The sequence below is a fragment of the Pleurodeles waltl genome, chromosome 2_1 (genome assembly GCF_031143425.1).
Source record: "Pleurodeles waltl isolate 20211129_DDA chromosome 2_1, aPleWal1.hap1.20221129, whole genome shotgun sequence".
NCBI classification, from domain to species: Eukaryota; Metazoa; Chordata; class Amphibia; order Caudata; family Salamandridae; genus Pleurodeles; species Pleurodeles waltl.
In genome coordinates this window covers 81481982-81626160 of record NC_090438.1, presented here as the reverse complement: position 1 = coordinate 81626160, position 144179 = coordinate 81481982, and positions in this window count along the sequence as shown.

The window sequence follows — 144179 nt, the reverse complement described above, 5'->3', positions numbered from 1 at the left end:
AGCATTGTTGCATCTATAGTGCTGGGTGGAAGGGATTTGTGGCTCCTCTCAGATTCCAGAACTTTCTGTCACCGAAATGTGAGGAAAAAGTGTTTTTTTGGCCACATTTTGAGGTTTGCAAAGGATTCTGGGTAACAAAACCTGGTCAGAGCCCCACAAGTCACCCCATCCTGGTTTCCACTAGGTCTCTAGTTTTCAAAAATGCACAGGTTTGGTAGGTTTCCCTAGGTGCCGGATGAGCTAAAGGCCAAAATCCACAGCTAGGCACTTTGCAAAAAACAGCTGTTTTCTTTGGGAAAATGTGATGTGTCCATGTTGTGTTTTGGGGCATTTCCTGTTGCGGGCACTAGGTCTACCCACACTAGCGAGGTACCATTTTTATCGGGAGACTTGGGGAACGCTGGGTGGAAGGAAATTAGTGGCTTCTATCAGATTACAGAATTTTCTGTCACACAAAAATTTGAAGAAAAAATTGTTTTTGGGCCAAATTTTGAGGTTTGCAAAGGATTCTGGGTAACAGAACTTGATGAGAGCTCTACAAGTCATGCCATCCTGGATTCCCCTTGGTGTCTAGTTTTCAAATATGCACAGGTTTGGTAGGTTTCCCTAGGTGCCGGCTGAGCTAGAGGCCAAAATCCACAGCTAGGCACTTTGCAAAAAACACGTCAGATTTCAATGTAAAAACGTGATGTATTCGTGGTGCGTTTCCTGTTGCAGGCACTAGGCCTACCCACACAAGTGAGGTACCATTTATATCGGGAGACTTTGGGGAACACAGAATAGCAAGTGTTATTGCCCCTTGTTTTTTTCTTCATTTTTAACTTCCAAATGTAAGACACTGTGTAAAAAATACTTCTATTTGAGAGATGCCCTGTAATTCACATGCTAATATGGGTTTCACACCAATTTCTGTCACTAACTGGAAGGAGGCTAAATGCACAAAATATAGTAAAAATGGGGTGTGTCCCAGTAAAATGCCAAAACTGTGTTAAAAAATGTGTTTTTCTGATTCAAGTCTGCCTGTTCCTGAAAGCTGGGAAAATGGTGATTTTAGCACTGCAAACCCTTTGTTGATGTCATTTTCAGGGGAAAAAAACCACAAGCCTTCTTCTGCAGCCATTTTTCCCCGTTTAAAAAAGAAAACAATTTCTCTGTATTTTGGCTAATTTCTGGGTCTCCTCCAAGGGAACCCACAGACTCTGGATACCTCTAGAATCAATAGGATGTTGTTAAAAAAGGACGCAAATTTGGCGTGGGTAACTTATGTGGACAAAAAGTTATGAGGGCCTAAGCGCGAACTGCCCCAAATAGCCAAAAAAAGACCTGGCACCTGAGGGGGAAAAGGCCTGGCAGTGAAGAGGTTAAGACAACAATCAATAGTGATGTGAACACTTTTACCTCCTTTCTCAATGCCGACGCTCTCCAACAACACTGCTATAAACCCATACACCACAACAGCGACATTCTGGATCTGATAATCTCTACGTAAAGACGTGCAACCCCATTCTAGTTGACTGGTCTGATCACATGCAGATCCTGTTGTCTCTAACCAGCTCTTACACCAAAACTTATGGACAAACCAGCTCTTAAACCAAAATTTATGGACAACCCAAGAAAGAGAAAATAGGGTTTAGAGACACATTCCACCTTGACACAGAAGCCATGGCCATCACAGGCCTTCCCACCCTAATTATGATCACACCCCATCTTGAAATCAACATGACACCTGCATGGAATCCTTTATTGACAAATGCGCACCACTGATGTGCAAGTTTTCCAGACCAAAACCCTCTAAGCCCTGCTTCTCTAAAGAGCTTTATAAATAAGAAAGCTTATCGGAAAAATGATGGGGGAAAGCACCATCCTTCCTGAGTATGACAAAGCTTCGCATAGCGAGGAAACAATACAAAGACCGAATCTTCAGAGCTAAATCCTTCCTTATTAGAGCCCTCATGAATTCTACAAAGAATAGACCAAAGTGCCTGTTTGAGGTTATAGCACAGACTACTAACCCCACTATCACTTCCGCTCCCAAGCCATTCATGACCCGTTACAATGACTTTGTGGATTTCTTTGATACAAATTTTAGACATCCGTATTTCGCTACCCATCGACTCCTTTGAAACAATTGAATCTCTAGCATGCAACTCAATACAACAATGGTAATCTTTCTCTCCAATATCTGCGCAGGACCTACATGAACTATCTCCAAAGTAAAACCCTGAAAGCATCATCAGGATGCTATTCCAGGATCTATCAGCAAATCTCTTGCCACACACCTAATCTCCATATGGACCACCTTGGTCAATTTCTCTCACAATCAGGGTCTCTTCTCCCGAACGACTAAGTCTGGGTCACATAACACTGCTCTTAAATAACAGAGCCTGTTGATCCACAGTCCCAGAACAATTACCACCCAGTCTCCAAATTCCCATTTTTAGGCAGTCAGCGAAAGTTATGTAGTGTTCCAACTAGCCTCACACATCCAAACAAACAACCTCCTAGACACTCTCCTGTCAGGTTTGTGCCAAGGTTGCAGTACAGAAACTGAGTTCCTCCAAAAAGCAGATGATTTCCGTAGCATCCTCGACTCCGGCAACTCCTTTCTCCCAGTTCTCCAGGACTTATCCGCCGCATTCAACACTGTCAACCATCATGACCTCCTTTGTTTTCTTGAACTATGCATGGGATGTGGAGGACAAGTCCTCATCTGGTTTCCCTTTTACCTAGCCAACCATTCCAAAATTGTGAAAATAGGCAACTCATTCTCAAGACTAGACATCATTCACCATGGTGTCCCCCAAGGTCCGATCCTCTCCCCAACCCTCTGCAACCTCTACCAAGAACCACTATGTGTGATTCCCAGAAACTCTGTGATCTTTTTCCACCTGTACACAGATGATTCCTGAAACTCTCATCACCAGAGGATGTTGCAATGTTTTCAGATGCACTCTTAAAGATTCAAAACTGGATGTTTAACTACCAATCTCACCTCCGAAAGCAAAAACATGTGTACAAGAATGGATGGCCAACCTTCCCGGCTTTTCAGGCTGCCCTGCCATTGTCACGAATGCTAGATCACTCGGAAAATCCCTGGACAATTGTATTAATCTCCACAGCTACATGGCAGCCATGGCCAACTGCGCCCAACACCAATTTAGGCAGCTCTGGGGCATCAGACAAATGATTCCAGAACAAGACCTCAAAGCAGTGGTGCAGTCTCTCTAGACTAGACTTTGGAATTGTCCTTCTCTAAGGCATCCCCAAAGTTCACCTAGGCCCACTTTGTCTTAGGTCTCAAGAAATTTGCATTTCCCCTGCAGTGTTAAGCCTCCAATGGCTCCCCACCGAAGCACGGGCCCAATTCAAAATTGCTTGCATCACCCACAGAGCACTGCACCTCTTCTCACCCTCATATCTTAATGAGGAACTGAAAATCCCCAGAGCAAATAGGGGTTCCAAAAATGCCCAATCCTTGCTTCTGGAACCCCTACCTTCAGGTGAGGACGATACATGAATCTATCCTTCTCGGGCAGCTCCACTAGAATCTGGAACTCTCTGCCTACCGCACTCCATTTAACCTCTTGCCTAGCAACCTTCAAAATGGACCTCAAGTTCCTCCTATTTACCAGACATCTTGGTTACTTCACCTTTGACCAGACTTATTTACTTTTGCCAATGTACCCTGATCTGCTTTGTTTAACTGTTCAGCACTATTGTTGTAATTGTCTCATGTGGTAACTCCACTATGCATACATGAACATAAACATCCACATTCAATTTCTATTAATGTAACCCAATGTATCCCTTGTATTCTCTGTGTTGTAAAGTGCTCTTATGCCTCTGTTCCATGTCTGCACTATATAAATTTGCAAAAATAATACATTAAATAAAATAATCTAATACAGGTCGTGCCAGGCCTTCAAGTGTCTCATATCACATGGTCTCACAGCTTATTATGACTAGACAGGGACTATAAAGCAATTAAATCTGCTATAGTCTTTGATTGGCTCAGTGGCCGGCCTCAAGCAGTCACAGAGGTGGTGGGGGGTAGCTTTGTATTTTTTTCCCTTATTGCATCTGCCGATGGGAGGGCAGACAAGTGGCACCACCTTCCCAGTGCCTGACCCCTCAGTGCTGTCAGGGCCAGTGCGACCAGTGCCACCACACTGGGTGCTGATTTTGGGTGGAGGTGCCATGTTTGCAGGTATATTATTGAAAGGACCTGCTGCAGAGTTCCTCTCTTCCATGAATTTTCAGGCAACAATAAATATGTCTAGGTAACTCTGCTGATTAATGGTCTGCCTAGAGAGAGATCGGAGTTTTCTCTAGTGGCCATTTTAAGTTGGCACAGAGGGTTAATATGCCTGCTGCAAAGAACGTGTACCATGCACTTCACAAAGTGCAAATACTGCAAATAGGTCAGTGAGTTAATACATTTGTCTGAGAGGTCCTTTTGTTACTTGCAGTTTATACGTTAAAATCCTAATGAGAAACAGTAATCTATTAAGCGTCATCAATGAAATGCATGCACATTAGAGCGTTATGAGTTTTCTCCAATCTTTCATTACCTAAATTTTGTAAAAAAGGGTTAATGTGGGTGGAAATCAATTATTATTATTAAAGGGAATCCCCAACCATGGTGTTACACTTTAAATTCTGAGTCTGTGCTTCTCCATACCAAGCGCTTTAAAACTATACAGCCTGGCAGTATGGATGACATGTGGCTCCGTCGCCTTGTAGTCCTCTATTTTATGTAACATTTCTTATATACTGATTTACACACCTATGATTGATTGTCTTTGTTTAATGTATGTGCAATGTACAGTGACCTGACACTCTATACTGGTATGAGCAGCTCTAAAAAAATAATTCAAAGCATCTGAGAGAGAGTGGTTATGGAGACTTGAGGGGCACTGTTAGATGGTGGTAGTAAGGGAATCCAGGGCAGGGTGCCACCAGCGCTAAGGGCAGCCCTGAGAGATGCTTTGTGTTGTTGAGCATGTAAGGCTGTCACACAGTGGTGGATGTCTAGCAGCAGTTAGGAAGAGCTAGAGTTATGCCAATTGCACACTGTTGTGTGGTGGACCTACTGGTGGGCTGTGGGCAGCATGTATGGTGCATGGTTGGTTTCCCTCTCTCTAGTCACCATCCATCCACATAGTATCCTGAACATATAGCCGGGGCGCCCAATGTTAACGTTGTTGATTAAAAGACCACAAGGTGTCCAGTTGCGTGTACATGAGTTGAGGGTCCCTGTAGTCTTGTCCAGCGATGAATTAACTTTTATTTAAAAGCCTGCTGGTCGACCTTAGTCATCTGCCACTGGACTCCTCTGACTGAGAGCACTGTGACTGGGACACTCTCAAAGTACATAATCAATAACCAATACACAATAATCAATAATCATTAGCAATCAATAATCAATGGAATCAGTAATTGTCAGGCACCATGACTTTTCAGTCATGAATAACCACAAATTTTAGTAAAAGTTAGAATGTTTATTTCCCTAAATTAACAATGCTAAGGTCATGTAGATTAATCTCAAAATCAATGAAACACATGTAGAAACAATACTGACTGTCCAAAGTGGCAGACGAAACGTAATCTAATCAAAGCTTGAACTACAACACAGTCTAATGTTATGATGCAAATCAGTAACAAAGTCAACTGCATCAATATAAACACATAGATTATGTTTACGAGAGAAATTCATCAAGCATTAATCCCTATGAGGATGATTTCATTAGTGAGGTTCCTTAACTAACACCAGATTAGCATCAGCATGTTGGGCTTCATGCAAAACAATTTAGTAACACAAATTTGGAAAAACATCTAACTATGGCTCTATCAAAACAGTGCACTTGGTACCTAGAAAGGAAAAACAAATATGCACAATAATCAACAGTCTCATTTATAATACCTATCTTCATTGTGGATCAGCAAGCAGAGTCAGTCTTTGTCCTCAGGACATCAGTCGATCAGCAGAGCATCAGGATTCAGCATCAAAGTTCAGAAAACGCAAGGTCTCTAAGCATTAAAGATTAGTCTGCCTCTTGTCAATATGCACAAAAACTACTTCCCAAATCCCTATTGGTCAGTTAATCGCATGTTCACACTTTGTCCAATAAAACTAAAATTTCAAATCTATGAATTCTACTATTACTCCATTCACATGTCGTTGATTGGTTTGTCCTGCAATGTCGGCATGTTGCAGCTTCCACTCCAGTCAGTATATCCATTGTTCTCCTCCTGAGAAAGTCAGTCTCACACACATTACACATAAAATGTTACATTAGTAGGAACAGCATCTTCTAGCAGTCGGTTCCCATGAGAAGCAATTCTCACCTAGGAGCACATAATGCAAAATTACAATTTAACTGTCTAGGACAGGCATTTTATTAAATGTTACCAAATACAGCTTTAACATGTGGCCTGGCAAACTAGGCCATGACACTCGCTAAGTTAAGGCCTACAATTAATAAAGCAAGATGCATAACCATTAATATGACATATTACTACATCAGTCAAACATTTATTCAACATTTCACAATATTAATTCACTAGTAAGTACACCTTGTGATTATTGGCGGCCACTCATCGTAATCACATTCTCAAATGCGTGCATTATTTTCTATGTTATTACATTTTCTACACAAATCACTTATTCAGAATACATAATCTTTATTAAAACACCTGCACTAGCAATTTTACAAAAGGGATTCAGGCCAAAAGAGTTCAGTCCCCTTAATAAAACCTGTGATGTCTAAAATAGTGCAGTAATACAGCTTTTCCACTGAGGGCGCTAGACCAGACGGCAGCTGAGGGAAAAGTCAATCTCTATACGGTAGGACAAACTTGAAATTCCATGTTTCCAGGTGCTCATCTGATTCTGACCTCTGCTCTAACAAGTAGCTGATACTGTTCTTAAGTAAAACTACAACACTGCTATCACTGGTATGGCCTCTCTACAATTTCATAGTCAGGGAGAGACATAGAAATGGGTGGGATCTGACTGGGTATTTAACAGTGTTTCACTCAACAAATGCATGTCACATTTCTGTGATTTTAATGATTTAAACATTTCTCACTTATGGGCTAGGAGAGAACTGGCAATATTTTGGAAGTGAAGTTTGTTTTTTGCTGCCTTAAAAATACTGGGTTTGTGAAAGAAGGTACTGAGTGGTACGTGTGTGTGCTTTCAATGTGCAGGGATCACTTGTTGGGCTTACAGAACAAGAAAAGGTACTTGTTCTGAGAGGCCCCTCTTTCTTGAGTTCTGTCGGGATAGCTGTGTCTGATTTTCTAGAACAGAGATGTATGAGTTCCTTAGCATTTTTGGACCTTTTCATTGTGGATCTATTTTTAATGTGTTTTCCTTTACACATTTCAGACTGTGACTGCCCTGCAGGTGATTGACTCATGGGCCACAATATTTTACCTGTTAAAATTGCAACAGTGCTGAAAAGCAAAACACAGCCAGCAGCATCAAGAACCAGAGAGGCAAGCTACACAGTAGTGAAACTCAAAACAGACTGCAGTGCTTTACTCAGGGGAGCACATTCCTTGGCCAAGAGCAGTCCTGTTGGGCATGCACCTAGCACTGTTGGCAGCTTGTTGGGTCCGAGAAGTTCCCCATTTTATAGAGACTTTCTGCTGGCTCAGCCTGTGTTGACATGGAAAAGTCCCTGCCTTGGGGATCGACACATATCCCTGCCAGGAGCGCCCCAACTGTAGTGGCTGGATCTCTGAAGCTCATAATTTTGTTGTTATGGGTGAACAATGATCATGCGTGTGAGCTATGATGCTGGCCTCTCTCATAGAGTGGGGTTGTTTTGTACTGGGAGGGCGCTCGAAGCACTATGCTCATACTGATGAAAAGCTACTGCCTTTGCCTGGAGCTAAGCAGTGCAAGTGCAGTGGGGGGAACATACTGTCTAGTGATCAGTGGGTGTGAACATGCCTTTTTACATGTCACTGGAGTGAGGCCTACAGGGACACTCATTTAAAGTTCCGCTGCTGTGTGCTTAACTCACCTTTGACCTACATTGGTTTGGTGTGTGGTGCTGCACAGTGTCTTGGTGTTACATCCATGCGATGGGTCTATGTGTGCCTGTGAATGCTACAATACATGGAAGAGTTGGGTGGGACACATCTGGGGGACTGAAGAGCCAGGCTGTTCAGTAAACGTCAAATGGTGCTTTTTGATTCATAATGAGATCACTGAGAAGGGGACTAAGTACATCTCAGAAAGGAGATCGGGCTGTTCAGAGAATCATAAAGAGTAAGCAGTGCTGATACACATATCAATGTGGCGAACATCTAGGTGTGAACCTCTAATCACTTCCATGGCCTGTGCTATGGGGCTATCACATTTGGAGTCGCTCCTTCTGTGACAAACCTTTTTCTGGGTGAAGGGCCAGGCACTTCAAAAGGAAGCAGACTCCTAACATAAATTTCAAAATCTCAATCTCTAAATCATATTTGGTGTCTGGAAATAAACTATAAGGAGGGCAGCTCGAGACCCCCAAAATTGTCAACTGTCAAGCAGCCTTTCGGGCTGTGCAGGAAGGAGAATCTTTGCAAGACTTCTGTCCGGGACCAGGACTGGAGACCAAGGACTGACAGTACCCCAGATGGGGGCGAGACATCACCCAGGAAATCCAAGAACACCGTCCCCTTTAGCCTGGAGTACCAGGGACTGTCTGCTTGCCTGGACCAGTGTGCCCTGTGATGGAGAGAGCTGGAGGGAGCACGGTCTAGTGAGAGACCCTAGCAACTGTATCTTGGAAGTGAACTGTGAAGAGGACAGGCGTAGCCCATGTGCTCAAGGAAGTCAGCCACACTGTATGCTCAGAGGGGTCACTGTGAAAATGACTGCTATGCAGTGACCATGTATGCCAGGTGTAACTGCAGTGAAGATTGCTGCTGTGCCGGTCATACTTTCAGTGTATGTGAAAAGGGCGCACTTGGAGGCTCCGGTCATGCATATCCTGCTGGTGTGGGTAAGACTGATTTACGGGCCAGATGGTGCTGGAAAATGTTTAAATTAATGAGTGACAATGAAACTCCTGAGACTACTAGTAACTCTTAACCTGAATGTTGCCTAAAGTGAACTGGGAATAACAACTACTGCTATCAAAAAGGGAATGAGGATCAGGAAGCCACCTGTTAAAACACTACAGCCCGATCTCAAGGGACTGTGTGTATCGTTGGTGAATGACATATTCTACTTTGTGTTGGTATATAAATACTCCTTTTTCATAAAAGCAAGTATTTGAAGGAACAATCATTTATTACTACTACTTAACATATTTTGAGTAGTGAGCCTCTGTTTGCACCCTTTTATATACTTCCTCACCCCAGAGAAGCCTTGAGCTGCTTGACCCATGGTACCACTGAAAGACAAATGCTGAATGGTTACTTGGCCCAGCTGCTCAGTATCCATTGTAGGTCGCACACAGGGATATCAGGAGTGAAAGGTCTAAACCTCCAAGGTTGGACCCAGTAGTTATGGCTTTCCTTGTAGCCCTCTGAACGTGATTCTGACAGCCTGAATGTCACTTATTGTCTCAGGTGAGTCCAGTAGAACACTTTGAACTGAGTGCAATGGGAGCAATATTAGAGTGTGGGGGTGGAAGCAAAGACAGGGTTGAAAAAGGACAAAATATTCGTAATCTGTCACTATTTGCATTGGTATTTTACATCTAGGTAACTGCATGCATTGAAAACTAATACTGCACACATCTTGAAATGAAAGATAAATGCAAGTAATTCATGGGGAAATGCAGTGTTTGTTTGTGTGTGTCACCAGAGAGAAATAGAGAAGAATCATGTTTAGTGTGGGGGAATACTCACATATATTTGTTCTGTCTCTAAAAGACTTCTTTAATATCATGGTGCCACAATTGTGTGACAGAACAAATATCTTTTGGGGGCGGGCAGAGTAAGTTAGTGACCTTCCAATTCAGCGATTTTGCAGCAATGTCAATATATTTTAGGGGTTCTCGTTGCTCAAAGGGGTCATTTCTGATATTTCTTTCCTTCTCTGGACTTCATTGCATGAGTTTACATGCAAGAAAGTGTCACTCTAAGTGTCACCCATTTGGTTGTTGAATGTCACTCATAAGTACACTGAAAACATGCAAATGTCAAGCATATGTGTTAGACCTGACAGCTTTAGGGTGGTCTTCCCCAAACCTTTTGCCTGCCTCCCTCCATTTTGTGATCTTGTTTTTGCTGGTTTTAGGACTTTACCACTGCTGACCAGTGCTAAAGTGCTTCTGCTCTCGCCCCTAAAAATGGTAACATTGACTCCTACTCAATTGGCATATTTAATGTACCTAGAAGTCCCTAGTAAAGTGCACTAATTGTGCCTAGGGCCTGTAAATCAAATGCTACTAGTGGACCTGCAGCACTGATTGTGCTACTCAACGACATAGCACTTGACCATGTCTCAGGCCTGCTATTGCAAGGCCTGTGTGTGTAGTTTCACTGCCACCTTGACTTGGAATTTAAAACTACTTGCCAAGCCTTAAACTCCCTTTGTATTAAATATAAATCACCCCTAAGGTATGCCCCAAGTAGCCCAGAGGGCAGGGTGCTATGTAAGTAAAAGTCAGGACATATACTTGTAGGTTTTACATGTCCTGGTAGTGAATAACTCCCAAAGTGTTGTTTTCACTATTTTGAATCCTGTCCTCTCATAGACCATTATTGAACATTCCCTTATATACTTTTAAGTGCTAATTTCTGATCTGAAAAGAGTGGCATTGTTATGTTTGGTATGGTTGGAAGGGTAGTAAGAAATCCTGCTTTCTGGTGAAGTTGGATTTAAGAGTACTATTTTAGAAATGCCACTTTAGAAAGTAGCCATTTCACTGCACTTACTGCAGTCTGTGCCTTACAGCCTGTCTCCAATCCACGTCTGGTCTGCACTGGTTGACAGCTCCTTTTGTGCATTCCACCCAAACAGCCATAAACACAGGACACTCAGCTGCATCTGCGTTCATCTGCATACTGATGGGTCTTCCTGGGTAGGAAGGGTGGAGTATCCCTCATTTACACTTCAAAGGGTAGTGGCTTGACCCCACACAAAGGACTAATAATCCTCCAGAGATCTCCTGGCAGACAGCACTGGGTTGAAAGGTGAACCGGTGCACTTCAAAACCACTCTTTGACGTTTCCTCCACTTCAAAGGCACGTTTGGGTATATATACTAGGTCTGCGATGCCCTAAAAATCAGACACTTTTGGACCTACAACTGGACTCTGTCGCAAGGACTGCAGTGCCTCCAAAGGGCTCAATAAGATTGTTTTTCTGGAAGGACTGCTCTTCTGCTTGCCCTTGGGAAAGGGTCACTTCCCATGGGTGCACATTAGTGTAGGCCATATCTGCCCCCTACGGGGGCAGATCGGCCTATGTTTGAAATCCCAGAAAAGACAAGGGAAGATATAAAAAAAAAAAAAAGTGGGGTATGACCATACTCCACCCCAAATAAATGGGGCCAAAGATGTTCTGCCCACCGGTGGGCAGATTGGGGAACTACCTGCGATCCACTCTCCAGGGGGGCAGAAAGCCTACTAAATACCAGTGAATTAAAAAAAAAAAAGAATAGTGGGGTGGTGGCTACCAACCAGTATGGGCATGGTGATGCCCCCACCCCAACTGAAGGGGGTAACAGTCTTTCAGCTATCCCCTGAACACTAAAACGTTATCCCACGGCAAGCAAGAGGACATTTGATTATTTGGGGTTTTGGTTTTACATTTGGGCCATGAGAGCTTGTCTAACTCTCAAAAGTGTCCCACTTGGAACGGTGAGGGCTGCACTTTTTGGACTATGGGACGCTGCCATGTAGAAAAATCCACAAGACCTAGACACATCTGAAAACTAAATATCTGGGCAAGTCCAGGGTGGTGTGTTTCACATGCGCTCCGGACCATTTTTTTACCCACGATGCCCTGCAAACCTCTAACTCTGCTGGAAATCACACAATTTTCCCACATTTTTGTGATGGAACCTTCTGGAATCTTCAGCAATCCACAAAATTCCTACCACCCAGCATTGTTTCATCTATACTGATAACAATTCTGGCACACCAGGGATTTTTTTTGTCGATTTCATGCAGGGGGAGAGACACCCTTAGGCAAGGCTCGCTTCCCTGGGGGGCAAATTTGTTTTAGGCCATTTCTGCCCCCCCTTGGGGGCTGATCAGCCTATTTTCAATAAGCCAATCTACGAAACACTAGACACCAGGGATCTTGAATTTTTTTACCTCAATTTCACACAAGGGGAGCAACCCCTTAGGCAAGGGTTGTTCCCCTGGGGGGCAAATTTATTTTAGGCCACTTCTGCCCACCTTAGGGGCAGATCAACCTATTTTTATTAGGCTGATCTGCCCCCAACGGGGAAAGAAACCCCCAGGCACCAAGGATTTGTTTTTGCTCCAACTGTATGCAAAGGGAGCAGCTCTTGAGGCAAGGGTCGCTCCCATGGGGGTGGGCTAATTTATTTTCAGACATTTCTGCCCCCTTTGGGGGAGCTGGTCGGCCTATTTCCATTAGGCCAATCTGTCCCCTTGTGGCAGAAACCACTTAGGCACCAGGGATTGATGTGTGTGTGTATGTGTGTGTTTTGTTTGGGGGGGCGTCATCTTGGGCAAGGGTCACTTCCCATGGGGGCACATTAGTGTTGACCATATTTGGCCCCCTTAGGGGCAGAACGGCCTATGTTTGGAAGGCCCACCAGAGACCAAGGAAGATTTTCTTTTAAAAAAAAGAGAATGTGGGTATGTCCATACCCCCACCCCAAATAAATGGGGCCAAAGTTGTTCTGCCCACTGCTGGGCAGATGGAGCAATTACCCCCGATCCACTCCCCAGAGGGGCAGAAAGCCTACTAGATGCCAGGGAATAAAAAAAAATAGGGGGGTGGTGGCTACCAACCAGTATGGGCATGGTTATGCCCCCACTCCAACTGAAGGGGGTAACAGTCTTTCAGCTCTCCCCTGCACCCTAAAACATGTTATCCCACGGCAAGCAAGAGGACATTTGATTATTGGGGGTTTTGGTTTTACATTTGGGCCAGGAGAGCTAGCCTAACTCTCACAATTGTCCCACTTGGAATGGTGAGGGCTGCACTTTTGGACTTTGGGACGCTGCCATATCGAAAAATGCACAAGACCTAGACACATTTGAAAACTATTCATCTGGGTGAGGCCAGGGTGGTGTGCTTCACATGCACTCCGCTCCATTTTCTTACCCAAAATGTCCTGCAAACCTCCAGCTTTGCTGGAAATCACACATTTTTCCAACATTTTTGTGATGGAACCTTCAGGAATCTGCAGTAATCCACCAAATTCCTACCACCCAGCATTGTTGCATCTATACCGATAACAATTCAGCCCCACTTGTCAGCCTAAAAGTGGTTTTTTTCAAACTGCCCTTTTGACCCGCATTGGTTCCCCCTCAATTTCAACATGTTTTTGGCTCTTCCCTGTCACAGGCTCTTAGCCCACCTACACAAGTGAAGTATCATTTTTACCGGGAGTGTGAGGGGAATGTTGGGTGGTAGGTAATTTGTCCCGGTGCGGTGATCCCACACAGGAATGTGAGATTTTTTTATTTTTTTTTTAGCTAAATATGAGGTTTGCTAAGGATTCTCGGTAAGAAGACACTGGGGGATCAACGCAAGTCACACCTCCCTGGACTCCCTCGCGTGTCTAGTTTTCAGTAATGTTTGGGTTTGCTAGGTTTCCCTACATGGCTGTTGAGCCCAGGACCAAAACCGCAGGTCACCCTTGCAAAAACAGGTAGTTTTTTATTTGATAATTTTGATGTGTCCACTCAGTGTTTTGGGCCATTTCCTTTTGCTGGCAATAGGCCTACCCACACAAATGGGGTCACATTTTTACCAGGAGACTTGGGGGAATGCTGGTTGGAAGGAATCTGTGGCTCCGCTCAGAATCCAGAACTTTCTGTCACCGAAATGTGAGGAAAAAGTGTTTTTTTATGCCAAAATTTGAGGTTTGCAAAGGATTCTGGGTAATAGAACTCAGAGAGAGCCCCAGAAGTCACCCCATCCTGGCTTCCACTTGGTGTCTAGTTTTAAAAAATGCACAGGTTTGGTAGGTTTCCCTAGGTGCCGGCTGAGCTAAAGGCCAAAATCCACAGCGAGGCACTTTGCAAAAAGCAGCTGTATTTTTTTACCCCTTGCTGAATTTAGAATTTGGCCTACTTTTTACAAATGTTTAGCTTTCCAGGATATAGCATTGGTTTCACACCCATTTCTGTCACTAACTGGAAGGAGGTTGAAAGAAATTTTTTTTTTCAAAATGGGTGTGTCCCAGTAAAATGCCAAAATTGTGTTAAAAAATTTGTTTTTCTGATTTGTCTGCCTGTTCCTGAAAGCTGGGAAGATGGTGATTTTAGCACTGCAAACCCTTTGTTGATGTCATTTTCAGGGGGAAAAAACAAAAGCCTTCTTCTGCAGCCCTTTTTCCCCCATTTAAAAAAAATAAAAATAAATCGCTGTATTTTGGCTAGTTTCCTGGCATCCTCCAGGGGAACCCACAAACTCTGGATACCTCTAGAATCCATAGGATGTTGGAAAAAAAGGACACAAATTTGGCGTGGGTAGCTTATGTGGACAAAATGTTATGAGTGCCTAAGCACGAACTGCCCCAACTAGCCAAAAGAAGATCTGGCACCCGAGGGGGAAAAGGCGTGGCAGCGAAGAGGTTAAGAAAACAATCAATAGTGATGTGGACACTTTTACCTCCTTTCTCAATGCCGACACTCTCCAACAACACTGCTATAAACCCATACACCACAACAGCGCCATTTTGGATCTGATAATCTCTACATAAAGACGTGCAACCCCATTCTAGTTGACTGGTCTGATCACATGCAAAACCCGTTGTCTCTAACCTGCTCTTACACCAAAACTTATGGCCAAACCTGCTCTTAAATGAAAATTTATGGGCAACCAAAGAAAGAGAAAATAGGGTTTAGAGACACATCCAACCTTGACACAGAAGCCAAGGCCATCACAGCCCTTCCGACCCTAATTATGATCACACCCCATCTTGACATCAACATGGCCATCGACAAGTTCAACTCCTGCATGGAATCCTTTATTGACAAATGCGCACCACTGAAGTGCACATTTTCCAGACTAAAACCCTCTAGGCCCTGGTTCTCTAAAGAGCTTTATAAATAGGAAAGCTTATCGGAAAATATGAAAAATGATGGAGAAAAGCACCATCCTTCGTGAGTATGACTGTGCTTTGCACAGCGAGGAAACAATACAACCAAATCCTCAGAGCTAAATCCTCCCTTATTAGAGCCCTCATGAATTCTACAAAGAATAGACCAAAGTGCCAGTTTGAGGTTGTTGCACAGTCTACTAACCCCACTATCACTTCAGCTCCCAAGCCATTCATGACCTGTTACAATGACTTTGTGGATTTCTTTGATACAAATTTTAGACATCCATATTTCGCAACCCATTGACTCCTTTGAAACAATTGAATCTCTAGCATGCAGATCAATACAACGATGGTAACCCTTCTCTCCAATCTCTGTGCAGGACCTATATGAACTATCTTTAAAGTAAAACCCTGAAACCATCATCAGGATGCTATTCCAGGATCTATCAGCAAATCTCTTGCCACACACCCAGTCTCCACATGGACCACCTTGGTCAATTTCTCTCTCAATTAGAGTCTCTTCACCGAATGACTAAGTTTGGGTCAAATAACTCTGCTCTTAAATAACAGAGCCTGTTGATCCACAGACCCTGAACAACTACCACCCAGTCTCCACACTCCCATTTTTAGGCAAAGTCAGTGAAAGTTATGTAGGGTTCCAACTAGCCTCACACATCCAAACAAGCAACTCCCTAGACACTCTCCTACCAGGTTTGTGCCAAGGTCGCAGTACAGAAACTGAGTTCAGCCAAAAAGCAGATGATTCCCGTAGAATCCTCTACTCCGACAACTCCTGTCTCCCAGTTCTCCTGGACTTATCCGCCACATTCAACACTGTCAACCATCATGACCTCCTTTGTTTTCTTGAACTATGCGTGGGATGTGAAGGACCAGTCCTCATCTGGGTTTCCTCTTACCTAGCCATCCATTCCAAATTCGTGAAAATAGGCAACTCATTCTCAAGACTAGTCATCATTCGACCCTCTTTCCAACCCTCTGCAACCTATACCAAGAACTACTTTGTGTGGTTCTCAGAAACTCTGGGATCCTCTTCCATCTGTACGCAGATGATACCCAAATATACCTGAAAATCTTATCTCCAGAGGATGTTGCAATGTTTTCAGATACACTCTTAAAGATTCAAAACTGGATGTTTAACTACCATTTAAAACTCAACCCAATTAAAACAGAATTTCTTTTGATCTCACCTCCGAAAGCAAAAACATGTGTACAAGAATGGATGGCCAAACTTCCCGCCATTGTAGGCTGCCCTGCCATTGTCACGAATGCCAGATCACTCAGAAAAACCCTGGTCAATTGTGTTAATCTCCACAGCCACATGGCAGCCATGGCCAACTGCCCCCAACACCAATTTAGGCAGCCCTAGGGGCATCAGACAAATGATTCCGGAAGAAGACCTCAAAACAGTGGTGCAGTCTTTCTAGACTAGACTATGGAATTGTCCTTCTCTAAGGCATCCTCAAAGTTCACCTAGGCCCACTTCGACTTAGGTCTCAAGAAATGTGAGCACATTTTTCCTGCACTGAAGCACGTGCCCAATTCAAAATCGCTTGCATCACCCACAGAGCACTGCACTTCTCCTCACCCTCTCACCTTAAAGAGGAACTGAAAATCTCCAGAGCAAATAGGGGTTCCAAAAATGCCCAATCCTTGCTCCCGGAACCCCCACCTTTAGGTGAGAACGATACATGAATCAGTCCTTCTCAGGCAGCTCCACTAGAATCTGGAACTCTCTGCCTACCGCACTCCATTTAACCTCTTGCCTAGCAACCTTCAAAATGGACCAGACGTCTTGGTTAACTCACCTTTGACCAGACTTATTTACTTTTGCCAATGTACCCTGATCTGCTTCGTTTAACTGTTCAGCCCTATTGTTGTAATTGTCTCATGTGGTAACTCCACTATTCATACATGGACATAAACATTAGCGTTCAATTACTAGTGATGTAACCCAATGTAACCCTTGTAGTCTCTGTGTTGTAAAGTGCTCTTATGCCTCCGTTCCATGTCTGCACTATATAAGTTTGCAAAAATAATACATTAATAAAATATTCTAATACAGGTCGTGCCAGGCCTTCAAGTGTCTCATATCACATGGTCTCACAGCTTATTATGACTAGACAGGGACTATAAAGATATTAAATCTGCTGCAGTCTTTGATTGGCTCAGTGACCTGCCTCAAGCAGTCACAGAGGTGGTGGGGGGTAGATTTGTATTTTTTTCCCCTATTGTATCTGCTGTTGGGAGAGCAAACAAGTGGCACCACCTTCCCAGTGCCTGACCCCCTCAATGCTGTCAGGGCCAGTGCGACCGATGCCACCACACTGGGTGCTGACTTCGGGTGGAGGTGCCATGTTTGCAGGTATATTATTGAAAGGACCTGCTGCAGAGTTCCTCTCCTCCATGAATTTTCAGGCAACAATAAATATGTCTAGATAACTCTGCTGATTAATGGTCTGCCTAGAGAGAGATCAGACTTTTCTCTAAGTGGACGTTTTAAGGTGGCACAGAGGGTTAATATGCCTGCTGCAAAGAACGTGTACCATGCACTTCACAAAGTGAAAATACTGCAAATAGGTCAGTGAGTTCATACATTTGTCAGAGAGATCCTTTTGTTACTTGCAGTTTATACGTTGACATCCTAATGAGGAACAGTAATCTATTAAGCGTCATAAAAGAAAAGCATGTATATTAGAGCGTTATGATTTTTCTCCAGTCTTTCATTATCCTAATTTTGTAAAAAATGGTTCATTTGGGTGGAAATCAATTATTATTATTAAAGAGAACCCCCAACCATGGTGTTACACTTTAAATTCTGAGTCTGTGCTTCTCCATACCAAGCGCTTTTAAACTATGCAGCCTGCCAGTATGGATGACATGTGGCTCCGTTGCCTTGAGGTCCTCTATCTTATGTAACATTTCTTATATACTGATTTACACACCTATGATTGATTGTCTCTGTGTAATGTATGTGCAATGTACAGTGATCTGATAATTTATACTGGTATGAGGAGCTCTAAAAAACGAATTCAAAGCATCTGAGGGAGAGTGGTTATGGAGACTTGAGGGGCACTGTTAAATGGTGGTAGTAAGGGAATCCATGGCGAGGTGGATGCCAACAAACATTGTCGCACAGGGTGCCACCAGCGCTAAGGGCAGCCCTGAGAGATGCTCTGTGCTGTTGAGCATGTAAGGCTGTCACACAGTGGTGGATGTCTAGCAGCAGTTAGGAAGAGCTGGAGTTATGCCAATTACACACTTTTGTGTGGTGGACCTGCTGGTGGGCTGGGGGCAGCATGCATGGTGCATAGTTAGTTTCCCTCGCTCTAGTCGCCATCCATCCACATAGTATCCTGAACATATATGCCAGGGCGCCCAATGTTAATGTTGTTGATTAAAAGACCACAAGGTGTCCAGTGGCATGTACATGAGTTGAGGGTCCCTGTAGTCCCGCACAGCGATGAATGAACTTTTTCTTAAAAGCACCACAGCCTGCTGATCGACCGTAGTCATCTGCTACTGGACTCCTCTGACTGAGAGTGCTGTGACTGGGACACTCTCACAGTACATAATCAATAACCAATACACAATAATCAATAATCATTAGCAATCAATAATCAATGGAGTCATTAATTGTCACACCATGACTTTTCAGTCATGAATAACCAAACCTTTTAGTAAAAGGTAGAATATTTATTTCCCTAAATTAACAATGCTAAAGTCATATAGATTAATCTCAAAATCAAATGAAACACATATAGAAACAATACTGGCTGTCCAAAGCGGCAGACGAAACGTAATCTAATCAAAGCTTGAACTATAACACATTCTAAATTATGGTGCAAATCAGTAACAAAGTCAACTGCGTCAATATAATCACATACATTAAGTTTAGCAGAGAAATTCATCAAGCATTAATCCCTATTAGGATGGTTTCATTAGTGAGGATCCTTACCTAACACCAGATTAGCATCAGCATGTTGCGCTTCATGCAAAACAATTTAGTAACACAAATTTGGAAAAACATCTAACTATGGCTTTATCAAAACAGTGCAGTTGGTACCTAGAAAGGAAAAACAAATATGCACAATAATCAACAGTTTCATTTATAATACCTATCCTCAGTGTGGATCAGCAAGCAAAATCAGTCTTTGTCCTCAGGAAATCAGTCGATCAGCATGGCATCAGTATTCAGCATCAAAGTTCAGAAAACGCAAAGTCTTTAAGCATTAAAGATTATCACGCCTCTTGTCAAGATGCATAAGAAATATTGACCTTATGCTCAGCAAGGAAATGGGCAATGGTCTGTCTTCTCTCAGGGCAACGTTGTTAAATTAAAACTACAAAAACCTCTTCCCAAAACCCTGTAGGTCAGTTAATCGCATGTTCACACTTTGTCCAATAATACTAAAATTCCAAATCTATGAATTCTACTATTACTTAATTCACATGACGTTGATTGGTTTGTCCTGCAAGGTCTGCATGTTGCAGCTTCCATTTCAATCAGTATCTCCATTGTTCTCCTCCTGAGGAAGTCAGTCTCACACACATTACACACAAAATGTTACATTAGTAGGAAAAGCATCTTCTAGCAGTCGGTTCTCATGAGAAGCAATTCTCAGCTAGGAGCACATAATGCAAAATGGGAAATTACAATGTATCTCTCTAGGACAGCTATTTTATTAAACGCTACGAAATACAGCTTTAACATGAGGCCTGGCAAACTAGGCCATGACACTCGCTAAGTTAGGACTTGCAATTAATAAAGCTAAAGCAAGATGCATAACCCTTAATATGACATATTACTACATCAGTCAAACATATATTCAACGTTTCACAATATTAAAATTTTGTGAACATTAGCGGCCACTCATCGTAATCACATTCTCAAATGCATGCATTGTTTTCTACGTTATTATATTTTCTACACAAATCACTTATTCAGAATACATGAACACTCGTTAATAATTTTTATTAAAACACCTGCACTAGCAATTTTACAAAAGGGATTCAGGCCAAAAGTGTTCAGTTCCCTCATAAGCCTGTGATGTCTAAAATAGTGCAGTAATACAGCTTTTCCACTGAGGGCGCTAGACGAGACGGCAGCTGAGGGAAAAGTCAATCTCTATATGGCAGGACAAACTAGAAATTCCATCTTTCCTGGTGCTCATCCGATTCCGACCTCTGCTCTAACATGTAGCTGATACTGTTCTTAAGTAAAACTACAACACTGCTATCACTGGTATGGCCTCTTTACAATCTTATAGTCAGGGTGAGACATAGGAATGGGTGGGATCTGACTGGGTATTTAACAATGTTTCAGTCAATAAAAGCATGTCACTTTCCGTGATTTTAATGATTTGAACATTTCTCACTTATAAGCTAGGACAGAACTAGTAATATTTTGGAAGTGAAGTTTGTCTTTTGCTGCCTTAAAAATACTGGGTTTGTGAAACAAGGTACTGAGTGGTACGTAAGTGTGCTTTCAATGTGCAGGGATCACTTGTTGGGCTCACAGAACAAGAAAAGGTACTTGTTCCGAGAGGCCCCTCTTTCTTGAGTTCTGTCGGGATAGTTGTGTCTGATTTTCTAGAAGGGAGATGTATTAGTTTCTTAGCATGTTTGGACCTTTTCATTGTGGGTCTATTTTTAGTGTGTTTTTCTTTGCCTATTTCAGACTGTGACTGCCCTGCAGGTGATTGACTCATGGGGCACATTATTTTACCTGGTAAAATTGCAACAGCACTGCTAAGAAAAATACAGCCAGCAGCAACAAGAACCAGAGAGGCAAGCTACACAGTAGTGAAACTCAAAACAGACTGCAGTGCTTTATTCAGGGGATCATATTCCTTGGCCAAGAGCAGTCCTGTTGGGCATGCACCTAGCACTGTCTGCAGCTTGGTGGGTCCCAGAAGAACTCCATTTTATAGAGACCTTCTTCTGGCTCAGCCTGTGTTGACTTGGAAAAGTCCCTGCCATGGGGATGGACACATATCCCTGCCAGGAGCGCCACAACTGTAATGGCTGGATCTCTGAAGCTCATAATTTTGTTGTTATGGGTAACATTGATCATGCATGGGAGCTATGATGCTGGCCTCTCTCATAGAGTGGGGTTGTTTTGTACTGGGAGGGCGCTCGAAGCACTATACTCATACTGATGAAAAGCTACTGCCTTTGCCTGGAGCTAAGCAGTGCAAGTGCAGTGGGGGGTGCATACTGTGTAGTGATCAGTAGGTGTGAACATGCCTTTTTACATGTCACTGGAGTGGGGCAAGGCACTTCAAAAGGAAGCAGACACCTAACATAAAGTTCAAAAACTCAATCTCTAAATCATATTTGGTGTCTGGAAATAAACTGTAAGGAGGGCAGCTCTAGGCCCCCAAAATTGTCAACTGTCAAGCAGCCTTTCGTGCTGTGCAGGAGGGAGAAACTTTGCAAGACTTCTGTCCGGGACCAGAACTGGAGAACAAGGACTGATAGTACCCCAGATGGGGGAGAGACATCACCCAGGAAATCCAAGAACACCGGCCCCTTTAGCCTGGAGTACCAGGGACTGCCTGCTTGCCTAGACCAGTGTGCCCTGTGGTGGAGAGAGCTGGAGGGAGCACGGTCTAGTGAGAGACCCTGGCAACTGTATCTTGGAAGTGAACTGTGAAGAGGACAGGCATAGCCCATGTGCTCAAGGAAGTAAGTCACCCTGTGTGCTAGGAGGGGTCACTGTGAAAATTAATGCTGTGCAGTAACCATGTATGCCAGGTGGAACTGCAGTGAAGATTGCTGCTGTGCCGGTCATACTTTCAGTGTATGTGAAAGGGGTGCACTTGGAGACTCCGGTCATGCATATCCTGCTCGTGTGGGTAAGACTGATTTACGGGCCAGATGGTGCTGGAAAATGTTTAAATTAATGAGTGACAATGAAACTCCTGAGACTACTAGTAACTCTTAACCTGAATGTTGCCTAAAGTGCACTGGGAATAACAACTACTGCTATCAAAAAGCGAATGAGGATCAGGAAGCCACCTGTTAAAACACTACAGCCCCGATCTCAAGGGACTGTGTGTATCGTTGGTGAATGACATATTCTACTTTGTGTTGGTATATAAATACTCCTTTTTCATAAAAGCAAGTATTTGAAGGAACGATCATTTATTACTACGACTTAATATATTTTGAGTAGTGAGCCTCTGTTTGCACCCTTTTATATACTTCCTCACCCCAGAGAAGCCTTGAGCTGCTTGACCCATGCTACCACTGAAAGACAAATGCTGAATGGTTACTTGGCCCAGCTGCTCAGTATCCATTGTAGGTCGCACACTGGGATATCAGAAGTAAAGGGTCTCAACCTCCAAGGTTGGACCCAGTAGTTATTGCTTTCCTTGTAGCCTTCTGAACGTGGTTCTGACAGCCTGAATGTCACTTATTGTCTCAGGTGAGTCCAGTAGAACACTTTGCACTGAGTGCAATGGGAGCAATATTAGAGTGTGGGGGTGGAAGCAAAGACAGGGTTGAAAAAGGACAAAATATTCGTAATCTGTCACTATTTGCATTGGTATTTTACATCTAGGTAACTGCATGCATTGAAAACTAATACTGCACACATCTTGAAATGAAAGATAAATGCAAGTAATTCATGGGAAATGCAGTGTTTGTGTGTGTCACCAGAGAGAAATAGAGAAGAATCATGGTTGGTGTGGGGGAATACTGACACATATTTGTTCTGTCTCTAAAAGACTTCTTTAATATCATGGTGCCACAATTGTGTGACAGAACAAATATCTTTTGGGGGCGGGGCTGAGTAAGTTCGTGACCTTCCAATCCAGTGATTTTGCAGCAATGTCAATATATTTTAGGGGTTCTCGTTGCTCAAAGGGGTCATTTCTGATATTTCTTTCCTTCTCTGGACTTAATTGCTTGAGGTTACATGCGAGAAAGTGTCACTCTACGTGTCACCCATTTGGTTGTTGAATGTCACTCATAAGTACACTGAAACCATACAAATGTCAAGCATATGTGTTAGACCTGACAGCTTTAGGGTGGTCTTCCCCAAACTTTTTGCCTGCCTCCCTCCATTTTGTGATCTTGTTTTTGCTGGTTTTAGGACTTTACCACTGCTGACCAGTGCTAAAAAGTCTAAAAAGTGATATCTTTACCTGTTATATTGGACTTTTGTCATTTTGGTCTTGTTTGATTCAGATAAATGTTATCCACTTTTTCTAAACTGGTGTGGAGTACTTTTTGTGGTGTTTTCAATGTGTTACTGTATGAGTTATTGCACAAATACTTTACACTTTGCCTTCTAAGTTTAGCCTGGCTGCTATGTGCCAAGCTATCGGAGGGTGAGTATAGGATAATTTAGGTTGTGTCGTGACTTACGCTGACTAGGAATTTGGTCCCTGCTCGGACAGGGTGCATACTTCTGCCAACTAGAGACTCAGGCCCTCATTATGACATTGGCGGTAAATCCCACTTACCGCCATGCTGACTGCCGCCAACATACTGCCACCGTTGCAGATATCCGTTCACAATATTATGACACACACGCACCAATCTGTCGCTATACAGCCACAGACACAGGTCCGCCACACCAAAGGCTAGTAATAAACTGGTGGTATCAAAACCCACACTGTTACGCCAACAGAACCATACCCACCACATTATGACCCACTAATCACCACGGCGGACATTCAACCTGGGTAAACCATTGGCGGTACATACCGCTGTGCTCAAAATAAACACACTGAAACAAAACAACACCACATTGGACAATTCAAACTACACACACCTGACACCCATACACACACCACACCCACACGCCCACACCACTATAAAACACCCACCCACATTACCTACAACCCTTTACAACTACAAACCATTGGCACCAGAGAGAGAGACAGCAAGACCACTCACACAACCAGAGCCACATACCACCATCACCTATACACCACCCATGCTCCTCACAACACACACCGCAACACATCACCCTACACACCCTCACAAACACCACTCACACTACACCCATGGCACCACAACAAAACCCCAGATTCTCTGAAGAGAAGCTAAGGGTCATGGTGGAGGAAATCATCCTGGTAGAGCCACAGCTATTTGGAGCACAGGTGCAGCAGATATTCATTGCTAGGAAGATGGAGCCATGGCGGAGGATCCCGGACAGGGTCAACGCCGTGGGACAGTGCCCATGAACCAGGGATGACATCAGGAAGAGGTGGAACGACCTATGTGGAAGGTACATTCCATTGCTGCAAGATACCAGCTCGCAGTACAGAGGGCTGACGGTGGACCTCCACATCCTCCCCCACAACTAACAGCATGGGAGGAGCAAATCTTGGCAATCATGCATCCTGAGCGCCTGGCTGGAGTAGAAGGAGGACTATACTCTGGTAAGTCAACTCTTTATTTCTTTCAACCCCCTACCTGCATGCGATCACATACCCCCACCCTCACTCAAATCACTCCAACACTACCAACACGACCCACCCTCACAACCCACTCATCCCAATGCCAAGCATTGCATGCACCACCAATGCATGGACACCACTCACAGCCCCACATGGACACCAATCACTAAAGCATGCACACTGGAGATTCACCTAACCCACCACATAACAACTCACACAAGGAAAAGCTTCCAGGACAAAAACAATCGTAGAGGGCAACCCACCCATGCTCAATATGTCACACACAGAAATAATAACACTGCATATACATCCCGACAGGTATCCCAGCCAATGTCACCAGAAAAGAGGTGCCAGCAACATCTAGTCCCCACCACAAAAGAGGCCAACAGTGATGACAGTGACTCTGCTTGCCTGGATCTGAATGACCAACCTGGCCCATCAGGGACGTCAGTACAGTCGGTTACCCAGGCACAGTCACACACCACCACAGAGCCTCCCCACTGAGGAAACAGCACCACAGAACCCACCCAGCGTGCCCATACCTCTGTCCCTAGGACATGTCAATCAGCAGTGTGTCCACCACTTCAGAGACCCCAGGGCACCCCACATACCCAAGACAATCAGGGACCTGGCGTCAGTGGCAGTGGGCACACCGTTCAGGGGACGAAGGCACAGGACAACCGGGAAGCTGGGAGGACTGCTGTGCGCCAGGGGGAGGACAGGCCCAGGGAACCGACTCTCCAGGAGTCACTCACCGCGATCCTGGGAGCATACCAACATTCCCAGGACATGCTGGGCCAGATCATGGACAAGTTGCAGGAGAACATGCAGCTGCAGGAGGGACAGTACCAGGGGATCAGGGAGGACTTCAAGGCCATTAACACCACTCTGGTGTCCATTGCAGGGGTGCTGGCAGACATGGCCAACACTCTGAGGGAGGCAGTGTCACAACAGCGCGCCCCTGCCACTAGCCAAACATCTGAACAACCCTCCACCTCTGCTGCCGCAAGTGGACAGGAGGCCCCATCACAGGAACAACAGGCCACCAGCACCCCGCCCCTTGCAGAAGGAGAACCATCTGCAAAGAGAGTTGTCAAACGGTACAGTGAGCGGGCATAGAAGTGGGAATTCACAGCCTACCAGTGACAATGTCAAACACAAAACTGTCAACGAAATGTGAAGTTACACTGTCTTACCTGTGTGTCATTGGAAGTATTGACGTATCACTGCAGTTCTGTTGACCTCATCCTCTGCCTCCTTATCTTCACTGTCCATAGGGTCCACTGCTGCAACACGGCCATCTCCAGCCTCGTCCTCCTACAGAAAAGGCACGTGGCATCTCAATGCAAGGTTGTGCAACATGCAGCATGCCGCGATTATCTGCCCCTTCTTAAGTGAGTAGCACAGGGATCCACCTGTTAGATGGAGGCACCAAAACCTGGCTTTCAGGAGGCCGAAGGTACGTTCTTTCTTGTTTGCCCATGTGCCTCATTGTAACGTTCCTCTGCCCTTGTACTGGGATTCCTCATAGGGGTCATGAGCCAGGAAAGGTTGGGGTATCAAGAGTCACCTGCAAATTTTGAGGGACAACTGTTACCAACACTATGCCATATTGCCCACACCATACCTATACACCAACAGCCAGTGGGTGGTAACCAGGGCTCACCTATTAGCCACACCCTGTGCCTCTGGAGTTGGGCCATCACATTTGGGATGCTGCTATTCCTCAGGATAAAGGCATCATGCACCGAGCCTGGATACTTAGCATTGACATGGGAGATGTACTGGTCCGCCAAACACACCATCAACACATTCATCAAGTGAAAACTTTTATGATTTCTGAAGACCTGTGCATTCTCGGGGGGAGGACAAATGCAATATGTGTTCCATCAATCGCCCTAATGATGTTGGGGATACGTCCCATTGCATAGAAGTCAGCCTTCACTGTGGCAAATCCTCCAGGTGGTGGAAAACAATGAAGCTGCACATGTGTTTAATAAGGGCAGACAACACTCTGGTCAGCACTATTGAGAACATTGGCTGTGACATTCCTGCTGCCAAGCCCACTGTCACTTAGAAAGAACCATTTGCCAAGAAATAAAGCACTGATAGCACTTGCACAAGAGGGGGGATCCCAGTGGGGTGAGGGATAGCAGATATCAGGTAAGGCTCCAATTGGGCACACAGCTCTGTGATTGCAGCCCTGTCAAGTCTGTAGGTGAGCATAATGTGCCTGTCCTCCAATGTTGCCAAGACCACCAGGGGTCTGTACACAGGCGGATGTCTCCATCTCCTATTAATCCACAGCGGTTGCAATCTATGGGGCAAAAGAGTGAGGAGCTGGTACATTGTAGCCACTACAGTTCAGTACATGTTGTGATTTATTAATGTATTAGTGGCATATGTCTTGAATGTACAATTTTGATCTGTGACGCAGTTAGGACCCATGGTTACCCCCCCCTTGAAATGGCGTCTGCCTGTCCTGTATGGAGAGATAGGTGGAAGTGAGGTAATTCTACTGATGTTGTGCACCGTCGGGGGAGGCAGTCGGGAACCGCTGTGCAACTCCTCATTGGTTATAATTGGGCCCTATGGGTTACAGTGGCCAATGGGGATGTATGCCGGTGGTGACTGTATGCACCGTCGCGGACATCACCACTATTTTCTATCTGTTCACTCACTTGCTACCTTATCTTCAATAGGAGAGGACCTACACTGCATGTGCTGCTGCGACCTGTGTTTGGAACCAACCATGGCTCGTGTGACTGGGGAAAGGGCACCTGCCTTCACCTCAGCGGAGTTGGAGTGACTAGCGGATGGGGTTCTACCCCAGAAGGAACTGCTGTATGGGCCTCCAGACCAACAGGTGACTACTCTGTGAGCATGATGCATGTGGCATGAAAGCATGCAGTGGTGTGTGTGACGGCCTCTAGGAGGGATTGGTGGATGGGCCCTGGGCAGCGTGCAGTATGTATACTGGGCCATGTTTGTGCTTAAGGGAAAGGGAGGTCTATGGTGGGCCATGAGTGTAACAGGCAGGACAGTCTAATACCTTTCCCTGGGTATACTTCCTCTGCAGGTCAGCGCCCTTCAAAAGAAGGGTATATGGCGTGCCATCGCCAAGGACGTGCAGAACCTGCGGGTCCACGGCAGGTGGAGACGGTGGCAGGACCTGAGACGCTGGGCACGGAAGACGGAGGAGGCCCAGCTGGGGATGGCCTCCCATCGAGGAAAGGGTACCTGTCGAACCCTCCAACTTAGCTAGAAGGCATCCACTATTGAGCAGGGGTGTGTGGGTCCCAGGTATGCCACAGGGGGCGGTATGTGTCCCTCCCAATGCCCTGGTGACTAGCATTGTTACTGGTAGTGCCATGCATAGTGCGTAGGGCTGTTCCCTATGTGTGAGGGTGCTGTGTACGCCAACCGTAGTGTTGGTGCAGCCATTGTCCAAGTGTATCCTTTGTCTCTTTCCCCCTTTCTTGTTTTGTCTTCCTGTCCTTATGTGCATTAGCATCATCTGGCGGAGGAGCAGAGGCACCGGCGACGGAGGGAGCTGCATCCCACAGGACCCAGGAGGCAGAGTCCGCCGACGGTGAGGGCACCAGTGAGACGGAGGGCGAGCGGAACACCACAGCGGGGACTGGAGGGGACAGTTCGGGCACAGATACCTCCTCCAATGGAAGCTCCTTGGTGGTGGCGGACACCTCTGTACCCACCCCGTCTACAGGTAAAGCCGTCACCCCCCGTACCAGCACCACCCTCCCAGCAGCCCCTCAGCGAGAAGCCCATGCCCGCTCACCGAGGAGGGTGGGCATCTCCTTTGCCCCAGCACCTCAGGCCCTGCCCCAGTTAGCCCTGCTGCCCTGAGTAAGGAGGCTATTGACCTCCTGCAATCCATCTCTGTTGGGCAGTCAACCATTGTGAATGCCCTCCAGGGGCTGGCAGCCCAAATGCAACAATCCAATGCATTTCTGCAGGGCATTCACACTGGCTCGGTGGCTCAACAGAGATCAATCCAGGCTCTGGCCTCCTCTCTGATGGCAGCCATTGTCCCTGTTTTCACCCTCCCACCTCCAACTTCCTCTACCCAATCCCATTCCCCTCAACCCCAACCTATCCCAAGCACACAGGCAGACAATGCATGCACACAAGACATCACACAGGAGTGGCACAGGCAAACATAAGCACCACACTTTATCCCACAGGAACTCACACAAACACCATCCAGATGCAGATATACCAACATCCACTGCCTCCACTGTGCCCAACTCCTCCTCCTCCTCCACCTCCCACCCAGTTTCGTCTCTACTCACACCTGCATGCACTACATCCTCATCCACTACCACCATCACCACCACACCTATCAGCACACACAGATCACTGGCAGTCACCACCCCAACAGCCATGCACACGTCCCCTGTGTCCCCTCCCACTGTGTCTGTGCACCCTCCTCCCAAAGTACACAAACGCAAGCACTCAGACACACAACAGCCATCCACCTCATAACAGCATCCAGCCCATGCACCCAAACACAGCAGACAGAATCCTCCTACAACCACTCCCTCTTCCTCAACTCCCAGACCTTCTCCCTCTTCCTGCCCCAATGTACCTAAGAAGCTTTTCCTCTCCACCATTGACCTCTTCCCTACCCCTCCCACCATCCTTCATGTCTGGCCAGGGTGTGTAAAACCCAGGCAAGCACCTCAGGCACCCAGTCCACGGGCCCAGTAGTGTCCACAGAAACTCGCAGTGGGAAAGGATCCCAGGCACCACGCAGCCACACGGAAAGAGTGCCTGCCCCAAGTGCTGCCAGGAAGGTCAAGGTGCCACACCCAGCTGCTACCATGAAGGTAAAGGTGCCACCCTAGCTGCTGCCAAGAGGAGCTAGGAACCATCCCCAGCTGCTGCCAGGAAGGGCAAGGGTCCTGCACCCGCAGGCAGAAAGGACAAGGGGCTTGGTGCTGGGACTCGGTCGGAGCCCCCACCACCAACCATGGTGGTGCAGCAGTCCAAGGCTGCAGGTGATGGGCAGGAGCTTACCCCCACACCCATCACCAGCAGCAGCACCAGCACCACCACCAGCAGTGGGCAGGTGTCTGAGGCTGCAGGGGATGGGCAGAGGCTTCCCCCCACAATCACCACCACAGCCACAGCAGCACCACCACCAGCAGTGGGCAGCCATCCAAAGCTCCAAAGCTGCAGGGGATGGGCAGGAGCTTCCGCCCACAGCCACCAGCAGCAGCACCATCACTACCACCACCAGTGGGCAGCCGTCCAAGGCTGCAGGGTATGGGCAGGAGCTTCCCCCCACAACCACCACCAGCAGCCACAGCAGCAGCACCACCACCAGCAGTGGGCAGACATCCGAAGCTGCAGGGGATGGGCAGGAGCTTTCACCAACCAGCGGCCACATTACCATCACCACCACTGAGCAGACGTCACAGCAGGAGGACAGTGTGTAGTCCTTCGTCCATGGGCTGTTGTGCGGGCTGCCCCTACAATTCCTGTGGGATTGACATCCACCTGAGAGACTGGGACCTTGCACTGCCCAAGACCTGCATCACAGGGCACGATGCACCCTCCAGAACCAGTGAAGCCATCCACTCACGCCATCCTCCCCAGGATGAAGAGCACAGGGCACAATGCCTCCTCCAGAACCAGTGGAGAAGCCATCCACTCACCCCATCCACCCCAGGATGAAGAGCATAGGGCACGATGCCCCCTCCTGAACCAGTGGAGAAGCCATCCACTCACCCCATCCTCCACAGGATAAAGAGCACAAAGCAGGATGCCCACTCCAGAAACAGCGGAGAAGCCATCCACTCACCCCTTCTCCCCAGGATGAAGAGTACAAGGCACGATGCCCCTTCAGAACCAGTGGAGAAGCCAACTGCTCACCGCATTCTCACCAGGACTGTGAGCGAGACCAAATCTTCAGGGTACACGCGTTGCTGCCAATAGGCCCACCTCCTGGCAGCTCTAAATCTACAAGCCTTAACAGCGCAGAGTCTTAGAGTGGCCAAGTGGGGGGTAGGGAGTTAAGGAAGGGTACAGCGGGGAAGGAGACCTGGGGAAACAAGAATCACAGATACTACAGAGAAATATCAATCAAAGAACTCTTCAGAATCTGTCAACTATAAATCCAGCAGACGCTTGGAACAATAGTAAATCATAGCGCCTTTCATAAGTTTCAAGAAATGAAAGGTTAACATGGTATTCACTCAAAGAAACGTTACTTCACATTTCAAAAACTTTCCAAGATACACAATTTCAGTTTGTGTCCATATTTTACATTAACCATATTCAAATATTCCCTTGAGTTCAAATTATTGCCTTAGCATTTATTCATAACCATTTAAACCTCTTCTGAATAACCGCGCTTATACAATGTATCTCTGTCGCCACCGAGGGTCTCCACAAGTAAGCAGTTGAAGTTGCAAAGTGACCGCAAGAAAGCGCTAACGCTGTAACAGAAAAACATTTTTCTTAGTTTGTTATCAATTTAAATATTTACAGCTGATTGCCAAAGTTGACTTCTTTCTCCAAAAAAAAGAATATCAACCTTTAAACAGTTTTATGAAATAAGAAAACGGATGATGGAAGCTAGAAACCACCATCCGTCTTACCGCCCTGAGTGTCTTCTACTCGCTGCTTCAAATACCTCAACATGGGGAAATCCCACGTGAAGAAGCAGGAACATGGAAACACCCGAATTCAAACAGAAAAGCTCCGGTCCTCACGAGATCCTGAGAATAGTGAGCAGTGAGAACTGGGCGAGGTCACTTAAATAGACTTGTGCCCCGCCCCATGTGCCACACCCAATGTGCCCCGCCCCAAGTGCCACACACAAAGTGCCCTGCCCAATGTGCCACGCCCAAAGTGCCCCACCCAAGATGGGTGTTATAAAGATACTTGGGACCAATGCTCGTATAGCGTGCTGCAGCAGCTACTAGATTCTGCAAACGGCTGTTTCTGGACTTAGACTGTGTGGTGGAAACAGTAATGCGCGGATTCTGGCATCAGGCGGGCCCTAGAGTGCACGTGCAGCCATGGTGTTGATAAGGACGAAGAGCACAGGGCAGGATGCCCCCTCCAGAACCATTGGAGAAGCCATCCACTCACCCCACCCTCCCCAGGATGAAGAGCACAGGGCACGATGCCCCCTCCAGGACCAGTAGAGAAGCCATCCACTCACCCCATCCTCCTCAGGATCAGAACCACAGGGCACAATGCCCCCTCCAGAACCAGTGGAGAAGCCATCCACTCACCTCATCCTCCCCAGGATGAAGAGCACAGGGCACAATGCCCCTCCAGAACCAGTGGATAAGACACCCACCTACCCCAGCAGGACCAAGCACAGGGCATGTTGCCCCCTCCAGAGCATATGGGCAAGTCACCCACTTGGAAGACTGTGGCCTTGCACTCCCCATGACCAAGTACAGGGCATGTCATGTTGCCCCCTCTAGAGCATGTGGGCAAGTCACCCACTTGAAAGACTGTGGCTTGCACTCCTCAGGACAAAGCACAGGGCATGTTGCCCCCTCCAGAGCCAGTGGGCAAGTCACTCACTTGAGAGACTGTGTCCTTGCACTCCCCAGGACAGTGCACAGGGTATGTTGCCCCCTCCAGGACCAGTGGTGTTGTTCAATCTGCGGGCTGAGGTGCCCTCCCCGTTCCCCATCCCCCGTCCCCCTGAGGTGCGTGCCTATTTTCCAACTGATGCCCATACTGTGTTCTCTCCGTGTTGTTGCAGAAGTCAAGTGGGGCCTTGGACTTTGTGATGTGGCCCTGTGGCCCACAAACATTGAGGACTGGGCAGTGTCCCTTGATTTCTACATATGTCTATAATTTTAGATTGGATGCACTTATTACTACTTTATTTATCTTATTACACTCACTTTTATCTATTAGTGTTGTCCTTTAATTTTTCCAGAGAAGTACGGGGTGTATATGTTACGTTACTGCATCTGCTTGTGTGTATGGTGTTGGTGGAGGGGGTGTTATGTGTTGCATGTGTGTTTCACTTTCTTTTTTCTCCCCCCCCTCCCCTGTGTGCTAGGTGGTTGTACTTACCATCGTTGTCTTCGCCATCGTTGGTGTTCATGGTGGAGCAGGATGTAGATTAGCATTGGGAATACATGCAGTTCAGGCTCCATGGTGGCGTGGTTCTTCCCTGAGTCTCCACAGGTGAGTTGTTTCCCTTCTGTGCAGTGTTTCCGCCAGGCTTTTGATGTCGTTGGTACCACCCGGAAAAAGTGGTGGATTGGGTTGTCTTAATACTGTGGGTGGAACATTGACTTCAGCCTGGTTGTAGGCGGCTACCGCCGTGGTGCCTGTCGATTCCGCCTTGCGGTCGGTGTGTTAAAGTGACTGTCTTTCTGAGCTCTTTCCGCCATAGTCATAATTTGGCAGTATTTACCGCCAGCCTGTTCACTTTATCACCGACCGCCAGGGTTGTAATGAGGGCCTCAATCTCTAACAATATGCAGTCTGCAAACTTGGCAGTTATGCCTCATAGTAGTAATCCTGATCTGACCTTTAAATCCCTGCCTGAGCAAACGTCTCCTCAGTCAACCTGCTGTGACGTCACAGAGCCCTCAGCCAGTCTTTTTTTGTCAGTTTCTATCACTCCAGTCTCTCTGCTGTACCCAAATGGAGGTCATCCTTGTCTGCCCTTAGAGCCCCCTGCCTCTTAGCTTGTTTCACCTCAGTCACACTGCTTTGCCCTTACAGCAATGTGGTCACAAAGCCCCTTGCCTCTTTAATACCTCTCAGCCCCATCCTGTCTGTCCGCATGCCATACATCCTCGTCCACTGTGGTAAAGACCTGAAGATATAGTATGAGGATGCTTGTTGCAGCTGATTCCAAATCAATAATTGCTCCATTTGGGGTGGGCCAGTTCTGTTTGTAAGTGACCTATGGATGCCATGGGAGCTAAGATAATGGGCCTAAAGGAAAGAAGGACTGAACAATGGTCTTTTCAGAAAAAAATGGAACAATATATGAGAAAAAATATAACACAGAAGATGGAAGTGTATTTGTCCTAGTGGCTGAGGTGGACACTTAGGAAACTTGGGTTTCCACCTCTGAAATCACGTGACTCTGGATAAAACACGTAATCTCTGTGTGCTTAAAATCGTGTCAGGCATGTGTAATAAAATACATTTAAAATATTAAGGGCCCTATTAAAGGAAAATTATAAAGCACGACGCTGCGCCAAAATTGGCAGCACCACGCTCTGTCATTTTCACAATGCAGGGATGCGCAGTATTTAATTGAATACGATGCACCCCTGTGTTGTCCTCTGCGTTGGCATTAAATTTAGCTGTCAGCACCAACGCAGGCCTCCTTGCACCATCGCACAAGGATGTCTGTGTTGAGGGGTGTAATTCTTTATGTGTGGGAAGGTGTCCCTTCCTGCACATAAACAATCACTAATGTTGATTTGGTATTTCTGTGTGTGCTGCATAATGCAGCACACACAGAAGTCCCAAAGCGTCATTTTGAAATGATTGTTTATGTGCAGGAAGGTACACCTTCCCGCACATAAACAATCATGTTTGCATTTTGCTTTTTCTATGCATGCTGCAGAATGCAGAAGCCATAAAAAAAGCAAAAAATGAGGAGGAATAAAAGTATTCCTCCTTGTTGCGCCTTGCAAACGCCACCCCTGGGGTTGCAGTAGATTTTGGCGCTGCCTCAGGTTTACGAAAAACTTGTAAATCGGAGGAAGCATGTATATGCAATGGATGTTGCAGTGCACGCAAAGTGCTGCATGTGAAAGGGTCGTATTTACAAGGCGGTGTTAAGATACAAAAAGTGGCTTAATGTCACTTGTATATACGGGTCAGGGCATAGCGCCACCGGAGCGAAATGAAAAGAGACGTTCCGGTGGCGCTAGGGGCTCATAAGTATGCCCTTAATGGTCTGACTTTGAACTACATGGTCTTGTATAGAGTCTCGTAAACTCTTAATTCTCACAATGAGTTTACGTTACCCTATTGTTTTCATTTTATACTAATAACAAATACATATATTTCAATCTCAAGAGAGAATGCAACAGTAAAGTATTTTCCTCTGCAGAGAGTGCATTTTTCATGACTGCAAACCAGCACCTTTCGGAATGGAAAATATGTGGTGAAATGTTCCTTTCAAGCTGTTACCACAATCTCAGTAAATGTGTTAAAAGTCCTAGACTTTAAATACCATGTGATCATCCTGGTTGCTCACTTTAAGTTTTTTTTTTACTTAAAAAGGTTATCAATGAAGGTGTGCGGGCAATCACCAAGGGCCCCTTGGCCCCTCTTCTGTCACCCAGCCTTTTCCCAATTCCCTCTTCCACTTTCTCTGCCAGCACAGCCCAGCCACCCCCCCCCCCCCCCCCTCTCCCTTTCAAGCCACCTGTTCCTCCGACCCCACACACCTCCTCTTCGCTATTGGATGTCTGCAGCTGTTTGCTTCCGTTTGATCAATTTCCCTGTGATGTGTAGCCAGCCTTGATAACCCCTCTGTTTCAAGAAGACATTGCGCAAAAAAAGATCTGGTAACGTGTTCTCACGAGAATCGGGAACTACAGTGCATCTTTAAAGAGTACAGAACATCACTTTCTCCTTCTATATCCTGTCACCAGGCTCAGATCTTTCTTCTTGAGTGCAAGCCAATTGCTTCATTCACAGCGTGGGCTGGCTCCAATGAGGGAGGGATTTTTTCAAGTAGAGATAACTTGCCCTGTAGAGGGAAGGTAGTGGCTTCCCTTGTAATTTTTGGAGTTGCCACTACCCAACTCTTGCATTCAGAGGGTCCCTTTCTCAGAAGCAGTCCTACCTGGGATAATATTTCAGAGTGCACTTTTCTTGTGAATGCTCACCACCACATCCCGCAACTCATTTTGATAAACAAAATATGTGCCTACCTGAAGTATCGCCAGTATGTTTGTGGAGCTATGTCCTTCCCTCACAGCTGAAGAAGCAGACATTGGCTGTTTGCAACACTATTTACACAGCGTCACATTATTAGCTGCTAGACAGATCTAAACTGCTAATATTAATAGACAGAATATGGCTGGAGCTGATATCACTTCTTCTTAAATCCGAGACACACTGCAAATCGTGTATATTTTTAAACCCACTCCCACTTTTCTATTCAAAATATCTCAAATAGTACATTTATTTTGATATGTTCTCCTTTGATATGTATGAATCGCTGCTAATAGACAACCCCCTACAATCCAATCAATAAATCTTTCACTGTAACGAAGGATACACTGTTTATGTGGATTCCACTTTCATAAATGTTTAATAATAACCTTTTAGATTGGTTTCCTTTAAGCATTCATACATTTTTTCCGCATTTGTTGTAATTTCATTAATGTATTTTTCAACATTCATATCCCTACAAATGTAGTAGAAATCAAAACAATTGGAAACACGAAAAATCGAATATCACGACCCCTAACTAAAATAAATAAATAAATAATTCGCGTTACATTTTAGCTGAGTGGCGTTACACACGTTTTGATAACAGTGCAATGTCTTAATTATGTAGCAGGCGTTCCATCCAGAGTCTGGATTCCAGACCAAATTCGTAACCAATTCAGTCGTACGGTGACAGTCGGCTATACACGCTTCACACTATAACCTTCAACCTTCATCACGTCATCAGATCATATTATAGTGCTTTGGGATCCAGCTGCCATTAGCATCCTGGCCAAGTGCAGGACTAATTCAGTTTTCTCTAACTTGTGTTCTCGGCCGTGACAGTCCAGCGCGCACATATGCGTCCACCTACCATAGCACTCAAACATTATCAAAGGACTTCACGGCACTTTTAGTTCTGCCAATCATGCCAAGTCTTTATCTGTATCTCTTGTAGTTTCGATGCACTAACGCGATCAACCAGGCTTATAGTGCCCTATGGGATTGTAGGGCATGCTCGCGAGCTCCACCGAAGTTTCAATGCATTTTCTCTCTCAATGTATCAGTAGCATGCAATTCACGTTTCGTGGAGATGTGTAATTACAAAAATAGTACATTGAATGCATATAGTTTATAAGACAACCACAGAAAAGACCATGGGCAAAACCCCACGGGGATCTTTTTATCTTCTTAGCAATCAAATTACATTTTTTACCTGGCAAATCTCTGTCTTAATTGACATTGTGTAATATGATTCACAGTTTACCAACAGAAACCATGTTATATATTACATGAAGCATTTGTAATAAACATTTCATTTAGTAAGGTAGGGAAGCTTGTCTGCGACATTTCTGTCTTCTAGGTCTTTATACATGCAGATTTTTCTCAAGTATGGCCACAGTTTTGTGGCGCATCAGTTGGGAAATGCCATGGTTCACCTCTCACCACGCTGGATTTTATATGTTTATTGCTTGTATGTGAGTTTAATGGCCAAAGCTGCTAATTTTGGAACCAGGGGCCAGATGTAGCAAAGACAGAATTTGCGATTCTGAATTTCAGAATCTCAAATCCTGATGCAGAACGGTGTCTGCTATGGGGTTGCAAAGACCCACCTCATTAATATTGATGAGGTGAGTCGCTTTTTGCGACCCCATAGCGAGTCCCTGCACTCACAGGGATGGTGGCCTGCTGAAGTCAGCAGACCTCCATGTCTGTGACTGCTTTTTCAATAAAGCAGTTTTTTTTTCATTTTGTGGCCCGTTTTCCTTAAAGGAAAACAAGTTGCAAAATGAAAAAAATTACGAAACCATTTGGTTTCGTTTTTTCAATGTAGGCAGTGGTCCACTGGACCACTGCCTGCTCTGCAAAAACCTTTATGCCCACATTTACAAAGGGGAAGGGGTCCCATGGGGACCCCTTCCCTTTTGCAAATGAGTTACCACCAGTGTGACACTGGTGGTAACTGCGAATTGCTTTGCGACCGCATTCGCGGTCACAAAGCAATTCTGCATTGCGATGCGAGTCGCAAATAGGAAGGGAACACCCCTTCCTATTTGCGAGTCGCATTCACAAATTGCGAGTCGGTACCGACTCGCTAGTTGTGAATGAGCATCGCGTTAGGCTGTTTGCATGGCGCAAACTGCGATTTCCGCAGTTTGCACCATGCAAGCGGCTTTCTACATCTGGCCCTAGGTAACCAAATTCAAGTTTAGAGACAGTTGAATATCTTCTGATTGTGTGTAAATCATTTAATATCCCCTTGCCTTGCTTAAAAAAAAACTGACCTTCTGTAATGTAATCTGGTGCTCATGTAAAGTGCTCCATTCCCCTTAGGCCAAGTTTGCGTTATATACAACTGCAAAACTTGGTGCTCCACCAATCTAATCTGCCTTGACTGTGATGTTTATCCCCCCAAAAATGTACATGGTCCACATTACCTTATTCGCCTCAAATGTGGTTTAGTCTCTCACAGGCATCATCTTTCCTGATATTGGATGCTGTATCAATCAAGGCACAATGTAGGATCATCAGAAGCTGCAAGGCTGATTCACCTTAAATGACACTGTTATATTGTTCACATTTCAAGCAGGGACCTTTTCCCTTAGATTTTTTTTCATTAAGTAACTTTTCTTGGTTTCGTTAGTTGCATCTGCTGCTCTAATTAACATCTGCTGCAATTTCTTCTTTTTTGTGTAAATAAGGAAAGGTTTCATCTTTGCCAGATTCTGCAGCTTGGCCACTGTTTCGGCTGTTTTGGGGATGAGCACTCCATATGTTACTTTCTCAGTTCCAATAAGATGCCCTGATTCATAGGCATAACACATTTTTAACAAACTTGGTATACTAGAAAGCCATGCTTCTAATTCTTTCTTAGATCCACAACAGGTAAGTTGTTTAAACTTATCTTTCATAACTTTGCCACCTGTTCATTGGCTAAAGTAGGTGTTCACATGTAAGCAGAGCTGCATAACTGAAAATAACATCAGAAGAAAAATATATGCTTTTAACCTAATTTTTCCTGGTGCATTGCAAATCTTTTGATACTTCTATTGAAGTGCAGCCATATTATGAAAGGGATGCCCCCCTACTATTGACCCAGAAAAGTAATCCACCCCATGTGTATCAGGTTCTGCTTCATCAAGCGCTACAGATCTTTGTAGGCTGTGTGGGCAAATTTTCATCAGAGAACTGAAGATGGTGACAGATGTTCACAAATATCTCAACCAACAGACAGTGAGTTTTGCAAGTGATCCAGCTTTGTGAAATCCTATAACAAGCAAATTATGAGATGAGTGTACTGGATTCAAAAAGGGTAGAAAATCTGTCAAAATCCAAAAACTGAACCTTCCAAATCAGCCCACATTTAGCTTCTGGGTTGAATGCTCTGCATGTTTTTGTTTCCTTGTACAGATGCTGCACTCAGTACAACTGGCTTAATGACTAGAAGTATGAAGTCAACCATATTGCTCAACAAGATGCATCAACAATGTATGCAAATATCCAGCCCCCACTAAACATAATCCGGTAATCTGGACTATAAATTAAGGGAACAGAAGAAACATAGACAAATATACTTGTAGAGAGTAGGATTCCTAGAAGACAATAAAATCATAGGATCAGCATGCAATAGAAATGTTTTGTGAACTTTGTAGATGAGAAGCCAATTTGACCCATTACTTAAAGAGCACATAAAGAAATACAGAAATGCTACTAAAAGGAATAACTGGTACCTGCCAGTAACTATTTGTAAAGAATTTATCACATTGATGCGCAGGAAGATTTTGATAGAATTCATGTACTTTCTGAAACCCCAACTGAAACCACCCATTACATGTGCGATTGGACAGACATAGACCCATCAGAATACATTTTGCTAGTTTCAGCTGGGAATGAAACTGGGGAATTTCAAATTCTTCCCAGATCCCATGAAAATGATCCACAAGTCTTCCGCTGGGAGGATCAGCTCTGGCAGGTGAAATCCGTTTCGGAAGCAAGTCGGATCCTGGATCTGGAGGATATATCCCAGGAAGCGAGAGAGAGAGGGCCACCTTGCCCGAGGGGGGTCCTCCGCGCTGGAGGTGAAAGGAGAAGAGAAGGAAGCTACAGCGTCCAACGGCCTTGTAGCTAAGGTCGGAGAGGGAATCTGTTTTGAACAGCGTGGCTGCCGGAACTTCATCTTAGAGAAGAGTGGGCCGGGGTGTCCAGAACTGCGGTTGGCCTTGCTGTTGATGGCATGTTGGCCGTTGGCGAGGGTCGGGCGGTGGGGGCGATGGACCTGGTTTACCAAACATGGATGGATCTACTGCCCTGTGGAGACTTTTCCTCGCGACGATGGATGTTCGAGGACTTCTGTGTTGTATGCACCTGTTGTGCGTATTGGTTGAATGTTGTTGTGTTTCCCTGCGATGCTGGCTGTTTTGTGGAGATAGTCTCAGGTCTTGGTGCTATAGGTAGCGTAGATTCTGGCACGGGGGTTCCTCTTGCGGGCTCCCTTCCTTCTTCCATGCGCCCCTCATTTTAGGATATGATTATTAAATGTACAAGCTTGAATGTCCGTGGGCTCAATAACCCTACCAAGAGGTTAGCCATCCTGTCTGCCTTATAGAGATCGGGGGGTCACATATGTCTGCTGCAGGAGACACACCTAGTCCCAAAAGATACTTAATCAGCTGTAAGTGGTTCCCCAGGCAGTTCTGCTCCTCAGCATCATCAAAGCATGCAGGGGTGGCGATATTACTGGCACGCTCATTCCCTGTGGAAGTGGTGTCAAAACTGCATGAGGTGCAGGGGAGGCTTCTAGCTATGCGAATAAGGCTGTTTTTTTTTTCCTTCACTATTGCTTCCCTATACGCGCCTAACTCCCAGCAAGAAATCTTCCTAAAACAGGCTCTGACCCCGTTGTTGCAATCCTCTGATGGTGCCATCTTGGTAGGGGGCGACTTTAACCTGGTGATGGATGGTGATCTAGATCGTTCAGGTCACCGGTATGGGCAGACAGGGTCTATGACGGTGGCTGGTCGTCAATGGCTGAGTGAGTGCGGCTTGGAAGATGTGTGGAGGAGGGTGCACCCCACGTTACGAGACTATTCCTTCTACTCAGCAGCGACCAAGACATATGCTAGACTAGACTTCTTCCTGGCCTCACAGGAGTTTCTTCCCCAGGTTTGGGAGTCAGTGATTGAGCCTCAAACCTTGTCAGATCACGCCCCGGTTTCAGTTGAGGTTCACATGAATATGGAGCGTGTGGCTGCATCGGGGTGGCGATTTAGAGACTCAATGCTTCAGAATGGTGCAACAGTGGAGGCAATTCGAAGGGCAATAATAGATTACCTTAGCCTTAATGACGATGGGACTACTTGCATGGCGACGCTATGGGAGGCACTGAAAGCGGTATTGAGGGGTGAGGTGATGTCGCTATCCGCTAGGGACAATAAAGCAAGGAGACTACTCAGAGAGGATTTAGAACAGCGAGTGTGGGTGCTGGAGCGTTCACATAAGCACACCGGTGCACCGAGAGTATGGCGAGAGCTTGAGAAAGTAAGGAAGCAGTTGAGGAGGTTGGACTGGGACAGGGCAGAGTATGCGGTAGTGCGCCTTAAGCACAAGTACTATATAGGAAGTAATAAATGTGGGAAGCTACTGGCACATCGATTGCGAGCGCAGCACGCAGCGTCAATGATAAAAATGGTTTGTTCTCCCTCGGGGCGAAGGCGCGCACCAGTGACCGAATTGCGGAGGCTTTTGCAGAGTTTTATTGGGAACTCTATGGGGCGGAGGAGCCTGGTAATTCAACTCAAGAGGCCTTTCTAGAGGGTATAGCAATTACTTCCTTGACCGAGGGGGAGGCGACTTCGTTAGATCAACCTATAAGGGCGTCATATCAGCAATTGCGCCCTTGCAGGCCGGGAAGTCACCTGGCCCGATGGTTTCTCCGCACTTTTTTATAAGACCTTCTGTATGGAATTGGTACCCATTTTAGTGCGACTCTTTAATTCCTTTCGACATACAGGGGCGCTTACGTCTAGCGTGTTGGATGCCACCATTGTGATTATCCCGAAGCCGGGAAAGGACCCCGAGGAATACGCCTCATACAGGCCGATCTCCCTCCTGAATATTGATGCCAAGCTGTTCACTGGCATACTGGCACACTGCCTCAATTATTACATGGCGGGCCTTGTGGATCCCGACCAAGCGGGATTTATACCACATAGGCAGTGTAGTGACAATACCAAGCGATTGCTTCATCTATTGGATAAAACAGACCGCTCTCGCAGGGAAGCGCTTTTCCTTTTTATCGACGCTGAAAAAGCGTTTGAGAGGGTTAATTGGCCGTACCTTTTTAAGGTGCTAGAGCGCTTTGGGCTGGGCCCAGGTTTTAAGGCATGGATCCGCTGTATCTATCAAGCGTCTCGGGCGGCAGTCCGAGTCAATGGGACGCTCTCGTTGCCATTCTTAATTCAAAGAGGGACCCGGCAGGGGTGCCCGCTCTTGCCCCTCTTGTTCGCACTTTATATGGAGCCCATGGCGCAGCGGCTTCGGGATGACCCTCGGATCACGGGCGTGAAGTTTGGGGGAGATAAGCATATCATATTGTTATACGCAGATGACGTGATTCTTACCTTGGCGGAACCTGCGACCTCACTGCCTGCACTAATGGGTGTACTAGAGGAATTTGGACGGGTCTCAGGATTCCGAATAAATATGCTAAAGTCGCAGGCCATGAGTAGGTTTATCAGTGCCGAGCATGAAAGAGATTTGAAGGCCCGAATCCACTTTATATGGTCTTCCTCAAAGCTTCCATACTTGGGGGTCGAGTTAGGGCCCACGGTCGCACGTACGGTGACGTTGAATTACATGAAATTGATCTGAGAGGTGCAACGAGACTTAGAGGCCTGGGGGAGACTTAAACTGTCTTGGTTGGGTAGGGTGTCGGCAGTGAAGATGACCATCCTACCACGCGTACTTTATGTGTTTCAGGCACTTCCGGTAGAACCCCCTCCACGAACGATAGCAACCCTTCAAACAGTGGTTATAAGATTTATCTGGGAGGGGAAAGCGACGCGGCTACCACGGAGGGTGATGTATCGCCCTAAGCAGGAGGGGGGACTGGCGGTCCCCTGCCTTCTACAATACTTTCAGGCAGCGCAATTGCGTTTCCTATTGGAATGGAATCGCCCGTTTTCCGAGAAACATTGGTGCATCATGGACCAGGCGGTGGCTGGCTCATATATATGGAACGAGCCCTGGCTTAGGCACCGTCATAGAGCGCGGGGTTGTATGTATCCCCGGTCACGGAAGTGTCGATGAGGGTGTGGGACCGGGTGGCTAGCAGAATGGGCTTGACGACTTTCCCGTCCCCAATGACCCCTCTTGGTGTGAACCCTGACTTTGGTCCGGGCCTTCAGTCGGAGGCACTGCGTTGTTGGCATGAAGGGGGCTGTAAAAGGGTAGGATATCTTTTTGACGAGCAGGGAGTGATCCCCTTTGACCAGATGAGGGAGACGTATGGCTTAACCAAGGCTGACAGGATGATGCATTATCAAATACGGCACTGGGCCCTGCTACCAGCTAACAGAGCACTAATAGACAGGCCATTAACACCGTTTGAAAAATGGATCCTAATGAAAAAGGACGATAAGCGGGTGATCTCGGAGCTTTATGCTCTCCTGCGGGGGGAGGCCCGTCCACCTAGGACTAAGGGTCAGCTTAGGTGGGAGAGGGAATTGGAGAGAGAGCTGTCTGATGAGGAGTGGGAGAGCATCTTTTACAGGACACATCACACAGCTTACAATGCAGCAGGCACAGAGACAGCCTATAAGCTGGCCTCCTATTGGTACTACACTCCAGCAAGGATTCATGCTTGGGATCCTGCTAAGTCTAGCCTTTGTTGAAAGGAGTGTGGGGGGTCACTTGTCCATCTACTATGGCATTGCCCTGAGCTTCATCGGTACTGGGAGAATATAATAGACATTATAGACACGGCGTTTGCTACTCAGATCCCCAGATTTCCGGCGTACACTTTGCTCGGCCTGTCCAACCCGCTCACTTTCCCCCTGAGATCATTAAAAGGTCGGCAGATGGCCTTGGCTTTAAATGCGGCACTACAGCTGCTATTATCCGTGTGGGGGATTGACCAGATCCCAACAGTAACAGCATGGCTTCATAAGCTTTGGTTTATTCTCGCTATGGAAAAGCTCACTTTGACTTCACAGCAGCGTAGTGGGGACTTTAAGGAACTTTGGCAACCATTCTTACAAATACTATCTGTGGAGTTCACAGAACTGACATGTCTGGCCTATTTGAGGGTTCTGGAATTGAATTGAGCGAATGGGAGCGAGTGTGCATTAGAGACGTATTCATAGCCCCAAGATCATGGAGGAACGAGGCCTGGGACCGCTTGTTTGCTGTACAATGTGCCAACTGCGGGGAAACAAAGTTGAAGTTGTATTCAGGTTTTTTATCACTGCACATGGATCATGCTGTATATCAATTCAATCGTATTATTCTGATGCTTTCCATATGTGATGTTTTTTTATAATTGAAAATATCAATAAACAGATTTGATCCATAAAATGATCCACAATGATACAAGGGGTCTTATACCTAAACCTCTTAGGTATCCTTGGGACGTCTTTGAAAGGGGAAACCCCAATTTCAAATGTTTTTACCATCTGCTCTAGATAAAAATTCCTATTGCTGGAGGCATCAAAGGGAGGATTTTATCAACCAATCAAGTAATGACACCTGATAATAACATTTATATAGGGAAACACCCACACTCCTTTCTTGGGATCTAACTGGATGGCCTGCAATTTGAGTCTGGGTTTCTTTCCCTGCCAGATAAAGTTTTGAATTTTCGCAATAGTAATGGGTGGTCAATGTGAACTCTAAGCATAACATCCCTCTCTTTTTCAGTTATATTCAAATTAGGTTTTTTCGTTCAGGTTTGGTAATAAATAGAGGATAGAACTCTAGCAGCTAACCTCTGTAAACTTACTTCATCCCCTAGATACAGCATACGGGGAATTGGTATTGACTATTGCACCCCAAAAGAAGTGAGACCTTGGTATCAGAACTACTACAGTCAATTGAACCCTCACAGGGTGTAAACTGGATATCTCTCAGTACCAGTTCTATAAACAAGTTACCTTCAAAGCTGCACAAGCTGCTAATTTAAGGAGAATTGCTTTTTTCAGCAAATAGATGCTATACTATACACAGGCTAGCATTCACAAAATGTACCCAGAAGCAGAATCTAGATGCTTTAAATGTAATCATACAAACAGGGATTGGTTCCATACGTTGTTTACATGTGCCCTTTTAACTAAATTCTATTGGGACGTTTTTGCAGAAATTAACTATAGACTGAAATGTAATGTACCCCCGAATGCGTATAGGACATTGTTTGGGATTATGGCTTTGCCTTTAGAAGTGACAATTGGATTGCGCCAGTATTTATCTCGATGCTGGTGGCAAGATCACTAATTCTAGCGAATTGGAAATCAGATATAGGGGGTTATTCCAACTTTGGAGGAAGTGGTAATCTGTCCCAAAAGTGACGGTAAAGTGACGGATATACCACCAGCCGTATTAAGAGTCCATTATATCCTATGGAACTCGTAATACGGCTGGTGGTAAATCCGTCACATTTGGGACGGATTACCACCTCCTCCAAAGTTGGAATAACCCCCATAGTCCCCTCAGAGTCCCAGTGATTAATAAGGGGGAAAGAATCCACACTTGCGAAATAATGTACGCGAAAAGAACGGGGTCCACGATTAAAGTGCATAGAATTTTGAAAAATTGGGAACATTAGGTGTGAATAATTCATGAGGTATACGAGGAACTCTTCAGTATACTATAACCAAGTACAATTATGTCTAGACTGATGTTTGCATGACTTTACTGTTCATGCTTTGTTTTGTGGTAATGAACTGAAATCTACATGTATGCTGCTGCTACATCTCAAAAATAAAAAACTTTAAAAAATGCAAGATTTTCTCTGTGATCATGTCGGACATAAGAACATTTAAATATTATCTTCTTAGCGTCAACTTCGCCCCAGATGTGAGTCACCTCAGTCATCTGACTTTCACAGCGAGAAATGTAAAGGGTCAAGGACCAAATGAGTGCCTTTTAGAATGTATTCCTATTAATGTCATAAAGCTGTGGTGGTGGATTTCTTAGAAAGGGCAGGCATTCGTCCATCTGATTGCTATCATCAGACACACAAAAAAGCATCAAATTTGTCTTTTCAATTGTCAGGATTGCATGCACATTTGAAAGAAATCAATGAATGTATTGCTTTTGTTCCATGTACTGGTCATTATTTGAAATTAATAGGTGTGAAGGGTGTACGCGTAGCATGCAGGTCATTTCTTACTTTGACCTTGTTCAGGATTTGTAAACCGTTTTTGCTTCCTTGGTTCATCGCTGGAATGTGCTGGTTTAATCTGTGTGCCTAGAACAGAAAGTTGTAAAATTCGTGTCTGACTCTGGATGGTTAACTCATGCAGACGCCGTCACTGCATTATCTGATGGTCCTAAAAAGAATTCAAGCTGCTCTTGATTCACTACCAAATCCTGACAGGCAGTGACAAGCCATCACGCACGATGATCTAAGCCTTCTTAAAAAATATACAAAAGTTAAAAAATAAATTTGACCATTCTTTGGAATGACATTCTGATATGTTTCAATGAGACGAACAATCTGTTCAAAAAGATGTGAACCAATCTATTGCTGTCAACATCATGCAACCTTAGAAGTATTATGTGCGGACTCTGGGAAACCCATCTGATGACTGTGAATGTATGGCACAGGCAGGAGCTCCATATACTGATTACACCAACAATGGAAATCTCATAAAACATCTGTCGACATACTCCTTCTGAAGGACCTGCTAGTGGCCCTGGACCGACAGGTTGAAACAAGTTTCAGGTACAACCGTGCTTACCTAAGATTGGCACACTGATTGGTGATTGAACACTTTGAGGTGAACATAATATGCGTGGCCTCTTTGTGGCATTGAAAGGCATTAACAGCAAACACGTTTGAAAGCAGTGTGGAAAGCATCCTTGGCACAGAAAGATCCAGACAAAGAGGACCTCGCCACTGAGTGTCAGTGGTTCAAACATTATGCATTGTAAGAAATTGAACCACTGGAAATATCTTGTCTCCGCAGAAAAATGAAAAGTTAAGACCTAAATACCACTTCCCCTAACATTGAAATTATACCACAAATATTATTTTCCATGTTAGTCACAAAGTGCAAAGCTGATAGGTCCTTTTCAAACTTAAAGCTCAAATAATGAGCTCTGTAACATTTTGCTGCAAGTAAGACTAGATTATCTGGCTCTGCTCCCTATTGAGTGGGAAATGCACCAAGAAATACATTTGTCAGATCTCATTAATGGTTTGCCTTCCAAATCCAGAAAAAAGGATGTATACCTTAAATAGCAGCACCTTACTGTTATTCACAACCAATAGTCAATTGGAGAGAACGCGAAGAAGATTGAACCAGGAATCCTATTTTGAAATATGCATGTATGTTAGTGTCCGGCTCTGAATGAATACAAGTTTAGGTTATATAGTTCAGAATTAAGTACATGGTCAAAAAATATTATTTGACAATGTGCCTGTTCTTAGTGCTTCAGAGTCTGCATAGAATTCTCCTCACTAAATAACGTAGGGGCCTCATTTATGAGAAGTTGATGCATCTACTCAGATGTGTCAGATTTCTTCCTCTGCCCTACGACCTCCTAACACCACCATGGATGCACTGCATTTACATTGCAGAGCTCCATGGCGCATGTTTTCACAGATGTGTCAAAAATTCTGATGAATATGTGGCGCTAAACTGACACATTGCAGGACTAGCATGTCGCTACTCCAGCAATGTGAGGAAGGCTCCCATAGAGAAAAGCTCTGTGTCAGTTTAACGCCTGCCCTGAGCAGGCGTTAAAATGTTGACGCACCAAAGTTGCCGAACTACGCAGTGAAATGTTGTAAATATCACTGCGTCAGTTCTGCATGGCTTTCCTGAGAGAATGCCTACCTTGCATAGATTCTACCTGGCAGAGATATAATGTGATGCAAGGCTTTACAAACTGGCGCATTGGGCCCAATGTGTCAGTTTGTAAATGTGGGGCACTGTAAAGAACTGCTTGCGCAACCGTTGCATAAAATACATGACGCAACGGTGGTGGAAAGACCTTGTAAATGAGGCCCATAGGTTTTCAAGTATAAAACAAAAATATATTGCTTGTCTCAGGAGCACCAGACAATTGCTTCTCACTGCAAAAAGCTAATGTGTTCAATAGTCCCAAACATATGCTTGAAATAGTCAGGAACACCAACAGGTTTCTGCCCACTTGAGAAACTAAGGGTGCCCAAAAATTAACTATATAACTGCTGTGGACAAACGGTTCACCTCCACCGCAGTACTTCCACAGTGTGGCAGACATGAACGCTTTGTTCACCACAGTGCTAAAGGTAGTCCTTCTGGTGCAGCCACCAAAGGTATTTCTTTTTAAAGATGTCAGGACTCAAGGTTAGTACTTTTAAATAGTACCATGTGCAGCTTGTGCAATGTGTGCTGCACGCTAACGTCACACTGATTAAAGGTACAATGTGTTGGTTGCATTAGACATCTGAAAAAAGTAAACACAAGTTTACTAATATTTCAAGTAGTGCAGCATCCAAATTTCCTGCAAAGTCTTGTGATGTACCCTGATATCAGGAGTAGAATTCCTAGGGAATATCGCAGTCATTCCTCTTCAGTGATTACTACTTCATTGTGGAGCATTGTTGCTATTTGGGCCAGAATGAATATGGACCGAGTTAGCTGCATGCAATTAATCCACTGAACCACTGCCTATATCAATCAAGACTTCTCTAATCTTGCTCAATCAACTTATTGAATGTTCTCTTGATACCGAGAAAGGCAAGCTAGGTGACATTTTCTTTGGAGGTGGACATGTTCCATAATAATCATCTGGAAAAGTCTTGATTGGTGTTTCTCAGACTTTTACAGAAGCCCTGTTCTCATGGAAGTCTTAAGAAAAGGGCCTAAGAGAGCATAACTTGTTCTGGATTCTACCAAGCAACAACTAGCCAAACACCCAAACACTGTCTTTAGGCCATTTAGGAGAGACAATTTATATTTCCTGTAGATGAGGACATATTCAGCAATCTTTCAACACTCTCAGGTACACCCTGACTTGACTATTTGAACAAGAAAGGCAGAACCTACTAAAGGGTCGCATTTGTAAAAAGACTGTCAGAACGCTATCAAGGCATTGTGCTTCCCACCATTTCAATCTAGTCAGGGCTGCTTGGGCTTCCTGCAATTTAAATAATTCTAATGTCTGACAAAAGGTAAATCTGATGGCATGGTATAGCCAAGCTGAAAGATGAGTCATGAATAACATCAAGCTGAGAGAGTCCTTCCTCACTAAGACATGGTGGCTCATAATGCCATCCTCTTACCCCAAGCAACAGGTTCCAGAATGCAAAACCATCATGTTCCATGAGTGTTAAATAATGTTCATTTTAAATGTTTTTTTTTTTCATAATGAACATCTTATATGTAGGTCTTGTCAACTTAACATCAAGAATGTCTGAAGATATGATACTAGGTAATAATTTGGCTTCAGCCAATCTGCAGCCTTGACCGTAACAATGATTTCTCCCTGCATGACCATTAGTTCGTTGCTACTGAGGCACAATACATAATGACTGTCCAAAATCTTACCATTATAAATACAAATTTATCAAATTTGTATCAGCATATTGGATATACATAATCACTGGAACTGAGATTGATCAAACTAAATGCTGAATTCAATATATCTTATCAAGAGACCCTCACCTGACATCGCTGTACTGAAAAGATGCTCAATATCTTACAGGACCTCTGGTGGAAGCAGCAGAGTCCATTCGGACGGCGTTGATGAAATATGCAGCCAAAGTACGATGTTTTTTTTGTTTTGTTTTTACTCTTAAGTAAAACTTGACCAGGGCGAAAACTCTGTTAAAACAGCGCAATCTTGTGTAATTTCGTGAACTTCATGTAACTCCTGTTATGTCAAATTCTCAAGTTATGCCATTCAGCAGCAGAAGTGTAATGATGGCGCGGGGTAAGAATGCGAACAACCAGAACATAAGAGGCCGCGGTTCATGACACTTGTGTTGTTTGTATAATGTTTTAACGCGGAATGTCTCGCATTCAAAAAAGATACAAGGAAGCGTTTCAAGCCAACAATATATCACTCAATTCAGTTTTCCATTTCGCTTACCTTCACATAATTTCGCATACTTTGTGTGGAACTTTGCATACCTATGCAAAAGCAAATTGTGTGAACTCCAAACACCTGTAAACCCAATAGCCCCCAATATGTGCTTACATTACAGAGATTGCCTTTGTTGCTGTTTTTGCTTTGCCTCCCTTACTGTTGCTGGGAGGCAATCTACGGCAGTGCTTCACAAGTGCCAAACAAAATAGAAATCACAAGTGTGGTGTCTTCTAATGTAACTGTTCAAGTGGCTGCAAAACTGACAAGGTTTGGCATCTTTTCAGTGCCAGTACCCAGCTGCAATGACCTCTTAAATATAGGCAGTAGTTTGATTGACACCATCACTCAAGGATGAATGCAGCGAGCTCCTCTATCTGCTCCCAAGCCACTGAATTACGCTGACCTCTCACAAGCACTCTTAGAATTGTCCTATAACAGACCATGACAGACCTTATGTGACCTATCAACCACTACAGCTTAGGCATTTAATTCGACTCAGTTAAACCCTGATATGGTGCCCTGACTCTTTGGAATGTACCTGGTTATGGGCGTGTTGTAATAACCAAATACCCCTTACAAGTATGACAAGGTTTCAGAAACAACACTGAAAGCTTTTCAATTTGATCTGCACATATGGTGGAGTGTGGTGATTGCAATATGTTAGAAATGGGGTTTTTGGTTGGCAGTCAGGTTACCCTCTGTCCAAGGAAGAACCCTCACTCTAGTCAGGGTAAGTCACACACAATCCAAATTATCCTGTGTCCACCCTGTGGTAGCTTGGCACTGGGCAGTCAGGCTTAACTTAGAAGGCAATGTGTAAAGCATGTGTGCAATAAATCATACAATAACATAATATAGCACCACAAAAATACACTACACAGTGTTTAGAAAAATATATCATATTTATCTGGGTATTTGCAGGTCAAAACGATCAAAGATGCAATATGAATTTGTAAAGATATTACTAAAAAGTGATATAAAGTGTTTTAAGTCTTTAAAAAGTAAACAAAGTCTCTTTCAAGCACAAAGTACCTGGTTTGGAGTGGAAAATCTCCGCAGAGGGCCGCAGAAGAGGAGATGCGTAGAAAAATGGTGTGTGCGTCCGTTATGCCCCTTCACACACGGACTTGCGTCGTTATTTTTCACGCGGGGAGACATGCGTCGTTCTACGGGAGGAAAAATGGTGTGTGCATCGGTTGCGCCCCTTCACACATGGACTTGCCTTGTTATTTTTCACTCAGGGAAGACGTGCGTCGTTTTCGGGCACGCAGACCGTCTCCTTCTATGGATCGCAGGATTACCAGATGTCCCACGGTCTGTGCGTGGATTCCTCGGCTTGTTACCCAGTTGCGCGTGGGTGGAATTTTCTTTCTCACGGCAGGCGTCGCATCAATTTCCTCTCTGGAAGCCGGGCGGCGTTGTCCATGCAAGGCTGTGCATCGAAGTTCCGGTCGCCCCCGTAGGCGTCGAGCAGTGTCGGCGTGCGGCGATTTTCTCACCGCGGAGCAAGCTGTGCGTCAAATCTTTTGGCGCACGAGGAGTCCAAATGAAAAAGAGAAGTCTTTTTGGTCCTGAGACTTCAGGGAACAGGAGGCAAGCTCTATCCAAGCCCTTGCAGAGCACTTTGGCAGCCAGACAAGAGTTCAGCAAGGCAGCAGGCCAACAGCAAGGCAGCAGTCCTTTGTAGAAAGCAGACAGGTGAGTCCTTTGATGCAGGTTCTGGTTCAGGTTTCTTCTCCAGCAAGTGTCTGATGAGGTAGGGCAGAGGCCCTGTTTTATACTAAATTGTGCCTTTGAAGTGGGGGAGACTTCAAAGAGTGGCTTAGAAGTGCACCAGGTCCCCTTTCAGTTCAATCCTGTCTGCTAGAGTCCCAGTTAGGGGGTGTGGCAGTCCTTTGTGTGAGTGCAGGCCCTCCACCCTCCCAGCTCAGGAAGACCCATTCAAAATGCAGATGTATGCAAGTGAGGCTGAGTATCCTGTGTTTGAGGTGTGTCTGAGTGAATGCACAAGGAGCTGTCAACTAAACCCAGCCAGACATGGATTGTAAAGCACAGAAAGATTTAGGTGCAGAGAAATGCTCACTTTTTAAAAGTGGCATTTCTAAAATAGTAATATTAAATCCACCTTTACCAATCAGCAGGATTTTATATCACCATTCTGGCCATACTAAATATGACCTTCCTGCTCCTTTCAGATCAGCAGCTGCCACTTCAACAATGTATGAGGGCAGCCCCAATGGTAGCCTATGAAGGGAGCAGGCCTCAGAGTAGTGTAAAAACTAATTTAGAAGTTTTACACTACCAGGACATATAAACTATACAGGTACATGTCCTGCCTTTTGCCTACACAGCACCCTGCCCTATGGGTTACCTAGGGCATACCTTTGGGTTGTCTTATATGTAGAAAAAGGAGAGTTTTAGGTTTGGCAAGTACTTTTAAATGCCAAGTCGAATTGGCAGTAAAACTGCACAGCCAGGCCTTGCAATGGAAGGCCTGAGACAAGGTTAAGGGGCTACTGAAGTGGGTGGCACAACCAGTGCTGCAGGCCCACTAGTAGCATTTACTCTACAGGCACTGGGCACATATAGTGCAAACTACTAGGGACTGGTAAGTACATTAAATAGTCTAATTGGGTATGATCCAATGTTACCATGTTTAAAGGGAGAGAGCATATGCACTTTAGCACTGGTTAGCAGTGGTAAAGTGCGCAGAGTCTAGAAACCAGCAAAAACAGTGTCCAAAAAGTGGAGGGAGGCAGGTAAAAAGTTAGGGGTAACCACCCTAAGTCTGTCAGGTCTAACAGATGGGCTCCCCATGTTTGGTACCTCTAGACTCAAAATTTAAAATCCAATTTATGGTGAAGTCAGATTTTAAATTGCAGTTCTGAAAATGCTACTTTTAGAAAGTAAGTAACATACAACAGAATCTTAACAGGTAATAATTTAGGTGCTAGTTTACATGTTGGCGGTCAGGTTGCTCTGCCACAAGAATGATGGTTATTCCTTCCACCGTAAAACAATTTATACAGGATATAATGGAATCTGCTGTAAAACAATTTCTACAGGATATAATGGAATCGTATTACGACAGGAAGGAGATACGTCATGTTTGTGACAGAGTAACCCTATGTGCCAAGATCTAAATTGGGACAGAAGTCTTTATTTTTCTGTCAGCATCCAAAGTTATTTTATGCAATATCTGCCCTGATGATAATGATCCGACATAATTCAGGTTGAAACGCCATTAACACAAATCAGCTGAAGTACTGCTTCTGGCACTTAACATGCTTTGGTAAAATTGCCTCCTCTCGTTTTCATTTTTTTACACCAAATCAAATAAATGCCCTCTTGCTGTTATTTTCACCTTTTGACATGCCTTACATTCTCCGTTCAGCTTTTTTCTTTTTTTCTCTCATGGGCACTATGTGTCCACCGTTTCCAATTACACATTCTCACGGTAACATTAATGCTGTCTCTAAGTCATTCTTATTCCTACTGTGACTACAAATTGCAATTATCAATTGTTGGTGTTTCTCTTTTTCCTTGGTAATTATTTTACTCTGTGCAAATATTTGCTTAATTATTACATGTTGAGACGCTGTTGTATGTTACTATATCCACACAGTCTTAACTGGGTCCATGGGTGATCTCTTATGGTCATTATTTGTTACTTATAAAAGTTGGCATTTTTCTTGCTTTAACCGTTGGTGCCTTTTGCCTGTCTCCAATACGTTCCGTTACACAGGCACTCATCACCAGCCGACTGGACTACAGCAGCGCCCTTTATGTGAGCCGAAAGAGAAAGCAGACTCCCTTGGACTAGTGGCACTAGTCTTCTGCATACCACAGGTAAGAAGCACCCACTGGAAATGAAGAAACGCTGGGCAGCGGGCCCACCAAGGAATCACCCACATGCAGGCAGTCCAGTGCATTGTAGGAAGTTCCCAGCAAAGTTACAGCCGGCTACCATTTTCCCTAGGACCTCAGGAAGGTAGTATATAGCTTCTCCTCCACTTTTCCACTGTCCAGGCATGTTGGTGGCCAGTTCAGTCATCACCACCTTTACTCGGCGCTGCAACTCAATGATACACTACAACACCTTTATCCGATGTCACCTGTAGCTCAGTTTTTGAGTTTTTGCATTTGCTTCCTCACCGGTATTGTCCCAGTGGTAAAAGCAGCTATCGCAGCTCTGTTTCAGCACCATGGATAGCCAGTCTCACCTCTGCACCTGAGCTGTCTGAGTTAGGTAGAGTTATTCTGCCTGGTGTCTCCTGGTTCAGGGGCCCAAATCAGCTTAACTCCCAAAGTGCTCCCCGAACTTGACCTGCAAGTGACAGAGAGTCACAAGTTTTCTTTTTCAGAACCCATGGCTCCTGCGTTCAGCACCAAGGAGCTCCAAGACACCTCTACACCTGGGCCCCACTACCAGGTAAAATTGGTCTGACTGTCACAGTTTGGTCCTGGAACCCACATCACTTACCCTCAAGTGAGTGCCCCTAAACTCAACCTGCAAGTGACCGAGTGTCACTAGTGATTTTCCCCGTTGACCAAAATGGTAAAATGTTTGACAGTTTGAACTGCATTGAATTATTTTTCAAATGAAAATCCATAACTTCGGTTATGCATATTTGATGTACTGTATTTTGGTGTCTAAATTAATATAAAAAGCTGCTGTATTTTTATAAATTGGTGTTGGATTTATTTTGAATCGTGTCAATTTCTTATCGTCCATGTTGGTACTTTGAAATGCTTAATACATATTCCTCTAGAAAAGCCTGACTGCTCTTTGCTACTCTACCAGGACTGAGCTGAGGATTTATTAGTATGAATCCAAGTGCCACCTTTAGAGTATTGTGAGTGTATTGCACAGTGAAGCCTAACCAGCATCACTGAACTACTGCACTTTCCTACAGAAGTCGTCTAGTTTGCTATGGTGAGATGGAACCATTAATAACAAATGTCTCCATCATAATCAATGCAGTCAATGTGATGCAGAAATTCTTCACCTGGTATCAGTAATTCTAAGTACAGAATTACCAAGCGATCCTCTACTGGCCCCCATGGACTGAAGGGAAACGCCTCAAGACATGGCTCTACGACCAGTAGCTCCCCCCCACCAGCGCCTTGAGACCCTAATAGGTGATTAGTGCGCTCTATAAATCCTTGATTGATTGGTTGATTGAAGGGAATAACAGGTAAGATATTCATTTTATAAAACGGCATTTCCTAATTCTAGGCTTTTCCTAGGGATAAATTCCTCCTGCAGTAACTGAATCTTGTCAGATTTTGAATTAGGGCTGGCCTGAGTTCATGTCCCTCAATACGCCATCAAACTGAGGGCCTGGGACACAGGCCTGCCCTGTTTTTGAAAGGTTTGAGCATCCACTGTAGCCTTTCTTTAACTTTTATTAGATACATGATCTATTAGGAATTTCTATGTGCTATTCGATGAAATGACCAGATGATTTCTGCCCTGGTGAGACCCTCCGGCTTACTCTAATGAGATGGAAAAGTTGTCTTAATGACTATGAGACTGTGTACAAGATTTACTCTAATTCAGCAATGTATGAGCCTCGAGACGTTATATATATATATATATATATATATATATATATATATATATATATATATATAAACATCTGAGAAATAGCAGCTCAACCATTTTATTGAAATAAAATTCACTAATGACTACCCCCTTACTTTTCACTGAGTTCTACGCCTTCTGAACTTTTATATAAACTAATGTGTTTTGCCTTATAATGGAGTATATGCAAATATATGTTAATTAATTTACAATAACTGAGCATGAATGGGTTCCCATCATGAATTACTATTTGTGGACTGTTTACCAAGGTTTTGGTAATCCCGACATCATGTGATCTGTTTTAATCAGATCTGATTATTTCTCTAAATGGATTGTGAGGAACCTGTGCTATATCTGGTCACCTGTATTTGCTGATATATAATCAGTCAACAATATAAAATAAAAGGTAATATCACTTATCAAGATGGCCATTTCATGTAGATTGTGTTAAGGCAGTGTAAAATGCATTTCAATTCTTTGACATAAAAAGATAAAGGTTTTATAAATAAATTGTTGGAAAAAAGATATGTGAAGGCCTATATACAAAAGATAACATCAAGGTTAAAGGCAAGGTCAACTGGAAAAAAATGAGGGCCATATTTATACTTTTTGACACACAACTGCGCCAACGCAGTTGTGCGGCAAAAATGTTACCGCCGGCTAATGCCATTCCAACGCACCATGCGTTCGCCTTATTTAAGGAATGACGTTAGCCGGCGCTGCGGACTGGTCTGAGTAAAAAAAAAATGAAGCACACCAGGCAGCACCGGAGTAGGGGAAAATGGGGGTTGAGGATAAAAAAATGGTGCAAGTCAGGTCTGAGGCAAAAATCAGGCCTCAAACCGGACTTGCAACATTTTGTTTGACGCACAATCTCCATTGACATGACTTCTGTCCTAGCAAAGACAGGAGTCATGTCCCCTTGCCCAATGGCCATTCCCAGGGGACTTCTGTCCCCTGGGCATGGTCATTGGGCATAGTGGCATGTAGGGGGGCCCAAATTAGGCCCCCCATGCCACTTTAAAAAAGCTTTAAAAAATACTTACCTGAACTTACCTTTACTTACTTGGGATGGGTCCCCCCATCCATGGGTGTCCTCCAGAGGTGGGCAAGGGTGGCAGGGGGTGTCCCTGGGGGTAGGGTAGGTCACCTCTGGACTCCTTCCGAGCCCACAGATCCCTTGACGGCTGCTCTGACCTAGGCGTTAAAAAATGGCGCACAACAGGCTGGCGCCATTTTTTAAGGCCCACCCCCTCCTGTGCATCAAAATGACGCTGGGGTATAAATAAGGCACACAGGTATTAAAGTCATTTTTTGGGCGGGAACGGCTACCTTGCAGATCATTAACGCAAGGCAGTTTCCCGCTCCAAAACAATGACGCACACAGTGGAATTTTGACATCCGCGGGGTCAGGTGTCAGTGTTTAAGTATGGAGCAAGGTTTGCGCCGAATGTGTGTCAAAATTTTTGACGCACATTCGCCGCAAACAGAGTATAAATATGCCCCTGAATGTTTCCAAGATGCAATACTAGACTTTCTGGGCAGCAACCAGAAACACAAAATAAACAAACATGGCAATGCAATGTGGTACATTTTCATGCTACCGTTTTAATATGTCACCTTGAGGAAACAGGATATAGGAAAATATCACATTTTATCACAGCACAAATTGAAAATGTCACTCCAGCCGGCCCTATGAGAGAGGGTCTACAGTGAGCATTCTTAAGGAATAATATCCCTGCTGTGCAAATAATCATTTAAAGCACTGGAACGCTTCACTAGAAGATTCTTTTATCACTGCACCTTCCCATGTCAGAGTGACAGCCACATTGTGTTTGGAAAATGAAACATTTGACTCAGCAACTAATGCTATAATTGTACATCTTCTGCTCAATTTCATACTCTATTTTTATCGCATTTATCCTTTGTGTAGCCCACTTTTATTATTTTAATGTATTTTGAAGTTCAATGGCTAAGGATTAAAGCTCCTTTTCCAAACAGGCCAATCATGTGCATGAAGGCAAGTCTATGTTCTAAAAGCCTTCTAGACGAAATTACCAGCTCCTCTTGTATCATGCTGCTTAAATAATTAAAAAATATTGTCCTCTGCTGGGGTTGTTCACAGCTACAAATTGGAAAATAAAGGGCCAGATGTATGAAAAAAGCCATTTGCGATTCGGAAATAGCGATTTTTAAGAAATCGCTATTTCTGAGCCGCAAAATGCTATGTAACAAATTTGCGAGTAGTAAATAGCGATTTCTTAAAAACCGCTAATGCAATTTGTGAGGTCCAAATACCGAATCGCAGAAATATTTGCGATTCGGTATTTGAAAATCGCAAATTGCGAAAACGTTCACCTGGCACAGCCTGATGACATCACAAGCAGGAAGTGAATCAGCCCATGCTGTTTCCAGGTACCACACCCACAGGAGCAGTCAGATAGTCACAGACCAGCCCCAGGCATCAAGTTTGTAAGTAAGCCAGGACCTGACATCAACATGGCCAATGCTGGTAATGGGAAGGAGAAGGGAGAGAGGAAGAGGAAGCTGAAATTCAGTGAGCAAGAATTGGAGGTGCTCACTGAGGAGGTTGTCAGGAGCTATGACCGGCTATTTCGGAAGAGCTCACTCCAGGTACCAGAGAGTGAGAAGCAAAAACTTTGGGCTGACATCCAGACCAAAATCTGCACAGTGGGGGTTGCAAAGTGCTCAGTGGAAGAGTTTCGCAAGAGGTGGTACGACCTGCGTTCCTGTGCCAAGGAGAGGGTGGCCAGCAGGCTGAAGGAGGCAAGGAGCACAGGAGGTGGACCTTCCACCCAGACACCCTCCACACCCATGGAAGACCTGGTCGAGTCCACACTGCTTCCAGAAGCTGTCAGTGGGGTCACTGACATTGACACTTCCGGCACACCCAGCACCAGTAAAGTTAAGTCCAAAAATGATATGTAACCCCATATGTGCATGTACAAATGCCCCTTAGGAAATAGCAAGTAGTGCAAAGCATTGTGACAAGTAGTCCATTCCACATCTTACATGCAGCACAAGAATGCCTTATGGGAGTGATAGTCCACAACCCAGAGCTGTAAATAGCACATAGAATGCAATTAAATAGAGCGACACCCAGAAGAACAAAACACACAGTTCAAAGTGATACGATGTAAGTGTACATTTATTACCATTGTGCCACATTTGGTGATACATACATAAATGACATGCTGCACATTGTCGTTGCAGATGGCTCAGGCCCAGCAGCAGCATAATGTGCCACTGTGGGGGATGCAGAAACACAGCCTCTGTCCGACTCCAACACCAGCGAGTCATTGTGTATAGCAACAATCAGACGCAGGACAAGGGTGTTACCTCTCCACGATTCAAACCTGGACTCCGACGCAATGCCAGATGAAGGCCACATACCACCCCCAGAAGCTAGATCCACAGGGAGGCAGCAGTCTCTGCCCCAGCGTCACTCAACTCCCCGCAGGAGGCCTCACAATGCAGGCACACAGCACACAGATGGAGGTGAGGGCCCATCATTCTTTGGTGGCCTTGAAGCGTCCATGCTCAAACTGCAGCGCCTGCAAAACAAAAACATGAGGGCAATGCACAGGCAGATGCAGTCACACAATGCCAATATGGGTGGCTGCACAAGCAGTTGGAGTGTCTGAATGCTAACATCTGCAAGCTGCATGAGGGACAGCAAACAGCTGCGGAAAACACCAAGGAACTGACAAATGCCATTAAGGAACTCTGTACTGAGATCAGGAATGAGCGAGTTAGCCACCGCAGGCGCGATAGACAATTCATGGGAATACTCAATGGCTTTTGCAGATCTGTAAATCGCCTAGCAACATCTACTGCCCTGATATCATGGAGTGCTGTGGCCTCACAGGTGAGGCAGCACATAACAGTCGGAATGTTGCCCAGGGATTGGTGCAAATTACCAACATTCTGGATGCTATGCTGACAGCACGCAGTGCTACACCCAGCGAACTCGGAGTTGGGGATACTAAGGAGTCATCTAGCCTCAGCAGTCTTGCAGTGCCCGTGATGGATCCTAGACATCGCAGTGCCAGGCACAGTACTGCCTGTGAGCCTGATACAAGAGGTGCCGGCGAGGCCACTGCGCACTCAAGTGGAATGCATGGTCGTAAGAAGTGACATTAAGGGCCACAGGGGACTACCTCACATGTAGCAATACAGTAAACTATTATGATAATAGTGCCACACTGTTAATGGCTCATGTCAGACTCATGTGTATTGCTTTGTCCTAGTGACACATAAGTTAACTGAAGTCAAGGTAATAAAGGTGCTAACTACTGGAATACATGTCAGTGAGGTTGTGTTGTCATAACTTACATCTGAAATGGTTGTGCGTGATGTCAGCACGCCTTTGCCTGCCCTCTGCTGCACTGGTCCTGTCTGCTGGCTGTAGGGGTGGTATAGGATCATCATCTTCATCTGAATCTGGCTCCGATATTTCCACAGATATGCCCCTGGTGGTAGCTATATTGTGCAAGACCGCACATGTGGCCACTATTCTACAAGTCGTGTCCGGGCTGTACTGTAGTGCCCCTCCACTTTTGTGGATGCATCCGAAGCGACTCCTCAGCAGGCCAAATGTACGCTCCACAACATTGCAGGTTGCCTTGTGTGCTGAATTGTATCTCCGCTCTGCTGGTGTTGCAGGATTTAGGTAGGGCGTCATCATGTAGGTGCGCACTGCATAGGCACTGTCTCCTGGAAGGAACAGAGGGTATAATGAGTAGCTGTGCCATCTGACATCACACTGCCATCAATGCACCATTGTAAAGAGGGAAATTAACTAGTAGATATCCTTCACCAAATTCCCCAGCTAGCAGTCTTGTGTGAATCCTGCTGTGGTGCAAGATGTACGAATCATGTGTGCTCCCTTGGTACCTGGCCACGAGATCAGTTATGATGTAGGAGGCAGTGCACATCACCTGTATGTTCATTGAATGTTGGTATTTACGGTTGCAGTACACATACTCTGCGGCCGATGGTGGACAGATTGCAACATGTGTCCCATCTATGGCACCTAGGACGTGGGGGAACTGTGCTATCTGGTAGAAATCTATTTTTGTCTGCTGTATTTCCTGTGGAGTGTGGAGGAATCTGATGTACTGGTGTATCCTGCTCAGCATGGCATTTAGGAATGCATTCAAAAATATAGAGAGGGCACTCTGTGATACCCCTCCAGCTGCTGCTATGACCACTTGATAGCTCCTTGAGGCAAGTAGGTGCAGAGAGCATAATACCTGCGTATGCTATTGGTCCTGTGTGTTGTGCGCTGCAGTATGGGTTGTAGCTCAGCTATCAGGTCAAGTATCATGGCTGAGCTCAACCTGTACTTCTCAAATATTTCCTCCTCAGTCTGGTCAAAAAGGGTAATGCGCACTCTGAAAATGTGCTCCTGTCTTCTCCTCCCTCTCCTCAAAGCTGCCAAGATCCTCATTCTCCTCGCCATGACGTAGAGTGCAGGCATTGTGGAAAAGAAGCTGAGGCATTCTGGGCCTTTTTATATAGGTTGCACCTTGTTACCACCTGGTTTCAATCCGTGGTAAACTGCATGTGCAAAAGGCCATTCTGAGAAAATGTGCAATTTGCTAATTTTTGATGCATCGAATTGCGACATGGTTTTGCGTGTCGCAATGTGCGTATCGCAATTTGCGACGAGAAATACTGAATCTGTATTTGCGAGTCGCTGTTCGGACTCGCAATTTGCGATATTCAAATAGCGATTCGGTATTTCATGTCGCAAAATGTGATATGCACATTGTGACACGCAAAACCATATTGATTCGCAAAAATTCGCAATTTTTGTGATTCCCTGTTTTTGGCCTGTGAATGCCTTTCATACATCGCAAATTACATTTTTGCATTCGAAAACTGCTATTCGCACCGTTTGCGAATGCAAACACGTTTGATACATCTGGCCCAAAGTATTTTAAGGTACAACTAAGAGGAGGGAAGTGAGGCCATGTCCATAACTCCTCTAACCCAGTCCATACAGTATAAAATGGTATCCTGACAACTGCCAATAAGAAGCAGTTTTACACTCAGGCTTCAGTCTTGTTGCCACTTGAACACCTTGATGTCACTTGAACCCCTCAGTGGAAAATAACTCTTTTATTTGACAGCTATCAATCTATAATTGTATATATCATATACAGCTCTCATCTCTAAGAGAAAGTTCTTGCCTGCATACTGCATTCTGATTCTAGTTTTCCAGTTCTATGAGGTAGTAGCAATGCAAATGAAACAACCCTTTGCACTGTTGCTGCTTCTTTAACAATAGACTTATTTATGTTCCTTTGTCTTGCAAGGGTCTTCGGAGAGCCGAGAAACGTGGCAGAATAATGGCCCCATCCCTCTCACCTCTCCTGGGTTTCCACAGACCCAAATGAAGATATGAACGTGGTTGGAGCTCTACTCTTCCAACCACAACAACCTGTGTCTGCAGATCCCTAGTGCCAAGGATTTCTAAGCCACACTAAAATAGCTCTCAGACAATGTGTACATTCGCCACCAGCTTTTTGCTCCATGGAGAGTAGAAGCCATATCTTCAGTGAGAGGGAGGATGTTGCTGCAAGTAGCTGGTAACGCGTCCTTTATGTTAATTTATATACATTAGGACTCGTTTTAGGCCGATGAATCTTTGGACCCAGTGGTGAGACACTGTAAGACGAGATAACTGATCAATAAGTCAATCAACACATCAATAATATTGTCAATGTAGATTACCACAATATATTTAACCTTAAACATTAATTAAACCTTCGGCGCAACCATGACCTCTCAGTCATGAATAACCACACCTTGATTGACGTTTTTGTGATTTTATTCCCTATTGATTACAATCTAATAGAAAACGTATTCATCATAAGCCAAAAGCGAAGGAGCATAGTCATAATATAGTATTTAATGCAAAGATCACATACATATGATAATAATATGAAGATTAATAATTCTAACACGTAAAACCTCATATATGTTTAGTTCAGCATAGCATCACGTCAGTCACGTCAGTTATGTCAGTCAAGATGAATACCTCGTCTATCCACTAATTAGCATCGGCATGTTGGGCTTCATGCAAAAACAATTTAGAACATCCATTTGGAAAACATCTAGCTGAGGTCCCTAATCAAAATACACAGCAGTTGGTACCTAGAAAGGAAAGGCAAATAAGTGAATTTCAATAGCAGCTAATAATTACCCTCCTCAGGACAGGTCAGCCTACAGGATCAGTCTTCGTCTTCAGGACATCAGTTAGTTTGTCGTCAGACTATCTAATGTGAGAGCAGGGGCACTTCCCTCATAAGGAGGAAAGTGTAAGGGGATGGTCTATGGGTGAGGATAATTTTGTCTAAGTCTCAAGTCACCAAATAAAGTGACAGAGTTTCTGGATGCAATCAATATCATTCCCTACCTAGTTCCCTCGAGTCTTCTGTGTCATGGGTTTTTATCCCTTTTTCATAATACATACCCCCAAAATTCTATTGGATGATCACTTCGCCCCACTATCTGTAACCTATCAAATTATACATTAAGTAATGCACTTGTCATATTACGATAGTTTTTCAAACTTTGATTGGTCTTCATAATTGAAGTTTTTCGTAGGTGGCACATCCGGGGTTACTTCATTTTCTGGCACGTTCTTCGGGTCAAGAGTTCTCCTTATCGCGATTCAGTGTCCTTGAAAGTATCTGTACTCTTGTTACAAGCCTACGATTTTATACTAAAAGCAACTAACATGCGGATGGGAATACATCGGTCAATGATACAATAAGCGGAGAAAAGGAACAAATGCTGGGTCATGGCCTTTTACGAATCAGCACACTGAAGAGACATAAAAATATGCTTTAATATGAGAGTTACACGGCTAGTTTTCGGCTCACGCTAACTTAAGACTTATGAATTCTAATAAATGGAATCTTCGTATGTGTTAACATATTTAATTCGTAATTCAAACAATTATTTCTTATGTCGACATTAGTTTATGCATACATTATTTCTTCTGTATTAAGCACGATTCTATGAATAATGTTGTTAGTATAGCGTCGCTAATATGAACATTTCACATCTAAATAGGTAACGTTTAAACTACACTCTCTCAGTCCCTCCTCTGATGACGCAAGTCATCACACAATTTTTCTCTTTGATTTTAATTCTTCACCTTGCGCATAATGAGCATTTCAACATCTTGTCCTTTATGTGAGCTTCCCCATATTTCATTGAACATTTTCTCTCTTTCACTTTCTTCATTTCTTCTGGTTCTTTTGGTCCAATTTCTTTTTACCTTGTCATTAATTTTACATGCCCCCCATAATCCTAATAGACAAATCAAAATAATTAATAGACCCATCATTATTTTTGCCAATACCCCATTCCAAATGTTGGTGAACCAGCTTCCCACTCGGGCAATTCCTTTCCCAAATTTCTCCCAAAGACCAGGTTCTTTCAGATCCTTCAAGTCTGTACTATCTCTAGTAAGGTTAGTAAGCATACTTCTAATTTTCTTACTATTATCAGGTATAAATGAACAACAATGACGCTCATTAAGCATTTTGCAGACACCTCCACTCTTTGCTAAAAGAATGTCTAGAGCAAGCCGATTTTGAAGAGTCATAGCTCTTTCTGCAGCAAGTTCAGTATCCATTAGGAGTATGGCTCCTGTAAAATTTGTCAACATGTTATCCACTATAGTAGACAACTTTAGAATTTTCATAGAATTCAAGATAACCCCTACTGATGGGATTATAGCTCCAAATATATCACCAATGACAGCCGCCACTGATTCTCGTTTTTGTCTAGGATGTTGTAATTCAGACGTTTTCGGTATTTGCTTTAAGTCATCAATCTGGTATATCTTTGGGAATACTATTCCCAAATAACATGTTCCATACCATCCCTTAGGGAGACGGTAATATGCATTTAACCCACAAATATAATAGATTCCAGGAATTGCTGGTTCTTGTCCATTCAACATAAAGGTCCATTTACTCTGAAACAAAAACACATGTCTACATTCACTCGTACCCACAAACAAATTGTCTTGATCAGACTTTGGCATATATATACAGAGCCTTCCTACGTGTAATGCATCTATAGCTAGTTTGCATTGTGTTTTGATTGCGGTGTAAGCATAATCATTTGCATAAGTGCGCTTCTCTAGTCCTTTTTCTAATCTTTCTTTCAGTGCTTTGCGTCTATCATCTGTGTGATCTAAGAAGCTTTTCTCTACAGGAGACAATAAGCAAGTCAGGTTATTGCGATGTGCATAGGCAGTTCCAAATGTGAGTGTAGGCTCAAAAAATCCCCTAACTATCTTTATATCATGCTTTTTAGCTAATTTATTTAGGAATTCAATCACAGGCACAAAAGAGAACACAACATCTAAATTTGAGTAAAAGTATTGCACATGCTCTTGGTTATAGAATCTTGTTAATAGCAAACTGCAACTAATTCCATAAGTAAGAGGGAGGCTATGATAAGTAACTCTCTCCTGCACAGATGAAGGAATTTTAGTGCACACATAACAATCTTTCGCATCCATAGTTTCCACATACTCATTTAATAGGCGATAGAAGACATTAGTAGAAAGTTCCCCTTTTGCATTAGTTCCCTCATGCATGTGTCTTGCATCCTGCTCAAATTTCTCCCAAGGTGATAGTTTAGTAGTGGTAGTTTCAGGTTTCGAGGTTGCATTAATAGTTTCTTTCTCTCTCCATGGCATTCCCACAATCACTCCCACAATCATTACTGCACATACAATACCTATTATAAGACCTAACCAACCACACACTTTACTTCCTTTGCTACTGTAAGCCATGTTTGTATAGAATCAGAACAGTGGATCAACAATCAACTTGAGGAGAGAAAAAGAAAGGAAAAAAAAAAAAAACTTTTGCGTATATCACAGCGTCTTCAATCACTTCCAGAACCCCTTTTTGTCAATTCAGGTTAGCAGCTTGTCAATATTAGGTTCTTTAAGTCAAATCCGATAGTGTCACTTTCAGTAGTTTTTACAGTCTCTTTCTTTGATTTGTAAATCTTTAACTTAGCCAAATCTTCCTTAAATTTTGTTCAGGTACCGTAGTACTGGCCTGGTACTTCTCAATCAAAACAGAATGCTAAGAATTCTTGTTGCCATTCAGAGGTGGTAGCATATGCCCATTCAGGACCTGTATATCTTCTGTTTGCTATTCTGTTTCTTTTTAACCTTCGTTCACCTTGCTGCTCTCCTTCACTCAAATCATCAGCTTGTGAGGTATCACTTTCTTCTATTATTGTGTCATTTGATACTTCTCTTAATTTAAGATGTGACTTGTCTGGCCAATTATCGCCTCTATGTGACTTTATTCGGTGATTTCCTTCAGGACGTTGGACAGCACCCTCCTCTTGTGATATGGTGTTTTCTCTTGACGGACCTACAACTGGTTCGGGAGATTCCAACACACTTCGATTTGTATCTACGGTTTCTCCTTCTCTTTCGTCTTCTGGTTCTGTGTTGAGTTCGGACTCTAACCTGTACTCATCTACTTCTGGGAGAACCTCTCCTTGACTTAGTTCTCCTGCTGCCTCAACTGAGATAGGCACTCTGTCACCTCTCTCGAACTCATTGACAGCTTGAGGGACAAGGCTGTTCTCAGTGGGCTCTTCAGCAGTTTCAGTCCCGTTTTGACTGATCTCTGACTCTGTGACTTCTCTTCCTGAAGTTGCTGTACCGGAAACTTCAAGTTCCTCTTCAACAGGACACGTTACCCTTTTCGTGTGGCTGGCATGTATCCAGTTGGGAACCCCGGCACACTTCACAGCAGTGGTGGTCGTCAATATTACTTGATACGGCCCCTTCCAACGCGGTTCAAGACGCGATTTTCTCACGTGCTTCTTGACAACCACCCAATCTCCAGCTTGCAGAGAGTGGCCTGGTTCGCAGATCGGTGGCAATGTGTTAGCTTCCACCTGGTGAGAGAAAGAGCGAATCACGTCAGCCAAACTTTTGAAGTAATCCAACACCATATCATCTGTAATATTCACTAGTGCATTTGCAGGTACTGCTGGTAATCTCATTGCTCTGCCCATGAGGATTTCATGGGGCGATAGTCCCGTTTTCTTATCTGGGGTGTTTCTCATAGACATCAGTACTAGAGGTAAGGCATCTGGCCATTTCATGTTTGTTGCAGCGCACATCTTTGCTATTCTTGATTTTAAGGTACCATTCATCTGTTCAACTAGTCCTGATGCTTCGGGGCGATAGCTACAATGCAGCTTTTGTTCAATGTTGAGTGCGGCACACAGAAGTTTAATCACCTCATTGTCGAACGGTCTTCCCCTATCTGATTCTATAGAAACCGGAAACCCGAATCTTGGTATCAGTTCCCTAAGTAGTAATTTTGCAACTGTAAGACTGTCATTTCTACGTGTGGGATATGCCTCAATCCAATGACTGAAAACACACACAATCACCAACACGTACTTTAATCCTCCACAAGCAGGCATTTCGATAAAATCCATTTGCATTTTGTTGAATGGACCTCCAGCTCTCCCAGTGTGGCTCAAAGTTACCACAGTTCCTTTTCCAGCATTCATCTGTTGACAGATGACGCATCTGTGGCAAGTAATTTCTGCGGCATGTCTGAATTTTGGATTGAACCAATCAATCTTAAAAGATCTGATCATAGCATCTCTTCCCAGATGTGCCTGTCCATGATATAATCGGGCAAATTGTGATAAGAGACTATTTGGCAAGACCAATTTCCCTTCTTCTGAAACCCATATATCATCTGCCCTTTGTACACACTGCATTCTCTGCCAGGAGCGTTTTTCTTCCTTGCTAGCACGTCCTTGTAATGTTTTCAGTTTGTCTAAGGTATCAACCACTCGCAATGCTAGACTTAAACTCATGTCATTTTCAGGCTGTGGTAACAATTCCCACTGTTCTTTGAACGATATACAGTTCAATGCACAAAATCTTGCGACCTGATCGGCATAGCTATTTCCCATATATACAAAATCTTGTGATCTGGTGTGAGCACTGCACTTCACCACGGCAATTTCAAGAGGTAACTGAATCGCATGTAACAAATCTCTTATTTGTTCACCATTTCTCACAGGAGAACCAGAGGAAGTCATGAAACCCCTCTGTGACCAGAGTTGGTCAAAATCATGCACAATTCCAAATCCATATCTGCTGTCAGTATAGATAGTAACTCTCAGGTTTACAGCTGCGTGGCATGCTTTTGTAAGAGCTACCAATTCTGCCACTTGTGCAGAAAACACTTTCTCGAGCCAGGAGGCTTCGACAATGCCAGTTATGGTACATACAGCGTAACCGGTTCTCAATGTTCCTGCTGAATCTCTTAGACAGGACCCATCAACAAACATAATGCAATCGTTTTCTTTTAGCTGGGTATCCTGTATGTCTGGTCGAGGTTTGGTACAAAGTTCAGTCACCTCAAGACAGTCATGCTCAAATTCTTCCCCATCTTTGATCTCAGCATTTTCATTGGGAAGTAAGGTTGCCGGGTTCAGCACTGTGCATCTCTTTAGTGTGACATTTGGTGACCCCAGTATAAGCGTCTCATATTTAGTAAGTCGTGCATTTGTCATGTGTTGTGTCTTAGTTCGGGTCAACAGGATTTCAACTGAATGTGGAACCATTTCTGTCAGAGGGTATCCCATGATTATGCCTTCACATTGTGAAAGGCTTTGACCAACTGCTGCGACTGCTCGCAAACAACCCGGTAAGGCTGCTGCGACAGGGTCCAAAGTAGCTGAAAAATATGCTACAGGGCGATTTGCATCTCCGTGGACCTGTGTCAAAACAGACAAAGAACAAGCATCACGTTCATGACAGAACAACAGAAAAGGTTTCTCATAATCAGGCATTCCTAAGGCTGGTGCCCTGCACATGCATTCCTTCAGTTCCACAAATGATTCAAGCTCATCTTTTTTCAACGTTATTGTGTATGGCTCATCTTTTACTTCCTTTCCTGTCAATTTTATTAAGGGCTTTGAGATGATTGAGAAGTTGGGTATCCACTGTCGACAGTAGCCCACCATTCCCAAAAACATCCTAACGTCTCTTTTTGTTGTTGGGGGATTCATCTGCAAAACAGCTGTTATTCATTGCTTTGATATTCTCCGGGATCCTTTCTCAATCAAGTGTCCTAGGTATTTTACTTCTTTTTGACAGTATTGTAATTTTCTAGGTGACACCTTGTGTCCATTCTTTCCCAGATGATTCAACAATGCAATTGTATCATATTTACAACTGTCTCTGGTTTTGGATGCGATCAGCAAATCATCAATGTACTGCACAAGAGTTGAATTAAAAGGTAGCACAAGAGGTTCCAAATCCTTTTTCAATATATGATTGAAGATGGATGGTGACTCAGAAAACCCTTGAGGAATTCTGCACCAACTGTACACCTTATCCAGGAATTTGAACCTGACAAGAATTGGCTGTCTTCATGAAGGGGTATTGAAAAGAATGCCTGCGACAGGTCTACCACAGTAAACCATTCAGCATCGCAAGGAACTTGGAACATTATCACTGCTGGGTTAGGCACTACAGGGCAGCATTTTATCACAATTTCATTTATTTTTCTCCAATCCTTTTACAATTCGAACTTTTCCACAGGGCTTCTTTCAACCCATTATGGGAGAATTGCACGGACTGCTCAAAACTTCTTTTAAGACTCCCTGTCTGAGAAAATCTGCAAATATTTGTGACACCTCGATAAGGACATCCTGGGTCATGTGGTATTGCGGTACTTGTGGAAACACTGCATTTGGCTTTATCTGTAACTTGACTGGTTCTACTCCTTTTATCAACCCTACTTCTTTTCCAGTCAAATCCCCCACTTTCTCTGTCACAGTCCCTTGTAGATCTACAGGTAGATTGATCAAAGTATGCATTGGGAATAGAGTAATTAAAGGGTAATCTTCATTTGTTTCTGCTTCTTCCTCTGCAAATTGACTTTCATCTCCCTCATCGTCACTGTTTGTCTGTACTTCTATTCCATCATTGGAACAGGTAATCGAACATTTTGTCTTACACAGTAAGTCCCTTCCTAGTAAGGATACTGGACTTGAATCGCATACAACAAATCTATGCAGGCCTTGAAAATTGCCAATTTCGACCTGTACCGGATCAGTAATTGGATTAGTCAGGTACTGGTTTGCCACCCCAACTACTCGTATAGTGCGCCCTGAGAGAGGTAATCTCGGGACTTCTGCACTTCGAACTGTAGATCGCGTAGCTCCTGTGTCAACCAAAAATGAAACCTTATAGCCCATTACTTTACCCTCTACATATGGGCCTCTTTGATCCACCTCTAAGGATGCTGCAAGCCTGCACTCATCACTATCTGAACTGTTGTAGGAAGTTGGCTCTGTATGTGCTATTTCAAAGTAAGGAATAGCATGCACAGAGTCCAAGGGTTCCCCTTAGAGGTAAAATAGTGGTAAAAATAGATAATACTAATGCTCTATTTTGTGGTAGTGTGGTCGAGCAGTAGGCTTATCCAAGGAGTAGTGTTAAGCATTTGTTGTACATACACATAGACAATAAATGAGGTACACACACTCAGAGACAAATCCAGCCAATAGGTTTTGTTATAGAAAAATATATTTTCTTAGTTTATTTTAAGAACCACAGGTTCAAATTCTACATGTAATATCTCATTCGAAAGGTATTGCAGGTAAGTACTTTAGGAACTTCAAATCATCAAAATTGCATGTATACTTTTCAAGTTATTCACAAATAGCTGTTTTAAAAGTGGACACTGCAATTTTCACAGTTCCTAGGGGAGGTAAGTATTTGTTAGGTTAACCAGGTAAGTAAGACACTTACAGGGCTTAGTTCTTGGTCCAAGGTAGCCCACCGTTGGGGGTTCAGGGCAACCCCAAAGTCACCACACCAGCAGCTCAGGGCCGGTCAGGTGCAGAGTTCAAAGTGGTGCCCAAAACACATAGGCTAGAATGGAGAGAAGGGGGTGCCCCGGTTCCGGTCTGCTTGCAGGTAAGTACCCGCGTCTTCGGAGGGCAGACCAGGGGGGTTTTGTAGGGCACCGGGGGGGACACAAGCCCACACAGAAATTTCACCCTCAGCAGCGCGGGGGCGGCCGGGTGCAGTGTAGAAACAAGCGTCGGGTTTGTAATGGAAGTCAATGGGAGATCTAGGGATCTCTTCAGCGCTGCAGGCAGGCAAGGGGGGGGTTCCTCGGGGAAACCTCCACTTGGTCAAGGGAGAGGGACTCCTGGGGGTCACTCCTCCAGTGAAAGTCCGGTCCTTCAGGTCCTGGGGGCTGCGGGTGCAGGGTCTCTCCCAGGTGTCGGGACTTAGGATTCAAAGAGTCGCGGTCAGGGGAAGCCTCGGGATTCCCTCTGCAGGCGGCGCTGTGGGGGCTCAGGGGGGACAGGTTTTTGTACTCACAGTCTTAGAGTAGTCCTGGGGTCCCTCCTGAGGTGTTGGATTGCCCCCAGCCGAGTCGGGGTCGCCGGGTGCAGTGTTGCAAGTCTCACGCTTCTTGCGGGGAGCTTGCAGGGTTCTTTAAAGCTGCTGGAAACAAAGTTGCAGCTTTTCTTGGAGCAGGTCCGCTGTCCTCGGGAGTTTCTTGTCTTTTCGAAGCAGGGGCAGTCCTCAGAGGATGTCGAGGTCGCTGGTCCCTTTGGAAGGCGTCGCTGGAGCAGGATCTTTGGAAGGCAGGAGACAGGCCGGTGAGTTTCTGGAGCCAAGGCAGTTGTCGTCTTCTGGTCTTCCTCTGCAGGGGTTTTCAGCTAGGCAGTCCTTCTTCTTGTAGTTGCAGGAATCTAATTTTCTAGGGTTCAGGGTAGCCCTTAAATACTAAATTTAAGGGCGTGTTTAGGTCTGGGGGGTTAGTAGCCAATGGCTACTAGCCCTGAGGGTGGGTACACCCTCTTTGTGCCTCCTCCCAAGGGGAGGGGGTCACAATCCTAACCCTATTGGGGGAATCCTCCATCTGCAAGATGGAGGATTTCTAAAAGTTAGAGTCACTTCAGCTCAGGACACCTTAGGGGCTGTCCTGACTGGCCAGTGACTCCTCCTTGTTGCTTTCTTTGTTCCCTCCAGCCTTGCCGCCAAAAGTGGGGGCCATGGCCGGAGGGGGCGGGCAACTCCACTAAGCTGGAGTGCCCTGCTGGGCTGTGACAAAGGGGTGAGCCTTTGAGGCTCACCGCCAGGTGTCACAGCTCCTGCCTGGGGGAGGTGTTAGCATCTCCACCCAGTGCAGGCTTTGTTACTGGCCTCAGAGTGACAAAGGCACTCTCCCCATGGGGCCAGCAACATGTCTCTGGTGTGGCAGGCTGCTGGAACTAGTCAGCCTACACAGACAGTCGGTTAAGTTTCAGGGGGCACCTCTAAGGTGCCCTCTGGGGTGTATTTTGCAATAAAATGTACACTGGCATCAGTGTGCATTTATTGTGCTGAGAAGTTTGATACCAAACTTCCCAGTTTTCAGTGTAGCCATTATGGTGCTGTGGAGTTCGTGTTTGACAGACTCCCAGACCATATACTCTTATGGCTACCCTGCACTTACAATGTCTAAGGTTTTGTTTAGACACTGTAGGGGTACCATGCTCATGCACTGGTACCCTCACCTATGGTATAGTGCACCCTGCCTTAGGGCTGTAAGGCCTGCTAGAGGGGTGGCTTATCTATACTGCATAGGCAGTGAGAGGCTGGCATGGCACCCTGAGGGGAGTGCCATGTCGACTTACTCGTTTTGTCCTCACTAGCACACACAAGCTGGCAAGCAGTGTGTCTGTGCTGAGTGAGAGGTCTCCAGGGTGGCATAAGACATGCTGCAGCCCTTAGAGACCTTCCTTGGCATCAGGGCCCTTGGTACTAGAAGTACCAGTTACAAGGGACTTATCTGGCTGCCAGAGTCTGCCAATTGTGGATACAAAAGTACAGGTTAGGGAAAGAACACTGGTGCTGGGGCCTGGTTAGCAGGCCTCAGCACACTTTCAATTGTAAACATAGCATCAGCAAAGGCAAAAAGTCAGGGGGCAACCATGCCAAGGAGGCATTTCCTTACACAACCCCCCCCCAAACGAAAGAGGATGAGACTAACCTTTCCCAAGAGAGTCTTCATTTTCTAAGTGGAAGAACCTGGAAAGGCCATCTGCATTGGCATGGGCAGTCCCAGGTCTGTGTTCCACTATAAAGTCCATTCCCTATAGGGAGATGGACCACCTCAACAGTTTAGGATTTTCACCTTTCATTTGCATCAGCCATTTGAGAGGTCTGTGGTCAGTTTGAACTAGGAAGTGAGTCCCAAAGAGGTATGGTCTCAGCTTCTTCAGGGACCAAACCACAGCAAAGGCCTCCCTCTCAATGGCACTCCAACGCTGCTCCCTGGGGAGTAACCTCCTGCTAATGAAAGCAACAGGCTGGTCAAGGCCATCATCATTTGTTTGGGACAAAACTGCCCCTATCCCATGTTCAGAGGCATCAGTCTGCACAATGAACTGCTTAGAATAATCTGGAGCTTTTAGAACTGGTGCTGAGCACATTGCTTGTTTCAGGGTGTCAAAGGCCTGTTGGCATTCCACAGTCCAGTTCACTTTCTTGGGCATTTTCTTGGAGGTGAGTTCAGTGAGGGCTGTCACTATGGATCCATATCCCTTCACAAACCTCCTGTAATACCCAGTCAAGCCAAGGAATGCCCTGACTTGAGTCTGGGTTTTTGGAGCTACCCAGTCCAGAATAGTCTGGATCTTGGGTTGGAGTGGCTGAACTTGGCCTCCACCTACAAGGTGTCCCAAGTAAACCACAGTTCCCTGCCCTATCTGGCATTTGGATGCCTTGATAGAGAGGCCTGCAGATTGCAGAGCCTTCAAAACCTTCTTCAGGTGGACCAGGTGATCCTGCCAGGTGGAGCTAAAGACAGCAATATCATCAAGATAAGCTGTGCTAAAGGACTCCAAGCCAGCAAGGACTTGATTCACCAACCTTTGGAAGGTGGCAGGGGCATTCTTTAAACTAAAGGGCATCACAGTAAACTGATAATGCCCATCAGGTGTGGAGAATGCTGTTTTCTCTTTTGCTCCAGGTGCCATTTTTATTTGCCAGTACCCTGCTGTCAAGTCAAAGGTACTTAAGAATTTGGCAGCACCTAATTTATCTATGAGCTCATCAGCTCTTGGAATGGGATGAGCATCTGTCTTGGTGACAGAATTGAGCCCTCTGTAGTCCACACAAAACCTCATCTCTTTCTTTCCATCTTTGGTGTGAGGTTTGGGGACTAAGACCACTGGGCTAGCCCAGGGGCTGTCAGAGCGCTCAATTACTCCCAATTCCAGCATCTTGTGGACTTCCACCTTGATGCTTTCCTTAACATGGTCAGACTGTCTAAAGATTTTGTTTTTGACAGGCATGCTGTCTCCTGTGTCCACATCATGGGTACACAGGTGTGTCTGACCAGGGGTTAAGGAGAAGAGTTCAGGAAACTGTTGTAGGACTCTCCTACAATCAGCTTGCTGTTGGCCAGAGAGGGTGTCTGAGTAGATCACTCCATCTACTGTGCCATCTTTTGGGTCTGATGACAGAAGATCAGGGAGAGGTTCACTCTCTGCCTCCTGATCCTCATCTGTTACCATCAACAGATTCACATCAGCCCTGTCATGGAAGAGCTTAAGGCGGTTCACATGGATCACCCTCTTGGGGCTCCTGCTTGTGCCCAGGTCCACCAGGTAGGTGACCTGACTCTTCCTTTCTAGCACTGGGTAAGGGCCACTCCATTTGTCCTGGAGTGCCCTGGGAGCCACAGGCTCCAGAACCCAGACTTTCTGCCCTGGTTGGAACTCAACCAGTGCAGCCTTTTGGTCATACCAAAACTTCTGGAGCTGTTGGCTGGCCTCAAGGTTTTTGGTTGCCTTTTCCATGTACTCTGCCATTCTAGAGCGAAGGCCAAGTACATAGTCCACTATGTCCTGTTTAGGCTCATGGAGAGGTCTCTCCCAGCCTTCTTTAACAAGGGCAAGTGGTCCCCTTACAGGATGACCAAACAGAAGTTCAAAGGGTGAGAATCCTACTCCCTTCTGTGGCACCTCTCTGTAAGCGAAAAGCAGACATGGCAAGAGGACATCCCATCTCCTTTTGAGTTTTTCTGGGAGCCCCATGATCATGCCTTTTAATGTCTTGTTGAATCTCTCAACCAAGCCATTAGTTTGTGGATGGTATGGTGTAGTGAATTTATAAGTCACTCCACACTCATTCCACATGTGCTTTAGGTATGCTGACATGAAGTTGGTACCTCTGTCAGACACCACCTCCTTAGGGAAACCCACTCTGGTAAAGATACCAATGAGGGCCTTGGCTACTGCAGGGGCAGTAGTCGACCTAAGGGGAATAGCTTCAGGATACCTGGTAGCATGATCCACTACTACCAGGATATACATATTTCCTGAGGCTGTGGGAGGTTCTAGTGGACCAACTATGTCCACACCCACTCTTTCAAAGGGAACCCCCACCACTGGAAGTGGAATGAGGGGGGCCTTTGGATGCCCACCTGTCTTACCACTGGCTTGACAGGTGGGGCAGGAGAGGCAAAACTCCTTAACCATGTTGGACATATTGGGCCAGTAGAAGTGGTTGACTAACCTCTCCCACGTCTTGGTTTGTCCCAAATGTCCAGCAAGGGGAATGTCATGGGCCAATGTTAGGATGAACTCTCTGAACAGCTGAGGCACTACCACTCTCCTAGTGGCACCAGGTTTGGGGTCTCTGGCCTCAGTGTACAGGAGTCCATCTTCCCAATAGACCCTATGTGTTCCATTTTTCTTGCCTTTGGACTCTTCAGCAGCTTGCTGCCTAAGGCCTTCAAGAGAGGGACAGGTTTCTTGTCCCTTACACAGCTCCTCCCTTGAGGGTCCCCCTGGGCCTAAGAGCTCAACCTGATAAGGTTCAAGCTCCAAAGGCTCAGTTCCCTCAGAGGGCAGAACTTCTTCCTGAGAAGAGAGGTTCCCTTTCTTTTGCTGTGTTGCAGTTGGTTTCCCAACTGACTTTCCTGTTCTCTTGGTAGGCTGGGCCATTCTTCCAGACTCCAGCTCTACTTGTTCACCCTGTGCCTTGCACTGTGCTCTTGTTTTCACACACACCAGTTCAGGGATACCCAGCATTGCTGCATGGGTTTTTAGTTCTACCTCAGCCCATGCTGAGGACTCCAGGTCATTTCCAAGCAGGCAGTCCACTGGGATATTTGAGGAGACCACCACCTGTTTCAGGCCATTGACCCCTCCCCATTCTAAAGTAACCATTGCCATGGGATGTACTTTTTTCTGATTGTCAGCGTTGGTGACTGTGTAAGTTTTTCCAGTCAGGTATTGGCCAGGGGAAACCAGTTTCTCTGTCACCATGGTGACACTGGCACCTGTATCCCTCAGGCCCTCTATTCTAGTCCCATTAATTAAGAGTTGCTGTCTGTATTTTTGCATGTTAGGCGGCCAGACAGCTAGTGTGGCTAAATCCACCCCACCCTCAGAAACTAGAGTAGCTTCAGTGTGGACCCTGATTTGCTCTGGGCACACTGTTGATCCCACTTGGAGACTAGCCATACCAGTGTTACCTGGATGGGAGTTTGGAGTGGAACCTTTCTTGGGACAGGCCTTGTCTCCAGTTTGGTGTCCATGCTGTTTACAGCTATGACACCAGGCCTTTTTGGGATCAAAGTTTTTACCCTTGTACCCATTGTTTTGTGAAGAGGCTCTGGGCCCACCCTCCTGAGCAGGTTTTTGGGGGCCTGTAGAAGACTCTTTACTATTTTTAGTTTTGGTTGTCTCATCACCCTTCCCCTGGGGAGTCTTTGTGACCCCTTTCTTTTGGTCACCCCCTGTTGAAGTCTTGGACACCCTTGTCTTGACCCAATGGTCCGCCTTCTTTCCCAATTCTTGGGGAGAAATTGGTCCTAGGTCTACCAGATGCTGATGCAGTTTATCATTGAAACAATTACTCAATAGGTGTTCCTTCACAAATAAATTGTACAGCCCATCATAATTACTTACACCACTGCCTTGAATCCAACCATTTGTGTTTTCACTGAGTAGTCAACAAAGTCAACCCAGGTCTGGCTCGAGGATTTTTGAGCCCCCCTGAACCTAATCCTGTACTCCTCAGTGGAGAATCCAAAGCCCTCAATCAGGGTACCCTTCATGAGGTCATAAGATTCTGCATCTTTTCCAGAGAGTGTGAGGAGTCTATCCCTACACTTTCCAGTGAACATTTCCCAAAGGAGAGCACCCCAGTGAGATCTGTTCACTTTTCTGGTTACACAAGCCCTCTCAAAAGCTGTGAACCATTTGGTGATGTCATCACCATCTTCATATTTTGTCACAATCCCTTTGGGGATTTTTAACATGTCAGGAGAATCTCTGACCCTATTTATATTGCTGCCACCATTGATGGGTCCTAGGCCCATCTCTTGTCTTTCCCTTTCTATGGCTAGGAGCTGTCTCTCTAAAGCCAATCTTTTGGCCATCCTGGCTAACAGGAGGTCATCTTCACTGAGAGCATCCTCAGTGATTTCAGAAATGTGGGACCCTCCTGTGAGGGACTCACTATTTCTGACTAACACAGTTGGAGACAGGACTTGAGGGGTCCTGTTCTCCCTATTTAGGACTGGAGGAGGGACATTGGCCTCCAAGTCACTAATTTCTTCCTCTGTGATGTCATCATCAGAGGGGTTGGCTTTTTCAAACTCTGCCAACAGCTCCTGGAGCTGAATTTTGGTAGGTCTGGAGCCAATGGTTATTTTTTTGATATTACAGAGAGACCTTAGCTCCCTCATCTTAAGATGGAGGTAAGGTGTGGTGTCGAGTTCCACCACATTCATCTCTGTATCAGACATTATTTTGCTAAAAGTTGGAAGACTTTTTAAAGAATCTAAAACTGTTTCTAGAATCTAATTTCAAACTTTTAACAAACTTGTTAACCTCTAAAAGACAATGCTAAACAGGGACTTAACACACAAGGCCCTAGCAGGACTTTTAAGAATTTAGAAAAATTTCAATTTGCAAAAATGAATTTCTAATGACAATTTTGGAATTTGTCGTGTGATCAGGTATTGGCTGAGTAGTCCAGCAAATGCAAAGTCTTGTACCCCACCGCTGATCCACCAATGTAGGAAGTTGGCTCTGTATGTGCTATTTCAAAGTAAGGAATAGCATGCACAGAGTCCAAGGGTTCCCCTTAGAGGTAAAATAGTGGTAAAAATAGATAATACTAATGCTCTATTTTGTGGTAGTGTGGTCGAGCAGTAGGCTTATCCAAGGAGTAGTGTTAAGCATTTGTTGTACATACACATAGACAATAAATGAGGTACACACACTCAGAGACAAATCCAGCCAATAGGTTTTGTTATAGAAAAATATCTTTTCTTAGTTTATTTTAAGAACCACAGGTTCAAATTCTACATGTAATATCTCATTCGAAAGGTATTGCAGGTAAGTACTTTAGGAACTTCAAATCATCAAAATTGCATGTATACTTTTCAAGTTATTCACAAATAGCTGTTTTAAAAGTGGACACAGTGCAATTTTCACAGTTCCTAGGGGAGGTAAGTATTTGTTAGGTTAACCAGGTAAGTAAGACACTTACAGGGCTTAGTTCTTGGTCCAAGGTAGCCCACCGTTGGGGGTTCAGGGCAACCCCAAAGTCACCACACCAGCAGCTCAGGGCCGGTCAGGTGCAGAGTTCAAAGTGGTGCCCAAAACACATAGGCTAGAATGGAGAGAAGGGGGTGCCCCGGTTCCGGTCTGCTTGCAGGTAAGTACCCGCGTCTTCGGAGGGCAGACCAGGGGGGTTTTGTAGGGCACCGGGGGGGACACAAGCCCACACAGAAATTTCACCCTGAGCAGCGCGGGGGCGGCCGGGTGCAGTGTAGAAACAAGCGTCGGGTTTGTAATGGAAGTCAATGGGAGATCTAGGGATCTCTTCAGCGCTGCAGGCAGGCAAGGGGGGGGTTCCTCGGGGAAACCTCCACTTGGTCAAGGGAGAGGGACTCCTGGGGGTCACTCCTCCAGTGAAAGTCCGGTCCTTCAGGTCCTGGGGGCTGCGGGTGCAGGGTCTCTCCCAGGTGTCGGGACTTAGGATTCAAAGAGTCGCGGTCAGGGGAAGCCTCGGGATTCCCTCTGCAGGCGGCGCTGTGGGGGCTCAGGGGGGACAGGTTTTTGTACTCACAGTCTTAGAGTAGTCCTGGGGTCCCTCCTGAGGTGTTGGATCGCCCCCAGCTGAGTCGGGGTCGCCGGGTGCAGTGTTGCAAGTCTCACGCTTCTTGCGGGGAGCTTGCAGGGTTCTTTAAAGCTGCTGGAAACAAAGTTGCAGCTTTTCTTGGAGCAGGTCCGCTGTCCTCGGGAGTTTCTTGTCTTTTCGAAGCAGGGGCAGTCCTCAGAGGATGTCGAGGTCGCTGGTCCCTTTGGAAGGCGTCGCTGGAGCAGGATCTTTGGAAGGCAGGAGACAGGCCGGTGAGTTTCTGGAGCCAAGGCAGTTGTCGTCTTCTGGTCTTCCTCTGCAGGGGTTTTCAGCTAGGCAGTCCTTCTTCTTGTAGTTGCAGGAATCTAATTTTCTAGGGTTCAGGGTAGCCCTTAAATACTAAATTTAAGGGCGTGTTTAGGTCTGGGGGGTTAGTAGCCAATGGCTACTAGCCCTGAGGGTGGGTACACCCTCTTTGTGCCTCCTCCCAAGGGGAGGGGGTCACAATCCTAACCCTATTGGGGGAATCCTCCATCTGCAAGATGGAGGATTTCTAAAAGTTAGAGTCACTTCAGCTCAGGACACCTTAGGGGCTGTCCTGACTGGCCAGTGACTCCTCCTTGTTGCTTTCTTTGTTCCCTCCAGCCTTGCCGCCAAAAGTGGGGGCCGTGGCCGGAGGGGGCGGGCAACTCCACTAAGCTGGAGTGCCCTGCTGGGCTGTGACAAAGGGGTGAGCCTTTGAGGCTCACCGCCAGGTGTCACAGCTCCTGCCTGGGGGAGGTGTTAGCATCTCCACCCAGTGCAGGCTTTGTTACTGGCCTCAGAGTGACAAAGGCACTCTCCCCATGGGGCCAGCAACATGTCTCTGGTGTGGCAGGCTGCTGGAACTAGTCAGCCTACACAGACAGTCGGTTAAGTTTCAGGGGGCACCTCTAAGGTGCCCTCTGGGGTGTATTTTGCAATAAAATGTACACTGGCATCAGTGTGCATTTATTGTGCTGAGAAGTTTGATACCAAACTTCCCAGTTTTCAGTGTAGCCATTATGGTGCTGTGGAGTTCGTGTTTGACAGACTCCCAGACCATATACTCTTATGGCTACCCTGCACTTACAATGTCTAAGGTTTTGTTTAGACACTGTAGGGGTACCATGCTCATGCACTGGTACCCTCACCTATGGTATAGTGCACCCTGCCTTAGGGCTGTAAGGCCTGCTAGAGGGGTGGCTTATCTATACTGCATAGGCAGTGAGAGGCTGGCATGGCACCCTGAGGGGAGTGCCATGTCGACTTACTCGTTTTGTCCTCACTAGCACACACAAGCTGGCAAGCAGTGTGTCTGTGCTGAGTGAGAGGTCTCCAGGGTGGCATAAGACATGCTGCAGCCCTTAGAGACCTTCCTTGGCATCAGGGCCCTTGGTACTAGAAGTACCAGTTACAAGGGACTTATCTGGCTGCCAGGGTCTGCCAATTGTGGATACAAAAGTACAGGTTAGGGAAAGAACACTGGTGCTGGGGCCTGGTTAGCAGGCCTCAGCACACTTTCAATTGTAAACATAGCATCAGCAAAGGCAAAAAGTCAGGGGGCAACCATGCCAAGGAGGCATTTCCTTACAACTGTCATCTGACCAATCCTCATTCATGCCACTTTCACCTCGCAATGGGAATTGTTGCCACAGTGTTATTTTGATTGGTTACCTGGCCTGTGACCTGCTGAGGAAGCATCACCTGTTGCTGTCCCATCGGAGCCATCGGTAATTGCATTTGCTGTCTAGGCACCATAGGAATCTGCTGCTGTACTGGTTGCATTTGTACTGACTGAAAACGCAGCATTTGCATCTGCTGCACGGGCTGTACCCCTTGCATTTGTACCGAATTATTCCGAAAATTCGGGTTCTGATGTCTTACTTTTAGACCTTGTGAATTTTGTAATGAACCGACATTAATGCTCTGCTGAACTGCACCATCCTGCACCATATTTGGACAATCCCATTTCCAATGCCCTACACCCCCGCACGCGTGACATGGCGACATCTTTTTCACTCCTTGACCGTCATTTTGCATAACAACATTATTCATGTCCAAACCGCGGTTCACAAACCCTCGACCTCTGCCTCTCGGCTGTGCCTGAAACACACCATTCATTCGCGGTTGTTGTTGTATCATTTGCTGAACTCCATTTCCCTGCATTCCAGCTTGTGCAGCCCTTATCTGCATCACCATCACTTTCTCCTTCAACTTTTTCTGCTTCAATTCAATCTCGTCACTACAGTATTTCGCATACTGTAACACCTCGTCTATTGGTTTAGCTTGCCAACAAATCAAATGATTCTTAATCATCTGGCTAACCTCTGGTCTCAGCCCTTCATCGAATCTAAACACAAGGTGATTCATGTCCTTCGGCTCGATAGTCTCAGTACCACTGTAATGTTTGAACGCTTTCAATAGTCTCTCATAATAAGCATGTATTGACTCCTTAACCTCCTGCGAGGTCCGGTCGATTTTCTGCCAGTCCGTCACCTTCGGCGACACCTTTTGTTTAAAAAACTCAATCACTTTATGATAATATTTCATCACCTCTTCTGAAGGTGCTCCGGTCACCTTATCTCTTGCCGGCTCCTTTGTCGGCCAATCTACCCCTCTCTTGCATTCGAGCCACAAATCTGGCGGAACAATAATCTCAAACAAAGTATTTAGGTCTTCCCAGAGACACTTTGCAAGTTTTACGAATCTATCCGTTTGTTGATACCACTCGATCGGCTTCTCTCTTAGCCTAGGATAATCATTCGTAAAAGATAAAATATCTCCTCTAGTCCATGGCACATGTACCAAAACACCACCAGCTGTCTCCCTCATAGGCAAGATTTTTACTGAATCCAGATTAGGTGAGGTACTGACTTCATTGGACACTGGACTCTTTCCCTTTCCCTTATTTCTTTTCTTTGCCCATCGGCCTTCCCACTTCTCTAACGCACCCCAAATCTGTGCGCTCTGCAACAGTTCTTTCAAATGTGCCTTCATGCCTGCAGATCTCATGTGCTCAAAATCCTTGGAATCAAAATCTAATCTGTAACTTCTTTTCAAATGTTTAGTATTTCCGATATCGATATTATATCTGTCTGCCAAATTCGCTAGTCTCTGATGTACCTTGCCTACCTCCTTAGTAATTTTGGGACACAGGTATCTTAGTTCTGCTTCTGTGTATGACTCCAATCTATTTACTCCCATTGTTCCTTCTACTAACTCAGTAGCTTCTGCCCCTAGTCGTACGAGGTTCAAGTATTCATCTTGTTTCTCTTTTTCAGGTTCAACTGTGGTGGTCACTGTAATCTTCGGTGAAGTATAAGTTTTCTCTAACCATTCATTTAACTGCTGTACAGTGAAACCTTGCAGTGAAATATTCCCTGCATGTATCATTGGGGTGTGTGAGGTATTTGTACTCATGGTTTGGGGAGTTAAAACTCCCAATCCTGCTTGACGCATTGCTTCAAGAGGTGCCCCTACTGGACTAAGGTCCATCAAGGGTCTCGCTTGTTCATTTACTTGTTCTCCCGGGGCCATTATCTGAGGCATTCTCATAGGCCCTCCTCTTATCGCTTCCTGAGTCATAACTCCCTGATCACACATCCTTGTTTTATCCTGTGCATACAACGGCACTGGGGGACCAACAGTAATAGGGAACGATATAGCGGCAGGTGTCTGACCTGGTCCTAGACTTCTTGGAGCAGCAACACCATAGGTCTGTTCCAACGTTACCGGAACAGGTTCTAGTGGCGGTCCTGCTACAGGATTGTACCCTGGTATTAACTGTGGGGGTTGAGACATTAGTTTTGGAGTCGATTCAATCTGTATTAACTTTTACTTCATGTACATCGGGTCTGGCGGCACTATCAAGTTTGTAGTAGTTTCAAGCACGGGAACATCAGGGTAGATTCTTTTTATCTGTGGAGGAGGTTGCAACTGTATCGGCGTGTCGGGTGCAGTGGGTACACTGACACCGTTTTGTGTCAAAGCTGTATCATTAGTTTGTACCATATCAGTAACTCCCTTCTCCTGCGTCTGGTTCCCAGGATCCAAGCTAGTACTTGGAGCTCTATCGCTCACCGCATATGGTGGCGGGCGATTGGGTAACAATCTGTCCATAAACTCCTCCTCGTCTAAATCATCGTCTTCTTCCCAGGACCTTTTATTTTCCTTAGACTTGCCTGTGTCTTTATCGGTTTTGCAAGAAGCTTTCTTTCCCTGTGTCTCTTCTCCCTGGGTTATTGCTGGGAATAACTTCAACCCATCTACAATTCCCCTTCTCCACATTTTGCTCTCATTGTCCCACCTAGCCTCTGCATAAGATTTTTCTGCCCTTTTCAGCCTTCTTTGAAACCTTTCTTGTTTATGTTTAAGAGCCATTATGTCCCAGATCGCTAAAGCCTCATATTGTGCCGGTCTTGGAGGTGGCTGTTGGGTACTTAACATCCATTTTAGATTTTCTAGTACTTTTGGATTGAACGTCCCATGTTCTGGAAACGCTAAACACCCCTCTTTCTCTGTCAATTTGCGCCACTGTTTCATCCATAAGCAAGGCGCAACACCTTTCTCTTCCATCACTGTATAAGCTGGAGTACCCTCAGGTGGTGTAGGTTCCCCATCGGTTGCTACAATATATACATCTCCCTTTAGAGCGCTCTTGAATGCTTTAATAAAATTCATTTTTACGTCCCTTGTACTTGTATCCAATCAGAAATGGCTTATTTCCCAGGACACTCTTCAACTGCCCTTTCTCAACCTATTGCCTTTCACGGACGTCGGCCAATCCGTGCGCAACCCCTCTCGACATCTGACCTATCTCAGCGCGGCACCACTGACGTCACACCCTCACACACACAGCAGCTGACAAGTCTTGCAACTTGTCCGCTCCTCACCGACCCTTACAATTCACACGAACTAATGCAAATTATTGCGAGCATCTTAAAATAACAATACAAATCTGTCGGTTTACTACAGGAAGGGTAACACATTCGCTTCAGAACTTTACAGAGATTTCACTTGAAGCCTCGGCCGCTACTCTCTCCTTCTCAGTTCCCACATACGCAAGCAGAATTCGACCCGCAAATTCTACTCTCGACTTGTCAATGACTCCTTCTAGTGCACTTTAGAATTTGTCAAATCTCCATCGAAGGTTTTCACATATGCATCATTACTCAAACTTGACTTGTCAACCACGCCCGATTGACCTATTAAACCGCACAGATTACAACATGAACCACATTTATCATCATACTCCGGAGTCTTAGACCTCGATAGGTCTGTACACAATAATCAACCACGTGGATAATTTTGAGCAACAAGCGCCACATTCACATGAAGTACGCCGACTTCCCTACTCTCATACTGTGGAGTACGCCCACTCCTGCTAAACGACACTTAATTTGACCTAAGTACACACAAATTTTCACAATCACTTGCAAAATGCATAAGCTAAGGTAAGCGCAAAATCCCTAACCATACATACTACGGCGCCGAGAACATTCCCAACTCATATAGGCAGGCTCCGAGATCTCGGGAAAGCCATGGCGAACTTAGCAACCCATCATTTCTCCAAATTGTATTTTCACAGAAAAACAAATTAAACAATGAAACTCCGTCTTAGGGCCCCCAAGGGCCAAACCGTCGCTCTGCTACCAGAACTGGTAACGCGTCCTTTATGTTAATTTATATACATTAGGACTCGTTTTAGGCCGATGAATCTTTGGACCCAGTGGTGAGACACCGTAAGACGAGATAACTGATCAATAAGTCAATCAACACATCAATAATATTGTCAATGTAGATTACCACAATATATTTCACCTTAAACATTAATTAAACCTTCGGCGCAACCATGACCTCTCAGTCATGAATAACCACACCTTGATTGAAGTTTTTGTGATTTTATTCCCTATTGATTACAATCTAATAGAAAACGTATTCATCATAAGCCAAAAGCGAAGGAGCATAGTCATAATATAGTATTTAATGCAAATATCACATACATATGATAATAATGTGAAGATTAATAATTCTAACACGTAAAACCTCATATATGTTTAGTTCAGCATAGCATCACGTCAGTCACGTCAGTTATGTCAGTCAAGATGAATACCTCGTCTATCCACTAATTAGCATCGGCATGTTGGGCTTCATGCAAAAACAATTTAGAACATCAATTTGGAAAACATCTAGCTAAGGTCCCTAATCAAAATACACAGCAGTTGGTACCTAGAAAGGAAAGGCAAATAAGTGAATTTCAATAGCAGCTAATAATTACCCTCCTCAGGACAGGTCAGCATACAGGATCAGTCTTCGTCTTCAGGACATCAGTTAGTTCGTCATCAGACTATCTAATGTGAGAGCAGGGGCACTTCCCTCATAAGGAGGAAAGTGTAAGGGGATGGTCTATGGGTGAGGATAATTTTGTCTAAGTCTCAAGTCACCAAATAAAGTGACAGAGTTTCTGGATGCAATCGATATCATTCCCTACCTAGTTCCCTCGAGTCTTCTGTGTCATGGGTTTTTATCCCTTTTTCATAATACATACACCCAAAATTCTATTGGATGATCACTTCGCCCCACTATCTGTAACCATAAAGCAATGCACTTGTCATATTACGATAGTTTTTCAAACTTTGATTGGTCTACATTATTGACGTTTTTCATAGGTGGCACATCCGGGGTTACTTCATTTTCTGGCACGTTCTTCGGGTCAAGAGTTCTCCTTACCGCGATTCAGTGACCTTGAAAGTATCTGTACTCTTGTTACAAGCCTATGATTTTATACTAAAAGCAACTAACATGCGGATGGGAATACATTGGTCAATGATACAATAAGCGGAGAAAAGGAACAAATGCTGGGTCATGGCCTTTTACGAATCAGCACACTGAAGAGACATAAAAATATGCTTTAATATGAGAGTTACACGGCTAGTTTTCGACTCACGCTAACTTAAGACTTATGAATTCTAATAAATGGAATCTTCGTATGTGTTAACATATTTAATTCGTAATTCAAACAATTATTTCTTATGTCGACATTAGTTTATGCATACATTATTTCTTCTGTATTAAGCACGATTCTATGAATAATGTTGTTAGTATAGCGTCGCTAATATGAACATTTCACATCTAAATAGGTAACGTTTAAACTACACTCTCTCATAGCTTTCAGGAAAATAGGCGTCTAAGGCAGGCAAACAGCAGCACTCGGACCTCCCTTATGAGCCAGAACAAACTCCACAATCCATGCAGCGGTGCTAAAATCATTCAATGAATCACATTTCACATGGACTGATTTTATAAACATTTAATGGGGCTTCCTCACTTTGAAATTATTGGGTATATGAACCGAAATGTGTATGTGTTTAGGTTGATGCTGTGTTCTTGTACACTGTTCATATTTCAAATCAATTATTACATGAATCATATTAGTTCAAAATCCAATAATTAATAGCCATCCGACCTTTATAGTTGCAGCGCTGGTAGTGTGATGACAATGCATTTGAATCTCATATGTTTTCATAAGGTTCTTTGTGAGTTGCTGGTGGCTCATTGGTTTTTGAGAGCAGGAATGCACGGGCAGGTGTGCTCCTTACAGACAACCCCATGTAAAGCCTGCATCGGATTTTCCCCATTTGCTGTGGTTCTTCTTCTGGTCTTTTTGAGATATTTTTCAGCTATTGTTTCTGCTTGACTGTGAGTGTACTGCTCTCTAGGTGATGTCCAAGTGGGATGACATTGGTATTCTACTTAATCATTTAAATAAAATAGAGTAGGTCAGTCTCAGCCCCGACCCAAGATACCTCTCCACCTCATGCATTGATTGCCACATCATTTGTTGCTCTCTTAGACTCTTTTCCATTTTCTGGCCTGAGTCATATTGTGATCCCAGGTGTGCCTGGTCACTATGGTAATGGTTTTCCTGTAGCGACTCAAAGTTTAATCAGCTGAGGCAAGCTGGATACCTAGTGGCTGCAGTCCCCAAAGGGCACCATGAACTGGATCCTTCTGAAGAACACATTCACTAATAACACCTATATCCTGCTGGCTGTTGCTGCTCGCACTAGAGCACAAGGTAGGATCAAGGGCAAAAAACAACTGAACAATGGCGTGACTTAGCCCCCAAAGTCAGAAGAACATAACAATGGCATCCAGACAAAACCGGTGGCAGTAGAGTATCTAAGCTGCTCTTACATCTGTCCAGACCAGTGCTTTTTCCACGTGATTCTATCCTCTTTGTTTTTCTCAACCAAATGTGCCAAAATGCACAAAGCAGCAACTCACGATATCTGGTCACGCTGGATGGAGTTCAAGTCTCACTTTCAGTCCGAACGCAATGGAGTGCTGGTCAGATGCAGTCACCAGGTTAGGCCTGCTGAAGTTTACCTTCTCAGATCCATGTCAAAAAGCCTCATCTAGAGTCTTGAGGAGCAAGGATAGTCTCACGGGAGGCTGTCAGTGCTGCACAAAAAACAGTCAATGGTAAAGCCGATGCTGTAGCGTGAGGAGTCAGGCTGATGGAGCTTTGCCCTGAGTCACCCAAAATCTTGACTGCATCAAAAGTCTAGGACCTGAACAGCACCACTTGGGGGTCAGGTACTCACTTAGGTGAGTACTCACTTAGGTGGGTTCAGGTGCTGGTGCAGGATGTTGGGGAGCCTTTTATGTCCCTGATGCTCAAATCAGGAGGCCAGCAAACTGTCCCTTTGAGTCAATCTGATGTCCTGAGTGCAAGGGTGAAGTTGCAGGTTAATTTCCCTTCTCACTTAGGCAATAGGGCAGTAGGCAGCTGGTCAGCATAGCAGGGCAGCAGGTCCTTCAGAGCAGCAGTCTTTCAGAGCGGCTGTCCATTCACAAGCACAACACAGCAGTTCTTCTTCCTGGCAGAGTATCCACAGGTCTAGAAGTGTACTGAAGAGTTTGTGTCTGAGGTCCTCCTTTTATACCCTGATGCCCTGTTCTAGAAGGAGGGAGACATTTATAGACAGTGGCTTTGAAGTGCATGGAATTTCTTGACTCCCCTTTGCTGGCTGTAAGTTGGCTGCCGCAACAAAGTGAGGTAGTTAACCCGTTTATGTGAAGGCAGATCACAGGCTATTCAGTTACAAGTGGGGCTGTGCTCAGCTCTGCCCCACTGTCCTGCATGCCGATTCCCCATTCAGGCAAACCTAATACCTGTATTGTGTGACTGTCTGTCTGCGAGGAATTCACAAAGTCTGTCAGTTGCACCCAGTCATATGACCCAAGACAGGCTACAGGCACAAATGGGCTAACAGCATGAAAATGCCACCTTTCTAAATGGGGCATTCTCAAAATTGTAATGAAACATCCGAATTTACCATGAAGAGGATTATCATTACAAATTCATAGACCCTAGACATGATGTAGCTACCTTCTTCACACTGGAACTACACTGGAACTACAGCTTATTAAATGTAATAAGGAGTCCCCATTGTTATCCTATGGGAGGATTAGGCCTCACTGTGGCGAAACATGAATTTAGGAGTTTTTTCAATACCAGGACATGTAAAACATTTTAATTACACAGCACCCTGCCCTATGGGCTATCTAAAGCCTACCTTAGAAGTGACTTGTATGTAATAAAAGAGGAGTGTAAGGCTTGGCAGGGGGGGTTTAAATGCCAAGTCGACATGGCAACTTAAAACTGCATTCAAACTGCAGTGGCAGACCTGGGACATGTTTTAAGGTGCTCCTTAGGTTGATGGCACAATATTAGAATCGGGAATATGGTATACCACTCTAGAAGGGACTTACAGGTAAACTAAATATGCTAAATGGGCATAAGCCAATTAAACCATGTTTTAGGGACAAAGCACAAGCAATTTAGCATTGGTTAGCAGTGGTAATGTTCACCGAGGCCCAGCAAAAACAAATTTGGTAAAAGGTGGAGGGAAAAGGCAAAGTTTTGGGGGTAACCCCTCAGAGAGGATCAGGTCCAACACTTCTACTTCAGCATTGTTATATACCATTAATCTATGAAGTGATATCTAGAAAATAATTCCAACAACTGCACTTTGAATACTCAAATAATATGCATCATCAGGCTGGTCATTTCACCCAGAGTGATGGGCACCATTGGCAGCCAATAGCTGTGACACAATGTATGACCATTTACCTACTCCAAAGCTGACATGACGTTTTTAATATTGTACAACTTTTGTGACTTTTTTACATCCTTACTTTTATTCAGCTTTAGAAAAAGAAAATACCAGGCATATATACCAGTATCCTTCACCAGTAAACACACATAAAACATTAATTTTATATGCCAGTCATCTCCAAAGCATGCCATGCTTCCTAGTGAGTTTAAATTTATGGAAGCTCAAATCAGCGGGTTTCCCCTCCCTTGCCAATGAGTAAGACACATGTAAGTGCTATGTTGTGTCCTCCAAAAGCCTCAGACATGGGTTGAAGTATTGAAAGAAAGTGGAAATGGGGCGGATTAAATTGGAGATGTGGAAAAGAGGGAATAACAAAGGCAGGCTAAGTGAGAATGGAATAAGGAAATTAAAATGGATCCGAGCAACGACTAACAAGTAGGGGTATGATGGAGCGTGGAGGGGCGGGCACCTGTTGTATAAATGTTCATTGTCTCTGCATTATTAATGTTAATAATTTCTCTGTGAGGCCACCTCTGAGGAGAATCAGACTAGCTCACCTCAGGGTCTACCTCTCATTAGGAACCCATTGTTCACCCTTCGATATTGTCTCATCTCTGTGTAGTACCATCACCCCAATGAAAATGAGCACATATTAGAGCCTTGAAGTGTTCAGCCTCGTATGTTTTTAATGAACATCTGGTAGACTTTGTGGGACACTAAGGTAAAGGAAATCTCTCTCTCACTGCTTTTTGAGGTTGTTGTCTGAAGTCCAGACAGCAGGCTATTCACCACCCCACTCACCTTTTACCTCTGCTGAGCCAATTTGACCTCTGTTGTTTCTATGCTTCAATCATTTCACTCCTTTTGAGGCCCAGCTGAGAAACGTTCCTATCTATTCAGCACAACAGAGTTCAAAGGTCCTGAATTCAGGTTCTCCATGTTTCTCAATCTACAGTTCCCAGAGATCATGAATCTCATTTCCTCCAGGTAGAGTCCTCAACATTCAGAGCACTTCAAGGTCATAGTTAGGGTGCACTCCATCCTTTCACCCATGATTGATTATTCACCTTGGCTTTCTACATGTCCCCTGGATGGTTCATTCACCTTTGCAACTTGGCTGTATGAACCTCACTTCCGCCAGCTGCCACTTCGTTATACCTTCCACAAGGCAAGATCGCTGGCTCCAGCATCATCTGCTGTGGGTCCTTCTCAGTGCTACTGACTCTTGTGTCTCCAGATCACTATCTTGTTTCTACTGCATCTGACCAGAAGAGGGGTCGGCCTCTGATGACCGCTACTGTTTACCAAGTTCTGCACTCCAATGATCGCAAAAGCGACCTATATCAGATAGGATTCAAGTTTCCTCCTCAACCCCTAAAGGTGTAGTGTCACCCCTCAGGTCACTTCTGCTCAAACTCAGTTTCAGCAGCTGGAGCTTGCAGAGGCAACGTGCACCATTTTGAATGCCTGGACACAGAGCCCCTTCCCTTCAACAGAAACAATAGCAGAAAACAGTAGTAGACAATCCCTTCAAAATCTACCCTTTGCTTTAGAATATATTAAAAAATTGAAGGGCATGCTTTGCACTAATAGTTATCTGTGTACCTCCAAGGTCCAAGGTGATGTGCAGTGAGTATTGTGTGTAATGGGAGCGCAGGTCCATGGAGAATAGCCACAGAGCAAATCTCTTGTGGCTAGTACACATTATGCACAGCCCAGTGCCATGGTCATTGAGATCTGGTGCTCAAAACACATGCCTTATACACACAGCTTTCTGCTCGCAGGCAAAGGGTCTTGGCACAAGGGAACTTTGGCCAAACCTTTAACCCCATGTTCAATGTTTGCAGAGTTTTGCCAAATGCTATTGTTTTAAATAAACATATATATGTATATCTACATAGATTTCATGTATGGGTGATTTTCTTGCACAGCATTCATTGTTAGAAAACCACATTTTTCATCGGGAACTATCATAAATAGGAAATATTTCACGGAGTACAGTTTGAGTGACATATTGACAAATACCAAACCACTTTGCAGAGTACCACCATTGTCAGGATCACTTGAATTATACAGCAAAATAATTTAAACTATGGAGCTCGGATATCTTAATTTATGCAGCAAAAAGACACAGTATGGAGTATTATTTTCATCCATTTAAACTAAGGCTACATGTTTATGTTTAATCCTTCAATTCTGAACATTATGTGGCAAAATAGGTGGCAACTATGTCAAATTCAAAATTATATGGAAAAACTAGCAGCCACATACATACATTCAATGGCTCTCATTATATTATCTATTGTTTTATCAACAATGTATTCATGACAAGAAATTAAAATCTAAAGGTTCTAATTCCAATCAATTACCATTTTTAGCTTTTTCAAGCTACCAAATCTGAGATACCGATGTATTTAAAAAATATATAACATCTGTATTGTCATCACGGGCTTCTGGTGACAGTGACTAACCTCGTTGTTCATGATGTCACCAGAACCCTTCAATGGCCATGAGTAGGAAAAGAATGACGACAGATAACAAAATAAAACGGATAAAATGTATATGGAGAGCAGTTTCGAGCCAAAGGGGGACATCATCTCTTTTCATGGAGGAGGTTTCAGGACGTGATCAGTGACTTAAATAAAACTGGTCATTACTAAAATGAACACAGAATTACATGTTTTAAAACCAAGCTGAATAATTAAAATGTTCGCGTTTTTATGAAGGAAATGCTCATTGTCTTAAATGAGCTGCCACCAAAGCTTTAAAATACATCATCTTTGCTAGCTTTGTCTACATGTGATAGAAAATATGGATACAGAAATATTTTTAAAGTTTAGAAAGTATCCTTTAAAGTCGCCCTTTCTACCAGTCAACACAGACCTCTAATTTTAGATTTGGAAAATATCTCTGTTTATAACTACAGTATATAAAAACAAAACAGCATGGCATAAACAATACCTGCAGAAGCAATCTTAGAGGTTTGTAAGACATAGACCCTCCCCCATCAATGGTAATAGGTAGAATATCACACTATGCATATCTGAACATGTACCATGTTCTAAAAATTAAATCTCTTAAAAACACAGTTGAAGTTATGGTTCAAAGCAAAATCCAAAACCCATTGAAACCTTCCAGTTACAGTTAGCAGCGCAATCCACAGTTCGCAGAAACAGCCATACAAGCCAGAACTCAGCATATGCAATGCTCATGCCCTCACCCTTCATGCTGAAGATGCAATTAGAAGTGCCATAAATGATCTTAGAGGCCAGAATACATGCTACATATGTAAACTTACTTTTTGGTATGAATATTGCGAGGTCATAAGCATTGCATTTGGTGAGCAAGTTATGGTTTGGAGAAAGGGCTGTGGGCATTGCCTGGTCAAAGATGAGGACCAGACTCCAGACTTTGCTGTGATTGGGAGGTGGGGATGGGACCAGGCACAAAGCCTGGCAGGAGCGCTTCTACTGTTCGCAATGATTAAAACACTTAACTCGATCCATTCCTTGCACACTCTGATCGTTTGAGCCTCAAAATGTAAATTGAAAATATCTTCCACTAACGCCTTGCATAACTGGCTAAATACGCATAATTAATATTGTTGACATGTTCATCAGCCTAATTATTTGAAAGCTTTTTCATTCCCTCTTTATCCAAACGTTAATTTTTAGTGAGGGGGCCCTTAAAACATTTCCCACTGGATGATGCTTAACCTTAATCCAATATAAAGGAATGTTCTATAAATGTCTGTGGCATAATTGAAACAAAGAAATAACTGCGCTCAGCACAGTGGATGTAAAACTTTATTACCCTCTGCAAATGTGAATGAATCTCTGTAACTATATAAATTCAACTTTCTCCTATCTCTTGGCTACCTGAACTAGGTATTTGTAAATGTATCCATTCACAAATGGTGTTGCATTTCCAAAATAGAGATTTCCTAATAGTTATGAATAGGAATGCCAATCCTTCGTATCTATGGGCCTAAGCCCCCTCTAAAATACTTTCCTAGAAAGTGGTGCTCTTGTACAGCACTCCTATGCCCTTCCGTTGAGTAAGCGCTGTACATCGCACTATAAAAACTACATTATGGGTACATTCTAAAAAACCCGATCCGATGGTAAAAGCATTTCTTAAATGGCCCTTTCACATTTAGGAAATACTATGTACATGTGGTTAGGAAATCACAAATAGGAAATCCCTATTGTGATTTACTGTTTTTGTGAATTGCAAATGACAATTTCTACTGGGTAGAAATCACAGTTTGCGATGCCACAGTGCCTTTTCGTACATTGAAATTGTGGTTTGGCCAGTTTAGGAATGCAAAACTTTATGTACATATGGGCCATTGGGACCAAGATCCCTGCTAATTTTGAAGAAAAGCATACCTTTTCTGGTGGTTTTTGTAACACCAGCTACCAGGACGCCATCAGACTCTAGATTAAGATGTGTGAAAAAGAAAAAAACAAGGCAGCAGGCCTTTTCCATCAATGCAGCTCGGATCTGAAAAAACATCTCCAAATCCAGCAGACCACTCCAACACTTCTCCAATTTAGTGACAAGTTCTTTGACCCCTTTATAGAACACTGCATAACAAGGTATAATAGTCTTGAACCCAGCTACCTGCACTGTAACACCTTGCCTTGATGCTTGTCCTTGACACTGTACAGTGCTCTGCTACCTTCTGACTAGGTTTGCGCTTTAGAAATACCATATGCATACATAAATACATTAGCCTCTTAAAGTTGATTAGCACTGGAATGGTTTTATTGTACCTTTTGTTTCGTGAAATAACCTTGCAGCCTTCAAGGAGGCTTAGTTTATGTGAGTTTGGCAATAAACACTTGAACTGTGATTCTGCAGACATGCCCGGATAGCAATATTGACTGTACGTGAGAATAAAATCATGTACAGGAGTGGAAAGCCTGAGTCATTCCATCATCCTGATATGTTTCTGAGAGCTTTTAACAGCAGAAATTATATGGGCCAAAAGGTTCATGTTATTGTGCAGCATAAACCATAGTAACTATGCACAATAAGTGATGGAGTGTGTGCAATGAAACAATTAAGAAGTTGGGAAAAAATTAGATTGTTCATAAAACTAAATAGTAGGGGAATGGCAGCATCAAGCCAAGACGTATAGACTCTGAGTAAATTCAGGTTTTTGGTAAAGCTAAATAGTACTTACTTGACAAAATAGTAGCTGGTAATTTTCAGCCTAGTAAAAATACCACTGATTACAGAACAAGTAAATACCGCCTGGCCAGGGGTTGAGTTCCTGATAGTGCTAAATGCATCACCAACATTGAGATATGCTTTCAAATCTGGTAATTTCCCGTAAAAAAACACTGCATTGTTGATAAAATTGTTTACTCAATTTGTGAAACACTGTATCACTCATTCTACAGACCCTTGAATGTCAGAGTAACAAGACTACACACTTATTCGGAATGCGGAAGATGCGGTCACATAGAACCAGGGGCCAGATGTGTCAAACATTTTTGCGATTGCAAGCGGCCCAATGGGCCGTTTGCGATAGCAAATATGCGTTTTGGTATGTAACAAGTCCAATTCGTGATTCGGTAACTTGTTACTGAATCGCAAATTGGATTTGCGACTACATACCTATTTGGTATTAGGAAGGGGCGTGTCAAGGGCGTCCCTTCCTAATACCGAATCGCGAAGGTATGTATGATTGTTTTGTGACCGTGAATGTGGTCCCAAAACAATCGCAGTTACCACCTACTTCAAGTATGTGGGAACCCATTCTCAAAGGGGTCCCTAATGGATCCCTTCCCCTTTGTGAATGCATGTAAAAACTTTTTTAAGAGGAAGCAGTGGTCCTGCGGTTGCTCTTAAAAAATGAAATGAAAACTTTTCATGTTTCATTTTTAAACACATCCCCTTTTCCTTCAAGGAAAACGGGGCGCATTAAAAAAAAAAAAATTGCTTTGTTGAAAAGCAATCACAGACATGGTGGCCTACCTTTAAATCTGATTAAAGTGTAGATTCCCTTTGGGAGCGGATGGACATTTGGAGTTTGGGGTCTCTGAGCTCACAATTTCAAAATTCATCTTTTATTAAAGTTGACTTTAAGATTGTGTGTTTGAAAATGCCACTTTTAGAAAGTGACCATTTTCTTGCTTCTACTATTCCTGTGACTCTGCCTGTTTGTGGATGCCCTGTCTGGGTCAGTTTGACAGTTGGGCTGGTTGCACCTCACACTAGACAGTGACACAAAGGGAGCTGGGGTGTAGTCTGCATATCCTGATGAGCCATCTGTGCTGAGAGGGAGGGGAGGAGTGGTCACTCACACCTGAAAGGGCTGTGCCTGTCCTCACACAATGCGGTATCCAACCCCTTGGTGAATGTCTGGGGCCTCGCCCGAGCAAGGCAGGATTTCACATTCAAGAGAGACTTTGCTTTGAAGTAGGCCTACTTCAAAGGAGAAATTGGGTATAAGAAGGGCACCCAAAACCACAGACTTTAGAACACTTCTGGAACCAAGAGGAACCTCTGCCTGGAGAAGAGCTGAAGAGCTGAGGAAGAAGAGCTGCCCTGCCTGTGACAGTGCTTTGTGTAGATATCCTGCAGTTGCTGCTTCTGTCAGAGTAAGAGGGCAAAGACTGGACTTTGTGTGCCTTCCATTTTGAGAAGAGATCTCCAAGGGCTTGATTTAGAGCTTGTTTCCTGTTGTTTGAAGTTTCAGGTAAAGCAAAGACTTCTTTCTGCCAGCACCTGGAGTCTCTGGAGAGACTCCTACTCTGCCCTGTGGTGCTCATCCAGTTACTGGGACCCTGAAAGGAGAAGCTGGCAGCCTAAGAGGAGGAAATCCACGCACATCACTCCATGCTGGGAAAAGATCGACGCAACTCCGATCTGTGGCTGAAGAAACAATACGCCACCAGCTCTGTGGTTGAAAATCGATGCTCGTCAGAAATGCAAAAGAAGAATCAGTGCACGGAGCTGGAGAAACGACGCGCAGCATCGCTGACAGAGGCTGGGAGAACGCAAACCTGCGCTGTGTGTTTTTCAGATCATAGTGCGGCTGGATTTCTGACGCAAGCACTGCTGGGCGTGTAAAAACAATGCAAGGCCTGCCCGGACTCGAGAGTGCTGACTGGAACAACGCATCGCTCTGCTGCGGAGAGAAGAAAGGACGCACCCGACCTGACAAAAGGAAAAACGATGCAAGGTCTCGTGAGTGAGCGAAATCCACGCATCACAAGCCCTTTTTGACGCACACTCGCCCGTGCAGGGTTATTTTTGACACACCCAAGGTTCATTTTCACGCTAACAGTCTTAGTGTGTGTTTTAAACTACAGAAAAACTCTTTTTGGTTTTTAATTGATAACTGGACTTGTGTATTGTGGATTTTTGTTGTTTTGATCTTGTTTTGTTTAGATAAATATTCTCTATTTTTCTAAACCTGTGTTGTGTCATTTTGTAGTGTTTTCATTACGTTATTTTGTGTGTTGGTACAAATAATTGACACCTGGCACTCTGAAGTTAAGCCTACTGCTCTGCCAAGCTACCAAAGGGGTAAGCAGGGGTTAGCTGAGGGTGATTCCCTTTTACCCTGACTAGAGTGAGGTTCCTTGCTTGAACAGGGGGTAACCTGACTGTCAACCAAAGACCCATTTCTAACACGAACACAGACAGATTTACTAATTCACTCATGTACACATGCAAGCAGAAATCACCCACATGCACCCCGAAACATACACTTACAAGAACACTTACTCACTCATACGTACATAGACTCATACACATCGGCAGACACACACTCTCACACACATATACAAGCAGACAACAAACACACACTTATGGATACACTGAAAGACACTTATACTGTACTATGCACAGCTACATGCACACTGCCCCACAAACACACACACAAATGCATAGCATATAAGGAAACACACATATGCACAGACTAATCCACCCATATAAACCCAGGCACATGTAAAAAGGTACTCAAGGACCGATACACACACAAACTCACACATAAAACAGGTTCTCACACACACACTGACAAATGCACACACATGCATAACACAAACACACACACACACATGCAAAGAACTTAAATCTCCAGACAAACACATTTTGTGTAATTGATCACATGAATTTCAGAGATTTCCTCATCTTTGGCGATTACTCTGATGTGGGGTGTGAATCTGGCAGGAGCACCTGAAAAAGATTGGCCCATATACAGTGTTTAATGAAACCTGAGTGACTCAGTGTTTCCAGATAAAGATCGTGTTTATGCAGTGAAAGCTGTATAGGATTCGTCATAACGCCCTTTATGCAAATCTCACATGCTTCATGAACATAGCAGAAGAGGAAGCCAAGGGGAGAAACAAGGTCATGTAGATGTGGAATGTGACGTGGAAAGCAGTGAAGGATACATTGCAACACCGAATATATATATAATTGCGAGTGGACTCTTGTACTGGTTTTTAACAACTGCTAAATTTTTAGATATATAGATCCCTGCCAGATCTGGGATTAATGCGTTTGCAAACTCAATTAATTAAGTTATTTATTTATGCAGGAGTAATCTAAAGCACTACATGTCACCTAAACAACTTCAGAGCATTGTAATTGAAAACTTGGAATTTAGAGTCCACCCTCATGTGTAGGATGACTAAAATATCCAGTTGCTCTAAGAGCCATGGTAGACTCAATAGAAGACTTGTTTGAGCAGTTTGTATTAAAGGAGTTTTAGAGCTTGAGTTAACAAGATTGTTCCAAAGTTTCGAACACTGAGCATCCAAGGAGGTTTAACCATGGGTTCGTCCCTTATAAGAACACTATGGGATCAAGTGAGCCAATTAAGGGTATACAGCCCTGCTGCAGTGTAATGGCATGACAATTTTTCAAAATAAGACATATGGGATCTCCCTTCCATTCATGTGGAATAAGTAGTATGTTAGGCAAGGGATACTCCCTATGTCTTTGTTCTGTATTTAGGGAGAGTGTATCCTTTGGGACCTTTTTCTTAACATAAAGGTCTCTCCCTCCCTGCAGGTGGATGGGACCCCGTTTAGAGGCCTTTCCTACTGTGTGTACAAATTTCCGAACTAGCCAGGGTGTTTGTCACAGTATTTTCTGTACATGAGCCACATTGTTTTAAAGTCGATCCCTGATTCAACCAGGACCCCGGTGGAGAGCCTTCAGTGCTGGCTTCATAAGATCCTGTATCATTAACACATCACGACTGATGAATATTCACATTTCTCTGTCCTGGCATGTTTGTACAACTGACAGTATGTACTTTGATGAAATTAGTAAAAAACATTTGTAATGCGTACAAAACTTCAAAGGGATTCCTCACACTAACACAGGGCAAATTGGTTGTTTACAAGCAGTAAAGTTTTTTTTTGAAGTTATATTGAGCAGATGAGCTTTGCAAGAGGATTCCAGTGTTTTATCACAAGCACTGACTAAGACCTGTCCCCAAGTACGGATCTCCTAAACCTGGGTACTTACAGCACATTGACAGAAAAAGAGTGGAGAGATCTAGAAGGAGAGTAGCATGATAGGAGGAATAATAAGGGCCAGTACTGACAGCTTTGTGGTAGAGGCAAAAGGCCTGATTTACAGTTTTGCAGATGGGGCTACTCTGTCACAAATAAGACTGATATCATAACTGCTGTATTACAATTCAAATAAATCTTATAGAAATTGTAATACAGCGGATGGATATCCTTCATTTGTCATGGAATAACCCATCCACCAAACTCTGAATCAGGCCCAAATTTCCTTAAAAGTTAATCTCGTGGCCACTGGCCAGTGAGCAGTGGCATTGTGTATGGTCTAAAGACATGATGACATAAATAGAAAAACCGAGGCAAAGAGAATTACATTAGTGAATCCTTGTCATCGTGATCACCTGGATGGCTGTTTGTAACAGTCAGAGTCCTGAAGAAGAGTAACTTTCTGAAGGATACCGACATGAAAGGAACAAGTAGCTGCCACCTGGATTAAAATTGCTAGAAGATTATATCAAATGTTACTCCGAAATTGCAGGCTGGCATAACACGTGAGGGAGGAGTCCACAGCTCAGGATGCCACAAGGCCCAAATCCATCAAGAACCTCAAAAAAATAAGAAATTCTGGTTCATCACTGTTCAGTCTGAAAGATTTTTGTTTTATCCAGTGAGGAACCTCATACGAGGATACTTGAAATTTAGCAAAGAGATTCTGAAACAATAGTTCCCAGTAAACCATTCGATAGAGTAAATCAAAGACTAAGTTATGATGTGTCTGTCAATCAACAAAGTATAAAGTAGTAGCTGCTTAGTAAATTGAGAAACAGTAAATCACAACATGACCCTTCGCAAAATATATAACCGAATTTAGAATTTGGCTGAGGGGGAACTCCGTCGCCACAGTGATGGAGTATCGTCTTGGGTTGCCTGTCTGATTTAGGGCTAGGCAGACCAGCAGTATGTCAATTGCAGCGCCTGCTCGAGCTCTGTCTCATACATACTCCTGCAACGGCAGGACAGATTCATTCATTCAGCCGTCCTCCCAATTTTGAGTAGATGGTCAGATGACTTGTTTTTACTCTCCAGTACTGCCAGCAAAATAAAAAAAAAGTCAAGCAAAAATAAAAAATTACCTCTCACACTAGGAACCATTAGTTTGCAATTTTCAAAAACAAACTCCTTCTTTGGGAGCTTGTTTTTGAAAATGTAGAACTCTGAAAAAATTTGATAGCCATCCATCATGTTTGACAGAGCCGTACCTCAAACTTTTTCTACATTGACAGGAACAACTATTATGTCAGTGTAGAGATGTAGAGAATTATCCATGGGCCAATGGAGATCTCTCAATCTAGTAGACGTGATGTCCATCAGGTTGATGGAGCAAACTACTCTGGCATCCTCACAGGCATTAATCCGTACCACAAGCCATAAATCAGGCCCAGAGTTGCAAAGCTTTAGGAATATTGTTCCATCAATCAAATCATATAAATAGATACTGAAACAGATATGAAAGTGGCCAGCGGTAAAAAATAAATGGGAATATGACCTTGGCGGTAACTGCCAGCCAAGACTGCCACTGCCAGGGTGGTAACGTCTGCTGGGCTGGAGACTTCGGTCTCCAGCCTGGCGGCCGCCACAATCCCTCCCTCAGGATCATGACCCGGCCGACCACCATGGTTTTCGTGCCAAACCATGGCGGTAGGCACTATCACTGCCAGGGAATTCCTTCCCTGCCACTGATAGGGGTCTCCACCGCCCCCCTCCCCAGAGTCCTTCTCCACCCTCCCCTTCCCTATCCTGCCCCCTGCACATATACACACCCACACGCGCACCCATATACACACATGCACACACGTATACCCACCACCACCCACGCATGCACACATACATACCCACACACCGCAACACACACCAACATACCTTGCCACACACATGCATTCACAACACACAACACTCACAATCACTCATTGACGCATGCATCCAACGCGACTCACACCTGCATGCATGCATACCAAAACATACACACATACCCCCACATACACACAACCCCTCCCACCCCCTCTCTGGTCGGAGAACCCGACATACCTGCTTGCAGGGGGTCCTTCGGCTGGAGACGGTCCACGGCGCTGCTGCCAGCAGTAGCGTCCGCCAGCAAAACACCGCCAGGCCGTATCATTGGTTATGATACGGTCGGCGGTGTTTTGCTGGCGGACGCTACTGCTGGCAGCAGCGCTGCCTTACCGACGTCCGATGCCATGACCATTGGCAGTGTTCCGCCTGCATTCTGGCAGTGTACTGTCGGTGGTCATGATACGGGTAGATGGCTGGTAGCCACGGCCGCGGTATGTTGCCGGCCGTCGCTGTGGCGGTAGTTACCACCAATGTTGTAACGAGGGCCATAATGTTTTAATCAACAGGAAGTAAGTTTATCCTATTCACCTACACATACAACATTTACCTTTAAATTTCAGGAAGATCTATATTTGTCTGTGATCAATGAATTCCCATTCATTTTGCATAAAGACTTTTTCTTTAATTGTTATGCAATGTAAAAAGGCAGGATTCATGTCACTCCGTGTGAGGGGGATACTGTACAACCTGATTATCCACCATAGGATCCACTGTGGTCTGATGGCCAGTGCCTTTCATTCTTGGGGCACATCTATTCAGATGCAAACCTTTCCTGTAAAGTCTGGAAATCATTTTGGATGCAGGGGCATGCTTTCCCTCTGCACCATGTAGTCTGTCTCCTTCCAGAAGAATTGATAGATAGCCTTCTGATGATGCAGCATGTTGCATATGGAGATTGAACATGGATAGTTTGAATGAAGTAGCCTGAAAAGATTTTCAAGTTTTCTTCATTATTTGTAAATAAATTAGAAAAGCTGAAATTAGGCATGGGACAAAACTATTTTGTGATTGAGGTATTTGTGGGTATTTATGCCCAAATATGTTTATATAACTGACTCTAACTGAATCAAGGTCAGGAAGTATGTCCAATTTCAGTATTTATACTACCTTTGCCACCTCTTTCAGTAGTACAGGGGCCTTTATATCTTCATTTATGACATTGATATTTTTAATCAGTTTAATTTATGTCTTGGGCTATTGATCCTTAAATCATGGAGCTAGAATTTCATCTGTGTCCTTAAGCTTGTTATAAAATCTTTACTCCACTTTTAAGCTACATATTGTTGATAAGAACAAGGTGGACTTCCTGTGCCCTTGTGATCATGGCTGGAGTCACAGTGCTAAAGCTATCTTTCATCCTGTTCCCTAAGGCCCACACCCTACAGTTTGCACACCGCTTCTGGCTTTCTTGGTGTTGCCTGCCCAAAAGAACACCATTTCTTTATGCTCATGGATGGAACCCATTGTCAACCTGTTCACCTATCCTCAAAGTGGAAAGGTCTTCTGGTCCATTATGGCTCCTGGTGTAGCCCAGAGCATGAAACTGCATGAGATCATCATCTCTTGTGAGATTAGCATGAGATTTAGATCTCTTGAAACAGCATGATAGCCATCTCGGATTTGGACAAGTTCTGTATAGGGCACACTCAAGCTCCTCAACCTTGCTTTGATTTCTACTTGACCATGGAACTACTGTACATTTCCTTGGCTCCCAACTTATCCTCTTTACCTGCCCAGCATGCTCCCTTAGCAAAAGGAGAGTCAAGTGCATAGAGGAACCAGCTGTTTAAGTCTAGGTTGCTATCTTGAATGTCATCAGTGATGGTGGGCTGTTGACATTTAAACTTGTGGTCTTCTGAGGCACCATGGAGTGGATATCTTGTTGGGATGTAAGCTACAAAGTGCAGAAAGGGAAAACATAACTATGTAGTGGTCAAACCAAGGCAAGATTTCATCTCAGGCTATCCAGAGTTATGCCAAGGATAAAGTTGGCTGGTCTCATGTTGGAACTGCAGTGAAACAACAAGCTTACAGAGGCCTCCCTTCAATTGCCCAGCTGCCCAGCTGCAACCAGATCTACCTGGATCTGCTTCGATCTGCATGAGCCGTCCTCCTGGCCTCTGCTGGAGTGATTCTTGATCTCTAAGAGGTGTCCCCCAGGTCCTGGGCTCTTGGCTGTCATCAGTGAGGACTTCTCCTAAAAGAAATGTTGAAAATCCCGAAGTTTGGATGTTTCGCATCAGCTAATGGACCTGTTTGTGCCAAAACACAGACGCCCATGAGACTGTCAGCACACAGCTCCGGTGAGAACTGTAAAAAGCAATGACAGAGACCGTCAGCTATAATCGACAATGAACAACCTGCACTTCATGACCGTCCGTGACAATCAACCAGCGGCAAGCTCCAGCTATGACCAGATATTCACTCTACAACAACTGTCTTCCATGCTCAACCTGCTCTTTGTGCTGAAAGACTCCTCTTTGCGGCATCTTCCAGTGTGAATAGAACTCTTTGTGCCAGGCTTGAGAAGATAACTTTTCAGCAAGACAGACCTGGTCCTAGTATCCAGCCCACGCTCCATCATTGTCAGCCTGAACTTGTGCCTTTCCCCGGGTCGAGAGAGACTAGTAAAGTGAGTGGCACTTTGGTTCCTTCAGTTGTTATTTTTACTAAAACAAAATACATTTCGATATCCCCAGCTCTGATAATTGAATTTTTGTCATTCTGTTATCATTTTGTGCATTTAAATTTACTCTAGTTTTCTAAATTGATTTTTATTTTCATTGTGTTGGGTTTTCGCTTTATTACTGCTTGTGTGTTGCATAACTACTTCACACATTGTGTCTAAGCCTGACTGATTTTATGCCAAGCCACCAGAGGGTAATCATAGGTTAATTTAGTGACTTTTGTGGTTCACTCTGAGAAGGACTCTGGTGGTTGAGTGGGGCTTTCTCCCCCCACCCTCAACAAATAACCCCAATTACTTATAGGTCCCCAGTGACCAGTGTTGTCCCTTTAGTAGTGTATGTGATTCAACTACGAAAGTAAAGTGCCTCAATGAAGCTTGTTGCTTCTTTATCAAACAATACAAGTGATGAAACTGCTCCTATTTAGTGAGCTAGCACCCGAAATACATCAATTACCACACTAATGCCTTAAAGTCCATTAGCTGAAGTCCAGAAACTGACCCTGAGTTAGTAACTCAAGATTACGAATAACATTTCCTGGTGAGAGGAATGGGTTTAGAATTATCTGTAAAGGCCTGCCCAAGAGTTCTTAGTTGTTGTAGATCAAAATACTCAATTTCTTCCTCCTCAGCAGGTGACCACACATGCAACAAAATCAGAACGTTATTTTTAACATGTTGGAAATGGCCCTTTCTGCATGGTCATCTCCAAAATGCTTGACTTCTCCCTCCCCTTTTTGCTGAATTTATTTTTGTTAGCTCTAAAACTCTGTGACTTTACAACTGCTAACCTGTGCGAAAGTGCTTGTGCTCTCTCCTCTCAACATGCGGTATTTTGTTGACAGTCAGGTTACCCCCTGTTGAAGCAAGGACCCTCACTCTAGTTAGGGTAAAAGAGAATCACCCTCAGCTAACCCCTGCTTACCCCCAAAGCAGTAGGCTTAACTTCAGAGTGCTAGGTATTTGAACCAACACACACAGTAACTTAATGAAAACACTACAAAATGACACAACACAGGTTTAGAAAAATAGGAAATATTTACCTAAACAAAACAAGACAAACACTGCAAAAATCCACAATACACAAGTATAGTTATCAATAAAAATGCAAAAAGAGTCTTTAAGTAGTTTTAAACACACACTAACACTGTTAGTGTGAAAAAGTATCTTGTGTGCGTAAAAAATAATCTGCACGGGCGAGTGCGCATCAAAAAGGGCTTGCAATGCATTGATTCCACGCACGAGCGGGACCTTGCATCGTTTCTCCTTTCGCCGGGTCGGGCGCATCGTTTCTTCTCTCCGCAGGAGAGCGATATGTTGATCCGGTCAGCACTCTTGGGTCTGGCCAGGCCTTGCGTTGCCTAGGCCAGGCCCCAGACTCTCACCAGGGGGTTGGAGACTGCATTGTACGATGACAGGCACAGCCCTTTCAGATGTGAGGGACCACTCCTCCCCTCCCTCCTAGCACAGATGGCTCATCAGGAAATGCAGACTACACCCCAGCTCCCTTTGTGTCACTGTCTAGTGTGAGGTGCAACCAGCCCAACTGTCAAACTGACCCAGACAGGGAATCCCCAAACAGGTAGAGTCACGGAAATGGTATAAGTAAGCAAATGCTCACTTTTTAAAAGTGGCATTTTCAAACACACAATCTTAAAATCAACTTTACTAAAAGATGTATTTTAAAATTGCGACCTCAGAGACCCCAGACTGCACATGTCCATCCACTTCCAAAGGGAATCTACACTTGAATCAGATTTAAAGGTAACCCCCATATTAACCTATGAGAGGGACAGGCCTTGCAACAGTGAAAAACAAATTTAGCAATATTTCACTGTCAGGACATATAGAACACATTACTATATGTCCTACCTTAACCATACACTTCACCCTGCCCTTGGGGCTACCTTAGGGGTGTCTGACATGTAAGAAAAGGGAAGGTTTAGGCCTGGCAAGTGGGTACACTTGCCAAGTCGAATTTACAGTTAAAACTGCACACACAGACACTGCAGTGGCAGGTCTGAGCATGATTACACAGCTACTTATGTGGTTGGCACAATCAGTGCTGCAGGCCCACTAGTAGCATTTGATGTATAGGCCCTGGGCACCTCTAGTGCACTGTAATAGGGACTTACTAATAAATCAAATATGCCAATCATGGATAAGCCAATTACATACACATTTTGTAAAGGAGCACTTGCACTTTAGCACTGGTTAGCAGTGGTAAAGTGCCCAGAGTAACAAAAACAGTAAAATCAGTGTCCAGCACACATCAACAACCTGGGGAACAGAGGCAGAAAGTTAAGGGAGACCACGCCAAGGATGAAAAGTCTAACAATGATAATATATGTTTATCTCCAATTCGCATATTCAATTTACTTATACGTCCCTAGTAAAGCACTCTACGTGTGCACAGGGCATGTAAATTAAATGATACCAGTGGGCCAGCAGCACTAATTGTGCCACACAACTAAGTAACCCTTTAGACATGCCTTAGGCCTGCTATTGCAGAGCCTGTGTGCAGTTTTCAACTGTCCTTTGAACCTGGGAAATTAAACCATTTGCCAGGCCCAAATCTTCTTTTTCATACATGTAAGGCATCCCTAGTGAAAGCACTAGACAGCCCCAAGGGCAGGGGGCAGTATATTTGAAAAGTAGGACATGTCCTGGTTGTGGAAAACTCTTTGTTAGACTTTGCATCCTCGGCGTGGTCTCGCGTGTCGTTTTATGCCTCTGCTTCCCATGTTTTGATTGTGTGATGGACTCTGTTTTTGCTGTTTTTGGTACCCTGGGCAGTTTACCACTGCTAACCACTGCTAAAGTGCAAGTGCTCCCTGTGTAAAATGTATATGTAATTGGCTTTTCCATGATTGGCATATTTGATTTGGAATTTGGTCGCTGTATTTAAATACTCTTAGCAGCGCCATCTTGAGGGGTGGTGATCTTCCCCCTACATGGCGAGGAGCAACAATAGTCCCCATTTACAAAAAGGGGGTGTGACGGGCCGGTCGGTGACGGCCCGTACACAATCGTGACTGGTGGTGACTCTGCCCCAGGTACTCCGGAACGACATGGGGCAGGAGCCAATCAGGAACCGGCACAACCAGTGACGTGGAGGAGCCAAGGCGGAAGCAGGACATCGGGAGCATTGAAAACGCCGAGGTCCGTGGAGGACGAGGGAGGCGGTGAGGAGGAGGAGGAAGACGAAGTCGTTGAGGAGCTGTGCCTGTTTTGGAGGACCGAAGAAGACGAGGAGGTCGCAGCAGAAGAGCGGAGCACCGAGGCAGCTCTGGGAGGCCGAGCCAAGGATCCCACCACGCTTCTGGAGAAGCGTGGTACTACCAGGTGTGTGTCCCCACCCCATTAAAACCCCAGGGGTACGGAAGGATGGGAGGAATGGGAGCGCAATACAAGGGGGAGTGGGAGGAGGGGAAGGAAAACGTCATCAAAGAGGAGGGAAACTGGGCACCTCACGAGCACGTCTGCACTAAAAAGGCACAGCGGTAGAAAAGCACTGAAAGCCTTGTGAAGCTTACGTAGGGACATCCTTGACAGAAAGGGTGTTTACTAGGAAATCACGAAAGGCACAAAATGAGAAGGGGAGGGCGCAGAAAGAAGAAGATCCTCACAGAAAGGGCAGCAGAACAATCAGAAAAAGCTACCAGAAGAAAGGGAGAAACCACAGATAAGAGGCAGGAACAGAAGGAAAAAACAGACACAGAGTCCTAGAGAGAACAGAGAGAAAAGAGAGAGAAAGAAAAGAAGCTAGTGAAAACCGAGACAGAGAAAAGGAAGAAGACAGAGAGCAAGACATGCGTGAGACAGAGGAGTAAGGAAAAGAAGAGATAGAAAAGGATAAGAGACAGGTAAAGAAAAAAAAGAGAAACACTTACCGATACTGTTCTTGTTCTTCTTCCCTCATGTGCCTCCTGGGAGCTTTGAAAGAGAAGAAAAACAAAAAAGACATAAGGATCCATCGACAAGAGACTGAAGGCACCCAAGGAAAAACGCTACAAGAAAAGGAAAGAATAGCATAATTATTCCATCACTATTTTTCTTCAATAAATCACAATCGAACGATACTCCCCGACCTCGTGTTGTTCTTTGAACCAACCTGGTACAGGGGGCTAGAGAATTACCAGCCATCTATAGACCAATAAGCCTAATTGATGTGAGCCAGAAGGTATTTTGTAATCAGGTTCTTGCTAGATTGCATTCTTGGATTGACGACTCCCAGATCCTCTCAGACCTCCAGGCAGGATTTAGGAAAGGGGTCAGTACAATAGACCAGGTATTCAGATTTAAACTTCTTTGCTGGAAATACCTGAGCCTAAAAAAGGACCACTAGTATGTTTACTTTTATTGACCTAAAGACTGCATTTGATTTGGTCCCTTGTGATTTGTTATGGAATCTCTTGGCGTCTTATAATCTCAATAGTGAACTGCTGAGACTGATAAAATATCTTCATGAGGGAACCTACGCTCAGGTTCGATGGTCACAAGGTGGTGACTTGACAGCTGCCATCCCTATCGTAAAAGGGGTCAGACAGGGGTGTGTATTGGCCCCCACCATGTTTAGCCTCTATATCAAAGGGGCAGTAGACCAGCTGATGCGATGTAATCATGATGCCTCTAAGTTATCCGGAGTGCCGTTTCCGATCCTTATGTTTGCAGATGACACCCTACTGATGTCAAGAACCCCATTGGGTCTTCAGAATGAATTAGATGCTTTTGCCAGGTTCTGTGAGAAGAGGGGCCTTAAAATCAATGCAGACAAGACCAAGTTTATGGCTTTAAACCCGCAAAAGACCTTTAGGGGGAAAATTACCATTGGTGACCCATCTATAGAACGGGTTAGTCAATTTGACTACCTGGGGATCAGACGTTTGGATGATCAACAATGGTCAGCACACAGTGTCTCTGTTCTTCAACAGCGATCAGCAGTGATAGGAAGGAAAATCAAAACTCTATGGGAGGGCAAATTTCACCGCTATCCCTGTGTATAAGGCTGCGGCAGCGACAGCTGGAATTTATGGCGCAGAGCTCTGGGGCCATTGTAACTCTAGGACCCTGACATTGGTTGAAAACCGGTTTATACGTTTTTTGTTGCGTTTACCAATGAGTACATCTCTTATCCCTCGTAGATTTAATTTTGCACTTAATAGGATCCATAATGAAATTGCTTTGAGTCCGCTTATATATTGGGCGCGTCTTTGGTCTTCTGATCATTTGGCTCCTTACCAAGTAGCTGTAGCAGAGTTACTAGCTCTTGATGATGCACTGTCAATGCCTTGGTTCAAATTCATTAGAGATATGTGTCATCATATCAAAATGGAGGAGGTGTGGAGAGTTCCTTGTGATTTAACAAAGGAAGTGATACCACGCGTAAAGTGATGTTATTGGGACATGGTCTTGATGCAGATATGGTCTAGTCAGGGGCAAGGCAGTAGGACAGTCCAATTTTTAGATCATAAATGCTCGCCAAAGTTTGAAACCTATATGTATAATGTAAAACCACCCTATATTAAAAGTCTCTTTATCAAATTCAGACTAGGGATTCTGCCGCTAAAGTCTTTTACCTCGGGGTGGAATAAGGCTGATTGCACTCTGGGCTTTTGTTACTTCTGCCCAATGCAACCTGAGACCTTGGCACGCTTTTTGCTGAAATAAAGATATATTTGATTTGATTTGATCTGATTTGGTAGTAAGTCCCTAGTAAAGTGCATTAGAGGTGCCCGGGGCCTGTAAATCAAATGCTACGAGTGGGCCTGCAGCACTGGTTGTGACACACACATGAGTAGCCCTGTAAACATGGCTCAGACCTGCCATTGCAGTGTCTGTGTGTGCAGTTTTAACCTGCTAATTTGACCTGGCAAGTGTGCCCACTTGCCAGGCCCAAACCTTCCCTTTTTGTACATGCAAGGCACCCCGTAAGATAGGCCCTAGGTAGCCCCATGGGCAGGGTGCAGTGTATGTTAAAGGTGGGACATGTATTGATGTGTTTTACATCTCCTAACTGGGAAATACTGCCAAATACTGCCCAATTAGTTTTTCACTGTTGCAAGGCCTATCTCTCTCATGGGCATGCCTTTAAATATCTTTTAACTGCAGTTTCCCTTCGGGAGCAGATAGAAATGTGGAGTGTGATGTCTCTGAACTCAAAAAATCAATCTTTTCGTAAGTTGGTTTTAAAATTGTCAGTTTAAAAATGCCACTTTTAGAAAGTGGGCATTTTCTTGCTTAAACCATTCTGTGACTCTGCCTGCTTGTGTATTCTCTGTCTGAGTCACACTGACAGTTGGGCTATTGTGAATCCCCTCTAGACAGTGACACAAAGGGAGCTGGGGTGCTGCCTGCATATCCTGATGGGCCATCTGAGCTAGAGGGAGGAGTGGTAAGTTACACCTGAGTGTGCTGTGGATGCCCTCACACAATACAGTCTCCAACCCCCTGATGTGAGTCTGGAGTCATGCCTGGGCAAAGCAGGATCCAGTGAACAACAGAGAATTTCCTTTGAAGTTTGTCTACTTCAAAGGCAGAAAGGGGTAGTAGTGGACCCAAAACACCAGATTTTTAGATTACTTCTCAAACCAAGAGGAACCCAGAAAAGGAGAAGAGCTGAGGAGCTAGAAGAGGAGTACTGCCCCTTTGCCTGTGACTGTGTATTGCTGGGTTGGCCTGCATTTGCTGCTTCTGCCTGAGAGAATACAAAGACTGGACTTTGTGGTACATTCCTGATTGTGAATAATCTCCAAGGGCTTGGACCGAGCTTGCCTTCTGTTTTGAAGTCTCAGGGCCATCAAAGACTTCCTCTGTCAGCACCTGGACTCTCTGCTAACACTCCTGCCCTGCCAAGTGGTGCCTCTTTCAGTCTCTGAAAGGTGAAGCTGGTAGAACAAGGACTGAAATCCGCACACAGGACACCATGCTGGGAAATTGCTGCTGAAAAACGACGAACCACTGCTTTGCGGCAAAAATCAATGCTCTGTCTGCATTGTGACTGGGAGAACAACGCATTGTCGCTGGGCAAATGACACAACACCCAATTGCGGCTGCTGGTAATGACGCAAACCCCACACAGAGTGGTTTTCCGACACCGTGCTACCGGATTTCTCATGCAGCATCGCTGGGCATCAAAAATCAACGCAAGCCTGTGTGGACCCAAGGTGCATGTCCGGAGATCGATGCATCGCTCTCTTGTGGGAGCGAAAAACTACGCATCGTCTACCAAACTGAAGAAGAAAACGACGCACAGCCTCAATTGCGAGTAAGGAATCAATGCATCACTGACTTTTGTGATGCACGCACACTGGCCCGTGCAGCTTTATTTTTCATGCAAAGCAGGTACTTTGGGTAACAACAGCGTTTCCATTGTTTACTTTGGAGTAAGACTCTTATCCTTTTGAAAATTCCTATCTTGACTTGTGTATGTTGGATTTGTGTTGTTTTAGTCTTGTTTGATTTAGATAAATAGTTCCTATTTTTCTAAAGAGGTGTGGTGTCCATTTTGTAGTGTTTTTACTGTATTACTGTGTGTGTTGGAACAAATACTTTACACAATGCCTTTTAGATAAGCCTGAGTGCCAAGCTACCAAGGGGGTGAGCAGGGGCTATCTTAAGTGTGTTTCTCCATTGCCCTGACCAGAGTGAGGGTCCCTGCTTGGACCGAGTGCAAACTGACTGCCAACCAGAGACCCTATTTATAACACTCTTAAATTAATTTTTCGTTACTGCAAGGACTATCTCTTCCATAGGATAACATTGGAGTAGCCTTATTTCATTTTATAAGTGTAAGTTCCAAATGGAAAGAAATAGCCCCCTTAAGTTTGGCATCTCTGGAACCCTAATTTAAAATCCTAACTTATGGTGAATTTACAATTCTTCAAATGACACAGGGAGGAGCTGGACCTAGCCTTACTTACACCTGACTAGTCCTTGTCAGGAAAGGCAGGGCATCTGCACACTTCAAAGGTATGCCTCTAGAAGCTATTCCTCTCTTCAAATGCACAAATGTGTGTAAAAGGAGAACTTCAGACAGCAACACTTCAGTGCACTTCTGGACCTATCATTACTCAAGATATGCAAGAAGGATTGTTGTGCTGCTGAAAGGACGGCCACTCTCCTGGATTGCTGCTCTACAAGAACAACTGACCTGCTGTGCTGACCTGCTGCTTGCTGCCCTCTTGTCTGGGAAAAAGAAATGGACCTGCATCTCCTTCTTGAACCAGGAGCTCAGAGTGACTCAAAGGGATAGTCTGCTGGCCTCCTGATCTGAGCCTCAGGAACAGAGGTTCCCTAAACCCTCCTTGACCCATCTTCAATGAGTTCCAACCCCCAAGAGGTGCCTCTTAGGTCCTGGTCCCTCAGTGTGGCTCTGAATCTCTTTCATTCAAACCTTTGGTCTCTTTGCCACTGTGAGTGGGCCCTTTTGCAACAGAACAGTGCCACTCACACAGAAAATCATTGCACGTCACTGTAAGCCAGTCTTTTCACACAGCAAGAATTATCTGCCTGCGGGAGCTCCAATGCAAGGCTCCAGTCTGCGCATTAGCGATACCCGGCCTGGTCCTCACGCCACACCGACCATCACCAGTTGCACTTTCCATGCTCCTGGCAAACTTCTTCCATGCAAACAGGACACTTGGCACAAAACTTGAGAAGGTAAAACTTCAGTGGGACTAATCTGGGACAGTCGTCGACCATGCTCCATTGTGGCCAGCTTGAAATTTAGACTTTGATCTGGTTCAGCGTGAGCAGATTTCTCTGGTTGGTGCTTTATGATTCTAGGAACTATGGGGCTAATTAACAAGCCCCTTGTAGTGCTGTAGTGCCATTTTTTCTGATACTATGGTGGCACAGAACAGTCCCTCAACCCGCGTCGTATTTACAAACTGATGCAATGGTACCATTGTGCCAGTTTGTAAACCCTTATACCACATTATACCTGTGCCAGGTACAATGTATGCAAGGAAGGTGTTCCCCTGCAAGGAGGCCCTTAGGAATGATGCAGTAAAATATACAAGATTTCACTGTGTCATTCTAGTGTCATTTTTTAATGCCTGCTCACAGCAGGCATTAAAGTGACACTGTGCTTTGTTTTATGGGCCTTCCCCCGCTTTGCTGGACTAGCATCACCATTTTTGATGCTAGTCCAGCAAAACGCCACAACTGTATTAGAAATTCTGACGCAGCTGTGCTATCGCGCGCCATGGTGCACTGTATTGTAAATACAGATCCACCATGGTGTAATTAGGGGGCGCAGAGCGGCACACGAAAACTGGTGCATCGTCAGCAATGCACCAGTTTGTAGTAAATAAAGCCCTATATTAGTCTATTCCTTTACAAAAAATCATAAAGCTGGTTGTACTGATTGGCTTTTTGTCATTTCGGTCTTGCTTTATTTATACAATTCTACTCTATTTTTTTAACCTGTTGTGGAAAAATTGTGTGTGGTATTTTCATTGTTGTGCTGTTTGAAGTATTGCTCAAATATTTTACACACAACTTCTGCGTTAAGCCTGACTGCTCTGTGCAAGCAACCAGAGGGTTGGGCACAGGTTAATTTGTGCTTTGCTTGTGGTTGCTGCTTTCAAGGGCTCACACTTCAGTCAACCAGTAACCCAATTTCTAACATAACACATTCATTGTGCCACTATACAGGACTATTAGCAATAATATATTTTCTAGGTTCTTCATGGTTCTCCACAGAAATAAATTTCGACAGCTACTACTAGCCTTGGGTGTCTGTGTTGGGCAATGAAGAAACAAAAAGTATTGACTTATGAAGGAAAAAAGGAAAGGAAGAAAGGGAGTTCAGAGGGACAAAAAAGGGAGGGTTGGTGGAAGAAAGAAAGGAGAAAGGAAGGGAGATGAGGTGGTTATCCTTTTTCTTAATATTGCTTGTTCTTCTGACTAAAATTGATGTTAATATTTAAGTTTGGTATCCTCCCTGGCATAGCCAGCTTGCTAAAGATGTCTGACACTAAGTAATGATCTGTGGTCATGCCATGCCTGCAGGCATGACAGGAGCTAAAGGAAGCCCTCAACCCAGAAGCTGCAGGAATGGTGTAAACCAAAATAAGCTTTCAGCCCAAAAGCTACAGGGCTACCAGGAGCTAAAGGGAGACCTCAGCCGAGGAGTTGCAGATACTACAGACCCTGAGCACAACTTTAGCAAACACGTAAGGCTTTGGCATTCTGTGGATTCAGATTTTAGATGGAAATCTAAACTATCCAAAGAAGTTCATTTTTGTGACAGCGGGGGGCAGTAACTGCTGCACAAATGTGATTGCAGCGGGCTCCGGGCAGAAGAGTCTGTACAAAATCCACCACCTGCTTCCTCATCTACCACATCCACATCCTACGGGGGTTTGTGGCGAAAGAGCCTTCCTATGGAAGCCCACATAGACATCCCGCCACCAGCCTTGAGCTGCTGGTGCGCAGGAGAGAAGGTAAGAGATGCTACAGGTCTCCACCTGAGAAACCCAGGGGGACACAGGTTGCGGGCAGGTGGGAGTGTGTGCTGACTCTATCTCAAGCCCCCACAGTCCATGCACAAGCCACCGCACCCCACTGTTTCTAACCAGAGCCATTGGTGCATTATGCTTTCCAGCCTGTGCACCCAACTTCTCCTGCTAGTTTTGACACATTCCTGATCTTTTTCCCAATGTTGTAGCTGTGTTCCCTCCCTTCTTGCATCCCCTACATTGGGCTCCACTCCCCCTGGCATCCCCTAGCAGTCCTCTGTTAGTTTTTCACTACCTCTGTGGGGTCCCCATTTAATCCCACATGGCTGAACAACTATATCAGTGAAATCTATTTAAAATTATTGTTTTATTTATTTCTGACTTTACAGGCTTGCTTAATTTCACAATAGAGTATTTTTTAAATGTGGTTAGCATTACTTATTTCCTACTTCCTGTTGAACCACTGAGATCACAGATGGATCATATTAATGACATACATTTCTATAATGCTTGGTATTGCAGCCTTGCAATAAGAAATTTGTAAATAACATTGTGAACTGCAGAAGTTGCTATTGCTTAGCTTAGTTGTTCTAGAGACCTTGGGAACATCAAAGAGTGATCCAGAAGGTTGAACATATTTCCCTTATCTGTATGTCACAATCCCAGCACCACAAGAGAGCAATGTATCACAAAGTAATTGGAGTAAATGAGTGTATTTTTTTTCTTGAGTGCACGTGACTATTCACAATACCACTGGATTAACCACTAACCTTAGGATCCTGAGTAGCCTGCTACTCACCATAAAGTGCTTTAGTGCCTCGCTTGGGATAGTAAGCGCTATATAGATACAATTACAATAAATTTACAACAAATGGGAGAAATAAAGGGGAAAAGAAAGAGATAGAAATAGAATGAGAAAGAAAAATAAGAAATAAAGAAAACAGTAACAAAGACAAAAAAGTGAAAGAGAAGGAAGGAAAGGCAAAAAAGGGAAGATGGGAGAGAGAGAAAAGAACAAGGAGATAAATTAGGTGGAAAAAAAGTGAAAAAGAAAGAAAAAAAGAAAAATTAAGAATGAGAGAAAAGGAGGGAAGGGACAAAAATGGTGGAAAGAAGAAAGTAGAAAACAGAAGAAGGAAAGATATAAAGTGAATGAAAGGAAGCTGGAGAAAGATATAGAGTGGAAGAAAGAATGAAGGAAGGAAGGAAGGAAGGAATGAAGGAAGGAAGGAAGGAAAAACACAGAAGGGAAATTAGATGTAGTGCAATTGCCAAAATATACAGGTATTCAGTCCTTGGACCAATATTGTTAGAAAACAGTGTAAATCTAAGCTGATGCACTTTTTTCAGGCTTCTTAGAAGGCAGAAGCTCAGCAATGTGTCACAAACAGGTGTGTTACTTGCTGCTCCGGCACTGTCAGATTCCTAGCCTTACAGAAAGAGGCACCCTGTGCTTTTGGAGGCAGGAAATCTGCTTAGGCTTGAATCCAGCTGGCAGGCAGCGAGCGCTACAGAGGCAGTTTTGGGAGCTACAGGGAGCTCAGCTCGCAACCTTTAAAAAAAATCTAATTTATAAAGAGAAGGTTGCTAGGAGACAACATGGGCCTAGGTCTTGGAACTTCTTGCGGGCCTAGGAGACTTGGAGCTCTGCAACAATTCCCAAGCCGACCTAGCTTACTCTTAGTTATGTCTCAGCTTCTCTGGTTCAGTTTGGGAGACACGCTCAGTGGAGTAACAAAACTTAAAGGCCCCCCCCCCTGCGAAGTACCTATAAGGGACCCCTTCCACCTGGAATCAGCCAGGGTCCTGCCACCCATGAACAGTGTACTGTGCTGAGGTGACCCCCTGGAGCGTCGGGAGTCCCCTCCCAGTGCATTGACTGCAGAGGCTTTTGTTATGCCCCTGGGAGAGTACGGGGCATATTTAGAAGCTCCTAGTGCCACTTTGTACTGCCCTAGCATCATTTTTTTACACTAAGGTGACGTTAAGGAGGCCTTTCTTCTGCACAGTATTTACAAAGTGGCGCAATGCACTTTGTAAATCCTTGCACCACATTATGCCTGTGCCAGCCATAATGTATGCAAGGGGGGCATTCCGATGCAGGGAGACCTGAAAAAATGGCTCAGTGACATTTACAACTTTTAGTGCTCAGAGCAGGCACTAAAATGACGCACTGATTTTAATCAATGGGCTTCCCTGTGCTTTGCTGGATTAGCGTCAAACTTTTTGCAGCAAAGCGCTACAATAGCATATAAATGTTTACACTATTGTCCTAATGACTGCCATGGTGTGCAGTATTGTAAATATGGTGCCACCATGGTGCCATTAGGTGAGGCAGGGACAACGCAAGAAAAGTAGAGCATCAGGACCGATGCGCCACTTTCTTCTAAATATGCCCCTATGTTTATCTTACATTGCTGTAATGTTTGCATTTTAGGTACGCAATAATGATTTTTCCTTACTTTGGATAAACCAGGGATCATGTTGATGCTTATTTAATATTTATGATCCATAATCAAGCATTCTGGCATTGCCCATGTAATAAATGAATAACACCCATAAACAGAAAACAAATACTTGTTTTAAGACACGCTTTTAAACTAGAAGTGATAGCCTTTTTCTAGATGAGAAGTAGAATTCCCCTGACAAAATATATGCAAAATACATACAGAGGAAATAGCCAATTTAAACTCAGTCTTCTCTTACCTGTAAAGTAATAAATGCAAACTCTTTCAGGGGGAAAAGGAAAAGGGTTAAAAATAAAGTAAGTGCAATTGTAGTTTTGATCTGGGGTGCCGCCTGCAAATCAAGCAGGTGTGCTCTGGCTTGTTGTACCTCATCCACCCAACCCCAAGACATCACTTGATTCATATGATATTTTAATAGAGTTATGTACATGTTTATTAGAGTTAATATTTCAGTGTTAAAAATATGCATCTCCATCTGTTATTCACAATCACTTGCCCTATTTTAGAATGTTTCTATTTGTTTCCTGATGTAATATCAATATGGGTTGTGAGCATCTCTTTGCTCCCTGTTGTGTTGACTCTTTATTCAACCCGTCCTTCTGGTGGCAAACAAAGTTTCTTAAATTCTATTAATCCACAGACACACTGTATCCTGGCACTGAGCTGGTGTGTGTGCCTAGCCTCACATAGGGGGGGGGGCTTTTTCGAAATGTCAGGTCTTCAACTTCTTGGTGAACTCAAGGAGTGAGGAGTAGGCTCTAATGTATTGTGGGAGGTCATTACTTGCTTTTAGGGTCTGTAGGCAAATGTCTCTTCTTAAAAAGGTCACCCCCATGTTTTTGGACTGATGCTGCTTGTTTTACTCTTAGAGTGCCCTGGGGCCTGCTAATCAGGCCTCAGTGCCTGTGCCCTTACCCTTGAACTGATATTTTGAATTGGCTTTTACCCAACTCCCTGAGCTAAATCCTTTAAGTCCCTAGTACGTGGTACCCAGGGTACGTAGAAGATGTAAGTTGGGGGTCCCCCCAGGGTTTGAGGCACTGATTGTGCCATCGTGGGTGAGACACGATCAAAGCGAGTCTCCCAGGTGGACATTTGCAGACCTGACTTTGCCATTTAAAGCAATGGCAAAGCCATACTTCCCCCAAGTGTATGTGCAAGAGTATCTATCACAGGCCTACCTGGTTCTAAGGAAGGGTGCAACATACTTCATGGGCACAACATGTAATTTTACATGCTATGACAGTAAAAAAGTGGGTTGTTGCTTTTACTGTGGAAAAGCGTGGCTGCCCTATTGGTGAGGGCAGAGTTACACAATGACCCTTCAGCAGTGATAATTCTGGAATGGTTCAACCAAAGTCAGTCATCCCAGGTATGAAACAACTTGCTCAACTTGAGTCTCAGATCAAAATTAATGTAACAAGTTGCAGTGTGCAACTTTAGCATTGTTACCACATTGTTGCCTTTGGCTCTCTATCTCCTTACCTGGTTGAACACGGGGTCCTGTAGCCAAAACAGCTTTCTTCTCCCCTGGAGAGACGTACAAACAACTCCCAGGAAAGGTTACAATAGGAACCTGCCCTGGGAGGAGGTATCACCTTCCTCCTACACGAAGCCAAACAGGTATTGGCCCAAAAGGCGAGCTTCAAAGGAGAGGCCTCCTTTAAAGGGGAAATGGGTAACACTTGGGAGAGGGGTTGCTACACTGTTCAGGCAGGCAGACAGGCTGGCACTTAGGCCAGGAGAAGGGAAACCAGTTGCCAAACCAGTTTTCCACAGGTGTGTAGTCCCCTTTGTAGCCACACCTTTGGGTTGGGCTAGGGAGCTCCACACGCTGGGAGCGGGGTCATGCCATATTGGAAGTGGCCAGAATGGTGCATTCTGGGATGCCCAGAAGCCACACTTTGCAGGAAATGGACATCAGGTGGAAGGGAACCTGGTAGCCCATTGGTTACAAACTTCATCCTAGTTTCTTTTTAGCCTAAGGAGGGAACCCCCTGACACTTCAAACTCAGATCTTGACTGGACTGGAAGATGGACTGAAGAAACACTCTCCTGCTGCTCCAGGAAACCAGAAAAGAGAGGCTGCACCGGCATGAACTGCACTAATTGAGCCCAGTGGCTAGCAAAGGAGAGGGACACTGCCTGCTGTGTCCTGCTTGAGGGAGAGTTGTCTTCAGAGACCAATCACAGGCAAGAAACTCCAAGGGAGACTGAACTGGCCCCCTGTTCACAGCACAGAGACACAACAGCCACGAAGCCTGCTGGGGCAAGTTGGTAGACCAAAATCTTCAACCCATCACCAACCACTGTCATGCAGAACCTGGGACCTAATGCACAAAGTTGCACCCAAATTCGCTGAGCCTTGGAGTGTCATTGGAGTGCAGCTGAAATCTCCAGAGGACAAGGTATTGACCCTAGAATGATTGGCCTGTGACCACTATAGTGGGCTACTGGTAGTCCATTGGCAACTTGACTTCTGCTAGCACTGAGAAGACTTTGAAGGACATTGACCCTGCGACCAGGAGCACTTTACCCCCTTCACGGACAAAGGAGTAATCACAGCTAGGCCCTCCTCAACTGCATTGCATCCACAATTTACTTTTACCATTTTCGTCATCCTTTATCCCTTGCCTCAGGACTACCTCCATAGGAAAGCCCTGCAAAGGATAAAAGTGCCTGGAACTCACAGAAGACTTCTTCATCTGCTGAGGTAACTGTTTCTGAGAACGTGGCTGGCCTCCCTGGCTCACTTCCTACTGTAGTTGGTTGCCTAAAGTGATTCTAAGTGGCATATTTATGTTTTTGCCGCAAAACTGTGCTAACACAGTTTTGCTGCAAAATCCTTAGTACTGGCTAGTGCCATTCAATAGCAGCAGCCTTGTGCCATATCTATGGAATGGCGCACACCAGCGCTAAGGATAGGCTAGCGTCTAAAGAGAAGACACTAGCTGGGGGTGAGATGGTGGTAGGGTAAAAGGCGCTAGTGGGCCAGAAAAGACGCTAGGCTGGTTAGCAGCAAATAATATGCTGCTAACCAGCCTAGCGTCATTTTCTGACGCATTAGCATCCAACAGTGACTCCTGTCTTATTAAAGACAGGAGTCATGCCCACCATCCCATTGGCCAGCACAGGGGACCAGTGTCCCCTGGGCAAGGCCATAAGACCCAGTGCAAGGCAGGGAGCCCCATGTAGGGGGCCCCCAATGGCACATTAAAAACAATTATAATCAAATATTTACCCATACTTACCCCGGATAGGGCCCCCATTCCATGGTGTTCCACTGGTGTGGATGGGGGTGTTGCTGGGGCTTGGGGTGGGCATCTGTGGGCCTATTCTATGGGTCCACAGGTACCCTAATGCCTGGTCTGACCCAAGCGTTAAAAAGCCATTATTTGGGTCTGCCTGCTCCGTGCTCGTCACTTCTGCGCCAGAGTATAAATAAGGCAGTAGGGAGTTAGTGTCATATTGTGGACGGGAACGTTTACTTTGAAAAAGTGCAAGGTAGTTTGCCGTATCCACAACAGGACACTAACACCAATATTTTGACATTAAAATGGGCAAGCAAAGTATAAATATGCCCCTAAGTGACCACATTCCAACTATCCCAACCTTTGATAAAAAGTGTCAAATTAGTTGAATTTGCCAATGCTTGTTGCACTGAATAACTTGATTTACTCTACCTTGGAAAATCTCTATCTCTGAAACACTCTGGTGGTTTTTTTCATTTGGTATCTAAGAATGTAATCTATTTTTATAAATTGGTGTTGGATTTTTTTGGGGAGTCTTGCTGATTTCTTTTTTAATTGCTTTGGTGATATTTAAATGCTTTACCCTCGTTCCTTTGGGTAAGGCTTGCTGCTCAGAGTCACAGCTACCTAGGGTTGAGGTGAAAGTTTGACAAAGGAAACCTAAGGGTTGTAAAGGGTTGGATAAGTGTAATATATGGTGAGGCTGCGCAACTACATCATACAACACGCCACATTTCCTCACGAGGTTGATGTATGAGAAGCCTGACCTACTGCCTTTTTCCTGTGGATGCATGAGATAAGTGCTAGTTGGAGTTCGGTAGAGAGGTGGTGTCTAGCTGGTTGATGGAAAGAGATGCAGCTGTTCAGGTAGCTGGGGCATATGTAGTGTAGGGCCTTGAATGTGTGAGTGAGGTGTTTGAACTAGGCGTTTGTGTTTTGGAAGCCAATGGAGCTCTCTGAAGTGAGGCATTATATGTGTTCTACATGGGAGGTTGAGGATGAGACTGGCTGCTGAGCTCTGGAGGATTTGTAGTCTTCTAGTGAGTTGCTTGTTGATTTAGGCACAGAGGATGTATCCATAGTCTAGCTTGCTGGTGACTACGGTGTAAGTAATGTTTTCTCTGCTGCATGAGATCTATTTGAACATCTTTCTCTGCATCTTCAGGGTCTGGATCCAGTGACAGCACTGACTTGTGAGGCCATGTCAATGATAATCTGTACGTTCCTGGTTTGGTGGCTGCGGTTGGTGTGCGTCTGTGGTGTGCTGACCATCAGGTGGGGTCCAATGCTGAGATGTCTTTCCCAAAAGTCACTACATCTGTCCTGTTGGTTTTGAATTTGAAGCAGTTGGCCTTTATTCAGATGGCGACTTTGGTCAGGGGGTGGTGTACTTGTTCCTCATGTTGAGGTTCTTTTCTGAGGAGGTCTCTTTCATGGTGATGGATGACCACATGGTCAGGGTCAATTCATATGCCAACCTAGGGAGATGCGAAGGTGGCGGGTACAGTTGAGACAATTGAGCACATTGTCCTTTTCATTTTTTTTTTTTTCTTAGATTTTATTAGATTTTTTGGGTAAGGGTAACAAAAAATGTGTAAAATCCTATATAAGTATAGCACAGCATAAATTTCAGAGCGAGGCAGCATAACGTTTCATAATATATTACATTTTTCCATTATAAAACATCAGTTAATATCTAAGAAAGTTAATTAGGGGTCTCAATTTTCCTTGGAGCCCGTTAGTACATTGCAGGATGCAACATATGAGAATAATGTGCTTACAGATCACTACATCTAGGAAGGCTTATAGACTCAATGAGGAGAGTAGTAGATCCTAATCAGGGATCGAATGTCTGAATGTTTTACTTGGCTGGTTTCAAGAGCTGCTTAGAGGCAATTAATGCTGTGCCAGTAATTGCACTCTCTTGCTGAGACTCCTGCCCTGCCAAGTGGAGTCCTATCCAGTCCCTGGGCCCTTGAGAGGTGAAGCTGGTGGAACCAAGACTGAAATCCATGCACAGTAGCCGTGCAGGGAAAGGTTTTTATGCACTACCTGCAACACAGCTGTAAAAACGATGCACCACCTGCATCGCGGCTGAAAATTCAATGCACCACCTGCATTGCGGCTGGTAAATTTACGCTTCACCTGCATCGTGGCTGGAGAAATGACACAACACCTGCTTGCGACTGCTGAAAACAATGCAAACCCCATGCAGCACAGCTCCTTGTCATCGTGTGACTGGATGTTGCATGCATTATGACTGGGCATTAAAATCAACATGATCCTGCCCGGATCCGGGGTGCCTGTCCAGACGTCGATGCATCACACTCTTGTGGGAGAGAAAAACAACACAGTCTTCACTTGCGAGTGAGGAATCAACAAACGTATCACTAACTTTTCTGATGCACGCTCACCCATGCGGCTTTATTTTTGACGCAAACCAGTACTTTGTGTCACATCAACACATCTATTATTTTCTATGGAGTAAGACTCTTTTTAATTTAAAAATGTATACTTGTGTATGTTGAACCTTTGTCATTTTGGTCTTGTTTGTTTTGGATAAATATTGGCTATTTTCTGAACTGATGTGGTGTCCATTTTGTAGTGTTTTCACTGTATTACTGTGTGTGTTGGTACAAATACTTTACACATTGCCTTGGAGAGAAGCCTGACTGCTTGTGCCAAGCTACTAAGGGGGTGAGCAGTGTTTATCTTAAGTGTGTATCTCCATTGCCCTGACTCGAGTGAAGGTCTGCTTGGACAGAGTGCAAACTGACTGCCAGGGAGAGACCCCATTTCTAACCATGCCATTTCCGCTATCCCTGGAATTTTGGTGATTTGGCGCCCATGTGTTGAGCTTGTACCCTGAATAAGTACTGAGTTTTGCTCCTAAGGCCCAGATCACGGGGAAGCCAAATACAAATCAGAAGTGATTACAGCATTTCCATCTGCATATGGAATACTATTAACAGCTTCTCAGGTGACATAAGGAGGCATCAGTACTCATAGCAGAAATGAAAGGCTCCATGTAGAGAGCAAAGAAGGCTGGTGATAGTCTTGTTAAATATGAAGACAATATATAGATTTCAATCACAAACCTCAAAGATGTTCATGAAACCCTGCTGAAAGCTTTTTCAGCACCCAAAATATTCCACCAAATCTTGTAGCATAAGCTCTCTCTTTTGGCAACACAGCAACATGCAGAGTAGTAAAACAGGTGATGTGGTCCATAGTTGATCCTCCTGCAATGAAGCCACAATGTTCAGTGGAGACGTGAATAGTAATAGTAAATTAATGCAGCTAGCCAGTATCTTTTCATACATTTTCCTTTCAATGTTTAAGAGAAAAGTAAGTCTATAACTGAACACAGCGTAGTCTTTACTTTTTCAAAAAGATTCCCTTCAGACACCAAAACATGTCTTATTGTTAGCACAGTAAGCTATTATGCCGTTGACATTCAGCACTGAAGATGCAAAATGTACGCAGGAAACCTTCACAATTCCAAGTCACCAGAAACAAAATGAAAGGCACAATACTGCAAGCAAACCGACATGTAAACTTGACTTCAATCTACATCTCAAATCCTAAACATATCAAAGAGCTCTGAGAACCTTTAATCACTCATGGTGCCTCAGACCTACATCAGACGTCTTCTCAGACTCTTCCTATCTTTTATCCTGTTCCTGAATCGTGGGATCCTCAGCGGATCTGCCTGTATCTTGTCTGTCTCAGGGCAGACTGATCTGCTAGCCAAGATCCTGCAGGAAGGAGATAATGGAGGAGTACCATGTTCTTGTCTGGTGCTTGTGGATCTGCAGTTGGCGTAAGAGGAGCATGGGCATGAAACAGTGGCACAGCCTCAGGTGATTGAAAACATACCTGGACTGTGATGACATATTTAATAGTGTTGCTGTATCATTAGTGTTTGTGCACTAACCTGTTACCCTTGCAGGGTATCAGCACGGGCATATAAGTGTTTGCGCCTATATTGAGGTGATACTAAAGTGGTTGAACAATGCAAGAACCCACACTTCCATTTGTGTTCTCAGCGATCAGCCACATCATTTGGCTACATCAGGGATCCATCTCTCGAGAACCAGTGTGTTGCTGGTCTGTCTGAAGGCAGTGCACACTGAGAACTTTGTTGCTACTGATTCAATGTGATCATAGAGGACTCATCTAGGAGTGAGCCAAAATTCATCCATGACCCCTGGCTCCAGACTCTTCCTTGAGGGTTGCTGCTTCCTGGAAGTGGACTGGTCGATAACATGATGCTGAAGGTCCTCCCTAATGCCTAGTGCTATGTTTCAAACTTCTAGGATGGTGACTGCAGCTGCTCACTAATTGACTCTCTGGACATGGTTGAAGACAAGTTACAGAAATGTGGAAGTGCAAAAGACATGCACGGTATATTGGCCACATCTGCCAGCTTCATATGGCTTTCAAAAGCAGTAACTCTAGTTTATGCAGAAGTTCACATACCATTTATAAAGTTTTTTTGGTCCACACTAAATATCAAGTTTTCACTATGCTCACCATGTGAATGAATGGTCATAGCATCACGTGATGTGTACATATAGCTATGACACTTATCTGCTGAGGCACTGCACATGCGGTTCATATAATATGCACTGACAATGGAGCATAAGCTTGAAAAATTTATTACAGTGTGATGTGTACGTCCGTGTAACAAATTCTAATACCACCACAGTGACTATTGGAAAGAGCAAGAGCCCTGCACTAAGAACTTGGATTACTCTTTTGTCAGTGTGAGAGCAAGCTTCCACCCTCCAATACCACTCACATGGTGCCCTCTTACTGCTGTCCATCTGGTGACCTTTGTACTTTCTTGTCAACTGTGTAAGGCCACTTCCATCCTCACGAGCAGCAGAAGATATGACCATCCCATAGGAACAATAGTGAGTGTCCTGTGGTGTTTCTCCTGGCTACTTGTTTGCCATTTGAGCTAACTATGGTTAAGGGTGCAGCATTGCAGACCATCCATGGAAGCTAGATGTTACTCCAGTAGATCATTAGCCTTCCCTCTGGTTGATCACCTATGGTTGATGGTGGAAGCTAATAGGTATCCCAAAATGTCCGTAGGTGGTGTGTTGCACTGTCACATAGGAGAATCACCATGAGTGTGTGCACATTTCATTGAATCTACAATTTAAAATCAATTACTTCATTGACCTAGTCACTGCATCCACCTGAACATTCACTGTTCAACAAAAGAATAACAAGCATATCATACTCTTGTATCAGCGTCTTCTTCATAACCACAAGTGCCAATAAGGGACTGGTTTAAAGTACTACAATGGTATTTAGAATATGGCAGAGGTGGGACATTCACAAAAAATGGCAGATTTCCTGCCTATAGATGTCCCATATCCGCTAAACTCTAAACATCCCTAAACACCCCCTTTAAAAAAAAAAAACTTTTTTGCTGTTTTTATCAGTGGCAGGTATACATTAACACATAATGAAGCAATAACAAACACAGTATTACCATACACAGTACCAAAATATATGGCATTGTCTAGGCCCATTGTCTCTTGCATATCTGATTCCTGCTTCTGCAGTATAAACTCCCTCTAAGACCCTTCCTCCCCCCGAACAAACAACTAACAATAGCAGTCCACCATCATCTATTATGCGCCCAGTGGGTCTGGATATGGAACCCAGCGTTCAAGGGCTGTGGAAGGGAGCTATTTGTATGGTGCAAGCCCACCCTCCTGGGGTCCTATTCTTAGGTGATATGTTTTGGAATATATAGCAGCATCTTCCTGTGAAAGGAAATAAGATTCTTATGCAGCCATCTATATTCTTCTCGCCGCAATGCTCCGCTTTCAGCCAAGCCCCACTCCAACACATCCTGATGCCACTGAGACTCCAACAGGGTTATTAGTGACTTCTAGAGACATGTGATGGGGCGTTTAGCTAACAATAAGGCTAAGTCTATGAAACCATGGACATCCCCCTTTCCAAAGTCAGGGATAAAGTCCCAGTATGCATGCTCAAATGTCTGCCAGTGAGAGTGACCTTTGTTGGTAGGGAGGGCAGCCTGCTTCTGCACTGGGGAACATTAGTGTTAGTGTACGATCTAGGCTGCCTCCCATTTTATGGGGAGTGCGTGTAAAGGTATTCCCAAGTGGGTCCTTAGGTCTCTCTATAGCCAGTGAATTAAATGGCTGTCGTGGCCTATTGTATGTAATGCACTCCGGAATTCAAATGTGATTCGTTCTATATCCTCTGGAGCCCAAAACTGTCAAATGTAACAAATCAGTCCTACATGTATGAGAAACTGGGTGTCATGTAGTCCATGTGAATATTTAAAGTCTAGATGTGACATTAGTGTCCCACCCGCAAATAACTTTGACACTGTCATGGTTTCTGGTTGTTTTTAGGGTTCTAGCTGCTGCGCTGACAGGGTTCCCATAGCCAGGGGGATACCCCTTAGTGGTATATTTGAAGCATAAGGAATGGGCATATGCGTACAACGCAATGTCATTCACGAATACACCATGGCCACCTGTGATAATATGGGGGTGTTACGAGGAGCTGGCAAGCCCAGGCACAGCAACCTGTGCAGCTGCCCATTTTGCACCTGGGTGGGCGTAAAGCCTGTCTTGTGTAAGTCATATCCTGCTAACTAGTACGCCATCCATTGCAGTTGGGCAACTATGCAGTATGCCTTGAGATCGGACCTCCCATACCGCTGCCCAGCACCGGTAATTGCAATTTTGGCAAGCTAACCCTGCGACGCCCTGTACCCCATGCTAGTTCGGTCAGTAAAGCGTTCAATGTGCGGGAAATCAGGGGCAGAACCACCACTGGTAAATTAGCAAAATAAGAGAGGAGTCTAGGGAGGAGGACCATCTTTGCCAGTCTGCCAGCTACAGAGAGGGGAAATGTAGACCAAAAGGGTTATCTGGGGCTTGAGGGAATTCACCGCCCCTACGAGATTCCCTTCTGATATATCTTGTGGGTCACGGTATATGCAGATTCCTAAGTAACAGAAAGTCTGTGTCACTACTGGGTTCTGGGCTCCCCCAAACACCTCTGTTTCTTTCCCCAGGTCAATCTGGAACACGAACGTGCAGGATTTGGTAGTATTTACCTACAGACGGGATAGTCGTCTGAACTTGGTCAGGCTGTCAGCCACAGCGGTCATATCCTGATGCAAATCCCTGAAGTACAATGGAGGGGCCCGCGGAGAGAGAGATTTCATTCTAGTCTCTCCGCGGGCATGTTCAGGAGGACAGGAAGTGGTGCGGGGGCACCGGATTGGTTAAAGGTAAGTGGGGGTGGGCCTTGTAGAATGGGTTTATAAGGGGGTGGTAGGGTGGGGTTCGGCCTCTGTCCGCGCCGACCTAGTTGCAGGAGGGGCGGTTTTTGAGGCAAGTGTGTGTGTGTGCAGTGGGTTTGGTCCAGGGCCGGGTTTGTGTGTGCAGAGTGTTGGATCAGGGCCGGGCGGGGGCGGAGCTTAGCTGCGTGTGCGGCCAGTGTGCAGGGATTGTGCCGGGGGGGCTGGGGAGCCGCATCGGACCACCGCGAACCTCACCTGGGGTGTCGGCAGGCGCACGAGGCCACGCAGGCCGGGCGCCTATCTTGCCTGCCGCTTTTCAAGGCGCGAGGCTCGGCGGCCTACGCGCGCAGGACAGCGGGCCACCAGGGGGGCTCCCTGCCAAGGAAGGCCCTTGGGCCCGGGAGCAGGGAAAAAATTTACATACACCCCCGGCTAATTAGCGCGCGGGAGCGCGAAGGCAGTTAGGGCACACGAAGCAGGTGCCTTGGGCCCTACGAGTTTAAATCACATATATTGGCAAATAGTACGCGCAATTTCCGCCCCCACATTTCATCAGCAGGGCCGGGGAGGGGCAGATTGCGGACACGGAGCCAAGCGGGGGGGGCAAGCTGTTTCTGAAGCATACTAGGGCAACAAGGCGATGTGTGCCCTCAACACAGTTTTGGGGGCAGTGACCACATTAGTATACCCTGGGGCATTAGGCCAGTGCTGAAACCAGTACTGTTAGCTACACAGCCTTGCATTGTGGTAAACTGCACAGCGCCATGGCAGTCAGGGCTGCGCTTCGCGTTTTGGGCGAAGCCGGCCGGACGGACTTACTCAGGCCTGGGGTTTTAGACCAGGCCTGGGTGGGGATGACACGCCGACAAGGGCCGCATCCAGCCGGGTTGCCGCGGCATTCCCCGCATGTGAGTCCCAGGACTCGGAAGGGGACAAGGAGGAAGCGTCCGCGGCCCCAGAACAGGAACCAGAGGTGCGGTTGGGGACCCCCAACCGACGCAGTCTTTTACTGTTTAGCGGGGAAGCCCAGGGCACACAGGAGTTAGGCTCAGGGGATGCAGGTGCAGGAAGTGCAGCCACAGCTGGGGTTGGGCCCTCAAGGGCAGAAGTGAACACTGGGGGATGGGTGAGGGCCCGGTTTTGCAAGGGGCAGAGAGCGAGCAGCCCTTACCAGGGTCAAGTGGCGTGCCGGCACCATTAGACTTGTCATGCCCAAAGGGGGGGTCAACAGCTCGGGGGGCCCCAGGGCCCCAGCGAAAAAACGAGGCAAATACGCAGGAAAACCCAGAGGGGGGGTGACTAGGCCCAAGGCAGCCCCACGACAGGCCAGGTCAGCAAAACACAAGGCAATGGAGGAGGCTGGGGCCACGAGGGCCCGGTCCCGTTCATACAAGGAACCTGGGACCAGGCGGATACCTGGGACCTAGAAGCCAGGATCCGCGAGCAGCACAGGGTTGTAGTGGAAACGGAGGCCAGGTGGGCCCAGTTGTGCAAGGACAGGGAGGAAGCGGGTACCCGGAGTGAGGCAATCAAAAGGGCCAGAGAGGACACAGACGCCAAGGGGACACAGCAGGCCGGGGCAGGCACCAGGACCTGGGTTTGGGTACCACAGTCAGAAGCGGGTTGGGGACAAGAGGCTGGTGCGGCCGAAGGGCAGGTCAGCGCGGGGAACCCCAGTGGCGCATACGGCCATGTGGGAAGAAGTAAATCAATGCCAGCAGATGAGGTTGGCAGGAGAAGGGCGATGCCAACTGGGCACAATACGGCCCAAACGCGTTGGTCCGAAGCACTAGAGGGGTCAGCGGTGGCCTTCTCTGCGGGAGCACGGGTACCACGACATTGGTGTGCACCATGCGGGATTGGAATCAACAGAGGCAATACCAACAAAGTCACGGGGATACGTGGAAAGCAAGGGCGAGTGGGTAGGTGAGGAAGAGTTGAAACTGGACTATGAGGAAGACGGGGACGAGTGGGAAGATGAAGAGATACGAGATGAGGAGGTGAGCGGTGTCAAGAGGGGGGTGAGGGAGCAAGTGCGGCGCAACCTCTTCCTCTGCTTTTGTTTTACAGGACACCTTTGTGCCGGAAGGGCCAGCAGGAGTACGGCAAGCAATGCTGCATGGTAGAGCTTTGAGGAAAGCACCACGAAATTTGGGAGAGAGTGTCGGAGGTAAGGGGAGATGGTGGTCAGTTTGGGGCGAAGGGTGGGGACCTCAAGGGCAACAGGCACAAGTAAATCTATTGGTGTTGGGGATGGGTCAGTGTTGGAGGCACCAGGTCCAGTTGCGGTACACAGGGGAGACGCTAACAAAGACAAAGAGGCCTCCTCCACACTAGTTACAGTAACTGGTAGTCAGACAGCGGGGGAAGACACGAACGCAGAGGACAAGGAATGGGGAGCCACAAGAAACGACTTCCATATATGGGTTTGGCCATGCCCCTTGGGTCCCATGTCGCAGAGAAAACAAAGACAAGTATATGGAAACATGAATATGTTGATGTTTTTAAGCTACTGCATAGGGACATACAGGCCAAGGAAGGATCTGAGGAAGAAGAATGGGAATTAGCACGTAGGCCCAGGGTTCCTATTACGATGGACAATTGGACGTCCGCGTTTCTGATCTTTGCCAGTATATATTGCGAAAAGTACCCGGACAGGGCCATTGCGCTTTTCAAATACATGGATATTATTAGAAAGGCACAGATGCATTTTGAGGGGTTTGCATGGCTCAGTTATGATGAGGAGTTTAGAGCTCGGGTGAGCGTAAACCCGGAAAAGCCTTGGGGAGACGTAGACCCAGAGTTATGGATGCAATGGATGGCATCTGTGCAGTTATCGGCGTCCACGCATACGGCAAGCGGACTGCCAGTAGTGTATAAGCCTTTTCAGGCATGCCCCCCCCGAGATGCTTGCTGGAACTTTAACAAAGGGTTTTGTTCCCGAGCACAGTGTAGGTTTAAACATGATTGCTCCAAGTGCGGGGGCCGTCACCCGGTTATTCAATGTTTCTCCCTTTCCAGCCCTGCAGAACAGTGGAGAGCGTCGAGAGGAAGGGGCTCACATGGCGCTACTGCACCAAAGGGGTCCTACACCAGTTAGACTGGAAGTTTTGTTGCCTTGGTTGCGCATCTATCCAGAGGCGGATAAAGCTCGGCAGTTGGAGTGGGGTTTTCATGAAGGTTTCAGAGTAGGGTATCAAGGTCCCAGAGAGATGAGGTGGGCAGACAATTTGCAGTCGGCTAAAGAGCGGCCTCAGGTAGTGCGCGACAAATTGGCAAAAGAAGTGGCACTTGGGAGAGTAGCTGGACCGTTTTTTGACTGGCCAAGCGAGAAATTGATGATATCTCCTTTGGGATTTGTGCCCAAAAAAGCACTGGGATAGTTTTGTCTGATCCATCATTTGTCATAGCCAGAAGGTGCGTTGGTCAATGACTTAATTGCGCAAGAGGACACCAAGGTAATTTATGCGTCGGTAGATGATGCTGTGAAGTTAGTTTTGAGGTGCGGGTGAAAAGCGGATATGGATAAATGTGACATATAATCGGCCTTTAGACTGTTACCCATTCATCCAGCAGATTTTAACCTTTTAGGCATGCAGCTGGACGGCGCCATTTATGTGGAAAGGGTTTTGCCCATGGGCTGTGCAATATCATGCGCTCTATTCGAAACTTTCAGCACCTTTTTGCAGTGGGTTTTTGTTGGAATTAGTGGCCACCGGGCAATGACTCATTATCTAGATGATTTCTTGTTTGTAGGAGCAGCCGCATCCGGGGCTTGTGAACGGGCTTTGGAGGTGTTTCAGAGACTAGCCCAGCAGACAGGAGTGCCTTTGGCCCCAGAGAAAACTGAAGGACCACTATCAATTTTGACTTTTTTGGGCATTGAGCTAGATGCAGAAGCACTGGTGGCCAGATTGCCAGAGGCAAAAGTGACAGAAATACTGGAATTTCTGGCAGTAGTGCTCATACTTCGCAAAATGGATTTGCGGACGGCCCAAAAATTGCTAGGGTACCTTAATTTTGCATGTAGGGTAGTGAGGGGAGGTCGGACTTTTTGTAGACGATTGGGGCTGTCCATGTCAGGGGCAGTGCTTCCACATCATAGGATAAGAGTTTCCTTGGCTTTAAGATAAGACATCAAAGTATGGGAGATCTTTTTGAAGAAATTTAATGGGGTACCAATGTCTTTTGGTGACTCGGACACAGTGTGGCAGGTCCAAATTTTTCGGATGCGGCGGGAACGTCGGTTTTCGGATGCGACTGGAGATGGTGTGCCGAAACATGGCCTTCACAATGGTTGCAACAAGGGAGAAGCATTGCTTTCCTGGAATTGTTTCCACCATTAGTGGCACTGGCAGTTTGGGGTCAAGAATTAGCCAACAGAACGGTGATTTTTCAGGTGGACAACATGACAGTAGTGGAGTTGGTTAGCAGACAGAGGGCTAGGGACCTCAGAGTTTTGCCCTTACTGCGTCAGTTTATGCTTCAATGTTTATCTCGCAATGTTATTTATAAAGCTGTACACATACCCGGGGTTTACAACGAGATGGCAGTCTCCCTATCTCGTTCACAGTGGCGGCGTTTTCGTGAGTTGGCACCTGGAGCAGAACGGAACAAGACCGCGGTCCCGGCATACATTTGGGAGTGGGGGGCTGGTGGAGATGTCTTTAGTGGTATCTACGCGGCAGAGTTACAGGCTTGCATTGTTGGAGTTTCAATCTTTTGAGCCTTTTGGGGGCAATTTCTGGGCGCAAGGTCCTCAGACTCTTGAAGCACAGGCTTTACGCTTTGTGCTTTTTCTAATTGAGGAGGGGTTATCCCCAGCAACAATAGGAGGAAAGCTGGCAGGCGTTTCATTCTATGGGAAACTTTTCTTGGGATTTGACCCTACGCATAATGATTTATTAGGAAAGATGTTGAAAGTTTGGGGCAGGGTCAGGGCCAGCGGGTCGAAACCAGCTAGGGAACCCATTACTTTCTAAATACTGCTGGAGCTGCTGCATGTGTTACCAGTCTGTTGTGCGGACGAGTTTGAAGTGGGTTTATTTAGCTTGTGCATGGTTTGGATGTTTTTCGGCGCGTTTCGAGTGTCTGAATTGTTGGGGGTAGGAAAAGAGATCGGGGTAAAAGTGAAGGAGGTGTGCATGCACAGCGAAAGGCTGGGGATATGGCTCAGGCATTCAAAGACAGATCAGCTGGGGAGAGGTAAATGGGTATGGCTGGAAAAAGGGGGAGATGAGTTAGCATGCCCAGTGAGAGAGTGGATGGCTTTCACAGCAAAGCTGAATAGGGCAGGTGAAGCAGGGGTGTTTGTACATGCGTCAGGGACGAAGCTTACTAGCTATCAGTTGTTACAGGTTTTGAGGATGGCACTTGGGCGGACGGGGCGGCGTCCAAGGGATTTTGTCACGCATTCGTTCAGGATCGGCGCAGCTACAGCGGCAGCTCATTTAGGTATGCACTGGGCTAAGATTAAGGCCATAGGGAGATGGAAATCTAGATGCTGTGAGCGTTATGTCAGGCCTTGATGAAGACGCATTGAAAGGGGGGAGGAGTTAGGTTATCATGACAACCTTTACAGTGTTTTTTCTTTGCAGGATGTGTGGCCGGGCCGCAGAAAGACAAGATGATGACATGGCTGGTCGGCCATTCATTCGTTCACTGGGCGGCAAAATTTGAAGAGAAGAAAATTTACGACAGATCAATGGGACTGCCCAGCAGACGCCACGAAGTTTGTTGGTGGGGCAAGAGTGGTATGAGGTGGGGGAGCCTGCCTCCATTTATCACAGGTAACTTGCTGCAATGGGGATGTCCTGACCTTTTGCTGATTCACCTGGGGGAAAATGATTTGGTGAAGCTATCGGGGCTCACATTGATACAGCTCATGCAGAGAGATTTGGAACTTTTGAAGCAAAAACTATGCAGGACATGTTTGGTATGGACAGAATTTGTACCAAGACGGGCGTGGAGAGGGGCAATTAATCATGGAGCCATTGAGCGGGCTCGCAAAAAAATGAGCAGAGCAATGAGGGTATTCTGCTGGGACCAGGGGATCAAGGTGCTGAGGCATGAGGACATAAAAGAACAAGATGAGACATTGTTCCAAGCGGATGGGGTGCACTTGTCACAGTTAGGAAATGCGTATTATTTAACAGAGTTAAGGTTGGTGTTAGAGAATTTATGGTGAGAGTATCTGTGGATCAGGGATTAAATACAAAAAAAAAAGGGGGAACACAATACCAGTGAACAGGTTGTTTTTCCCAGGGTGGGGCAGCAAAACGCCACAGGGGTTTTGCTGGTTGGCAGGAGATGGGGGAGGGTGGAGAGCCAGATGCGGGCTTGTCCAAACTTCCGGGGGAAAAACAAGGAGGTGAAGGATCAGAGTGGGGGGGGGGTAGGTTACAAGCAAGGAAGGCATGAGAGGAATAGGGGAGCGTCTAAGGGAGGAGAATTGAAGGGAGCTATTGGAAGAGAGAATGAAGGCAAGGGAATCTTTCAAAGTTAAGGTTTTGTTAAAAGGAATGTATACAGTTGAAGTTGTTGATGTTTATGTTAAATCCTGTCCTAAATAAATGACCTTTTAAACCAACAAGGAGTGTCAATGTATGTGTGTCCCGAAATCATATTGTCTGCGCATGGAGAGTAGCCTGGGTCTCCCACTTAATTGGAATGCCCCATTGCGGCGCATGTTGCCACAGCAGCTGCGCCAGAGGGTCAATTGTTAAGACAAACAGTAGCGGTAATAATGGACAGCCTGGAGTTTTCCCTGAGAAATAGTATACGGTTCTGAAATACATGCTCCTGTTTTTGCCCTCGCTGTAGGCAGGAAATATGACATCTGCACCCATTTAGAGTGGGAGTCTGTGATCCCGTATATGTTAGTGTGGCCAGCATGAAGTCCCAGCTCAACATGTCAAATGCCTGGCGTATATCTAAAGATAAAAACCAGCATGTGGGTACTGACCGTGGGCGCTGTCCATTACATGAAATAGACGACAAATATTCAATGAGGTATTGCACTGTGGCCCAAAGCCACTTTGATCTGTGTGTAATAACTGTGGCAGGTGAGGAAGGAGTCTTCATGCTAGAATTTTACTCAGGATTTTATACTCTGTATTCAGGAGTGGCAGTGGTGAGTAAGACGCCAATTTGAGAGGGCGCGTGCCAGGTTTCAGCAATGATGTTACAATGTCCTGTTCTGCTATATGGGGTAGATGTCCCACCCGTAATTATTCCACGTACAGTTTTTCCAACTGGGGGGCCAACTTGTGCAGATAGGTGTTGTAAACCTCAATAGGGAGTCCATCTGATCCCGAAGTTTTATTGCGTGCCATCTCCTTAATTGCTCCCTGGATCTCACCTACAGTGAGTTTAGCACCAAGAGTGTCATGATCTAATGTCGTTAATTTGGGCAGGCTTGTCCTGCCCAGGTATGAGATCAGTGTCGCAGCAGGTGGGGTGGCAGGGGCTGTGTAGAGGTCAGCATAGAAGTTGCGAAATGCGTTATTAATTTCCAGCTGTGTAAAGACAAAGCCTTGAGTTTTAGAGTGTATGACAAGTATCGGGGTCGGGGAATTAGTGGGGTGTTTTAGGCGAGCTAGTAATGCCCCGGATCTGTGAGCTTCATAGTGCATCAGTTGGACATGGGTTCTATAATCTATTAACCCGAAACATTCCAGGCCCTCTGCATGCACTACCCTCACTTCCTGCAGTATTGTTCAGTCTGCGCCCCCCCCCCGGCCACTGCCTGCTCCATATGGGACATTGTGTGCTCAACTTTCTTAAGAGCCGCAAAAGCTTCATTACGGGCACCCACCAACATGCCAATAGTGGCTCCACGAATCACTAACTCAAAGTCTCCCACTCATGTAGTAGCCATGTGGCTGTCCCCATGTTTTAAAAAAAGTAATTATTTATAGTTTGTGTCTACGATTCCCGAAAGGGAGTATCTTCTAAGTAAATGTGTTGCAGCCTCCAGGTAGGTATAGGTGCTGGTATTTTACCCCACTGCAATGTCAACACTAGGGGGTTATGATCAGAAAGAGTCTTTGCGAGGTAGGTTGTATGTACTATACACGGCAGGAGCCGTGGGGAACACAGAAGTTCATTGATGCGTGTATGAAGCTTATGTGACTATGAGTAAAAGGAGTACTCCCGGAGTCCTCCATTTCGGGCATGCCAGACGTCCTCTAGTGACCAATCCAACACTCATTGTTGTAGGGATGCCGCTTGGCGTATTGCCGCCATGCCAGGTAAAGGAGGATAGGAGCGGCATATATAGTATCTGTTAGACCTGACATGCCTTAGGAGTTTGGCTGTGGTTCCTGCATATTGCCGTAGTCCAGCTTGCTGCTTAAAAGGGCTTGGGTGACTGTTCTTCTGGTTTCAGTGGGTATCCATTTATAGATCTTTCAGAGCATGTGGAGGGTGTGAAGCAGGAGGTGGGAGTTGGAGTGGTTCCGAGAGTGGCAGGCCACCAGGAATCATCCCATGCGGAGGGGGAGGAGTCAAAGATGAGGATTTCCGTCTTGTCAGAATTGAGTTTGAGGCAGCTGCTCTTCATCCATTCGGCGATGGCCTTCATTCCTTCGTGGAGGTAGGCCTTGGCGGAGTCCTTGGTGAGTGTCAGCTGGGTGTCGTAAGCGTATAAGATTATGTTGAGGTTGTGGGATTGGGCGATTGAGCGATGTTAGCGAGCGGGGCCATGTACTCCTATTCTATAAATACCGCTGATGCCACGGCTGCCAGAAGACCGCCAGTGCTGCCGGTCTTCCGCCTGCCATATTATGGATACTGATGGATTTCCGCCATACTTAGGGTGGAAATCCGGCAGTAGCCATGCTAGCAGAAGGTGGTGTCCTAGCAGTGCTACCACCTGCACCGCCCCATCAGTAGGATGCCGCCAGCCGTATTAAACCATTAATACAGCCAGGCGGTGTCCTGCTGGTAGGGCGCTGTTGACCCGTTCCTGTTCCCGGCATGTCTGTGTGAATGCATGCCTGAATGATTGTTTGTATGTTTGTGTGTATATGTGCCTGAATTGGTGTCTGGATGCCAGTGTGTATGCATGCCTGAATGCATGTGTGGATGTCAGTGTGTATGTGTGTTTAGATGTCAGTGTGTATGCGTGCATGAATGAGTGTGAGTCTGTATGAGTGAATGCGTGTATGGATAAGTGTGAGTGGCTGCGTGTATGGAAGTGTAGGTGAATGGGTGTATGCATGGTTTGTGTGGGTGTCTGTGTGCGTGTGTGCGGGTATAGGGCACTGTGACTGTAGGGGTGTGGGGAGATCTGTGTGTGTGGCTGTGTGCGTGCATAGCCGTGGGGGCAGTTGTGTGAAGGGTGCATGTCTGTGTGTGCATTAATGGGTGTTGTGAGTGTAAATGTGTGTGTGTCTTCGTGTGAGTGCGTGTATGGGGGTGGGTGGTGTGTGTTTGGATCGGAGGAGGTGGGGGTTTGAATTGATCAGAGGGGGTGGGAAAAGTATGAATGGATCGTAAGGGGTGGGGGTGAGTGTTTGGATCGGGGGCTGTGGGGTGAGTTTTAGGATGGGGTGGGGGGTTAGGTGCTTGCTGGGGGATGGGGGAGCTGTCTTCCAGGGACAGGGAAGGAAGTCCCTGTCACTGGTAGGCCCTACTGCCATGGTTTTCGTGGCATTGCTACCACTGCACAAACCATGGCGGTAGGATGGCTCATAATACCGCCGGCAGTACTCTGTGGACACCGGGTCAGAGATTAACATCTCCTGCCCGGCGGTTCATACCGCCATGGCGGTATGAGCGGAGATGTGGCTGGTTTGCAGCAGCCAACCTACCACACTCATAATGTGGCGATATATACCGCCAGCCTGTTGGCAGCGATGCCGCCACCTAACCTTGGTGGTCAAAAGACCATCAGAGTCATAATGAGGGCCAAACTGTCCAAGTTCTGTGAGATAACTCTTGTACATCCCCTTGCCCATACAATTCATCAGTGGAGTCTACATCTTGTATTAAACATATAACAAACCAGTTCTCGGTCCAGCGCCAGGTAGCCGTTTGACCAAATTTGAAATATAGCAACAACATTGTATTCAACAAACAACTGATGCCTACGCAAACTTTATGTGTGCAATTTTCTCTCTACGGAAGACAAACCAGGCCTAGGCCCCAAACCAATCACTGCTTTTTATGCCTCCTCTTGCTACCCAATAATATGGGAATCGTGTAACCATGGGGATAGTGATGCACTTCAATGAGCAACCGAGCTCCCATCTCCTGCCCTCCTCATCTTGTTAAAGAGGAATGTCTCTATAAAATAGGCTAGCTGGTGCCAGTTCGGGATGAGTAAAATTACTCAGTCCAGGCTCATCCGGGAGCTAGAGATCATGGGCCAGCTGAGGAGTAATACATGGAAAGAGGGCCATGCTACCTCAAGAGTCAGAGTCAGAACTACCATCTTGTGCTGTGCTGAAGCTATCAGGATTAGTATTAGTTTGAAGCTGTGAAGCTGATCTGAGCGCCTCCAGATGGCCCCTGAGGGATTGTTGCGAAGAGGGAGCAAGGGCACAAGCCCCGCCCAGAGAGCCACCCGGGCGAGGACGATATCCCTTCCTCTGAGGGTGGGGGGAATCCCAGCTCTTGTCTACTGGCCTGTCAAGATTCTAGAAAGTTTGGCCCAGCCACTCATGTGCTGATCCCGGAGTGTAAAAAAAAAATAGCCCTCTTATCATTTGTAGCCTCGCAGGGAACAGCAGAGCATAGATGAGACTAGCCATTCTCAGGTCACGCTTGCCAGTCTGGAAGGAAGTACACCTCCACTGGACCAACATTGTGCAGTCCGGAAACAGTGAGACCTCCACATTATTTACTAGAACTGGGGACTTCTCCGGGGCAGCTCTAACACTACATCGTGGTCCTTAAAATTCAGGATTTTTGTTACTATGGGTCTAGGAAGTATCCCAGGTTTGTTTTTTTAGTCAGAACCCGATGGGCTCTCTCAACCACAAATATATCCGTAAGGCACTCCAGTGCCACTGCAGTTTGGAGCCAGTTGTCTACATATTGTTTCAGCATTTGGCCCTCTGTCCCCTCTGGCATCCCCAAGATTTGAATATTAGTTCTGCAAGCGTAACCTCCAGCTTCGTCCGCCCACTCCTGAGGAACTTCCAGTTACTGAGTTAATTTACTGATGTGTATGGCCTGAACTTTGTTAGAAGGTTCCAAAACAAAGAGCTTAGTTTCATTTGTCTTAACCCTGTTTACAACTTACAATGTTCACACTTGAGGAATGATACATCAGTGGTGAGTGCTCCCATCAGCTGTTCAATAGCAAGTCGGGACTCTCGTATTTCCTGCAGGATAAGATCCAGCTTATCCTGGACTGATGTATTGCCAGTGAGGGAACACAGGACATCGAGACAGGGGTCAAAGTGTCTCCTGAAGGCGGGGAGCAGGAGGGCACCTGGGAGAATCAGGCTCCGGTCTTTCTTTTCGTTCTCCCCCTGCCGCTTAATAGTCAGGCGTGTCTGGTACCCAATAATGAATGCTAACGTGCACCAGTAGGAGAAAGGTTCAGCCAGTCCCTCCTTTAAATCTCATGTGCTCTTCAATTTGCAAATGCTGTCATTCAAGCCTGAATTCTATTGCTTCATCACTGTTCCCCACAACACGGGGCAGCACGTCTCCCACAATTGGAGGTGGGGTGTAGTTTTTACGCTACTTACTTAATGGATGTGGGTATGCGCCCAAGAGGGCAACACCTAGGCAGCCCCACTAAGTCTACCACTGGATAAACAGTCTGAAACAGCAGGCAGACATGGAGTTTCAGCCTCCAACGAGAGTTAGACTGGTAATACCAAGCCACACATTCACTTGCCACCAATGAGAACTCTGTGGGGCTCCACCCTCGAGCCACACCTCAAGTCCAGCAACAACAGGCCAATGTGGGTCACTCTATTTTCTTCCCCTTCTCTGGGCGACCCCACTCGCAAATCATCAAGTGGCCCAAGTTACCACAGGCACTTAGCTCAGTGGGTGCAGGCTGACAGGCCCACACAGTTTGTGCAGGTCTGCACGTTACTCCAGGGAGCAATCACTGAGCATTGATAATTGGTTTCTGCTGATCACTCCTATCAACCAGTCTGACCACTCCTAGCAAAAGGAGAGGGCTTCACCCGTCTCCGCCAGGCTCACCACTCCATGTCCAGGCCCCTCTACGCTCTCCATGTAATGCAACAGGGCCCTCACAAAAAATGGTTGCCAGTCCTTATGGTTTCTTGGGCCCCTGTGGCCCACATTCAGTACCTGCACTTCAGCTGGGGCCCACCAGTGGGAATCAGTACAGTGGAGGACGCGATCCACAGCGTCCTATCTTTGTGGCCTTACGGAGACGAGGAGCAGCCCTATGGGCTCCTCACTTTACTCCGGCCCGCCCATTCCCACTCACCTCCAGGCTCTCCTTACCTGCAGGACATAGACTCCTCCTCCATTGGGCCCAGCGTCCCCCGGGGAGCAGCAGGGACTCCCCACCGCTCGCCACTACCGATAGCTGCTCTCTTTTTCTGGCCTTCACCTCAGCCTTCACTTTCAGGGACTTCCGCTCCCTCTGTACAGAGGTCGGGAGACATCACGCCCATCTGCTTTGCTGCAGCTCAGTCAGTACGCTCTTCTAAGTGGGGCCACTGCTTTCCCGGGTCAACGTAACATCGACGGGGCCGCAGGAACACATAAAGTGTAGGATTATTAGGATTGTCTGAAGCTGACCCGGGAACTTCTCTGCTACGTGTCTGCCATCTTGGGCAGTTATCTATTCCCTCCCCAACATCCCTAACCATCCCTACTCTGAGTTATTTGGTATTAGTGCTTTTTAGACCTGGCATCACTGGTGTTGTTTTCCCCCTGATCTTTTGTCTTCAAAACTACTGTTTTGCTGACATTTTTGCTGCCTTTCCGACTCTGTGTGCTTTACCACTACTAATCAGTGCTAAGGTGCTTATGCTCTATCCTAAAATTATTGTAAAATTGTCTTATACCCAATTGGGATATTTAATTTACTTGCAAGGCCCTGGTAATGTTGCAGTAACTGTGTCCAGGGCCAGTAACTGCAATCCTACGGGTGGGCCTGTAGCACTGGTGTGCCACCTGCTTAAGTAGCCCTTTGAACATGTTGCATGTCTGTCATTGCAGCCTTTGTGTACAGTTGTAAAATACTATGGGGGTCCTTCTGACCCCCGCCGGCGGCAGAAGCCGCCCGCCTGGCGGGAACCGCCAGAAGACCGTACCGCTGTCAAAAGACCGCGGCGGTCATTCTGACTTTCCCGCTGGCCTGGCAGGCGACCGCCAAAAGGCCGCCCGCCCGCCCAGCGGGAAAGCACCAGCAACGAGGAAGCCGGCTCCCAATGGAGCGGGCGGAGTTGCTGGTGTGCGACGGGTGCAGTTGCACCCGTCGCGATTTTCAGTGTCTGCCAAGCAGACACTGAAAATCTCAATGGGGCCCTGTTAGGGGGCCCCTGCAGTGCCCATGTCAGTGGCATGGGCACTGCAGGGGCCCCCAGGGGCCCCATGACACCCGTTCCCCGCCATCCTGTTTCTGGCGGTGAAAACCGCCAGAAACAGGATGGCGGGAAGGGGGTCGGAATCCCCATGGCGGCGCTGCTTGCAGCGCCGCCGTGGAGGATTCCCTGGGGCAGCGGGAAACCGGCGGGAAACCGCCGGTTTCCCATTTCTGACCGCAGCTTTACCGCCGCGGTCAGAATTGCCCCAGAAGCACCGCCAGCCCGTTGGCGGTGCTTCCTCCGTCACCTGCCCTGGCGGTCTGTGACCGCCAGGGTAGGAATCACCCCCTATATTGACCTGGCAAAACAAACCTTTTGCCAAGCCCAAACCTTCCATTTTAATACATATAAGTCCCTCTTAGGGTAGACCCCTGACAGCTCCAAAGGCAGGGTGCAATATATTTAAGAAGTTGGACATGTACATTTAAGATTTGCATGTCCTTATAGTGAAAAACTCATTTTGCTACTGGAATGCCTTCCTCTCCCGTAGAATAGCATTGAAGTTACCTTATTACAGTGCAACTTCCAAATGCAAATGGGAACAATTAACCACTTCATGTGTGGTGTCTTTGGCATTATAATGAAAAATCCTCTTTTATGGTAAAGATGGATTTTATATTGCAATTTAAAAATTCTACTTTAAGAAAATAGACGTTTTCATGCTGCAGTCATTTAATGGCTGCAGCTAGTCCCTGGACCACATGACTGGGTGTAACTGACAATTGGGCTTTGTGTATTCCTCCTAGGCAGCCACACACATTTGAGGGCTTAATGGAGGGCATAGCTGGGCACATCCCTATTTGCATTTGAATAAGCTGTGTCCTGCCTTCATTCAAAGAGCTCAATACCAACTGTAGTTAGTTTGGAGTCAGGGCAGGGAAGGTAGGAGACATGTGAACTACAAAGAGAAACCTCTAGAAGCCTCTCCCACCTCAGAGGAGGCACCTGCTATAAATAGTGGACCTCAGACACCAATTCTTCAGTTCACACCTCGACCTGTGAAGAATCTACCTGCTGTGCTGCAGAAAGAACACTTCTCTGCTGGGATGCTGCCCTGCTGGACTCCTGCCTTGCTGGTCTTCTGCCTTGCTGGATTTCTGCCCAACTGCCCTCCTGCCGAGTCAGAGGGATTGGACTTGCAACTCTACCCAAAACTCCCAGAGTCACTTCGGGGGCTAATTTGCTGAGCTCCTGTTCAGAGCCACAAGGGCATAGCAGACTTCCCACCACCTGAACCAGCACCCGGATGGAGCTGGAGTAAGTCCCTGACCCCAAAAGTGGTCTCTCTCAGGTCCTGGATCCTTGGTGTGGTCTCAGCGGAGCTGAAATTAAGGCCCATATTTATACTCTGTTTGCCCTGAAATAGTGTCTTTTTTTTACGACATATTTATATTTTGATGCTAGACTTGTCTAGTGTCACAATATTGGATTTAACGTCATTTTTCAGATGCGTTAAACTACCTTGGGTCAATGAGATGCCATCCAAAAAATGACTCCAAGCCCCTAGCGCAGTGGTCTCCAAACATTTTAATGCCCTGCCAGACGCAATCATCTCGCTGAAACCGCGTCACATCTGTTTCCCCAACACCCAGCAAATGCAGTAGTAGATAAAACAGGGATTTTACCAATTTGCTAACTTCCTGAAAGTGCTGGGTGCAATGGACAATTAGACAGAAACCAGAAGCATACTCATTCCATAAATGTGCAGGCTATAGTGTACCACCGTGCACTATTTACAAACATTTTAGCCAAGTATCCTGGTAGCGTCCATTATCCCTACATATTCAGGAACAGCCGGATCAATAAACACTTCCAAAATGGCCAACATTGCAATGGCCTATTTGTGGGTAAGTCAACAAACCTAGCAGTTAACACACAACACTCCAACCCTAGTGCCAATACCAACTACATCTCATCAACACATACCAGACTTACCTGTAGTGTGCATATACACCTGCCAGATGCATTGGGTCACACACATAGGAATACAATGTAATGGCCATCACATACCATGTGCCAGATTTGTGAGAAGTGACACCACCCCTACTGTAGTGCCATCTCACATGCACCACCTACTGACCTACAACACCATCATGTCTGTACCGTAAACAATAAATGTCCCACCATGGGGCAGAGTCACAGTTAGACAGTGCAGTTCATGGATGCTATATTGGGACCCCATAAGAGTATTTAGGACATCACTGACCTTACATGCACAGTGCTAAGGGACATATTAGCAAAATAGCTGAGCCCCATCCCGTAGCCTGCACTGTGCATGTGTTGATAGTATAAATGATGATTCATGTACTGGGAGATAGGAGAGACACTGGTAATAATGTAGATTATCCGGTAACAATGGGAAACACACCCTTGGACACCTGATGGCTGGCAAAAATATCATCTGCCACTCAAGATCACTAAGGGACATATGTAAGAGGCCCTAGTGCCATTGTCATGGCCTACACTGTATGTACAAGTTGGCGGATGACCACTCTTTTGTGACTTGAAGCCACATTGGAAATAGGGCCCCTTTTCACGCTGCACTTTGCGTGGAAGAGGTGTGCAATGTATGTTGCTGCAGGTGTGTCACCACAAGATACGTAGCATGATGATGCTGACTCACATGAAGATGTCACCTAAAACCTGAGGCAGTGCCAATATCAAACACCACCCAAGGGTGGTGTTTGCAGGCTGAAATAAGGAAATTGACTGGAATTTGACCTCATATGAATGTGCAACCTATGCATGCTGCATACTGCTGCACATACAGAAAGAGCTAATTGCCCATGAAAATAGTATATGTGTAGGAAGGTGTCCCTTCCTGCACAGATAAATCCACCTCCACAGGGCAGCCAGCCAAGCACCCTGGTACAAGGTTTGCAGTGTTACCACATGGCTGCATATTAGGTGCCGGGGTAGGGGACAACAAATGGTTGCCTTGTAACATATTACGCATGGTGCATTCCTGCATAGTGAAAATGATGCAGCACAGCGCTGCCAGATTTGGAGCTGTGTTGTGCATTGTCACTTACTCATTAAAATGGGCGTAAGTGTTGCACTTCATCTGTACTAACACATGTCAAAATGGCTGGGATGTCCAGGCCTTGAAGGGCGCTCCCATGTTGTTACTACATCTGACCCCATTGTGTTGCAAGGATGTGTCATGTCCCCTCTTGTGATAACACACTGCTACAAAGATGCACTACACAACACATGGTACATATATACTGAGCATCAGTTAGGAATTCTAAATATATGTCCCACGTCCTTGAGCCAATTCCAAAGATTGTCATGCCCAACAACACAGTGCTAGGAAAACTTAGCACAAGGCCAGGAACTCACACCATACCACAAACATGTCTGAGTCACAACCAACTCTAACTGCCAACTGCCATGCTACATAGTAAACCTGTTGCAAGCTTTAACAATAACCTACATCTTTTATCCTTTGCAGCTGTTAGACCTGACAGCCTTAGGGTGGTCACCCTCAACTTTTTGCCTCCCTCTCCCCATTTTTTGACACTGTTTTTGCTGGTTTTAGGACTCTGCGCACTTTAACACTGCTAACCAGTGCTAAAGTGCATATACTCTCTCCCTTAAAACATGGTGACATTGGCACATACCCAATTAGCATATTTAATTTACTTATAAGTCCCTAGTAAAGGTGCTCTACATGTGCCCAGGGCCTGTAGATTAAATGCTACTAGTGGGCCTGCAGCACTGATTGTGCCACCCACCGAAGTAGCTCCGTAACCATGTCTCAGGCCTGCCACTGCAAGGCCTGTGTGTGCCGTTTCACTGCCAATTCGACTTGGCATTTAAAAGTACTTGCCACGCCTTAAACCCCCATTTTTCTACATATAAGTCACCCCTAAGGTAGGCCCTTGGTAACCCGTAGGGCAGGGTGCTATGTAGGGAAAAGGCAGGACATGTACCTGTGTAGTTTATATGTCCTGGTAGTGTAAAACTCCTAAATTCATTTTACACTGCTGTGAAGCCTGCTCCTTTCATAGGCTAACATCAGGGCTACCCTCATATACTGTTTGAGTAGTAGATTCTGATCTGAAAAGAGTAATATGGTCATATTTAGTATGGTCAGAATGTTAATACAAAATTCTGCTGACTGGTGACGTTGGATTTAGAAATGCCACTCTTAGAAAGTGAGCATTTCTCTGCACTTAAATCCTTCTGTGCCTTACAATCCACGTCTGTCTGGGTTAGTTGACAGCTCCCT